This window comes from Myxine glutinosa, chromosome 9 (genome assembly GCF_964187855.1).
Source record: "Myxine glutinosa chromosome 9, kmMyxGlut1.1, whole genome shotgun sequence".
Taxonomy (NCBI): Eukaryota; Metazoa; Chordata; class Myxini; order Myxiniformes; family Myxinidae; genus Myxine; species Myxine glutinosa.
In genome coordinates this window covers 23,544,235-23,688,413 of record NC_136269.1, presented here as the reverse complement: position 1 = coordinate 23,688,413, position 144,179 = coordinate 23,544,235, and the positions used below count along the sequence as shown (strand labels likewise).

The following is a 144,179-nucleotide window of genomic DNA, read 5'->3' as shown; positions in this document are numbered from 1 at the left end:
ATTTTTCACCCCCTCTAACTGATTCTCCTGGGCAGCCATTCTGTTTTCCACCCCCGTTAACCCATTCTTTACCTCTTTTATCCCGTTGTCTAACCCCTCACCAGTACCCCTCGCTTCGTCCCTCATTACCCCCATTTGGCCCTCTTCTCGCTCACCCTGAGCATCCATCCGGTTCCCCATTACCCCCATTTGGCCCTCCAATCGCTCACCCTGAGCATCCATCCGGTTCCCCATTACCCCCATTTGGCCCTCCAATCGCTCACCCATTTGTTCCATAAGGGCCCTCATTTGCAACATAAAAAGGTTCGAATCCACCAGGGGCGCTGCCACGGTCGCGGGCGCGGTCGCCGTGACCAGCGAGGCGCCATTTTGTGCGTCTGCTACCCTCGCTGCTTCGCTCTCCTCACGTCCCTCAATTTGGTCCTGGACCGACCCTGCCTCACTCTCCTCTACCGGAACCCAGCCGACTTGGTCTGCCATAGCGCGACTTTCAAAATTCGGGTTTTTATTTTCGTAAAACAAAATCAAATTTCGCCGTTATAATTTCGAGCGCGGGAAACGCGCTCCGGATCGAATTCTACTTTCCAACACCAATTGTTACCCTAATGGTACAATTGGTGTTCCAAAATTTGGGCCTAACAAATTTAGTCCCAGGTCCGAATTCCACTCCTCGACACCAATTGTTACGGACACGACTTATTAAGATGTTATGCTGGGCCGAGCGGAATGGCCGCCGTGTTCGCACAAGTTACCCGATTATACTCGAACGTTGACTAAGTCGCGCTATGCTAAATCAATGATGGAAAGGACACAACGGCTGGGTTTAAAATCACACGACACCAGGGGTACGGTTCTCAAGACCTCCGGAGGAGGTTATAATATTGCGGAAGGTTAGATTACAAAGACAAGAGAGACAGCATAGAAAGGTGGGCACTTAAACACGGTCTTATCTTAGCCCCGACAGACGACAGATAAACGGGACAAGACTGACTCACACGGGGATTGATGGCAAGGAAGGCGGGTAGTCGATGGCTCAAGGTGCACTCTTGGCTCAGGGACAGAATCGACCCGGTCCGGTCCAGAGATGCGGGAGGTCTCACAGCGCTCGGAGGTGGCGTCTGGTTCTCTTTCGTGGCTGAGGCGCATCTGACGTCACGTCCGGTAGGCTGCGTATATCCGGCGGGGAGTGACACGCCCTCGGCTCGTTAGCTCCGCCCCAGATGGAATCGGTCCGCCCTTCTTATTGGGTGTGGGGGGTTACCGGGCTCCGCCCTTGACGAGGAGCTGACAGTGAGCCCCTTCGTGGTAACCCCGTCGGAGCGCATGGTCAATGGCGGCTAACCAAGCCGGTGTGAGGACGCACACTCCCCGCACGCCGTTGTTGTAGTTGTTGTTTCATGGGGAAGATGGGAGGAGGTATGGGGAGGTCCTAAACTCACTACTGGTGCCATACAATCACATTCTGGTGCAACGAAGAGTCAGAATTAATGGAAACGAGTCCTTAACTGACATAGACTAAGAATAACTAGCAAGATGTCCGAAAGTTGTCTACGTGAGATGCGGTGGACCTGGGCACGACATTTAATGGGGGAAGAAGGGGAAGGTCGGTTCTACAGAGTGTTATTTACAGGCAATGGGACTAGGGAATGGGGGATTGGGGATAGTTGGGGAGTATTGGGGAAATAGGGGAATATTTACAAGCGCATATGGAGGCCAAGTCCCATATCCGCAACAATATATATATATATATATATATATATATATATATATATATATATATATGTATGTATGTATGTATGTATGTATGTATGTATGTATGTATGTATGTGTATATATATATATATATATATATATATATATATAATGGTGAAGAATCACTTTCAAAGAATTTAGTGTCTGGATCCAGATCTTCACCAAAATATAAACAATCCATCCTTGTCACTCACCCAACCTGTCCAAATTTTGGCGAAATCCATCCATAGCTTTTTAAGATATCCTGCTCACAGACAGACAAACAAACAAACAGACAGGGGTGAAAACATAATCTCCTTCCACCTCCAGTGGTGGAGGTAACAACAAAATTTAATTTGTTCAATTTGGAGGTAACAACAAATTTGTTATCAATGGGCAACGCCAGATACCCCTTTGTTTGGTATCTATGTTATAGTACCTAAATAAAGTTTGTCACAGGTACTATCTACACTACTGGTCAAAAGTTTTAGAACACCTCAATTTTTCCAGTTTTTATTGAAATTTACGCAATTTAATGTCTCAATACAACAACAACAACATCATGCATTTTAAGGCCATTTTCCCTGCAAGAGCGGGGGTTAGCCTTGCGGTCCCCATGACAATCTTCTCCATTTTGCCCTATTTTCTGCATCTCCCCTTGTTAACCCCCTTGCCCGCATTTCTTCTTCCACCATCTTTAGCCAAGTCTTTCTCGGTCTTCCCCGTCCTCTACTTCCTTCTACATTCATTTCCATCACTCTTCTCAACCAGTCACTTTCATCCTTCCTCAACACATGACCAAACCATCTCAACCTGTTCCTTTTCACAGCATCAATCACAGGCTCTATTCCCATCATCTTTCGCAATCCATCATTTGTCTTCCTCTCTCTCAACGATACTCCACACATCCACCGAACCATTCGCATTTCCACCCTTTCCAGCCTTCGTTGCTGCTCTACATTTATGACCCATGTCTCGCTCCCATAAATCACAAACACTTCTCACACATGCAGCATACACCTTTCCCTTCAGCTTCAATGACACTCCCCTCCTCATCAGCACGCCACTCAGTTCCCGAAACTTCTTCCATGCACATCTCACTCTAGCAACCGTTGCCGTGTCTGATCCACCTTCTCTATTCAGCATGTCTCCGAGGTAGCAAAATGTTTTCACACCTTCCAGCTTCACGCCGTCTCCAAGATCCAACTCAACATTTCCTCCTGCAGCTCCCTCTGTGCACACCTTACATTTGAATGTAGCTGCCACACTGGTTAATGACCCTCTCAGACCGCTACATTTTTGATGAACCCACTCAGCGCACATTGTACATTGAATGGAGTTCACTCCGATACCCTTCCTGCACACAGCACAGGGCCACTTCCCAGTTCTTTCCACCTCACCACATGCTTTACCACTTGCCATCACCTTCGTCTTTCCTATATTCACCTTCAGACCTTTTGTCTCCATACATTCCTTCCACTTGTTCATCTTTTCCTTCAGTCCATCCATACTTTCCGCAATCAACACCAGATCATCTGCATACAACAACTCCCACGGTAAACCCTCCTTTACGTTCTGAGCCAGCACCTCCATCACAGCTACAAATAGTAGTGGACTTAGTACAGACCCATGATGCACTCCCACCTTCACCTCAAACTCACCACTGTTCCCGTCCTTCGTCCTTACAGCTGTGCGCGCTCTTTTGTACATTGCCATCACTACTCTGATCAACCATTCCTCCACTTCTAACTTCCTCAATGCCCATGTCAATACTTTGCGTGGAACCCTATCGAATGCTTTCTCCAGATCAACAAACCCAAGAAACAACTTCTTCCTCTTCTCCATGTTCTTCTCCTGCAACTGCCTCACAATAAAGAGCACGTCTGTCGTTCCTCTTCCTTGCAAAAATCCAAACTGCATTTCGTCGATCTTCACCTTCTTCCTTATCGTCCTCTCCAACACCCTTTCCAATACCTTCATTCCATGCTCCAATAACTTTATCGCTCGGTACGAGCCACACTCCAGAGGGTCACCTTTCCCCTTGTATAGAGGGATGAGGGTACTCAGTTCCCAATCCACCGGAATGCGGCCTTCTTTCACCACCAGATTACAGATCTCTGTCATTCTCTTCACACCCCAACTTCCTGCTGCCTTCAACATATCTCCTACAACTCCCATCGGCCCTCCCGCTTTTCTACTCTTCATTGCTTTTATCGCTTCCTCAACTTCCTCCTCAGTTATCTTCTCTGCCGGTCCTAAAACTGGGTTACTCTCTATGTTGCCATCCCATTCATTCTCTGTATTCAACAGCATTTCCATATATCTTTTCCATCTTCCTTTAATTCCATCTGGGTCCACAACGATTTGTCCCACTTCATCCTTCAAGCAACTCACCCCCATCACATCACACCTCTCTTTCGCTTTCTGCTTTGCAATCCTGAATACCGCTCTCTGACCCTCTTCCGAATCCAAGCGTTCTCCGAACATTTTTCTACATGCCTCCTGCACCTCCTCTCAATGTACTCTGAAATTAAGCATAGAACAAATAAACAATTGGAGATAACAAAGAAATCATAGAATCATTTTGTTTAACAAAATTTAATTTAAATTTTTGACTCGGCAAAGTAGCCACCTTTTGCAGATATAACCGCCGAACGCACTCGTGGCTTTCTTTCTACAATGGAAATCAAATATTGTTCGGGAAGTTCTTCCCAACACTGTTGCAGAAGTTTCCACAAATGTGTTGCACTTGTAGGTTGCTTTACTTTCACCCTTCTGTCCAGTTCATCCCAAACCAGCTCGATGGGGTTTAAGTCTGGAGACTGTGCTGGCCAATCCATGATTTGAAGCCTACCGTGTTGTTCTTTTCCTCGAAGGTAGTTTTGACATCGCCTGGAGGTGTGTTTAGGGTCATTATCTTGCTGGAGGATGAACCCCTGACCAACTAGGCATATACCAGAGGGTATTTCATGGTGCTGCAAAATGCTGTGGTGGCCCTTTTCCTTCAGGGTGCCAGTCACTCTGTGCAAGTCGCCGACTCTGGATCCAGCAAAAGAGCCCCAGACAATCACGCTTCCTCCTCCATGTTTGACAGTTGGTGTCACACACTGAGGAACCATCCTTTCCCCTACTCGATGGCATACAAAACCCTGCGTGATGAACGAAAGATTTCAAATTTTGATTCATCGGTCCATAAGACCTTCTTCCAGTCTTCAGTAGTCCACTGGCGGTGCTTCACGGCCCAGACAAGCCTCCCAGGCAACTGGAGGCCAATGCCCATATTAGCAATGGCTTTCTTACTGCCACTCGACCTGTCAAACCTGCAGCTCGAAGTCTTCTCTTCACAATTGAAACGGAGACTTGCTTACTACGACCAGTGTTAAGCTGTGCTTAAAGCTGTTGTCCTGTGAGCTGCCGATCACGCAAGTTGTTGACTCTCAGAAATTTGTCTTCTGATTCTGTTGTGGCTTTGGGTCTGCCAGACCTCTTCCTGTCAGAGTTTCCTCCTGTTTCCAATATACTACTTCCTGCAGTGCAATATTGTCCAAATAATGCTTCAGAGGGTGTAATAACAGTCTGTTGCGATACTGCTTTTATACAGACAGGGGGTGTGTAATCAAGTAATCAGCAGAGGTTGGGACACCTGTAGGAATTGTTTGCATCAACTTTCAAGGCTTAATTTACTTACATTGCTGCAGAACAGCTGTAAGTTGTTAACCCATTACTTGTTCCCTGAAGAAGGCCTTTTTTTTTTTACAATATAACTGTGCAATTTACATTATTTTCCCGTTTTTGCTAACCTAAACTTTTTTTAAAACCTCGAGCAGTTTACTGCTTACCTTTGTACCATTTCAGGTTATTCACTGGATATTAAACTGCGTAAATTTCAATAAAAACTGGAAAAATTGAGGTGTTCTAAAACTTCTGACTGGTCGTGTATATCTACAATGTAGGGAGAGAAAACAACTTTTGACATTAACCTGCATATGAGGTTTAGATGAACAATGTGGTTTACTCTCGATGCCCTTTGGACATCTGGGGTAGGCATTGAAATCTGGTGAAATACTGGCCAAAACATCCGTAACAAATTTTGGAAGAAGTAGTTTCTTGTGAGAGTATCCTTCGAGAATGTTCTTTATTGCAATTACAAATGTAATTCCTATCCTTATTGGGATAGTTACACGAAGGAACGTTCAAACATTGCTGCAACCTTTTATGAGTATGTGCCTTTTGTTTACAGGAAGCTGCAGGAGGTGAATCAACGTTACATCTCAGAGCAAAATAAAGAAGCTCATCAGTTTAACATGGAAACTCAGCAGCGGATACGGTAAATTTGTTCATCTTTCTTAATACTAGTAGCAGGAACACATGCTCGCCAACCACTTTTCATGCATGTCATAGCACCACCACTCGAAATGAATGTAAACTTGGTGTGTTTTGCACAATCTGTTCAAACACAATCTGTTTCTGCACAATCTGTTTTCCTGGGAAAACCACATTTCAAATCTGGCCTCCAAAGCCAGTCGCCGACTGGGCATCCTCCGTCGTGCGAAGTCCTTCCTTGGCACACCTGAGCTCCTCACCACATACAAGGCTTTCATCCGCAGCTCTATGGAATACTGCTCTCCCCTCTGGTCTGGTGCTCCTGCCTCACACCTAGCCCGTCTTCACGCTGTTGAAACCAAAGCGTTCAGAATCATTGGAATCTCCCGCGATGAAGCTAACTCCAAGGGCCTTTCACTCACTCACCGCAGGCAGGTTGGTGGTCTTTCCGTCTTCTACCGACTCCTCTCTGGCCTTGCCCCCCCAGCCCTCTCTGGGCTCTGTCCCCCAAATATTCCTACAGGTCGCACAAGATCTGCCTGCAACCCTCTTATGGTTAAACTGCCAAAATCAAGACTTTCTGCTCACCTTCACTCCTTCATTCCTCTTTTCTCCCGCCTCTGGAACAAACTCCCTCACTCTCTTCAATCCCACTGCACCCTCCAGGTCTTTAAAACAGCTGTTCACCACCATCTCTTATCCTCCCCCATCCAAAACCTTGATCTTTTCTACCCCCGCTAATTTCGGTCCCCTTGTGTTTTATACCTCTCCCCCCCGCCCTCCCCCTCCCACGCCTCCTGCCCCCAAGCCCTCTTCCTCCCCCTCCCACACTTCTCCCTGCTCTCAAATGTTGTGGTTGTGTGCTTCCCCTTCTCTCCCCATCTTGTCTTCCGCTCCCTCGTTTTGTTTGTCTGGTTGATTTGTTTGTGAAATAAATGTTAGCTCTTTCACGAGCCTCGATTCAGTATACAAAAAACAAAAAAAAACAAAAAAAACACGAAGGATATACCATCAAAGAATGACCATGGGAGAAGGGAAAGTTCAATTTGGTGGCAATAATACTGCCAATCTAAAGCCAAGTGGAGCAAGTTTCAGAACTTTTTTTTTTATGTTGAAGGCTCCAGTCATGGACTATATAGTCCTCATCGAGGCCAGGCCTTAAATAAAAGAGCTGTATTGATAGAAAAGTGAAGAAAGATAGAATAGTCTAAGAGTTTTTGAGTCAGTGAAAAATCAGCTTTTTGACAAGGGGAAGATCATAAGTGTTTGGAAAGACATGAGAAGGTAAAGAGTTCCAGAGTTTGGCAGTGGAGGGGAAGAAACAAACATCATAACGGCCCACCCTTGAGTTGCCAATGGCCACACAATAATCATGAGATGTAGTGGCATGTCGCGTATTCCGTGGTTTAACTAATAGTGTAGGTACACAAGCAACAAGTTCTTGGGAGCAGAAACCGAAGTAATATCTGTAGAAAAGAGGAAGAGAGCCAACTTTGCGGCATAATTCGAGCAGGTTGAGTTTTGAGGGCAGATTGGGAGAGTTCATGAGTCAGATTACTTTGGATTCAATTCTGTCCAGGAAGTATGTGGAGCTAGAACCTCCCCAGATGTGAGAGCAGTACTCCATACAAGGACAAATCAATCCTTTATATAGTTGAAGCAACTGTTGAGAGGAGAAGAATCTTTGACATCTGAACAGGTCTCCTAGTTTCTTCGAGGCAGACTTAGCTATTTGTGTAATGTGTGGATTCCAGGATACATTTTAAGTTGGGGTAATACCTAGTAGGTTTATTGTTAAATTAGTAGATTTATTGAATCACATGGTTTTTAAGTACATTTTAAGTACATTTAAATACATACATGAAATACATACATTTTAAGTTGGGGTAATACCTAGTAGGTTTATTGTTAAATTAGTAGATTTATTGAATCACATGGTGTAACTGTGGAGCTTTCAAAGGAGATTGCAGAGTTGAGAGGAGTTTTAGAGAGAGAGATGGGAAGAAATTGAGTTTCAGAAGCATTAAACTTAACCTGATTACATTTGCCCCACTGGGAAATCTTGTCCAAATCCGAATTTAAAGAGTTTGCTGTGATCAAACGAGATGTAGATCCAGTGACGGAAGATGGAGCAGATGGGAAAAACATGGACGGATGTAATTTCGAGTCATCAGCATACGAGTGCATTTGGTTATTTGTAGAAGAATGAAGGTCATTGATAAAAAGAAGGAAGAGTGTTGGAGACAGGACAGAACCCTGAGGGGAATTAACCTTGAGGTTCTGGAGGGGAGGGTGCGATTGAACATTCTTCGAAAGGCATTTCCACAAATGGTAGAAAAGAGGAATAAAAAAAAGTTGAGGCGTGCACTCAGTCTGGATTTTGGATATTTAACCAGGAAGGGGTTACTGGAAGAAGGCATACATCCTGGAATTGTTGGGGGAAGGTTGGAGAGCTGAGGGCAGAGAGAGCTAAACTAGATGAGATATGGTCATGTTGATTTGGGACAAAAAAACCGAGTACCACTGTCCTCAAGGTTTGTCCACTCATTTCCCCAGAGCCACCCCTGCTCTTGAAGTATTCCATGTAAATGTGCAGTCACACTATAACGTATAGCAGTAACTTATGCCGACGTATGTGAATTTTCACCAACACGCTGGTGTACGTTGACATAAGTTAGGGGTAGGTTTGGTATAAGTTGTATATGTTAAAACCACACTGGTATAAGCTGGCATACGTTGTTGTACGCAGAGGCCGAAATAAAAAATTTTGGGCGTATGCCGACGTCCTCTTCATAGGTTAGGCATACGTTAGGCATACGCTAGACATACGCTAGACATACGTTAAATACGTTAGAGGTAGGTTACTCATACGTCGAGATACGTTGGCATGAAGGTGTACTGTACAGCTAACTTATTGATATGATAACCTATGAGTAACTTACTTCTAACCTATATCTAACCTATATCTGACGTATCTGCAACGCATATTGACGTATTCAGACGTATTAGACGTATGTCTGACGATGGAGTAACTTATTGAACGTGTTTCTACCGTACAACTAGCGTATTATTGGCGTTTTGCCAGCGTTTTGCGGTCACTGTATATATGGGGGCCTGTGAGTAGCTCACCATCACTTCTCCCCCCGTCATCAGAGAAGATGAAGGATCCTGAGAGGCTTCGACAAGAATACCAACTAGTCGTTCTCCAACATCAGTATGACATCATCGAATTGGCACTTCACCAGATCCGTGCCAATAGGATGAGGAGAAGAGGTCAACGACGGGGGAAGGTCTGGGTCAGACCATGGATCGGGATCGGGGTCTGGATCTTCTACGTTTTCTTGGGTGCCATGTTGATGTTGATAGCTCGCGGTACTGTATAGATCGGCGCCGTATTTATGCAGAACGTCACGTGATCGTCGGCAACACGCCGAGCGCGCTGCGCATAGGTTTCTCATAAGTTACTCATACGTTGGGCATAAGTCGAGAACGCTGGACATACGCTGGACATACGCTGGACATACGCTGGCCATACGCTGTGATACGTTATGCATACGCCCAATTTATTCATGCTGTCGAATTTTCGATGCTTTTTTGGGCGTATGCCGACGTGTTGACATTATTTTATGATTTTTCATACGCTAGATATAAGTTTCTCTAAAACGTCATAGTGTGACTGCACCTTTAGGGAGTGAGTCTGCACTCGTTCTCAGAGCAACTGCAATCTCGATACCCTAGTGAGGCTCCTCATTATTAAATGCTCTTTCCTGTTCGTTCTCACCATTAACTTCATGTAACGTAGCACACAGGGGATTTATTTCAAAATAAATACAAAGAAAGGGTTCCGTTTTAATATGAATACAATAAGTGATCTTCTTCTTCATTCATATGCAGTACCAGGCTGTGGGGTAGCATCATTGGCTGAGAGCATGGCCGTGCCGCTGACGACATAGCTCGCCTACTCTTCGCGAAGGACACCGTGGGATCTTTAACGCCCACCAACGAATGCTGGCAGACGGGACGCCCGTTTAACGTCCATCCGAGGGACGGCACACACAATGATGTAATCGCCCTGCCTGTGAAACTCCGCCATGAGAGTTTATAGTTGGGTCGAGATTTGAACCCAGGCTAGACAGCTTAGAGGTGAGCGTAGGTCATCTCTCGGCCATCCTGCCAGTCCACAATAAGTGGCTTCAAACCTCCAAACAAATGGTTCCCAAATTTTGTGGATTTATCCCCCTTTACATGGTATACAACAACAACAACAGGCATTTTAAGGCCATTTTCCCTGCTAGAGCGGGGGTTAGCCTTGCGGTCCCCATGACAATCTCCTCCATCTTGCCCTATTTTCTGCATCCCCCCTTGCTAACCCCCTTGCCTGCATTTCTTCTTCCACCATCTTTAGCCAAGTCTTCCTCGGTCTTCTCCGTCCTCTACTTCCTTCCACATTCATTTCCATCACTCTTCTCAACCAGTCACTTTCATCCTTCCTCAACACATGACCAAACCATCTCAACCTGTTCCTCTTCACAGCATCCATCACAGGCTCTATTCCCATCATCTTTTGCAATTCATCATTTGTCTTCCTCTCTCTCAACGATACTCCGCACATCCGTCGAACCATTCGCATTTCCACCCTTTCCGGCCTTCGTTGCTGCTCTACGTTCATTACCCATGTCTCGCTCCCATAAATCATAACACTTCTCACACATGCAGCATACACCTTTCCCTTCAGCTTCAACGACACTCCCCTCCTCATCAGCACGCCACTCAGTTCCCGAAACTTCTCCTAAAACATGGAATATGGTATAATAATGATAATTGCAAAAACAACAAGAATATTTGGAGAATATTTGTTGGATGGGTTGGTTTTAATTTTGGAGTACAGTTCAAATAGTTGTTTAGCTAAAACCTAAAAGTTTTCAAATCGTGTTCTACAAGGACCTGCTGTGCCAATTAATGAGCATCCTCTTCATAGTGTAAGAATATCGTTTTAAACTCCATCCCAAAGATTAAAAAGTTGACATAGTGGAAAGAGGTTGGTGCAGATGTTGTTGATGCTCTTCCGTTTTGGCAATCCCTTTTCCCTGCAGAGAACACGGACTGGAAGGCCAGCTTGCAATTCTACGTAAGCGACACAGGGAGTTTGCTGCCAAGCAGAAGGCTTACAGCCAGAACCAGGACCCATGACAAACGGAAAGTTCTCCGGAGTCCAGCGTCGAGCATCGGGTCAATAAAAGGTGGAAACTTTAAGCGACGCACAACACACGTGTTGTCAATCACAGCAACTGTTGTCGGTAGATGGCACGTCCTGTTTAACATCCATCTGAGGGACGGCGCACATATTGATGAATCGACCACCGTACCTGTGAAACACTGAGATGACGGTTCATGGCTGGGTCGGGATTCGAACCCAAGCGAGACACTTTAGAGGCGACTGGATGGGACGTTACTCTACGAGTACTTTTGGCAGCATACGGTTTATATCGTTTGCATCATTTCTTCATTCATGATGATGTTCGACCTTTTATCTGTTTATACTTTGTGGGGGAAAAGTACAGGTTTGTCAGTCGATGTGTACAATGAATCTACAATGGTGCATGAATTTATTTTCTCATTATTTAAAGTCATCGGTCTCATTATTTAAAATCATTAATTTAAATAAACCCTCTTACGGTGAAACTGCCAAAATCAAGACTCTCTGCTCACCTTCACTCCTTCTTTCCTCTTTTCTTCCGCCTCTGGAACAAACTCCCTCACTCTCTTCAATCCCACTCCACCCTCCAGGTCTTTAAAACAGCTGTTCACCACCATCTCTTATCTTCCCCCATCCAAAACCTTGAACTTTTCTACCCCCACTAATTTTACCCCAGATACACTTTTTTGAAATACCAAATTCTTACCTGGAAGTCCTAGGTGTCCTTATGTTTTATACTTCTCCCACCCCCCCCCCCCCCTTCCCACGCCTTCTCCCCCCAAGCCCTCTCCCTCCCACACATCTCCCGATATCCCTGCTCTCAAATGTTGTGTGTGTGCTTCCCCATCTCCCCCATCTTGTCTACAGCTCCCCTTATTATATGTTTTGTGTGTCTGTTTGATTTTTTTTGTGTGATAAATGTTCGCTTTCATGAGCCTCGATCGTGCATACGAAAAAACCCCCCAAAAAAACAATCGAACAATGAACAAAAGCGAAGAAGCAATTCTACCTACTCTGCCATGGCCACCATGAACATCTAATGAAGGGGATGACATTATGTCCTTTTTCCACCTTGTCGTTACAACAGTTCATGACCCCCCCTCCCACCGTTTTGACCCCCGTGACCCCAAGACCACACTTCTTGGGGAATGAATCGTTACATATTTCATTTGTCCCCCAATGTTGATTGCATGTACAAGTTCCGTTTAAAATGTGCCCTTAGTAGTTGCATTTTTCAGCACTTCACCGTTTGACCCGTTCCAGGATGTGGGTCCAAAACTGACACTGCTCTTGCACATTCATGCCAGGTGGTGATCACCAAGATTGTGAATTTCTGCCCAACCGTTTACAAAGGAGATTATGTGACAGATGGACAGACAGACAGACAGACAGACGGAGCCGATTGCAATATCCTCCCGGTTTTATTTTTTTAAAGTGTGGTGATAATGAGCATATTAGGGATGGATATGGACCCATGGAACAGTGGGGCAAATTACTACACCTGGTGAAATATCCTGGTCCTGTACATGTATAGGAACTGCCTTCAGAGGTCATTTTCCCCCGCAGAGCCTTTTTTTTTTTGGACACCGTGGTCCCCTTTTTGAAGCAATGTTTTGTGGCCGGATGCTCTTCCTGCCGCCAACCCTGTTGGTCGCCCCTTGCGACATACAGGGAATTACCAGTGAATTGGTCCTCAATTTGCCGACCTCAGAAGGACTGAGTCACGACGTCGATGAAGGATGACATCACGACGTCGATGAAGAGTGCCGTTCTATATTTTTAATAGTGTATATATATATAATATTAAACAGTTCTATATATATTTTTGTACTTTTTAATGAACAAGTCCACTTTTTGTAAACTATGATGCCGAGTGTCCCCATGTAGTCACTGTTGACTGCTGGAAGCATGCACGACTGGGCTGTATAGCAATCCAATGCACCAGTGTAGGCCTAACATTTTCTATTCTATTGGGCCGTAAATGTAATCATCAGTCGAACGTTGGTCCATTGTCCCACATTGTACCGATGTATCCAGAAGACAAAAAAAAAAAAGGTCTCTTTCCAGGATGATATGAACAGGTCGTTTACTGGGGTACGTTCACCGCCGTGGGAAGCAAAGGGAGGCTGACATTTCGGGTGTTAACCCTTCATCGGCGCAACAACAAAAAAGGCGACACTCGCCTTCACGAGCAAGAATAGTTGTTCATTCTGCACGGTCTCTTTCTGTGTAAAAGACAACGTTGCACGGCAACGTGCATCGGACCAACCGTGACAATTCCAACCAAAGCCCAACATTTGTCCACCTTTGCTGTCTGTGCCAGGTGAGTAGGCATGCAGATGCAGTTTAGGGTATTAAAATACTATGCAGCCATATTATTTTTGACATCACACTTTTTGAGAGCTTTCTTCCTTCTGGGCAACTGGAGGCCAATGCCCATCCTGCCGACCTCGTAGCAGTATCTTCAGATAGTCACCGGAAGGAGGGAAAGTGTACCAGTCCATATTGTACTGAATTTATTATACCAGCGACGGTACCCGCCCTAAGGGCGGGGCTTCAATTGGGAGGCCCAAATGAAAAGGCAAAATATCAGAAATTGAAGGGTTTTTATTTTATTTTAAACGATTTATGTAAACATCCATTAAATCATATCACACGCAAGTCATTAAAATCTAAACAGTATTTGTAGAATTTCAATAAAAGCCACATCACTGTTCATATCGGTAAATATTATTCTGAAAACGGTGTTTGGAAAAACTGAAAAATTGGAAATTTTCCTAATTGGAAAACAATATGGCCTATTTAACTCCAGGGGGTCCCAGGATTACCCACCCAAAATTTCGTTGCGATCGGTTCAACCGTTTTTGTGGTACCTGGGAACAGACGGACAGACATTTGGTGAATTATAGTAAGATGCTTTCCAAATGCTGTTTTAAATTAATTTACACTGAAAGCTGTCACAACCTCCCCTGGAAGATAATTAAAAAATTTACAACTCAAAAATATTTACAACTCAACTCAAAAAAAAATTCAAAAAATCTACAACACTGACACAACAACAAACAACAACATGCATTTTAAGGCCATTTTCCCTGCTAGAGCGGGGGTTAGCCTTGCGGTCCCCATGACAATCTTCTCCATTTTGCCCTATTTTCTGCATCTCTCCTTGTTAACCCCCTTGCCCGCATTTCTTCTTCCACCATCTTTAGCCAAGTCTTTCTCGGTCTTCCCCGTCTTCTACTTCCTTCTACATTCATTTCCATCACTCTTCTCAACCAGTCACTTTCATCCTACCTCAACACATGACCAAACCATCTCAACCTGTTCCTCTTCACAGCAACAATCACAGGCGCTATTCCCATCATCTTTCGCAATTCATCATTTGTCTTTGTCTCTCTCAACGATACTCCACACATCCACCGAACCATTCGCATTTCCACCCTTTCCAGCCTTCGTTGCTGCTCTACGTTCATTACCCATGTCTCGCTCCCATAAATCATAACACTTCTCACACATGCAGCATACACCTTTCCCTTCAGCTTCAACGACACTCCCCTCATCGTCAGCACGCCACTCAGTTCCCGAAACCTCTTCCATGCACATCTCACTCTAGCAACCGTTGCCGAGTCTGATCCACCTTCTCCATTCAGCATGTCTCCGAGGTAACAAAATGTTTTCACACCTTCCAGCTTCACGCCGTCTCCAAGATCCAACTCAACATTTCCTCCATGTGCAGCTCCCTCTGTGCACACCTTACATTTGAATGTAGCTGCCACACTGGTTAATGACCCTCTCAGACCGCTACATTTTTGATGAACCCACTCAGCACACATTGTACATTGAATGGAATTCACTCCGACACCCTTCCTGATAAGAAAGACAATTTGTTTCACTGTCGGTCTTGCTTGCGGCTTGGAACATTTTCATTGCATGACATCTAGTATGACTCACAATATCCTGTCTGTATCATTAAATATTGTAACGGTTTTGAGAAGTGTAACAATTTTGGAGAAAGTGTAACGAATGTGAAAAGTATGGTTTTGTTGTGTGTAACACCCTCGTAATGTAAATAATGGTCGCAGCCGTCCTCCTAGTTAATTCCATGAAGCTTACACACAGGCCACGATATATCTTTTTAAATAGTGTATTTCCTTATTCTATGTAGGCTAAATATGTGTTTCCCACTAGATTGACTGCATTGTATCAAACGAAATAAGCGTAGGCCCCTTTCAATTTCCCCAATCATCTCCGCTCTCCAAAGTTCCTTTCAAAAGCGGTGCGAGTGGTGTTCAATCCCGCAAGCCGCCATTGCCCATGTGCTCATCTCGGAGAAGAGGGGGGTAGGAGCCGCCAACTCACAGGCGTGGCACGTCGTGATGATCAAAGGGGGAATCGGACAGCCCTAACAGCCAACCAGGACCGCGGTGAGCGACCCGGTAGGCGTGCCCTCGCAGCCGGCGGCTTGATTCCTACCCGAGTAATAAAAGCGACTGGAAGGGACTGCTTCGGGAGATGACATGAGAGAGGACATGAGAGATGAGCTGTGAGCTGTGAGCTGTGAGATGAGAGACGCTCCAAACCAAAAAGGAGAGATACTTGGAGAGGAAACCAGCTTTGAAGAGACACGCTGAGAGGAGGGAGACGGCTCCACCAGAAGGAGAGGAGCAGGTGTGACCGAGCCAGCGCGTGACGTCTACAGCATCGGCAGCGTCGACGCGACCGAGGGTTTTCCCGCCAAAAACGCGAAGAATTGAGAGCTGCTACCTCCAGCCCTGCCGGTTGCAGGGACCTGACCCTGCCTCCCTCTCCAGCAACCCACCTCCGCCAATCCTGCCTGCAATTTCCCCCGTGTAAGTGTGAACGTCGTCTGTCTTGAATGTTGTCTTGGGGTTAAGTAAATTGAATAGTATAAGTTAACGATTCACTGTGTGACTGCTTCTTCCATCCATTGCTTGTAAATAATTTTGGTCGCTCCTTCTTTTTGCTTGTGTGTGTATAATAAATCTGTTCTTCCTCCGTACTCTGTCTTCTTCTCTTTTCCTTCTCTTTCGGTCGCTTTAGAGGTTTCCCGATTGAATATCTGTGGTGCGATCTGGTCAACGTTGGGGGAGTCGGGCCAATTGGGGATCCTGTAACGGTCGCGGTTGGACCATCCGCTCGGCCCATCATAACATCTAAACCGCGAACGGTAACAATTGGTGTCTGGGAGTGGGATTCGAGGCCCGAACCAAATTTTTAAAAGGTGTAAAAAAAAAAAAAAATTATGGTCAAAATTACGAGCTGCCGAAATTTTGTTTAATAAAACCCGAATTTTGAGATCGCGCCATGGACAATCAAGGCGATCGGATGTCGTTGGGGGAGATAGACGGGTTAGGGGTAACCCAGGACTTAGGGGAAGAAAGGGAGGAGGAGAGCAATGAGGAGGCGGTTGAGGGGGTATCAGACGCACAAAATGGTGTCCTCGCGCACGAGGTTGCGGGCGCGCAAAATGGCGCCTCGCACATGGCTACGGCGGCCGCACCCGCTGCACAAGTGGGAGGGATGGCCCAAATGCAGGCCCTCATGGAGCAATTTATGGCGCAAATGCAGGCGTCCCTCAAACTGCAGAGTGAGCAATTGGGGGTAATGGGGAACCGGATGGATGTTCAGGGTGAGCGATTGGAGGGCCAAATGGGGGTAATGAGGGACGAAGTGAGGGGTACCGGTGAGGGGTTAGACAAGAAATTTGGGAAGTTAGACAATAATTTTGAGGGGTTAGACAAGAAATTTGGGAAGTTAGACAATAATTTTGAGGAGTTAGACAAGAAATTTGGGAAGTTAGACAATAATTTTGAGGGGTTAGACAACGGGATAAAAGAGGTGAAAAATGGGTTAATGGGGTTAGAAAATAGGATGGAGGACAAATTGCGGGAAATAGGGGAACAATCTGCCAGGGAAATCAAACGAATGGGGAACCAGATAGGGGAGGTGCAAATCGGGTTAGAAAGTAAACTGGATGCTCAGAGGGATGAATTGGGACAGATGAGGGTGGCATCTACAAAAGAGATGGAGGAGATACGACGAGGTGTAAGTGAGGAGGTTTCAGGGCTACGCGAGGAGGTAAAGCGAGGTGAGAAGCGTATGGAGAAAGAGGTGAGGAATAATACGGCTAGGTTACAGGGGGGAATAGAAGATCTGACGGAGGAGGTGGAACAGCTGACAGAGGGACAAACGGAGTTAGTGGAGCAGGTTCAAAGGAACACTGCGGTACTAGAAGGGTTAAAAGCGACACAAAAGGACATTAAAAACGAATTAATAGCAACACAAAAGGAATGTCAGATGGTACGTGAGGGACTGACAATGAGGGTGGACGAGGTGACAGAGATAATGGAGACAAAGGACCGGCAGGTGAGGATGCACATAGAGACGGTCACGGTAGCCTTAGAGGACGAACTTGAGGAGACGCACCGGGAAATAAGGGAGGTAAAGGAAAAATTAGAGGAGGTGGAAGAGGGGGTGAGTGAAATTAAGAAGAGACGGAGGGAAACTAAGAGGGAGATAAAGGAGGAAGTCATGGAATATGTACAAGGCCTGTGTTCAAATCATGATGAGCTGCTCACTAACCAAATAAAAAGTTTGCAGGTGGCAAAGGAGGTGCGACGACGAGGTACGGAGGTGAGTGGCAATGTACATGATGTGAGGAAAGCTTCAGTCGGCTTGGGGATTGGTTTGGATCCGGGTGTTCGTGAGAGGCCGTTGGTGAAGTGTGCGACAGGTCTGGTGTGCGAAAAAAGAGGTGTGCGAGAATGTCCGACCATGGGGTGTGTGAGGAAAAAGTGCGCGCCGATGAGTGAGTGTGCTGTCGAGAGTGAGTCGGTAGTAGTGCGTGTGCGAGGGAGCACATGGAAGCGCGGTGTGGTAAGTGTTACGGAGGAAGTAACGGGAGAGTGTGCGCGAGAAAGGTGTGTAACGGACGGGTGCATGGGGAAAGAGTGCGCTGTCAAGAGTAAGGGGGAATGTACGCCTGTGGTGAGTGTTACAGAGGATGTAACGGGAGAGTGTGCACAAGAGTGTGCGCGAGAAAGGTGTGTAACGGACGGGTGCATGAGGAAAGAGTGTGCTGTCGAGAGTAAGGGTGAGTGCGCGACCGAGAGTGGAGGTGAGAGTAGTGAGAGTGACACGGAGCGTGAGTTGGTTGTGACAGGTGAGCGAGGATGTACACCTGGAATGGAAGGATGCACACCTGGAATGGTAGAGCGTGTGTGGGAATGCACACTTGAGTTGGTCGTGAGGCACGTGGTTGGGTGTGCGAGTGAAAGCACACCTGTGATTGTCACAGAGGAGGTGACCGAGGAAGGGGCGCGAAGAGGTGTGTTGGTGAGGTGTGCGAACAACGAATGTGTGCCAAAGTGTTCGGTGGTCAGGTGTGTGACCAAGTCTGTGAGCGGAATGAGTGGACCGAGGTGTGTAAGGAAAGGTACGAGGAGCATGGGAACAGCTGGAGGTATGAGCAAGAAAGGGGTAGCGTATGCGTGGAAGCATCCAGGTGAGGCATCGACGGTAACCGGGTTAGCGGTTAGAGCGACTTTTAGCCGAATCGGGCCCTCGGTGCGTGCCGGGCTTCGCGTGCCGCGAGAACCAGCGGGGATCCGAGCCACGGCGGGTTCGAAAGGACCGCCGTACGCGATCCACGCTGGGCCTCGCTTGGAACGGCCGCGTCCGTGCTCAACTAGGCGGAGCGGGCAGCTCGATAGGAAGGGTCGTCATGGCGACCACTTTTTGTTGAGACGTGCCGGCAGGTCGAGATCGGGACATTGGATGGCTCCACGCCGAGGTGGTGCGTGGGATCTCGGCCCGGGTAAGCCCCCGTCCCTGCCACGAATGCGGGACGTATCCAGCCGCTGGCACAAAACAACCCGTATTCATTGCTCGGCTGTACGAAGCCGAGCTTTAGAAGGGAATTGGCGCACCGAGAGGATCTAATAAGTAGACGGGTGATGAGGATAGTGTTTTGGACCCAAAATTAGAAAAAAAGGCAAAATTTGATGATTAGTACGGTGATTAGCAGTCAATGGCAAATTTTTGATTTATTGAATTTGGTGTGCCAAATTGATAGTAGGACCTCCCCGATGTGGTGGGAGGGCAACTCTGTCATCCCTCACAGACGGGGGGCAAAGGAGCACTAGCTTATGGGGTATATGGCAGTGAAAACTAGCCCGGGTGGGTTAGGATATTGTGTGTAGGGACCTAGAAGATGACATTAGGTGACGTTAAGGTTAGTTAGTGACAAGGATACCTGTAGTGGGGACGCAGGTAGATTAGCGTGGATGATAATGACGTGGGAGCGCAATAGTTTAAAGGGGCGACTGGGAAGCGCAAGTTTCAGAGGGGAGTAGTTAGCTGAGATGATGCCGTGTGTGTGAGGATTGAACAGGTGTGATTGAACAGGTGTGATTGCACAGGTGTGCAACTGAACAGGTGTGTGGAGCAGTGTATGAGGGAGTAGTGGTGATTGCGTGTTGTGTTGACCAAATGGTCCAGGAAGAGGAGGAGGGTGCAGGTGGCACCAGGTATGATTGCACAGGTGTGCAACGACAGGTGAATGGAGAACAGGTGTATGGAATAAATGGTATGGAGTATTGGGATTGATGGTCGTGGAGTGAGTATGGTGGAAATTGTGGAGTGGAGTGGATGGTGCGAAGGTGTGAATGGGGGAAGAGTGGACCCCCATCACGGATACCCGGGGCGAGTAGTGTAAGTGTTAGGTAGAGGGTATAGGTAAATTGTGGTTGGATATTGGCATCTGTGGTGCGGGTGAAAGAATGGTCTTTGGATGGGTGCATTAGTGTTGTGGAAATGGCTGGGCGTGTAGCCTGTTAGTGTGTGTAGTTGGTTGGGCGCTCCACCACTGTGAGGATGTCGGCCAGGTGAGGCCGCAGGTGGGCTCTGGGAGCCGGTAGTAGTTGTTGTGGATGGGGCCCGAGGATCTGGAGGACGGACCCGGGTAGCCCAGTGCCAGAGGGCACCGAGTGGGGTGACAGAGCCAGGAGGGGCTTTCCCCAGTTAGTTAGGTTAGGGTGAGGAGCTAGGTAAGCTCGGGTGGCAACTGCAGTGGTGGAGGTGTGCAGGTGGGTAGACCTGCTGGGAGAGCTACACGTCGCAGCCCAGAAATTGTGCGAGGGCACCGGGAGATGAATCGGGGGAGTGAGACCCCAAATTGAGAAGCACCACAGTTTGGTCAATGTGAATTGGTTTTTAGAACCCATAGTGTAAGTTGGCCAATGGATTGGCAGGGAGATACCCCGGGTAGTGTAAAGTGTGTTAAGGTCATTTAGAGGATAGTTAGGATTGGAGTCTCCTCGCACCATCTGCATCCACTCACCTGAGGTGACAGGTATTCCACACCATGCCATGTTTTGATTATTTTTTTTTACTGTGCAAATGTTTTGGATGGTGAGACGCATCATGACGTGGGTGTGACATTGTGCGTAATTCCATCTCTCCCTCCTTATGAGGATTGATGATGAATTGGTGATGGCAAATTTTGAAGTAGAGGGGTTGGAGACGAATTTGGTGTAGAAGGGAAAGATGGGGAAGACAAGACGTAGTGACGAATTTGTAAAGGTGTAAATTCTTGTAAATATGGGGTAAGGGCAAGGGTAGTGTAGGTGACAGGGGGGGTGACGTACAGTAGGGACGTGTTTTTCTCACTTCGCTCTCCGTACGCACTTCACCTGCATTGCCTTTATTGACGTGTACCCTTGTGACCTTACCCCTCGCTCATTTGTCTTCCCCCCTTTTGTCTCCCACTTGAGGACCTGTGCGCCATTGGGTGCCGAGGGGAGCGTGCGTGAGATGGCCATTGTGCGCACGAGATTCTCAGAACCAGCATGCATTGCGTTGATGTACCACTTTATGGACCGCTGTTCTGCGGCCAAGTACCACTTGATGGACCCCAGGTTCTGGGGCAGGGCACCTCTGTTGGAGACCGGCCATAGTGGCCAGGGAATCTTGCTTGCGGACCTCGGTAAGGCGGCACCTATGCCAAACAGGTGGACCACCCTTAGTTGGCCCCTGAGGCCCTAAATAAAAATGAACACAAGTTGTGCTTTTTATTATTTCCAAGTAGGCCGCATGAAGCCAGAAGACGTCGGGAAGAACATCGGCCCAGCAGAGAAAGAGAAGACCACCACCAGTTGTTTTGTTGTGTTTATTATGAACCGTGGTGACTGTGCACCGAGTGGTGCTTTTGGTGCTTTGTGGTGCTTTTGGTGCTTTGTGGTGCTTTTGGTGCTTTGGTGGTATTGGTACTGGTGCATCGATGCAATGCGTGCTGTCTCCTCCCTCCCAACAGGAATTTCTTTTTCTTGTTCCCTAAAAAAAACAAAAAAAAAACACAGGTCCTGGGTTGCGTTGTAAATAAGAAATAACGTCACTGTAAATAATGCTCCCCACCGTAAATGTATAGTTTGAGAACAATTCCGTAATTCGGTTAGCTGTGGGCTTGAGTCTGTTAGACAGGGTGCAATGCAATAGGGGGACATACTTATTTGTGTTTTAAGATTGTCACACTCAGGGTCAGGTTAATTGTAGAGGGAATTACACCTACGTGTCACACTAAGTTAAAGTTTAGTAGGCCCGAGCACGGGCCTGAAGAAAGGAGGGTGCAGTGTAACGGTTTTGAGAAGTGTAACGAATTTGAGAAGTGTAACAGTTTTGGAGAAGTGTAACAATTTTGGAGAAAGTGTAACGAATGTGAAAAGTATGGTTTTGTTGTGTGTAACACCCTCGTAATGTAAATAATGGTCGCAGCCGTCCTCCTAGTTAATTCCATGAAGCTTACACACAGGCCACGATATATCTTTTTAAATAGTGTATTTCCTTATTCTATGTAGGCTAAATATGTGTTTCCCACTAGATTGACTGCATTGTATCAAACGAAATAAGCGTAGGCCCCTTTCAATTTCCCCAATCATCTCCGCTCTCCAATGTTCCTTTCAAAAGTGGTGCGAGTGGTGTTCAATCCCGCAAGCCGCCATTGCCCATGTGCTCATCTCGGAGAAGAGGGGGGTAGGAGCCGCCAACTCACAGGCGTGGCACGTCGTGATGATCAAAGGGGGAATCGGACAGCCCTAACAGCCAACCAGGACCGCGGTGAGCGACCCGGTAGGCGTGCCCTCGCAGCCGGCGGCTTGATTCCTACCCGAGTAATAAAAGCGACTGGAAGGGACTGCTTCGGGAGATGACATGAGAGAGGACATGAGAGATGAGCTGTGAGCTGTGAGATGACAGACGCTCCAAACCAAAAAGGAGAGATACTTGGAGAGGAAACCAGCTTTGAAGAGACGCGCTGAGAGGAGGGAGACGGCTCCACCAGAAGGAGAGGAGCAGGTGTGACCGAGCCAGCGCGTGACGTCTACAGCATCGGCAGCGTCGATGCGACCGAGGGTTTTCCCGCCAAAAACGCGAAGAATTGAGAGCTGCTACCTCCAGCCCTGCCGGTTGCAGGGACCTGACCCTGCCTCCCTCTCCAGCAACCCACCTCCACCAATCCTGCCTGCAATTTCCCCCGTGTAAGTGTGAATGTCGTCTGTCTTGAATGTTGTCCTGGGGTTAAGTAAATTGAATAGTATAAGTTAACGATTCACTGTGTGACTGCTTCTTCCATCCATTGCTTGTAAATAATTTTGGTCGCTCCTTCTTTTTGCTTGTGTGTGTATAATAAATCTGTTCTTCCTCCGTACTCTGTCTTCTTCTCTTTTCCTTCTCTTTCGGTCGCTTTAGAGGTTTCCCGATTGAATATCTGTGGTGCGATCTGGTCAACGTTGGGGGAGTCGGGCCAATTGGGGATCCTGTAACGGTCGCGGTTGGACCATCCGCTCGGCCCATCATAACATCTAAACCGCGATCCGTAACAATATCTTATAGACTTGAAACACAATACTTCCTCATGGGGAACCAGACTATGGGGAACTAACTATGCACAGGCTGGAGTAAAAGCATGTTCTTGATTATTCAAGAACAAGATTATTAAAAGCATGTCTCTACGAAAAGACCGACTGGACAACCCTCCCATCCACTTTCTGAATAATCCTCTCCAGGAAGTTCTGTCACTCAAGCTTTTGGGTCTCACTATCTGCCATGATCTTTCCTGGGAAAACCACATTTCAAATCTGGCCTCCAAAGTCAGTCGCCGACTGGGCATCCTCCGTCGTGCGAAGTCCTTCCTTGGCACACCTGAGCTCCTCACCACATACAAGGCTTTCATCCGCAGCTCAATGGAATACTGCTCTCCCCTCTGGGCTGGTGCTCCTGCCTCACACCTAGCTCGTCTTCACGCTGTTGAAACCAAAGCATTCAGAATCATTGGAATCTCCCGTGATGAAGCTAACTCCAAGGGCCTCTCACTCACTCACCGCAGGCAGGTTGGTGGTCTTTCCGTCTTCTACCGACTCCTCTCTGGCCTTGCCCCCCCCAGCTCTCTTTGGGCTCTGTCCCGCAAATATTCATACAGGTCGCACAAGATCTGCCTGCAACCCTCTTATGGTTAAACTGCCAAAATCAAGACTCTCTTCTCACCTTCACTCCTTCATTCATCTTTTCTCCCGCCTCTGGAACAAACTCCCTCACTCTCTTCAATCCCACTCCACCCTCCAGGTCTTTAAAACAGCTGTTCACCACCATCTCTTATCTTCCCCCATCCAAAACCTTGATCTTTTCTACCCCCGCTAATTTCACCCCAATTCCACATTTTTTGAAATACCAACTTCTGTCCTGGAAGTCCTTGGTGTCCTTGTGTTTTATACTTCTCCCTCCCCGCTCCCCTTCCCACGCCTCCTCCCCCCAAGCCCTCTCCCTTCCACACATCTCCCTGCTCTCAAATGTTGTGTTTCTGTGCTTCCCCCTCTCTCCCCATCTTGTCCTCCGCTCCCTCTTTTTATATATTTTGTTTGTCTGGTTGATTTGTTTGTGAAGTAAATGTTAGCTCTTTCACGAGCCTCGATTCAGTATAAAAAAAATAAAAAAAATTCCAACACTTCTGTCGGCGTTCTTACAAACATTGTCTGTGTGGAATTAAAACCTGAATGATGGACAGAGGTCACCCCTCAATCTTTCTCTTCGAGTACTTCATTTGACATTGCAGATGCTCCTTCACCTACCATCTGGTACTCATTCATGCCTAGCATTGCCTCGCCCACTTGGACCTTTTTGTGAATTTGTTATTACCATAACTCAGTATTTTTTCAAGATGCAAAATTGAAACTTACAAGGCTTATTTGTAAGCTTGCTTAGTATGTTTGAGGAAAATTTGGTCAAAGGTCAAGGCCATACAAAACATGTAAAACACCTATTAGAGGCCGCAATTAGAAAATGCATCAACCAAATTTGTTAGGCATAACATTCAATCAAGTAAAACACTTGATACATCAAATTTTCGAAATCACCAAATTGCTGTTTCCATGGCAACTGTTGTTTACGTGGATTTCGGAAGTGTCGTGCTATACACACACCTTTCTTTCTTTGCTTGTCTGTCTGTTTGTCTTTGAGCAGGATATCTCAAAACGTTGTGTCCGGATTCGGACAAAATTTTGTGGACCAGTTGGTTGTGTGACGAGGAAGAAGCGATTCAGTTTTGATGAAGATCCGGATCCGAAATGTTAAAATTACCCAGGCCAGAGTAGAGGGTATTGCATTGGGGTCCGTTTGTCTGTCTGTCCGAACAGAATGAGTATGCTTGTCTCTGCAACCGTTGGTCCGATTGACAAGAAATTTTCACTAAAGGAGCGCCTCCTGTATAATTTTTTAAAATGATAATTATGATATCATATATCACGTGGTACTGGCGCCATCTTGGAAAAACCGAAAAACTTTGCACCTCTATATCTCCGAAACCGCTCCATGGGAAAAATTTTAACGTGGCTCATTGTCAATTACTCCCCATGGGGAATAAGGTATGTTCATGATGTCATCGGTGCCTTCATCATGGCATCATAATTAGACAAGTACCCCTTGCTTGATCCGATCAGTTTGAAATTTCTTGAGCACGATCTGCACAAAGATTGTATAGGAGAATTAAATTGACGAAGTCATCGGTCACATGGTTCGGCAACCATGTTGGATTGAAAATAAATCTCCGTCGTCAAAAAAAACACACAAACACAGCAGTTAATAAACACCATGCATAATACACCACACAAACACCTCCTTACGAGGGTCTGCAATCTCTGATTGCTCTTTTCTATTTTATTTTTATTTTTATTGATTCTTCACCATTGAGTGACAGGGCCAAAGTCGACAGCGCAGGGTAAGTATTGTCGTGTCTCTTGGATTAACACCCCTGGGTGATGGATGGCCAACAGAGCCTTAACTCTGAGGTATTCACCCAAACTATGGCGGCACCTTTTACACGCGCCAGGGTGGAGGGTGACAAGGCTTACCTGCACAGATTTCACTTGGGCGTCCTCGAACCCATGACAGATAACCAAGACAGACACGAATTGGAAAATGTACAAATAACAGGTTTAATGAAAACAAATGCCAGGGAACAGAACTGTACGGTAACTAAAATTCCTAAATTGAGACGTCTCCACACGGACTCATGAAACAGACACGGAGAAATAAACGAAAGTAAAAATGTGTGTGGTGTGTTTGCCTGCTACTCCGTGGTCTCCTCAAGTGATTCCCGAACCCCGCCGGCTGCCGAACGGGTCCCCAAGACCTTGCATGGGAAATGTGCCTTGGCGCGAACTCGCGCCTCCGCCGTCCCACGCTCCACAAAGAGCCGAGGTCTCTCAGGTGCACACGTCACGGAACACAGCCGCCACAAAGCCAGCACCACCGGGATCAGAGAGAAGGATGCGTCCGCCTTCCACCCAAACAGGAACAGAGAGAGAATGCGACCAGTTCAAAATGAAAACCCAGCACAAGAGAGCAAATGAACCGTGACCGCTTGTGATGTCAGCCACGAACCAAGAGAGCGAAAATGGCGGTGCTCTGCATTTTTGTCCCTTGTGCTGGAATGTTCTGTCATGACGTCATGCGGGCGCAAATCAACGAGCGCCATCGCATTGCTCCACGGCCACGACCAATTATCACCCCCATTGCCGTCCCTTGTGATGACTCAGCTGGTGGCATCAGAGGTAGTGTTTGGATCCTGTCGGCGGTTGTGTGGTTTATTTAGTGTTGGTGGGGAATGCATGGCTGGTGTTGCAAGTGTCATAAGGAACGAAGGGAAAACCACAGAGGCAACTACATACAGGGAAAGTTACTGTATACCCTAACTAATTAGCATAGCTCCAACCCTCGCATGGAGACACAGATACGATCTTACCGGACATGCGGCCTAACAGATTCCCTACTTAGTTACATGAAGGTTCTTCTTCTTCGCGACATTTGGGGCATGCTAATCTATACAATCCACCTGGATTAAGGTATTTTATTGCCTACCCCCATAAAATAACAGCATTTCTCTGCAGAAATGCATGTGGATTGCAGGGCTGGTTTGATTGAATTAACAGATTGAGAAATTAAACCAACAATGCAATTACAACCTGTTTATTTGTTCGTTTGTGCTGCGGGGTAGTATCATTGGCTGAAGATGCCGCTGTGACGCTGATGCAGTGCCCTCTGCTGGTTCGGGCAGGAATTCGTAATTTGGCCATGGTGCCGGTGATAACACGCCTTCTCATCGGGAAGGACATGTTTTTGTTGATCCGATATGAATGATTCACTTTCGAGATAAACCAGTTTTCATGTTTAAAATCGGGTCAATAATTATTCGCTCTGTTGTGTTTTTGTTGAACAGTTTGTGAATTCCTTGAGTTACAATGCTTTTCCTGTATCTGGTCTCGAGCTCCTGCAAATTCTGGAATCTTTGAAAATACTTTAATCAAGTATTATTTAGGGTTGGTTCAACTGCGACAAATGTCATATTCCATCTGCCACCATAATATCAACGACTTGTGAAGTTTAAAGAAAAGAACAGTTTTCAAACGACATCAAATGTGCATCCTGTGCATTTTGCAGCCATAAACGACAAAACAATATCAGTGTAAATGAAATGAACTTTTCAAAAGTCTATAAACACCACATCATTTGCTAATGTTATGATAGGTAAATTAATGTATCTTCTAAAACTAAAATATTATCCAAAAAAGGATGAATAGTCCTGCGTGTAGAGCACGGTGAAACCCCAAAAATATGTTTATACACTTTATGAGAGTCATGGCAGTGTAGTTAGTAGCAGTCATAGAAATTGTCAACAATTATATCTGTTCATAGTTTTGTGTATAAAGTGTAATAATGGCTTTATTTAGTACCAGTGTACAGTTTTCATAAATTATACAATCTCAAACTTATATTTAGTAAAAACAAAACCCCCCAAAAAGAAGGAAACTATTTTGTTTCTTTACTTATCGCGTTCACCCTGTGACTTGAATGTCGATCGCAGTGCAGTTAAAGGTGAGAGAAGGTAAATCGTTTTGAAAGGTGTGAGTGTAGTCGACGCAGGCACATTTTTTGGAAGGAATATAGAATTAGAAGAGCAGGAAGCTTGACTAAGGGAGGGACGTGGATCAATTCAGGTGTCGTGTTAAGAATGGGGGTAAAATGACCTGCTCGAGGTGTGACGAGTTGGTAAGAGACAGGTACCCGGAACACGGAGGTATTTCGTTGTCTTTGTTTTCTTCTTCTTGATTTTGCCGTTTGGTAAGTTTTGATCTCCTTTCCCGGCTTACAGAATGTGTCTGTGTGACGTATCGTACAAATTCCGGTTGTTAAAATCATCATGAAACTGTCAGTGTCACAGCTTTCGAATTTGGTGGTGGATTTGGGATTCGTGGTGGATTTGGGACGAAGCAGCATTATTCGTATAACAAATGAACATGTTGCCTCGATCTGCCTGTTTAACTCGGTGACGGAGTTAGTGTGTGTCTTTGTAACTCGGTGGATATCTGTGACGTACCCACACTCGGTGACGTCACGAGTCTGGGGGGTCGTCGGTTCGAACCCCGACTGAACCGTACTAAATACTTTAATTTAACAATGGTGAGTACACCATCCTGGATGTGGGGGATCTCTGGGTCATTCCTGCGAGATCGATCTGCTGTCTCCGTGCCATGGGCTTGTTCGAGAGAACTGTCTGGGGCCCAACAACAACAACAACAACAACAACAACCATTGGGAGATGGGGCCAAAACTATACATAGCAGGATATCTCAAAAAGTTATCGACGGATTTGGAAGAAACTTGGTGGACATGTGTGTGTGTGACGGGGACGATTCGATTCGATTTTGGTGAAGAACTGAGTATCTATTCGTATATGAGAATTATTTAATTTTTTAAAGTGAGTATTCACCATTGGGAGATGGGGCTAAAACCAACATATAGCAGGATTTCCCAAAAAGTTGTGGACCGATTTGGAAGAAACTTGGTGGACATGTTGTGTGTGTGTGACGGGGACGATTCGATTTTGGTGAAGATCTGAGTATGTATTCGTATATGAGAATTATTTAATTTTTTAAGTGAGTATTCACCATTGAGTGATGGGGCTAAAACCAACATATAGCAGGATATCCCAAAAAGTTGTGCACCGATTTGGATGAAACTTTGTGGCCCGGTTGGGTGTCTGACGAGGACGAATCGATTCAATTTTGGTGAAGATTTGAATATGGATTGTGATATGAGATTTATTTAATTTTTTAAGTTATTTAAGTTATTTATTTTCATCTTACCCTACTCCTCCCCTCCCCTGTCCTGTACCCGATGCTCCCCCTCTCTCTTCATTAACGGTATGGACCTCAAACATCCGGGGCCTTCGCTCAAACCTGACTGATCTCTCCATACAGGTTGCTTCTGACAATCCAGACTTGATCTGCTTAACAGAGACTTTCCTCCTTCAAGATGTCTCTGATTCCTTAATATCTCTTCCTGGTTACTCCCTCCTCCGGTATGATAGACCTGAGCCTCGGCCTGGTGGTGGGGTGGCTATCTTTATCAAAAACTCTCTTCCTCACTCTCCTTGCACTGCCCTCTCTCCTCCTCACCCCCAAGAGTACCTCTGGCTACGGCTTCCTCTCCGCTCCCACCTTTTGTTCATATGTGTTCTGTACCGTCCCCCAAACAGTGATGACTCCATCTACATTTCACTGTCTGACAACATGGACCAACTTCTATCCACTCATCCCAACTCTCTCTTCCTCATATGTGGTGACTTCAATTGTCATCATGCCACCTGGTTGGGTGTGGGTTCCTCTCTCACCAGTCATGGCACCTCAGCAAAGGACTTCTGTGACTCACTGGGATTGACACAATCTGTCAATTTCCCGACCCGGATCTCAGCCAATGGAGTATCTTCTCTTCTAGACTTGGTTATGACCAACTTCCCTGCTAATGTCTGCTGCTCTTCTTCTGCTCCAATCGGTTCTTCTGATCATGTGCTTGTCAAAGTGGACATCTCTCTGGCCATTCTCAGAGAGCCTCCTCAGCGTCGACGAGTCTGGCATTTCACTCAGGCCGACTGGGACGGTCTTCAAGCAGCCATCAATCGTCTGGATTGGTCTCCCATCTCCACTGCCTCTGACATCAATTCTTCCTGGGAATTCTTCCAAAGCAAACTGATCTCTCTCATGCACAGATTTATCCCATCTCGCCTTCAGTTGTCTTACCCTTCCTCCCGTCCATGGTACACTGAATCTTGTGGTGAGGCAGTTGCCCTGAAACAACTTGCCTTTGCCTCTTGGAAGGCTAATCCAACTGAAGGAAATCTCAGTTCCTTCCACCAAGCTCGGAACAAGTGTGTGTCTACCCTCAGGAGTGCCAGGAAGCACTATCTCTCCTCACTCAAGAATGAACTCTCAAACCTGTCTCCTTCCTCCAAATCCTGGTGGCGTCTGGTCAAATCCGTTTCTGGTGTTTGTTCCCCCTCCATCCCCTCCCTTACCTCAAATGGCCACACAGTTGACATCGCACATGACAAAGCCGAATGCCTCAACTCTGTGTTTGCCTCAAAATCCTTAGTCCCAAACCCATCTCTCTCTGTTCCCACCTTTCCCAGTCGAACCAAACTGCTCCTGGACTCTGTGACCTTCTCTCCTGACAAGGTGGAGGAGTTTTTGTCAAACCTCGACTCTGATTCTGCAACTGGACCAGATGGCATCAGCCCACGGGTCCTAAAATCCTGCTCTGCCGCTCTATCTCACCCTCTCTCTGTTCTTTTCACCCTATCTTTTGCTCAAGGTCATCTGCCAGCATCCTGGAAATCAGCAAACATTACCGCTTTACACAAAAAAGGTGCAAAAACAGATCCTTGCAACTACAGACCAATCAGCCTGCTCCCAATTATCAGCAAAGTCATGGAATCCATCATTGCTTCGGATATGAAATCTTTCCTCTTCTCCAATGGCTTGATCTCTGATCATCAATTTGGTTTCAGACCAGGTCACTCTACTCTGGACATGCTGCTTCTGCTGTCTCAACAATGGATGGAGGTCCTCAATGCCAAACAGGAAATCAGAGCTGTCTCCCTTGACATATCACGTGCCTTCGATACGGTCTGGCACCCAGCTCTGCTCACCAAACTCTCCTCCTATGGTATCCATGGAAATCTCCATGCATGGCTTGCGGACTTCCTCTCTGGTCGTAGTCAACGTGTGGCCCTGAATGGATTTCTCTCATCTCCCCTTCCCGTTCAGGCTGGAGTTCCCCAAGGCAGTGTGCTGGGCCCTGTGCTTTTTCTGGTCTTTATCAATGATCTCTCCGACTCTCTGGAAAATCCTCTGTATCTCTTTGCTGATGAGTCCACTCTCTGCCGCTCCATTCCTCTTCCCTCAGATCGGCAGTCTGCAGCCTCCTCACTCTCTGAAGACCTGGACAAAATCACAGACTGGTCAAACATGTGGAACATGTCTTTCAATCCTGACAAATCTCACACTCTTACTATGTCTCTCCGAAAAGATCGACTGGACAACCCTCCCATCTACTTTCTCAACAATCCTCTCCAAGAAGTTCTATCGCTCAAGCTTTTGGGTCTCACCATCTGCCATGATCTTTCTTGGGAAAACCACATTTCCAAGCTGGCCTCCAAAGCCAGTCGCCGACTGGGCATCCTCCGTCGTGCGAAGTCCTTCCTAGGCACACCTGAGCTCCTCACCACATACAAGGCTTTCATCCGCAGCTCAATGGAATACTGTTCTCCCCTATGGGCTGGTGCTCCTGCCTCACACCTGGCTCGGCTTCACGCTGTTGAATCCAAAGCTTTCAGAATCATTGGAATCTCCCGCGATGAAGCTATATCTGAGGTCCTTTCACTCACTCACCGCAGGCAGGTAGGTGGTCTTTCTGTCTTCTACCGACTCCTCTCCGGCCTTGCTCCCCCAGCTCTCTCTGTGCTCTGTCCCCCAAATATTCCTACAGGTCGCACAAGATCTGCCAGCCACCCTCTGATGGTTAAACTGCCGAAATCTCGGCTCTCTGCTCACCTTCACTCTTTCATTCCTCTTTTCTCCCGCCTCTGGAACAAACTCCCACACTCACTTCAATCACACTCCTCCCTCCAGGTCTTCAAAACAGCTGTTCACCACCATCTCTTATCTTCCCCCATCCAAAACCTTGATCTTTTCTACCCCCACTAATTCACCCCAGATCCACCTTGTTTGAAATTCCAACTTCTTTCCTGGAAGTCTTGGCAGTGTCCATATGTTTTATACCTCTCCCACCCCCCCCCCCTTCCCATGCCTTCCCCCCAAAGCCCTCTCCCTCCCACAGTTCTCTCGATGTCTCCATGTCTCTCGGTCCCTGCTCTCAAATGTTGTGTTTGTGTCCTTCCCCCTCTCTCCCCATCTTGTCTACCGCTCCCGATGTTATTTGTTTTGTGTGTCTGTTTGTCTTTTCTGTGTGATTAATGTTCGCTCTTTCACGAGCCTCGATCTTGTATACAAAAAAAAAAAAAAAAAAAAGAAGAAGTGATTCTTCACCATTGGGAGATGGGGCCAAAAACGATACATAGCAGGATATCTCAAAAAGTCGTAGATGGATTTGGACGAAACTTGTTGAACAGGTTGTGTGTGTGACCAGGATGATTCCATTCAGTTTTGGTGAAGATCTGGATCTGGATTCAGTTAGTATAACTTTTTAAGTGATTCTTCACCATTGAGTGGTATGACCAACCAGGTAGAGGTATGATCTATACTGAGTGCCGTTCTAGTTTGTTTACGTGTCTGTCAGTGAGCACGATATCTCGAAAAGTTACGGAATTGGATGGATTCGGATGAAACTAAGTGCAAAGATTGTGTGTGTGTGTGACAAGGGAGAATTGATTCGATTTGGGTGAAGATCCGGATCCGGATACTAGAATTTAAATGATTCTTCACCATTAAGAGATGCGGCCAAAAACGATATGTAGCACGTTATCTCAAAAAGTTGTGGACAAGTTGTGACAAAACTTGGTGGATGAGTTGGTTCGGACTCGGTTGTTCTTAACCTTTTTCTCAACAGATACCGGCAAAGGTCAGCGATAAATGACTGCGGACCGCCAATTGGGAACCACGTAATTAATGGTGTTTACTGTCTGTACTCCAGCACATCATAAATCTCTAATAGTAATAACTTTAGTTTTACATTCAAATTAATTTTTTTATAACTGCCTGGTTTAGCTGCTTCTGCCACTTGCCTGTGAGTACACATGGTGCCTGATGGAATAACTTGAAAACTCATCGTTGCACTCGGTAAAAACAAAAAAGATCCTGCCCTGCTGCTTGCACTACCACACAATGTGCCGTCATGGTGGCTAAGAACAGATCAAACCTTCGGCTTTGGTGGAGGCTCGGAGCGGGTTCTTTGGCTTGTGTGTGTGTGTGTGTGTGCGCGCGCACGCATACATATACATACATATATACATACATACATACATAAATACATGGAAATGTAGCTAGAACCGCTTGCCGTATATTCATGAGCATGGAGACTATGAATGGGAGACAGTATGAACTGATTGCTACATAAGTTATACTCCTCATGAATATTCATGAGCAATCCATCCTCAGAGTTCCTGAACAATTTCAGACACTACGATTTAATTACAACAATAAACATGTTTTTTTTTTCGGAGTAAATGGCAAAAGGATTGTTGAGTAAGTGGTGTCGCTTTAAGTTGGCAAAGCTACAGGTTCCATCTCAATCGCGTCAACAATAAAGAAAAGACAAAATATATTTTGTAATCGAAACAAAAGTTCCCCTGTTTGGTTTCCCTGAAAGCAGATCTGTTCTGCTTTCACGACTTTATTCTCTTGTCTTTAATGCAATGTCTAAACGTGTTGTTTGGTAATCCGGCAGGATGGTGCAGTCTGTGGACTGTTGAGGTAGCACACCTGCCTCCATTTGATTCCCGACCTGACTATAACCCATCGGATTGGCGCTTCACAGGCAAGGCATTGCATCACATCGTGCTCCGTACCCCTCCCTCCCCCCACACCTCAGTGCATGTTAAGCTGGGTATCCCATCTGCTCGCATTAGTTGATGGATGGTAATAATATTATGGGGTCTCATGTCAGGCATGGCCAGCAGCTTTGGCTTCTGCTGGTTTGATTTGTCGTCTTCAATTTTAATTTACATTAAGTTTATTTCTTTCTTTGAACTCTTCACACTTGCTCTTGTGCCATCGACCAGTTTTCTGCTACCATAAACATCCTCACACCCCGATGACCCCACTTCCCTAGCCCCAAGAAGTTTCCTTCCCCGTCATGTCCTGTTAATCCTGTCGCTTTCCATGTTCATCCCATCTGGCATTGTGTCTTCCCTTCTCCCCGTTCCCCTTAACTTCGTCAGCGTTTGCAGTTAACACTCTTGATTTTGAGGAAATGTCGATTAACTTGCAACCTTCACACCCTGTCAAAGTTTTTTTTTTTCTATTTTAAAATGCTTTCTAAAAATCAAAAGTTTGGGTCGGGGATCGTCTCATTTTTAATGGTGTTTACTAAAACAAAAACTGGGGTTGTTGGCTCTTCTTCTCACTTTCTTATCCAAGGCCATATCTTCTATCCCTCTACAGTTGTGTAAGGGAGCAACTGTTCGTACAGGCCAACTGGTAGGGATTGCAATCGGCTCTCTCAACGAGAGTTCATACAGTGCATTCAGAAAGTATTCAGACCCCTTCACTTTTTCACATTGTTATGTTGCAGCCTTATACTGAAATCGTTTAAATTCTTTTTTTCCCCCTCATCAATCCACACTCAATACCCCATAATGACAAAGAGAAAACAGGATTTTAGAAAGTTTTGCAAATTTATCAAAAAGAAAAAACTGAAATATCACATTGACATAAGTATTCAGACCCTTTGCTATGACACTTGAAATTTAGCTCAGGTGCCTCCCATTTCTCTTGATCATCTTTGAGATGTTTCTACACCTTGATTGGAGTCCACCTGTGGTAGATTCAATTGATTGGACATGATTTGGAAAGGCACACACCTGTCTATATAAGGTCTCACAGCTGACAATGCATATCAGAGCAAAAACCAAGGTCGAAGGAACTGCCTGCAGAGCTCAGAGACAGGATTTTGTCGAGGCACAGATTTGGGGAAGCCTACAAAAACATTTCTGCTGCATTGAAGGTTCCCAAGAGCACTGTGGCCTCCATAATTCTTAAATGGAAGAAGTTTGGAACAACCAGGACTCTTCCTAGAGCTGGCCGCCCGGCCAAACTGAGCTATCGGGGGAGAAGGGCCTTGTTAAGAGAGGTGACAAATAACCCGATGGTTACTTTGGATGAGCTCCAGAGATACTGTGTGCAGATGGGAGAAACTTCCAGAAGGACAACCATCACTGCAACACTCCACCGATCTGGGCTTTATAGCAGAGTGGGCGCAATGGGCGCAATACGCCCACTCTAGGCAGGACACAACTAGATCATGATATCAACCTCCCACCCAAGTTTCATCAAGATCGGATGATATCATTGGGTAGTTATGCTGCGGACAGACAGACGCACAGACACACAGACACACACACGCAGACACATGAGGAATATAGTGGTCACTTAATTCCTTGTGAACCAATAACATTTCAAAACCATAATTGTGTACAATAATGGTATTTTTACAAATGTGCAAACCTTAAAACACTATATACGTATATATATACAGTCACGTGAAAAAGTAAGTACACCCCATGTAAAGTTTTGACTTTTTCAACATATTTCAACATACAGCTATTTGATCTTTATTTCAACAATATTGATAGATAAATGTGATATAATATAACAAATATCATGGAACATTTATGTCGTGAAAATCAAGTGCAGACACGACTTTACCTCTGGGTAGGCTTTAATATCATTTAGATCGGTGATACATCCTGTAACAATACATGCAGCAATAGGCATTAAATCAGAGCATTTCATATAACATTAAACATCCATATAACAATGGTTAGCGCAGCGCATCGTCAGCGCAGCATTTGGGGGCGTACATACCGTTCAACTACTGGATAATGTCACAGTGAGTCCCGCCGAAGTGTCCGCACGCCCCGGTTGTCCCCGGGTCTTATAGACGGCCCCTTCCGTGGCGAGCTCCCCTGGGTTCACCTTGGTATAATTTCACTACATTCTCCCCGTCGTTAAAACTATACTACCGCTCGGCAGTTTGCAAGCAAGCATCAGCAATAAACCAAAGGGTTACGTCAATCCACGTCAGTCGGTCCACCCGTAGCGGTCGGGGCGGCGAACCTCCCGGCCTGTTCGTGTTCGGAAACTACCGGGCACGGCGTCCCCTAGCCCGGAGTCCCCCGCGTCGGAATAGCCGCCGGAGGTCGGAGTCGGAGGGGGCGCCCCCGCGCCTTCGGGCACGGGGGCGGGGGACGACGGGAGTGACAGCGGTAGTTCCATAGGGGAAGCTTCGATAGAGTCCATAGACTCGTAGACGGGTTCGTCGATATCCCTGTCGTCGTCCCCACAAGGGGCGAGATGGCGTACGGAGACAGTAGACTCGCGGCCATCCGCCGTTAACACGCGGGCATGCTCGGGATTAGCCTGGAGGACCTGCACCTTGTCAACAAGGGGGTCGTACTTGCTAGTGCGAACCGCTCGTTTGAGATAGGCGGGCCCCGGTTCAGCGAGCCAGCTGGGTAAAGACTGGATACTGCCGGAGCTTCTAGGATGGTGGAACAGTCGTTCGTGAGGAGTCTGGTTGGTGGCAGTACATAGGAGAGCCCGGATCGAGTTCAGTGCGGCAGGCAGCGACCACGCCCATTTATCGAGGCCTCGGCCGAGGGTCCGAAGGCTTAGCATGACGGCCCGCCATATAATCCCATTAAAGCGTTCGATCTGTCCATTAGCTTGGGGCCGGTACGGGGTGGTGTAGCTCGAAGCGACATTGTGTTGGAGCAAGTAGCCCCTCACTTCCTGGGACAGGAACACCGCACCCCGATCGGTATGCACGTAGGCCGGACACCCGAACATAGAAAACAAATTCCGCAGGCACCGAATTACCGTGGTAGCCGACATATCCCCGCACGTGTAAGCAAAGGGGAATCGGGAATACTCGTCGACGATAGTGAGCAGATAGCGAGAGTTGCTCGACAATGGCAGCGGCCCTTTGAAGTCCATCGCCAAGCGCTCCCACGGTCTAGTAGCCCTAACGAGAGTCCCCAGAGGGGGGCTATAAAAACGCGGTTTGAGTTCCGCACAGATCGCGCAATCACGGCAGATGCGGCGGATGTCCTCCATTGAGTACGGCAGATTGCCCGCGCGCACGAAATGCGCGAAGCGCGTTACCCCGGGATGACACATAGTGCAGTGCAAAGTGCGCAGCCCCTCCAAAGATACGACCCCCGCGCAAGTGGCCGGCCTCGATAAGGCGTCAGCGACCAGGTTATCCTTCCCCGGGCGGTATTTGATGGTGCAGCAGAAGACGGCGAGTTCGATACGCCAACGGGTGATTTTCTCATTCTTAATGCGCTGGGCATGTAAGGTGTCGTACATAAACGCAACACTCTGTTGGTCCGTGATGATTTGGAAACTCCGCCCAAGCAGATACGAACGCCATCGCCGAATTGATTCGACGATCGCGTACGCTTCCTTTTCGACAGACGAATGCCTCCGCTCGGCGGAGGTGAGAGTCCGCGAGAAGAAAGCCACAGGGCGGCCTCCTTGGGAGAGAGTCGCCGCTATCGCATGATCCGAGGCATCACTCTCCAAAACGAAAGAGGCACTCTCGTCAATCGTTGCGACAGCGGCGCCAGCAATGTCGACTTTAAGGCCCTCGAAGGCCGCCAGGGCGGCCGGGCCCATGGGGAAAGTGTCGCAGGCCACGAGGGGGCGGAGCTTAGCGGAGAACTTTGCACCCACTTTGAGTAGTGGGCGAACAGCCCTTGAGCGCGTTTCAGCGAAGCCCGATCGCTAGGCGGAGCCATCTCGAGCAAAGGGCGCAGACGCTCCTTATCCGGAGAGACGGAGCCATGGGTCACGGTGTACCCCAAAAGGTCTACCGTGCGTAGAGAGTATTGACACTTCGCCTCATTCATGGTTAAGCGATATTTCCGCGCGACCTCGAGGAAGCGTTTTAGATTAGCGTCGTGATGCGCCTGGTCATACCCACAAACCGTAAGATTGTCCAGATAGACAAAGACATCCGTCAAATGCTCCTTCGCAACGAGGTCATCCATAGCTCTCTGAAAACAAGCGACGCCATTCGTTACCCCAAAGGGAAGTCTCGTGAACTGGTACAACCGCTGACCCGATTCAAAGGCTGTAAAGACGCGATCAGCCCTAGAGATGGGGACTTGATGATACGCACTACGTAGATCGAGAGTGCTATAAACGGAATACAGGGCCACCTGGCGTACCAGGGCGTCCATCCCCGGTAATGGGTAGGCATCCAGCTGTGTAAAACGATTAATCGTTTGCGAATAGTCGATTACCATTCGCGGGCGGTGGGCCTCACTCCGCACCACTAAGACTTGGGCCCTCCACGGTGACCTACTGTGTTCTATGATACCGTCCTTCAAGAGAAGGGCCGTTTCATCCGCAATGAATTGCGCGTCCGCGCGAGAGTAGCGCCGCGATTTGATGGCTACAGGGGTACAATCAGTGGTCAGGTTGGGGAACAGTGAGAGTGGCTCCATGTCCATTTGAGCGAGGGCACACACAGCGAGCGTGTCCGGCCCTCCGAAGTCTTTTTCCAAACGACCATGCCGCTTAAGGAAATCAAGTCCTAACAGAACGTCAGCGCATAAGGCCGGTAATACCATGAGATACACGTCCGGGAACGTGCGTCCATTTATCACAAGTTTCAATCGACACGCCCCTTTTGTGCTCAACCGAAGTCCCTGAGACGCCATGAAGATCCGGCGGGTTGTCCCGAGAACCGGCCACCCATGTTGATGCACGAGTCGCTGATCAATAAAACTATCCGTGGATCCCGTATCAATCAAAGCTTGCGCAAAAACGCCCGCGACTGTGAGCGGAATGAAGGCCTGCGCTAGGCCGGCAGACCCGGCAGGATCCCACGCCGGCTGCAATCCTTCGGGCCTCAGCAGGAGCATTGAAGTCAGTTGGCTCTTCGGTAGTTTCATTTGCCAGAGTGGGTGTGGGGTGGTCGTGAGAGCAGCCGCCAGATGGCGCTCGAGCCACGGGAGAAAGATCTCGGCCATCGGCAGAGTCATATGCCAAAGCATGTAATTCGCAAAAGCTACCGTCAGATGGCGCTCGAGCCACGTGAGAAAGATTTCTGCCATCTGCAGATTGACATGCCAGAGGGGGAGCATGTAATTCGCAAAAGCCGTCATCAGATGGCGCTCGAGTCACGTGCTGCGTTTGCCGCACTTCGAGAGGCATTTCCAAAGTAGGTGCATGTCGCTTGTTTGAAGTAGGCGTTTGAAAGCCAGTCAAGGTTGGATGCTCTGTGACCGGTCGCGTTCGCGCCATTTGTTTCGGCGGCCCGACGTATCTCACCAAGGTCGGGCAAGAAGCCAGAGGCCCGCGAGGAGGAGAGCGGCTCATCAAAGCTGTGCAAGGCGCCCCGTCCGGTGCTCGATCCGTTGGCTCAGCGATGAGCCCATTCAAGGTCGCTCGGGAATGCGTGCCCCGAGCGGCCTTTCTGCAGACTTTTGCAAAATGGCCTTTAGTGGAGCAGAGGTGACATGTCGCCTCTCGGGCCGGGCATTCAGAGCGGAGATGCTGCCGATTGCCACAAAAATAACATTTTGCATACCGGGCAGTCCGTGGCCTGGCAGCGGCGGCCGCAGTGAGGCAGGATGCGGAGTCCGCTTCCGGAGCACCCAGGGACTCGGCCGTCGTGGGGGTCTGGTCCTCCTCCGTATCCTCGGCGGTGGCCCTCTCGGGTCGCGCGAGTTGCGAGGTCCCCGCCACAACTCGTGGGTGATCATATGCGGTCAATTGTTCTCGAGCATCTGTGTATACGCGTGCCAGCCGTAGTGCTTCTGTAAATGTCAGCTCCGCGACCTCCAGGAGACGGAGCCGCAGGACTCCAGAACTAATTCCGGATATGAATGCATCTCGGAGCAAATCGTCCTGCACTTGCTCGTGAGTCCGGACGTCCTGCACGCAATCTGCCAATAAGTAGCGCAGCTCCTGCGCGAAGCGATCGATCGATTCAGACGGTTGTTGCCGTCGCTGAGAGAGTTGATGCCGGCCGTGCACAGCGCTCCGTTTCTTTACGTAGAGGTGCGTCAGCTCGGCTAGGGCCGTATCATACGTCTCAAATCGAGAAATGGTCTTATAAACAGTGTGATGGACCTTAGACTGTAACACGGACAGCTGCATCGCAGCGGTTGGCTCTGTCTCGTGAGCAGCGAAGTAATTCTGCAGCGTGTTGAGCCAGTGAGCAAACTCCGATGCAGATCCTTCAGCTTGAGGGTCGGCTCCGAGAATCGGAACCACGATCATCTTGTGGTCAGCCATTCGGCGAACTAAATGATATTAAATGTCGTGAAAATCAAGTGCAGACACGACTTTACCTCTGGGTAGGCTTTAATATCATTTAGATCGGTGATACATCCTGTAACAATACATGCAGCAATAGGCATTAAATCAGAGCATTTCATATAACATTAAACATCCATATAACAATGGTTAGCGCAGCGCATCGTCAGCGCAGCATTTGGGGGCGTACATACCGTTCAACTACTGGATAATGTCACAGTGAGTCCCGCCGAAGTGTCCGCACGCCCCGGTTGTCCCCGGGTCTTATAGACGGCCCCTTCCGTGGCGAGCTCCCCTGGGTTCACCTTGGTATAATTTCACTACAATTTACATTTTGTAGTCCATTGTATCTATCTATAATTCCAGTAATCTCTGTGTGTATGTTTGTTTGTTTGTTTGTTTGTTTGTTTGTCTGTGACCGCTGTTTCTCGACAACTACCGGTCCGATATACTTGAAACTTGCCAGGTATATTGCTGGGGACCCGAGGATGTGCCTTTTCAAGGTTTCATATTAATCGGACAATTACTTACCGAGCTATGTCCAAAAAACGATTCGACCAATCAGAGAGCAGCGAGCTATCGCGTGTGCCGAACGTGGCGAACACACTCTGCCTCGGATGGCACATTTGAGAGCGTATTCATTTATTTCACGTTGGCAAACTATGTTGCCGTTAAACTATGTTTTAAAACTAATTAAAACTACTTTGCGATTCATCGTAACTGCGATTCGTAACTGCCGTTCGCTTTGGCTTTGCGAATGGACCAAACCATTTCATGTAAATAGAGGGGGGGGATTGTCACCGTACTCGCAAGCCGTTCGCTTTGGACCAAACCATTTCATGTAAATAGAGGGGGGGGATATAATTTTAGATATAGATATAGTACGGGCATGCCCTAGTATGTATAATTTAAATAAACATCAATGCAAATTTCACATGTGGAAAAAGTAAGTACACCCTTGGCTCTAATAGGTGGTCCTAAAATCCTGTTCTTCTGCCCTTTCACTCCCTCTCTCTGTTCTCTTCACCCTCTCTTTTGCTCAAGGTCATCTGCCATGTGCTTGGAAATCAGCCAACATCACCACTTTGCACACAAAAAAGGTGCAAAAACAGATCCTAGCAACTACAGACCAATCAGCCTTCTCCCAATTATCAGCAAAGTCATGGAATCCATCATTGCTTCGGATATTAAATCTTTCCTCTTCTCGAATGGCTTGATCTCTGATCATCAATTTGGTTTCAGACCTGGTCACTCTACTCTGGACATGCTGCTTCTGCTTTCTCAACAATGGATGGAGGTCCTCAATGCCAAACAGGAAATTAGAGCTGTCTCCCTTGGCATATCACGTGCCTTCGATACGGTCTGGCATCCCGCTCTGCTCACCAAACTCTCCTCCTTTGGCATCCATGGAAATCTCCACGCATGGCTGGCGGACTTCCTCTCTAGTCGTAGTCAACGTGTGGCCCTGAATGGGTTTCTCTCATCTCATCTTCCTGTTCAGGCTGGAGTTCCCCAAGGCAGTGTTCTGGGCCCTGTGCTTTTTCTGGTCTTCATCAATGATCTCTCTGACTCTCTTGAAAATCCTCTCTATCTCTTTGCTGACGACTCTACTCTCTGTCGCTCCATTCCTCATCCCTCAGATCGGCAGTCTGCAGCCTCCTCACTCTCTGCAGACCTGGACAAAATCACAGACTGGGCAAACAAGTGGAACATGTCTTTCAATCCTGACAAATCTCACACTCTTACGATGTCTCTCCGAAAAGACCAACTGGACAACCCTCCCATCCACTTTCTGAATAGTCCTCTCCAAGAAGTTCTGTCACTCAAGCTTTTGGGTCTCACTATACAAACAGACAGACTTTTGGGACAATACAAACAGACTCACACGGAATGGTAGCTGGTAGGGGAGGAAGGTCCAGGTAGATGGTTCCAGGCGAGGGGATGGTCCAGGCTCCGTGTCCGCGGGTGAAGGACGGCTGGCAGCTTGACGTCGTTGGCGCGCGACCGGACCTTACAAACGCGAGGGGCTGGAATGCGCGTACGTGTAACGTGCCGAACGCTCTCAAAACCACGGCAGTTTGTATTGACAACGATCGTCCCAAACGATCCTCTGCGCAATGTTCTTATGTTCGCCGCCTCTGCGCTGTTCTCTCGCATCTGCCAATCTCCCCCGCATCTGCTCTCTGCTTCATCTCCCGAATCCTCTCCGTAAAAAGGCTTTGCGCTCACGCTTTTATTAGAAGCCTCGCGTATCAAGCCGCGTCCGCTTTTCTCCGCCTACCGGTGAACACGCCTCGGCCCGGATTGGCCGCGAGGGTTCATCAGTACCTCCCCTCGTGACGCGTTGATGGGGCCACGCCTGTGTTCCTGGCCGCTCCTCCCTTCTTCTCCAACTTGACCGCGTGCGTAATGGCGTCTTGAGAAGGGCGCTGCAGCTGGCAGAGAAGCCATATAATTTGGAGGGCGGCTACGCCGCAATATGGATGCGATGAGAATTTGAGAAGGGGCCTAGGTTACTTGATTAATACAACGCAGAGTCAAACTATTGTAAACAGATCCTTAACTGAAACATAGACTAATGAAATAACTAAAGAAGAAGCCTATGGTTTGCTACGTGTTGTACATGGCCTAACTAGGGTGCAACCTTTACAAAGGGGGATATTTACAAGAATTATTATTTTACAAAGTGAAGATTCTAAAAACCGTAACTATATATATATATATATATATATATATATATATATATATATATATATATATATATATATATATATATATATATATATATATATATATATATATGTATACGTAGTGTGTTCAAAAAGTATCCGACCTTTATTTTTCGTGCGTAAAAAAAAAAAAAGCTAGGGAGGCGTTGATTGGTGCACGTATGTGGGCGATCCTAATGCATACGCATGAATTTTTTCCCACCTGCAGAAGCTGTCATTCGACGGCAGACCGCCGATGAGTGAGGACATGTAAGTGAGCGCCGTCGGATTTTCGTTTTTGACAAAATGACGGAAAAACTTGAACAACGCTACTGCATCAAATTTTGTGTTTTTTGGCCTCGGGGATGTTGGATGCTTCCATTGTGATGACTGCAACTTGGTTTCTGGGTCGTACCCATAAACCCAGGACTCATCGCCAGTGATCACTGTGTTGAGGAAGCTGGGATCGCTGTTCACAGTCTCCAGTATGTCCTGTGCGATCTCCAAACGGAGTTGCTTCTGCTCAATCGTTACCAGCTTTGGTACGAACTTCGCTGAGATTCTCCTGAAGCCCAAATCCTCCTTCATAATGGAATGAATGGTGTTGAATCTTGCGGATCGTTTCCACTTGGGAATCGCCAAGCTTTACACAAAATTTGATGCAGTAGCGTTGTTCAAGTTTTTCCATCATTTTGTCAAAAACGAAAATCCGACGGCGCTCACTTACATGTCCTCACTCATCGGCGGTCTGCCATCGAATGACAGCTTCTGCAGGTGGGAAAAAATTCACGCGTGTGCATTAGGATCGCCTACATACGTGCACCAATCAACGCCTCCCTAGCTTCTTTTTTTTTACGCACAAAAAATAAAGGTCGGATACTTTTTGAACACTAGTATATACATATATATATATATATATATATATATATATATATATATATATATATATATATTCTGTTACGTGGTCCCCTCGGTGAATACCTGGTCTCGGTGACCCCCGGACCGTGAGAGGAACTCCGCCAGCAAGCTGTACTATATATGCGCTTTCGCCACGCAATCCATATGAATTTCACCCAGGAGACAACTGATGTTCAAGGATATATTTCCAATGGTAATGATACCATACAATTTCAATGACACAACCACGGAGATTTTCCCCGAGCAATCAACAATACACAATCATCACCAATTCCCAATTCACAATCAATTCCCTAGGATTAAGATGGCCATCTTATACATGTGTGTCCCGGTGAGTACTCACGACACCCTTTTGGTCTCGGTCCCGCACAATGTCTCTGGGCCCCTCCTGACCAAGATGATGGTCGCCGTCGCCGCACTCGGGCGGTTGAACGAACCCCGGGTGGACGTGTTTCCACCGGGCAGGTATCGTACCAGGCACCGTGGCTGCAGCCCCTCGTGGCCACGCGAAGCGGATACGGTAGAGCAAGCCAAACCCCACGCCGCTTGCAAGGCGCGTTAGGCCCCAACGTGCGACCCGCACGCGTCTGTTTAGACGGTGCCGCGAACGATACCAGACGCGGGGTCGATGCACGGCCCCACGTCAACTTGACGTCTCCACCGGGCCGGTACACGTCCCGGTGATTCCTCTCGCCAGACAGGCTTCGGAACGCCGCTTTTCCACGCAGCGCAAGGTCGATCCCACCTTTTGGTCGGAGCGGGGCGAGGAAGAATAATACTCGTCCTTTTTTCCTCGTGTCTTTTCCTCTTCCGTTTCCGGTCACTTCCGTTTCCGGCCACTCCCTCAGAAGGGCTCCTGACCCTCCAACCACAACAACTACACAACAACTTAATATACTACACACGGATAAGCAAAGACCTGAATGGTAATTCACATACATTCACATAAATATATAACACTCCCCCCCCCTTCAAGAAAGAAAGTTTGAACCCAGCGAAAACTTTCTTTGCCGGCCAATTTGGAGAAACAAACCAGATAACTCAACCCCCCCCACATTATCCGTTCCCCCCGGGCACAGTTATCACTTAAAAATAAAGCAACCAAAATTTCACCACAACCCCTCCAGATTACTCCCTCTGGACTAAGTACCAACAACGACATTGTCCCTGCCAAATCAAACTCCATCTCATGACCCTCTGACTTTGACCGTCAGTTTCTTGGGAATGAAGGTTAAGGGGTTGATCAAAGATCCAAAGTTAAGCAACTCGATAGCACTTTTTCCGGGAGGCCAAGCCGAGTATTCACTACATGGATGCCTTTAGGAACGCGGAGTTCACGGTTAGTCCATGCAGGAAAGTTCTCTACATGGGCGCCTTGAGGAACGTGGAGTTCACGGTTAGTCCGTGCATGAAAGTTCACTACATGGACGCCTTTAGGAACGGCGTTCACGGTTAATTCGTGTAGGAATCTTGGCTCGGCGGCTCCGCCGCCTTCAGTGCTTCAACTTCTCAGAACTTCCCTAATAATTAGGGTGGGACCACTGGTCCCTGTAGTCCCATGAATAGCGGTCTCCTTCTCGGCCACTACCAAAACTACCGCCCAGTTGTCCTCTCCTGTAGACCTCTCGACGCCTACGAAATGCCTTCCCTACTGTTATGGTCCGACCCTCCAAATCCTTGCCATTCCAATTCTTCTCTGCCTCTCTGGCGTCTTTTGTGCTGGCAAACGTGACAAAGCCGAACCCTCTTGACTGTTGCGTTTCCCAGTCTCTTACCAACCGCACTTCCACCAGCGGCCCATATCTGTTGAAGACAGAGGTCAGAACTTCTTCCTCTGTTTTGAAGTTCAGTCCCCCTACAAATAACTTGGCACTTTGGTCGCCATCCCAAGCTGGTGTGATGTTATTTTCCCTGCTGGGCTCTTTACCAACCCTCAGGTTACCATAAACTTGACCCCCGGCCAAATCATTCCCGATAACCACAGATACACCCTCTACAGGAAGCGTGGCTTGTAAACCGACGGTGACCGGTCCTGACACCAAATCGGACTCCAACTGGATGACCTGAAGGGGAGCACTAACACCGCCCCCGATCCCCTGTAAACGAACACTATCCCCCGTTGCCGTCTCCTCGGACCATGGCAAAATGCCTTCAAGCATTAAAGATTGATGGGCCCCTGTGTCCCTCAATATCCTAACCGGTCTCCGGTTAGTCGAGGCTCCATCCAGTGACACAAACCCCTCTGAAATAAATGGTTGGTAACCCTTTTGATGGCGATTTCTTACGCTAGCCATCGCATTCGGAGTTGTAATAGTCGGACTCCGCTCTGGGTTGTCCCTTTTCATGAGGTAACAACTGGACATCAAGTGTCCAGGTTTCTTGCAAAACGCGCAAGTAGGCCCGGAGGAATAACTCGGGGTCTGCCTCGGGCCCCCCGAACTATAAGTTTGTCTTGGGCCCGCATCCCTCTGATTTCGAACCGGTGGGGTATCATAGTTGTCCCCATAATCATCTCGAGGCCGCCGCCATGTATGGTCGTTCTCTGCACCTGCTGTTCCCCACCTCCCCTGCGGAGATCTAGGCGAGGAGTTAGGTTCGTGGACCCCTATTCGGTGGGTTAAGGCATAATCATCTGCCATGGTGGCTGCGTCCCACAACTTTGGTACCTTCTTTTCCTGCAGGTACACTTTGATGTCCTCGTGGACACACTGCTGGAATTCCTCCACCAGGATCAAGTCCCGCAATGTCTCGAAGTCTTTCCCGACTCCTTTTGACTCACACCACCGATCAAACATGTTTTCTTTCACTCTGGCAAACTCCACATGGGTCTCACTCTCCCTCTTCCTGGCATTCCTGAATTTTTTGCCTGTAAGCTTCCGGAACCAACTCATAGGCCTTGAGGATGTGCTTCTTCAGTACCTCATAATCTGCACATTGGTCCATTGGTAGCGCCGAATAAATTTCCTGAGCTTTCCCCACCAGCACACTTTGCACGAGTATGGTCCAGGCCTCCTCCGGCCAGTTTAATTGTCGAGCCACTTTCTCAAAGTGTGGGAAAAATTTCGCGACTTCTTTTTCACTGAACGGTGGAACCAGCCTCACATGTCTGCCCACATCCCAGGTTTTCTGGTTAGGTGTCGACCCCGTCAGCAAGGGTGGTGCCTCTCCCCGTTCTCTCATTAACTCCAGCTCCTTGAATTTGATTTCTTGCTGAAGCTCCATGTCACGTTCCTTTAATTCCCTTTCCGCTTTTCTCTCCTCTGCTTCGAGGTCCCTTGCAGCTCTCCTCTCCTCTGCTTTTCTCCCTTCTAACCTTTCCTGGAGTTCTCGTTCCACTCTCCTTTCCTCTGCTTGTTTCTCTTCTCTCCTCGCTTCTGCTTTCCTTTCTTCTTCTGCTCTTTCCTTTTCTGCTTTCCTTTCTTCTTCTGCTAACCTTTCCTGGAGTTCTCGTTCCACTCTCCTTTCCTCTGCTTGTTTCTCTTCTCTCCTCGCTTCTGCTTTCCTTTCTTCTTCTGCTCTTTCCTTTTCTGCTTTCCTTTCTTCTTCTGCTCTTTCCTTTTCTGCTTTCCTTTCTTCTTCTGCTCTTTCCTTTTCTGCTTTCCTTTCTTCTTCTTTAATCCGTTCCTGGCTCCGTAATTGCAACTCCAGTTTCCGGAGCTCAACGTCTTCTGGTTCTTCGGGTAGCCACTCCCAGGCTAACTCGTCCCATGTTCCTAATCCCACCATAGATTGTATCACCGTGGCCTGCAACTCTGCCTTCCTCAAATTAGTTCGGACCTCCAAGTTAAAATGTTTGGCCAATTTCAAGAGGTCCGACTTTAGCAACGCTCGGAACTGTGCCTCACTCGGGGTTACCCCAAAGTTCTGTGCCACAAACGCCATGGTGCCTATCGTTAACACCTGTTAACCTTCACCCAAGACTTTACCCCAATTTCTCCAAAAAAAAATTACCAATTAATAATTAATTAATAAATTTTAATTAATAAAAAATATTATTATTTTATTATTTTATACAATTTTAAATCCCGGACGTAGACCCAATTGCGAAACCGCAAATCGTAATTTGGACGAGCCCCCAATTCTGTTACGTGGTCCCCTCGGTGAATACCTGGTCTCGGTGACCCCCGGACCGTGAGAGGAACTCCGCCAGCAAGCTGTACTATATATGCGCTTTCGCCACGCAATCCATATGAATTTCACCCAGGAGACAACTGATGTTCAAGGATATATTTCCAATGGTAATGATACCATACAATTTCAATGACACAACCACGGAGATTTTCCCCGAGCAATCAACAATACACAATCATCACCAATTCCCAATTCACAATCAATTCCCTAGGATTAAGATGGCCATCTTATACATGTGTGTCCCGGTGAGTACTCACGACACCCTTTTGGTTTCGGTCCCGCACAATGTCTCTGGGCCCCTCCTGACCAAGATGATGGTCGCCGTCGCCGCACTCGGGCGGTTGAACGAACCCCGGGTGGACGTGTTTCCACCGGGCAGGTATCGTACCAGGCACCGTGGCTGCAGCCCCTCGTGGCCACGCGAAGCGGATACGGTAGAGCAAGCCAAACCCCACGCCGCTTGCAAGGCGCGTTAGGCCCCAACGTGCGACCCGCACGCGTCTGTTTAGACGGTGCCGCGAACGATACCAGACGCGGGGTCGATGCACGGCCCCACGTCAACTTGACGTCTCCACCGGGCCGGTACACGTCCCGGTGATTCCTCTCGCCAGACAGGCTTCGGAACGCCGCTTTTCCACGCAGCGCAAGGTCGATCCCACCTTTTGGTCGGAGCGGGGCGAGGAAGAATAATACTCGTCCTTTTTTCCTCGTGTCTTTTCCTCTTCCGTTTCCGGTCACTTCCGTTTCCGGCCACTCCCTCAGAAGGGCTCCTGACCCTCCAACCACAACAACTACACAACAACTTAATATACTACACACGGATAAGCAAAGACCTGAATGGTAATTCACATACATTCACATAAATATGTAACAATATATATATATATATATATATATATATATATATATATATATATATATATATATATATCTGCAATGCAGGGGGAATAAACTACGTAAGAGTTCCGGCACATGTCCATTGAAGACTTATTGAGTAATTTTCCTCCTGTTGGTGAGCTTTTGCTTGCGACAATGCGACATGATCCCACATTCCAAGATACACTTTATAGAGTTGTTTACTGGCCTCAAAATGGCCTTCATTGCCAATGTGTGGTACCTAAAACCTTACCCAGAATCTGAAGTACATATACCCAATGTTTTGGGCCTCTATGTGCTATGGTACGGCCTGGGTACGTATGACAGACACACAAACGCACAAACGCTTGGGATTATAACATTTTATGTTCTCATCCTTAAAATAGTGTTACGTTTGTGGTGGTAGGGAAGAAATTACATCGTGGAGTTGAGATCGTATAGGTTTTAGCTTGGACCGTGGACGTGAAGAAGAAGAAGAACTCTCAATGTAATAAGTAGGGAACCTGTCAGGTTAAGAGTGTTTGCATGTCACCACATGGAGGGTGGTTTTTTTTTTGTCAGTTAAATAGGGCTTAAGGATAATCCCCAGTATATAATTGCCTCCTGTGATTTTCCCTTCTGTTTTTTACAAGTAAAAAGGCCGGCCATAAAATCTTTCGCCAACAACAACAATACTCACAACGGCCATGAAACCGACATTGATGACAGAAAGCCGAACATTCCCGATCGACTGCTAGACTCCGCCTCCAAGGGATCGTGCCCGATAGGCCCGAAGTGACCCATAGTGACCCGAAGTTCGTCGTTGGTTGAGAGCATATGGAATTATTTAATGGGGCATGGGGATTGGTTGAGGAGTGACGTCAGCGAGGGAAAAAGGAGGATGCGTCCCTTCCTCTCTCTCGCTCTGGTTCTGGCGATCGGATCTGGTATTCGCTCTTGTCCTTTGTTCCTGGCTTGGCTGTTCCTGACTGTGCGCTTTTTGGGAGAACTTTCAATGCTTGAGTGGACTTTTGCGATTGTGAGGAGGAGGTGCTAATGGCGGTTTGTGGGTCCGCATTGTGCTTCTCTGGACAGCTAAGGGACCCGAAGGAGGACTGCCCTCAGAAGGGACCTCACGTTTATGGCGCCGAGGAGTGGCCATCTTGTGTGCTTCCCGCCTGTGGGGCTTTGAGCTTTGATGACCAGCAAGCTTCGAAAAGTCTCGTTGAGCAAGCTGTGCCGGCCGATATAACAAGAACATTGTTTCATTTTTCTTTAATCATTCCCCTGTCTGTTTTCGTGTGAGTGGAGCCGTCTCAAATTATGAGTAGTTTTTACCTCGCCTTTCAATCTTCCCTCTTGCATTTAATTTCACTAGTGCACCCGCTCACTACGGGAGCGGAAAAAAGGGTCATTCCTCTTTGGGGTATGTAGATTACAGTCGATCTATGGTCGGATCTCAAGAACATTGGGTGTGTGTTTATTTACCAAGTTTCTTGTGGAGAGATTGCCAAGTGGTTTAAGCATTTGAGCAAGCACTCCATTCAAAACTGTTAAGGAACGGATGGTTTGGCAACTGCTAGCTAGCTGCTTGGTAAAGGAGCACAACCCGAGCTTCTCGCTTTCAATTTCGTATCAAACAGCAGGAGCGAGTTTCAAAAGTTTACTACGAAAAATGACACGGTAGCGGCAGAAAGGGCCATGTTATTAACCCAACATTTGTCGATTATATAGAGTGCAGTAGATCTTCGCTCAGTTCTGTAAGTAAACCTTACTTCACGGATGTCGGGATTCCTCCAAATTTCTTCATTTAGTGTTATAAAGAGCATTAGCGACTGTTAAAAAAGCTAAGCAAAAGTGTGTGTGGTTTTCATATTTTTGCTTCCTGGAGAAGCCGTTGCTGACACGTAAACGCCATTATAACTATAAGCTATTCATACACGTTATCACTGCAGGAAAAACGCCTTGAGGAAGTGGGACATTATTGGTATTAATAATGTTTTGGAATAACATTAACAATATGCGATTATCATTAATTTTATTCTTAAAAGCGTCTTTGGAAAAACGCCACGATAAAGCTAATTTAACATTGATATACACCTGAACACGCAACGCCATTGACTACAATAGCGGGGAAAACCCGCTCAGGGGAGAAAACCCCCTTGGGGAGGGGGGGAAATTAATGCGCTACAACCTTCATTGTGTGACCTTTAGTCCTGTCAAGTTTGGTTAAGATTGGATAAGTAATGACAGAATGTATTGGCACCAAAAATTCATCAGACAGACACCTAATGGCATATTTTCGTATGATGAAATCCTTTATTGTTGCATTTCATTTCCTGTATTGTGACTTTTCCTTGTCTCGTATCTGTTGGTTCGAGGAATAACCCCTTGTTCTTGACATCTATCCAACTCATCCCCCAGGTTGAGTCATAAGACGACCACAACTTTTTAAAATATCATGTTGTATATCGCTTTTGGTCCGATCTCTCAATGGTGAAGAATCACTTGTAAATTAAATAATTCTCGTATCTGAATCCATATTCGGATCTTCACCAAAATCTAACAATTTCATCATTGGCACACATGCTACCTCTCTAACAAATTTCGTCCGAATCCGTCCACAACTTTCTGAGATATCTTGTTGACAGACAAACAGACAGACAGGGGTGAAAACATAACCTCCATCCACCTTCAGTGGCAGTGGTAAGAACTGTAGATGTACTTTTCGAATGGATTGTAGATGTACTTTTCGAATGGACTGTCGATGCACTTTTCCAAAGCACTGTAGATGATGGACTTTTTCCAAAGGACTGTGGATGATGGACTTTTTCCAAAGGACTGTAGATGATGTACTTTTCGAATGGACTGTCGATGTACTTTTTCCAAAGGACTGTAGATGATGTACTTTTTCCAAAGGACTGTGGATGATGGACTTTTTCCAAAGGACTGTAGATGATGTAATTTTCGAATGGACTGTCGATGTACTTTTTCCAAAGGACTGTAGATGATGGACTTTTTCTAAAGGACTGTAGATTATGTACTTTTTCTAAAGGACTGTAGATTATGTACTTTTTCTAAAGAACTGTAGATTATGTACTTTTTCTAAAGAACTGTAGATTACGTACTTTTTCTAAAGGACTGTAGATTATGTACTTTTTCTAAAGAACTGTAGATTATGTACTTTTTCTAAAGAACTGTAGATTATGTACTTTTTCTAAAGGACTGTAGATTATGTACTTTTTCTAAAGAACTGTAGATTACGTACTTTTTCTAAAGGACTGTAGATTATGTACTTTTTCTAAAGGACTGTAGATTATGTACTTTTTTTAAAGAACTGTAGATTAAGTACTTTTTCCAAAGGACTGTAGATTATGTACTTTTCCAAAGGACTGTAGATGATGTACTTTTCAAAAGAACTGTAGATGTACTTTTCAAAAGAACTGTAGATGATGTACTTTTCAAAAGAACTGTAGATGATGGACTTTTCTAAAGGACTGTAGATTATGTACTTTTTCTAAAGGACTGTAGATGATGTACTTTTTCTAAAGGACTGTAGATGTACTTTTTCTAAAGGACTGTAGATGATGTACTTTTTCTAAAGGACTGTTGATTATGTACTTTTTCTAAAGAACTGTAGATGATGTACTTTTTCTAAAGGACTGTTGATTATGTACTTTTTCTAAAGAACTGTAGATGATGTACTTTTTCTAAAGGACTGTAGATGATGTACTTTTTCTAAAGGACTGTACATTATGTACTTTTTCTAAAGGACTGTAGATTATGTACTTTTTCTAAAGGACTGTACATTATGTACTTTTTCCAAAGGACTGTAGATGATGTACTTTTTCTAAAGAACTGTAGATTATGTACTTTTTCTAAAGGACTGTAGATTATGTACTTTTTCTGAAGAAATGTAGATGATGTACTTTTTCTAAAGGACTGTAGATTATGTACTTTTTCTAAAGGACTGTAGATGATGTACTTTTCTAAAGGACTGTACATTATGTACTTTTTCCAAAGAACTGTAGATGATGTACTTTTCTAAAGGACTGTACATTATGTACTTTTTCCAAAGGACTGTAGATTATGTACTTTTTCTAAAGGACTGTAGATTATGTATTTTTTCTAAAGGACTGTAGATTATGTATTTTTTCTAAAGGACTGTAGATGATGTACTTTTTCAAAAGAACTGTAGATGATGTTGTGGCGGACACGATGGCTCGCTGGCGCGATGACATCATTCCGCGCACCAAGAGGGTGTCGGCCACGCCCGAGGGGTAGGCGTGGCCTCGGGATATACACGGGGCTCACAGCCCCGAGCACGGCAGTGCTATAGTTTGATCCTTCGAATAAAGTCGCTTTTGGTTACGTACGTTACGTACATAATCGTACATAATCTACAACGATTATATTGTACATAATCTACAACGAATCGTTGTACATAATCTACAACAGTTACGTACATAATCTACAACGTACTGTGTCGCAACAACGCGACACAGTACGTTGTTGCTTCCTTTATTGGCAAGACAAGTCGTGCGCATAGCACCGCACTACATTGGTGACCTCCGACTAGTTCAGCCGACGCTGACCTACAGAACGCGCCATGACAAGCAGCAACGCGGTCGCGGTGAAACTCCCTGAGTTTTGGGAGGCTCAGGCTGCGATATGGTTCATGCAGGCCGAAGCCCAGTTCCAGCTTCGAGGCATAACGGCGGACGAGACGCGCTATTTCCACGTCATCGCCGCCCTCGGGCCCGGCACAGCCGCCCGAGTCGTGTCCGTCCTGCGGAACCCACCGGCTGACCACAGGTACGAGTCGCTCAAGCGTCACCTCATCGCCGCGTTCGGCCTCACAGAGGACGAACGGGCCGACCGTCTCCTGGAGCTTCCCGACCTCGGCGACACGTGACCATCGGTCCGAATGGACCACATGCTGTCGCTACTGGGCGACAAAGCACCGGATTTTTTATTCCGGGCGCTCTTTTTACGCCAGCTGCCGGCACAGGTACGCCTTGCGTTGGCCGGTTCCAAACTAAAGGAACCCCGCGCGCTGGCCATCGAGGCCGACAAGTTTTTTGCGGCGTATGACACGCGGTGAGTTTCGGTGCGGCCGTCGCCGACCCTGGGGCTGATGCTGATGCACCACACCTCGTGGATCCCGAGGCTGATGCACACCTCGTGGCCGCCGCCATGCCCCGCCCACCACCACTGCGAAAGCCGCGGCCTCCGCCACACCCGCCACAAGCCTGGTGCCATTTCCACGCCAGGTTCGGCCACAAGGCAAAGAAGTGTTGCCCGCCGTGCTCGTTCGGCAAGTCGGGAAACGCCCGGGCCGACGCTCGATAGCGGCTTTGAGCGGCGGCCTTTCCGGCAGCCTTCTTTTTATAACGGACACCTTGTCCGGGCGCCGCTTCCTATGCGACACAGGTGCACAGGTGAGCGTTATCCCTGCCTCTACGAAGGACAAGCGAACCGCAGGCCGGGGCCCTGCGTTGCTTGCAGCCAACGGAACACCCATACGCACGTTCGGGAAGCGCTGCCTCTCCCTGCGGTTCGGAGGGCAACGCTTCAAGTGGTCGTTCGTAACCGCCGGAGTGCCCATGGCATTGCTCGGTGCGGACTTCCTCTGTGCAAACGGGTTGTTGGTAGACGTGAAGAACAGACGCCTCGTCCAGGCCGAAACGTTCAGCTCGCTTGCTTGCGCGCTGAGCAGCTCGTTGAGCGGCTCACTGAGTGGCTCACCGAGCGGCTTGCTGAGCGGTTCGGTCCTGGCGAGGTTGGTTTGTACGCTTCCGGCAGCGGATGAGTTCACCCGCCTCCTCGCCAGTTTCCCGGCCCTCACGCGGCCCACCTTCTCGGTGGTGGCCGTGAAGCACGGTGTGGAACATCACATAGCCACCGTCGGGCCACCGGTCTACGCCCGGGCCCGCCGCCTCGAACCGACGAAGCTCGCGGTGGCGAGAGCGGAGTTAGCTACGCTGGAGCGGCTGGGCATCGTGCGGCACTCCAAGAGTGCTTGGGCGTCGCCGCTACACATCGTGCCGAAGCCTGGCGGGGGATGGCGGCCGTGCGGGGACTACCGCCGCCTCAACGATGCCACCACCCCCGACCGTTACCCGGTCCCCCACATCCAAGACTTTTCCGCCCAGTTGGCGAAAATGTCCTGCTTCTCTAAGGTGGACCTCATACGCGGCTACCACAAGGTCCCCGTCAGGCCGGAGGACATCCCGAAGACGGCCGTCATTACGCCATTCGGCCTCTTTGATTTCCTTTGGATGCCCTCCGGTTTGAAGAATGCGGCTCAGGCGTTCCAACGTCTGATGGACAGCGTCTTGCGCGACCTGGATTTCGTCTATGTCTACCTGGACGACATCCTCGTCACAAGCGTGTCCCGTGAAGAGCACCTCCGCCATCTCCGTGCGCTCTTCGAACGCCTGGGCCAGCATGGCCTGATCGTGAACCCCGCCAAGTGCCGGTTCGGCGTCGCCGAGATCGACTTTTTGGGGCACCGCGTCACCAGGCACGGGGCCATCCCCTTACCAGCAAAGGTGGAGGCGGTCAAGGGGTTTCCGCGCCCCCGCACAGTCAGGGGGCTCCAGGAGTTCCTGGGCATGGTGAACTTTTACCATCGGTTCCTGCCCCGCGTCGCCCAGCTCCTGCGCCCCCTGCACGAGGCCCTCCGGGGGAAGCCGGGCAAAGGTGACGTCGTTTGGACCGAGCAGATGGATGCAGCGTTCGCGGGCGCAAAGCTCGCCTTGGTTAACGCCACCATGCTCGCGCACCCGGCGCCTGATGCACCGTTCGCCCTCACCACCGACGCGTCGGACTACACGGTGGGCGCGGTGCACGAGCAATGGGTGCGTGGAGCTTGGCAACCGCTGGCGTTTTTCAGCCGGCAGCTTCGCCCACACGAACGCCGGTACAGTACCTTCGACCGCGAGTTGCTCGGGCTTCACCTGGCGGTCAGGCACTTTCGCCATCTGCTCGAGGGCCGTTCGTTCACGGCCTTCGTCGACCACAAGCCCCTGGTCTTCGCGATGGCCAAGGTCGCCGAGCCGTGGTCGGCCCGGCAGCAGCGTCACCTCTTGGCCGTGTCCGAGTACACAACGGACACCCGGCACGTCGCGGGGAAGGACAACCCGGTGGCGGATTGCCTTCCCCAGTCCGTCGCCCATGCGGTCCACCTCGGCATCGACTATGCCCGGATGGCGGCGGACCAGACCACCGACCCCGACATCCCGGCCTTGCGGACCACCGTCACGGGCCTCCGCGTCACCGAGGTGCCGTTCGACGGCGCGGGCACGGCCCTCTTGTGTGACGTCTCCCTCCGGCGGCCTCGCCCCATCGTGCCTGCGGGCTGGCAGCGCCGGGTTTTTGACGCCATCCACGGCCTGTCCCACCCGGGCACGACGGCCTCCCAGAGGCTGGTCGCCGACAAGTTCGTCTGGCATGGCCTCCGGAAGGTCGTCCGCGATTGGACCAGGACGTGCCTCGCGTGCCAGCGTGCGAAGGTGCACCGCCACACCCAGGCCCCGTTGGCCCCGTTTACGGTGCCCGAACTTCGGTTCGACCATGTTCACATGCACTTGGTGGGACCTCTGCCCCCCTAGCGGGGTTTCACCCACGTCCTCACCATGGTGGACCGCACCACCCGGTGGCCGGAGGCCGTGCCTTTGGCGGCGACGACGGTGGCGGACGTCGCGCAGGCGTTCATCGCCACCTGGGTTGCCCGGTTCGGCGCCCCCTCGGACATCTCGTCCGACCGCGGCCCCCAGTTCACCTCAGAGCTCTGGGGGGCGGTCGCGCGGGGGCTCGGTGTCCAGCTGCACCGTACCACGGCCTATCACCCCCAGGCCAATGGCCTGTGCGAGCGTTTCCACCGCTCCTTAAAGGCCGCGCTCCGGGCCACCCTCCGCGACGGCGGCTGGGTCAACAGGCTCCCCTGGGTCCTGCTGGGCCTCCGGACGGCACGCAAGGACGACCTGCGCGCATCCGCGGCGGAGTTTGTCTTCGGACAACCGCTGCGGGTGCCGGGCGAGTTCCTTCCCGACTCCACGGCACCATGGTCCACGGCGCAGCAGCGCTCCGCGCTGCAAGAGACCGCCCAGAGGTTCGCCCCGGTGCCGACGGCGCACCACGGGCGCCCGCCAACGCACGTCGCCCCGGAGCTTCGCATTGCGGAGTACGTGTTCGTCCGACATGACGCCCACCGGACACCGCTGCGGCCCCCGTACGACGGGCCCTTCCGCGTGCTGGAGACCGGGGCGAAGCACTTCACCCTGGACATCGGCGGTACTCCTGACCGCGTTTATGTGGACCGCCTCAAACTGGCCCACCTCGACGTGGACCACCCCCCGCCAGTGGCTCAGCCCCCGCGTCGGGGCCGCCCCCCGGCGGGCGGACCCCCGGCACCGCCCAACCCCGCCGGCACACCGCCCCCTGGCCCCGCACCCATCCCAGGGGCAGCCGGTGGCATCCCGGCATCCCAGACGCCGCCAGCCGCCAGAGGGCGCTTCGGCCGGGTCATCCGTTTGCCCCGCAAACTGACCCTTCAGGTGCGCGGGAATTCTGGGGGGGGCGCGTGTGGCGGACACAATGGCTCGCTGGCACGATGACATCATTCCGCGCACCAAGAGGGTGTCGGCCACGCCCGAGGGGTAGGCGTGGCCTCGGGATATACACGGGGCTCACAGCCCCGAGCACGGCAGTGCTATAGTTTGATCCTTCGAATAAAGACGCTTTGGTTACGTACGTTGTTGCTTCCTTTATTGGCAAGACAAGTCGTGCGCATAGCACCGCACTACAATGTACTTTTTCAAAAGCACTGTACATTATGTACTTTTTCCAAAGGACTGCAGATTATGTACTTTTTCCAAAGGACTGTAGATGATGTACTTTTTCTAAAGGACTGTAGATGATGTACTTTTTCTAAAGGACTGTAGATGATGTACTTTTTCCAAAGGACTGTACATTATGTACTTTTTCGAAAGGACTGTACATTATGTACTTTTTCCAAAGGACTGTACATTATGTACTTTTTCCAAAGGACTGTAGATGATGTACTTTTTCTAAAGGACTGTAGATGATGTACTTTTTCTAAAGAACTGTAGATGATGTACTTTTTCCAAAGGACTGTAGATGTACTTTTTCCAAAGGACTGTAGATGATGTACTTTTTCTAAAGGACTGTAGATGATGTACTTTTTCTAAAGGACTGTAGATGATGTACTTTTTCCAAAGGACTGTAGATGATGTACTTTTTCCAAAGGACTGTAGATGATGTACTTTTTCCAAAGGACTGTACATTATGTACTTTTTCCAAAGGACTGTAGATGATGTACTTTTTCTAAAGGACTGTAAATGATGTACTTTTTCTAAAGGACTGTAGATGATGTACTTTTTCTAAAGGACTGTAGATGATGTACTTTTTCTAAAGGACTGTTGATTATGTACTTTTTCTAAAGGACTGTAGATGATGTACTTTTTCTAAAGGACTGTAGATGATGTACTTTTTCTAAAGGACTGTAGATGTACTTTTTCTAAAGGACTGTAGATGATGTACTTTTTCCAAAGGACTGTAGATGATGTACTTTTTCTAAAGGACTGTAGATGATGTACTTTTTCCAAAGGACTGTAGATGATGTACTTTTTCTAAAGGACTGTAGATGTACTTTTTCTAAAGGACTGTAGATGATGTACTTTTTCCAAAGGACTGTAGATGTACTTTTTCTAAAGGACTGTAGATGTACTTTTTCTAAAGGACTGTAGATGATGTACTTTTTCCAAAGGACTGTAGATGTACTTTTTCTAAAGGACTGTAGATGATGTACTTTTTCTAAAGGACTGTAGATGATGTACTTTTTCTAAAGGACTGTAGATGATGTACTTTTTCTAAAGGACTGTACATTATGTACTTTTTCCAAAGGACTGTAGATGATGTACTTTTTTCTAAAGGACTGTAGATGATGTACTTTTTTCCAAAGGACTGTACATTATGTACTTTTTCCAAAGGACTGTAGATGATGTACTTTTTTCTAAAGGACTGTAAATGATGTACTTTTTCTAAAGGACTGTAGATGATGTACTTTTTCCAAAGGACTGAGATGTACTTTTTCTAAAGGACTGTAGATGATGTACTTTTTCTAAAGGACTGTAGATGATGTACTTTTTCTAAAGAGGACTGTAGATGATGTACTTTTTCTAAAGGACTGTACATTATGTACTTTTTCTAAAGGACTGTAGATGATGTACTTTTTTCCAAAGGACTGTAGATGATGTACTTTTTCTAAAGGACTGTAGATGATGTACTTTTTCTAAAGGACTGTAGATGTACTTTTTCTAAAGGACTGTAGATGATGTACTTTTTCCAAAGGACTGTAGATGTACTTTTTCTAAAGGACTGTAGATGTACTTTTTCTAAAGGACTGTAGATGATGTACTTTTTCCAAAGGACTGTAGATGTACTTTTTCTAAAGGACTGTAGATGATGTACTTTTTTCTAAAGGACTGTAGATGATGTACTTTTTCTAAAGGACTGTAGATGATGTACTTTTTCTAAAGGACTGTAGATGATGTTACTTTTTCTAAAGGACTGTAGATGATGTACTTTTTCTAAAGGACTGTTGATTATGTACTTTTTCCAAAGGACTGTAGATGATGTACTTTTTCTAAAGGACTGTAGATGATGTACTTTTTCTAAAGGACTGTAGATGATGTACTTTTTCTAAAGGACTGTAGATGATGTACTTTTTTCTAAAGGACTGTAGATGATGTACTTTTTCTAAAGGACTGTAGATGATGTACTTTTTCTAAAGGACTGTAGATGATGTACTTTTTCTAAAGGACTGTAGATGATGTACTTTTTCTAAAGGACTGTAGATGATGTACTTTTTCTAAAGGACTGTAGATGATGTACTTTTTTCTAAAGGACTGTAGATTATGTACTTTTTCTAAAGGACTGTAGATGATGTACTTTTTCTAAAGGACTGTAGATGATGTACTTTTTCTAAAGGACTGTAGATGATGTACTTTTTCCAAAGGACTGTAGATGTACTTTTTCCAAAGGACTGTAGATGATGTACTTTTTCTAAAGGACTGTAGATGATGTACTTTTTCCAAAGGACTGTAGATGATGTACTTTTTCTAAAGGACTGTAGATGATGTACTTTTTCTAAAGGACTGTAGATGATGTACTTTTTCTAAAGGACTGTAGATGATGTACTTTTTCTAAAGGACTGTAGATGATGTACTTTTTCCAAAGGACTGTAGATGTACTTTTTCCAAAGGACTGTAGATGATGTACTTTTTCTAAAGGACTGTAGATGATGTACTTTTTCTAAAGGACTGTAGATGATGTACTTTTTCTAAAGGACTGTACATTATGTACTTTTTCCAAAGGACTGTAGATGATGTACTTTTTCTAAAGGACTGTAGATGATGTACTTTTTCCAAAGGACTGTACATTATGTACTTTTTCCAAAGGACTGTAGATGATGTACTTTTTCTAAAGGACTGTAAATGATGTACTTTTTCTAAAGGACTGTAGATGATGTACTTTTTCCAAAGGACTGTAGATGTACTTTTTCTAAAGGACTGTAGATGATGTACTTTTTCTAAAGGACTGTAGATGATGTACTTTTTCTAAAGGACTGTAGATGATGTACTTTTTCTAAAGGACTGTACATTATGTACTTTTTCTAAAGGACTGTAGATGATGTACTTTTTCCAAAGGACTGTAGATGATGTACTTTTTCTAAAGGACTGTAGATGATGTACTTTTTCTAAAGGACTGTAGATGTACTTTTTCTAAAGGACTGTAGATGATGTACTTTTTCCAAAGGACTGTAGATGTACTTTTTCTAAAGGACTGTAGATGTACTTTTTCTAAAGGACTGTAGATGATGTACTTTTTCCAAAGGACTGTAGATGTACTTTTTCTAAAGGACTGTAGATGATGTACTTTTTCTAAAGGACTGTAGATGATGTACTTTTTCTAAAGGACTGTAGATGATGTACTTTTTCTAAAGGACTGTAGATGATGTACTTTTTCTAAAGGACTGTAGATGATGTACTTTTTCTAAAGGACTGTTGATTATGTACTTTTTCCAAAGGACTGTAGATGATGTACTTTTTCTAAAGGACTGTAGATGATGTACTTTTTCTAAAGGACTGTAGATGATGTACTTTTTCTAAAGGACTGTAGATGATGTACTTTTTCTAAAGGACTGTAGATGATGTACTTTTTCTAAAGGACTGTAGATGATGTACTTTTTCTAAAGGACTGTAGATGATGTACTTTTTCTAAAGGACTGTAGATGATGTACTTTTTCTAAAGGACTGTAGATGATGTACTTTTTCTAAAGGACTGTAGATTATGTACTTTTTCTAAAGGACTGTAGATGATGTACTTTTTCTAAAGGACTGTAGATGATGTACTTTTTCTAAAGGACTGTAGATGATGTACTTTTTCCAAAGGACTGTAGATGTACTTTTTCCAAAGGACTGTAGATGATGTACTTTTTCTAAAGGACTGTAGATGATGTACTTTTTCCAAAGGACTGTAGATGATGTACTTTTTCTAAAGGACTGTAGATGATGTACTTTTTCTAAAGGACTGTAGATGATGTACTTTTTCTAAAGGACTGTAGATGATGTACTTTTTCTAAAGGACTGTAGATGATGTACTTTTTCCAAAGGACTGTAGATGTACTTTTTCCAAAGGACTGTAGATGATGTACTTTTTCTAAAGGACTGTAGATGATGTACTTTTTCCAAAGGACTGTAGATGATGTACTTTTTCTAAAGGACTGTAGATGATGTACTTTTTCCAAAGGACTGTAGATGTACTTTTTCCAAAGGACTGTAGATGTACTTTTTCTAAAGGACTGTAGATGATGTACTTTTTCTAAAGGACTGTAGATGATGTACTTTTTCTAAAGGACTGTAGATGATGTACTTTTTCTAAAGGACTGTAGATTATGTACTTTTTCTAAAGGACTGTAGATGATGTACTTTTTCTAAAGGACTGTAGATGATGTACTTTTTCTAAAGGACTGTAGATGATGTACTTTTTCCAAAGGACTGTAGATGTACTTTTTCCAAAGGACTGTAGATGATGTACTTTTTCTAAAGGACTGTAGATGATGTACTTTTTCCAAAGGACTGTAGATGATGTACTTTTTCTAAAGGACTGTAGATGATGTACTTTTTCTAAAGGACTGTAGATGATGTACTTTTTCTAAAGGACTGTAGATGATGTACTTTTTCTAAAGGACTGTAGATGATGTACTTTTTCCAAAGGACTGTAGATGTACTTTTTCCAAAGGACTGTAGATGATGTACTTTTTCTAAAGGACTGTAGATGATGTACTTTTTCCAAAGGACTGTAGATGATGTACTTTTTCTAAAGGACTGTAGATGATGTACTTTTTCTAAAGGACTGTAGATGATGTACTTTTTCTAAAGGACTGCAGATGTACTTTTTCCAAAGGACTGTACATTATGTACTTTTTCCAAAGGACTGTAGATGATGTACTTTTTCTAAAGGACTGTAAATGATGTACTTTTTCTAAAGGACTGTAGATGATGTACTTTTTCTAAAGGACTGTAGATGATGTACTTTTTCTAAAGGACTGTAGATGATGTACTTTTTCTAAAGGACTGTAGATTATGTACTTTTTCTAAAGGACTGTAGATGATGTACTTTTTCTAAAGGACTGTACATTATGTACTTTTTCTAAAGGACTGTAGATGATGTACTTTTTCTAAAGGACTGTAGATGATGTACTTTTTCCAAAGGACTGTAGATGATGTACTTTTTCTAAAGGACTGTTAGTCTAGTAGGAAGACTAGGTCCCCCTGCACCCCCCGGAGATATACTTCTAATCAGTGTTTCTAGATTGGAAAAAATGTGTAGAAAATGACTAGCTATGGCCCCAAGCTGAAAAAATGTCCCACATACCATTTTTATGCAAATTACTGCTGCAAATTTTATGCAAAATTATGCAAATTTTATGCAAATTTTTGATGAGGAGTAGAGTTGAGGGGTCTTTGAGGGCTTCATCGAGGTGCTCTCGGTTGCAAGACTGGGTCATTCTGAGAAGCACAGCAGGGTCAGAGATCATGATGTTCTCCTCCTCAGTGAATCTCTCCATCAACAGCCTCTCCATTGCCTCACACACTGTTTTGAGGCAAAAGAGGGACTTTGCGTAGGCCTTTCCACTGAGAACACCTTTGAGAGATCCACTTGTTACTAGTTGTGCCTCAAAGAGAATCTCTGCATATCCAGAACCACGCATCTTGTGTCCAGTGAGCATCCCGATGTAGTTCATGGATGTGTGGAAGGGTCCAATCGTTACTACATGACTAGCAAATTCATTTGGCCAGCGCCAGATGATGGGAAGGGCTTTCATGCAGACACCCAGATCAAATGTATTCAGGACCCATCTCTGACCCACCTCAGCAGTTGCTGCCTCGGAACGCTTCAGTAGCTCACGAACAACTGCGTTGTCTGTGATCGGTTGGTGGATAGGCGTGCAGTAGTCGACTGTTGATTTGCTGGGTGGGGGAGAACCAGTTGCAGAGGTGAAACCCCCTAGCCCAGGCACAGGCTGCAGGCCATTGCCATGCCATGCAGGCACCAGGCACAGACCGATCACAGACAACGCAGTTGTTCGTGAGCTACTGAAGCGTTCCGAGGCAGCAACTGCTGAGGTGGGTCAGAGATGGGTCCTGAATACATTTGATCTGGGTGTCTGCATGAAAGCCCTTCCCATCATCTGGCGCTGGCCAAATGAATTTGCTAGTCATGTAGTAACGATTGGACCCTTCCACACATCCATGAACTACATCGGGATGCTCACTGGACACAAGATGCGTGGTTCTGGATATGCAGAGATTCTCTTTGAGGCACAACTAGTAACAAGTGGATCTCTCAAAGGTGTTCTCAGTGGAAAGGCCTACGCAAAGTCCCTCTTTTGCCTCAAAACAGTGTGTGAGGCAATGGAGAGGCTGTTGATGGAGAGATTCACTGAGGAGGAGAACATCATGATCTCTGACCCTGCTGTGCTTCTCAGAATGACCCAGTCTTGCAACCGAGAGCACCTCGATGAAGCCCTCAAAGACCCCTCAACTCTACTCCTCATCAAAAATTTGCATAAAATTTGCATAATTTTGCATAAAATTTGCAGCAGTAATTTGCATAAAAATGGTATGTGGGACATTTTTTCAGCTTGGGGCCATAGCTAGTCATTTTCTACACATTTTTTCCAATCTAGAAACACTGATTAGAAGTATATCTCCGGGGGGTGCAGGGGGACCTAGTCTTCCTACTAGACTATGTAGATGATGTACTTTTTCTAAAGGACTGTAGATGATGTACTTTTTCTAAAGGACTGTACATTATGTACTTTTTCTAAAGGACTGTAGATGATGTACTTTTTCTAAAGGACTGTAGATGATGTACTTTTTCTAAAGGACTGTAGATTATGTACTTTTTCCAAAGGACTGTCCCTTTATGTACTTTTCAAAAGAACTGTACATTATGTTGTTGAGCACTTGCTGCATTGAGCACAGAATCCATTATCGTTGCTGATTTTCGAATGCTGGCATCTGTGTGGTGCAGAACAGCTGAAACTTTTGTTGACATGATGTGCTTGTGCCTCGGGCTTTTTTGTCGTGAAGGTGTGTGACGCCACAATCTTCATCAGAATATTTTTTACCGCAGCTGGTCGCGCATCACGTGACGTCACTTGACATGTCACTTGGCTTTCAGCAGTTTCCATTGACTGTTTTGCTCTATCATTATGTGCCATGCCATTCGTTTTATAAATCGTTCTTCACGTTCATGTCATTCACAGACCGCTTCTCCTTGAGCCCTTTTTTCATCAACACTTGCAATTGATCCAGTCTTAGACTTCTGCTGTAGTAACAGAAACTGTGTCTTCTTCATTCTTTATAATTTCTAAAATAATTAGCATGACTGATATGGAACAGTTTATCAAGCATTTCAGTATCTTTTGCTTGGTTTAACCTGCTTTTCTGTTTACTTATTTTATATTGTTTCATTAGATTAGGTGGACACGTTTGTCATGGAGATCTTTAATCTTCTTGACAATGTGGCGCTTTTGTCGCGTTGACGGTCTAGATGTGATTCGACATGGCGCAAGGTGATCATGAACATGATTTGCATTTTCAGGAAGTTTTTATTTTTGGTCGATGATGAACACAAAATTTCTCATCGCATCTCGACCACATGACGGTCGAGCACCTGATGTAGTTTCACTTGGATGACCAATTAAAATATGTCGTCAGTATCTCGTGTCGCAGGTGGCTTGGCCTTTGTCATTGTTATTTGTTATCCTGAAAAGAAATAAAAACATTGGCTTTCATCATCTTGCATTTTTGTTTGGTTAAACATTAGTCAAGAAGAAAAGAACTACAAAATAGGTGTGAAGATAGTCTATGATTCTTAAGTCCGCTAACCTAGTAAAAGTAGAACATGTAGTTTTAGTAGTAAGTAGAACATGGAGCCTACTATAACAATTAGAAAGAGTAAAAGATGCTGCATCAACGGCGGTAAACAGCCTAAATTGTTTTTTTTCTACAACCAATCAACTTTGCCGCTTGTCGACCCCGCCCATGTCCTTTTTTTCTCAAGAATGTGCATGGTAAGGTGTTCTTTGAACTCTCTAGTTTTACTTTTTTTGTTTTTTTTCTCATGTTCCATTAATTAATTCTTGCAGCGTGGGTGTCATTTCACCACCACAGCTCTCAGGTCCGCAAATTGTGTATTTTTAAGCTCTTAGAAGTTATAATTTGAATGTTGTGTAACTGCTTGTGAACCATCATAGCAATTTGTTTGGTTTTCTTAGGTTTCCATATTTAACGGTTATTTGGCAACCCTCGTGAGCTTCCATGTAAACGTCTTTCCAGCTTCGGTGTTTGCACTTTGTTTGAGCACAATTTGTATTGTCTTCTATTCAATATTAAGTTTTATGAATTGATTGTATCTTGACTCTGTGTTCTGCTGTGAAGACATTGCTCTCGGGAGGTTGTTTGAGCAGTTTGGTTGTTTGCCATTGTGATTGTCCGCTGAAGTTCACTTTCTGGATTGAATGACACCTGCTTGTATTCTGGTTTATTTTTGTACCAATTGGCATGTTTCCTTTTTGAATTTCTTTTGAATTTCTGTTTTTTGCCAATCTAGTGTTGTAATTAGAGAGGGCAAAAAAGGTTTAATTTTTCCCTTCTTTTTTCTGACATTAAAACAACCAGGGGCCTAGTTTGTGCAGAAGTGGTTTGGATGAGTGGTCAATTTTGCAATTAGGAAAGCTTGAAATTATTAATTTTTTAAACTGCATAAAATTATTAAACAAACTAGCAGAGTACCTGCCCTACGGGCGACCCTATGGGCGATCTTGTTCCAAGCGTACAACACATTTTCGTAGCATCAGGTAGAACGTAGCATAGCACGTTCCAAGCGTACAACAACACACTAGGTTTTTTTTCTTCTGCCAACAACACATTTTCTGCCATCATATTGAGGATATTTTCTGCTGATGCAACTGATTTGACTTGGATTTCTTAATTTCCTTTGATAATATTGCTGGCTCTCTGTCCAACTTAGGTGGCCTTGGTTTTTGAGGCATCTCAATTTTCCAGAAAAAAACAAATTTCAACCGTCACCCTAGCTAACAATACCCACGACCAAACCACACTCACCTTTTTCCCCCTCTCCCCCTACCCCTCCACCATCTCAAAATCCCTCTTCAACCATCACCCGAGCTAACAATACCCACGACAACCCCACACCTCTCCTCCCCCCCCCCCCCCACCCCACACCCTCCCCTCCACCATCTCCTCAAAATCCCCCTTCAACCGTCACCATAGCTAACAATACCACAACAACCCCACACCACCCTCTTTCCTCCCCTCCACCATCTCTTCACAAACTCCCATCAACCATCACCCGAGCTAACAATACCCACGACAACCCCACACCTCCCCACCAGAAGTTACTGTGGTCCTTGATTGGTTGTGTGACTATGATGACGTGGTCATGACTGTGTGCCGGGGCTCCCTGGAATGCTTATTTTTGGGGTGAACCAGTTTCTCTTCGATGTGCCTAAAAAAGACAAAATTTTAGGGCTGAAACAAGATTGTACTTGATTTAATGACCCTTCATATTTTTCTTTCGCAACCAAAATAGAATGGATACGTCATGTCGATGTTGGAATTTGTGAAAATATGTTCCTCGGTGAACTAGTTACATATACACTGCAAAATCATGATGATGTATAACAGCAAAACTATTTAAAGTATTTGTGGCCGAGGGTTTCTTAAATGGATGACAGACAGGTTGCTTACTCTCGGCTAGGCCAATGAATGACCACCTTGTGCAGCTCATGCACGTTAATGACCAGGTACCATGATTTTGATTGATGGGGGAATAACCTTTAGATATATATATATATATATTTTTTTTGTACATGTTGTCAAGGCTCTTAGAACAGCTAACACATAGAACATATAACAAAGGTAGCAGGAGACGAGGTGTTGGGATTCCGATTAGACACTGGAAATAATCGGAACATGACAGTTTAACTTTAATTTTACATTTTACGAGCATCATTTGTAACCTTCTGTGTCCTCATGCATCTCACATGATTGTACAAACACTATTTGATGCTTAATTCATTTGTTTGATCACATTTTTCATTCCCCTGAAATATTACTGAGGATTTTATTGTGACAATTAGATAGTATCAAGGTATAATTAGGAAATTTTATTTTTTCGGAATATTCTGAAAGCTGAGCTTTGGAATATTTCTGACAACCCAGATTCTTCAACAAATTCTTATGAAGGCATGACAGTATACTATTTTAGTAACCATCTCACGAGGAGTTGAGAAGGGGGTTCACTTTTAAATGTGTGACTCGTACACTCATGGATTTGCAGCAGAAGTGTCCATGTTTTTGCGTTGACATTCACACCCCAAGCCTATAAACATTAACCCTTTTTTTCTTTCTAAGAATTAGCAAACTATACACAAAGCCCAGTTGATGGCCCAATTATATACTTCAATAAACCAAACTCCAACTATCCGGCAAATATGGAATTTGATCAACGATTGAAGGACTACTTGGGGGGGTCTCTTAACTATGGACCCTCTTGCCCAATTATGTCTGATACCTTAGCAATGGAAGTTTAAATTCGTCACGAGCAAATTGGTATGGCAAAAGGTTTGTATGCCACGAGAGGTACATTTGAGTATGCTACGATTCTTGCTTTATAAATGTAGAAATAATGAATAAATATGCACAATCTATGAAAAATGCTGATGAAACTACATACAGTGCATTCAGAAAGTATTCAGACCCCTTCACTTTTTTCACATTTTGTTATGTTGCAGCCTTATGCTGTAATCATTTAAATTCATTTTTTCCCTCATCAATCGACATTCAATACCCCATAATGACAAAGAGAAAACAGGATTTTAGAAAGTTTTGCAAATTTATTAAAAATAGAAAACTGAAATATCACATTGACAAGTATTCATACCCTTTGCTATGACACTTGAAATTTAGTTCAGGTGCCTCCCATTTCTCTTGATCATCTTTGAGATGTTTCTACACCTTGATTGGAGTCCACCTGTGGTAAATTCAATTGATTGGACATGATTTGAAAGCCACACCTGTCTATATAAGGTCTCACAGCTGACAATGCATATCAGAGCAAAAACCAAGCCATGAGGTCAAAGGAACTGCCTGCAGAGCTCAGACAGGATTGTGTCGAGGCCCAGATCTGGGGAAGCCGACAAAAAAAATTCTGCTGCATTGAAGGTTCCCAAGAGCACAGTGGCCTCCACAATTCTTAAATGGAAGAAGTTTGGAACAACCAGGACTCTTCCTAGAGCTGGCTGCCCGGCCAAACTGAGCAATCGGGGGAGAAGGGCCTTGGTAAGGGAGGTGACCAAGAACCCGATGGTCGCTCTGACTGAGCTCCGGAGATCCTGTGTGGAGATGGGAGAAACTTCCAGAAGGACAACCATCACTGCACTGCAACACTCCACCAATCTGGGCTTTATAGCAGAGTGGCCAGACGGAAGCCAAACGGTTCAATCTTGCTTCTCACAGTCCGAGAGTCCTTTAGGTGCTTTTTTGCAAACTCCAAGCCGGCTTTCATGTGTCTTTCACTGAGGAGAGGCTTCAGTCTGGCGACTCCGCCATAAAACCCAGATCGGTGGAGTGTTGCAGTGATGGTTGTCCTTCTGGAAGTTACCAATCGGTGGCACTCTTACATAGACATGCTTGTATTCATGCTCTTTCACTTCCTTCTTTCTCTTGCTGTGATTTACCTTGATGAGTACAGCATGAAAAGCTATGGTTATTCTTATTATGTCGTGTTTGTTTTCTTGTATTTGAAATCGGTTTTTGAAATTCCCTCCTTGTTGTACTTTAAAGTGTGATTCGTGTTATGTGTGTTTTGTTCTAAATTGATATTGTTATCCTGTATATCCATTTTAACAATAACATTGATAGAACCAGTCTTATTTGACAGTCTTTTTACCCCCCTTTTCTGATTCTGTGTTTGTACTAACATCATTGTTATCTTGTCTTTTATTCCCAATCTCCCTTCCTCCAAATTGCTCTCAATTGCGCAGTTGACCCTTCTCATCAAAAATAGAGCCAAGTCTATTGAACAATGGTTGACAATTTGGCAAACGGAATTGCATGACCTCACTTTACTCATTGAGCACTGGGAGAGGAAGTGAACAGAAAAGGTGCTACAGTAAAAGCCAGCTGGATTTGCAAGTGTCTTCGGACACTTCCCACTTACCCGAGTTGCTCGTAAGCATCTGAATTGACAGAAACTGCAGGTAAGTGTTTGAGTATGATGAGGAAGTGTGGAAGAGATTTAAGGGAGGTTGCTTGCTCATGTGGTCTGACTGAGAAACTTGTGCAAGGTTCTTCATTATTTTAAGGAAACACAAACTGTGGGATATATATATATATATATATGGGTGAGATGGATGATACTTGAAACCTGGGAAGGTTCCGTTCCACCTTCTGAAACCCGCATTAGGAATTTGGAGATGACACACACACACACACACACACACACACACACACACACACACACACACACACACACGAAGGTGAATACTTCTAGACTTGGGAGGGCTCAATTTCACGTTCTGAAACCCGCATATGGAGATAACAACCAAGGGTGATAGTATCTATACCTCACAGAAATAATCGGCACATTGGGGGTGCACTTATGTTTTAATTTTATGAAAAATATTTGGTTGTTTGAGGTAATAATTGGTCTTCTTCTTCTTCTTCTTTTTTCTTCTGCTTCTTCGGGATGCAACTATGAAGATTGCTTGATTGTATATTAGATTACAATGGTTGGTAGTCTACTTTTTAAACGTTTTATTTTCTCTTGAGCCAGCCTGCCACGAATGAACAGAGCATAGTTTGTTGGTGTTTGCATCATATAGAGAGAGAGCTCCTCTCTTTCAAAAATGTCAAGTGCACAATTGTAGTTCAAGGCAGGCACAGAATATTGTGAGGTGGAGCGATACAAAGTTTTGGTACCACCCCTTCTCCAAAAACATTCCCAGGAATGGTGACTAATGATACAAATCAATGCTACGCACGTGGAAAGAACTCCGTTCTGCAGGGATACCCGTTTGGAGGTGTCGTCGTCGTTTTAGCTCTCGACTTCATTCTTTGGCTGGTATGTGATCCACTGCAGCATGATAATGTTGACACACAATTCCTTCTGATGTGGTCTGCCATATATGTAGCACAAACACCTCACCACACCTCTTTATTTTATTTTTGCTTTGAAAAGTCTGCCTTTTGATGTTTCTGTGGAAGAGTGCCTTTAGAATTTAGATTAAAGTAACATGTTTGTCAATTAAGTATTTTTTTTTTGTGTGTGTCTGTATATGTGGGTATATGTATATATGTATCTGTCTGGGAGGAAATTACTCTGCACTGATGACTGGTAGGGATCTAAAAACGGACCCGTGGATTGATTCCTTTTGCTATGGAGTTGGCTTGTGATCTAGCCAAAATAAGCTTATATAGCCACGGAGGCTGACTGATACTCTGGTCAACAGCGTAGCATCTGACACTGCTTTAGGCAGTGGGTGGTTCTGTGTTTTTTCACAGGATGAAATACGAGACTTTCAAAATGATGTAATTCGTCCAAAATGCTCGGCGTCATGCACAGAAACACGAGTAATATCGATCTTCGGGGCATGTGAACTTCTATCGTGCATGCAGGATAAGGATTGTGACCTAAATTGGCTCAGTCTTTTTAAAATAAGCCAAAAATACTTGGAAACGTACCCGAGAGAAAACTCGGGCGCACCTTTGGTGCCTCTGTAGGGTGGGCCTCTCCGGTTGGTTTATATTGCACCATAGTGATTAAGTAGTTTTTACAAAAGAAGACCTTCAAGGTTATTGGAATCTCCCTCGATGAAGTCGAGTCTATGGGCCTATCACTTCTCCATCGCAGACAAGTGCTCTGTCTTCTACTGCCTCCTTTCTTGTTTAGCACCCTCTGCTCTTTCCATGCTTTGCCTTCCTCAGGTTTCTGCAGGGCACACACAGTCCACCATCAAACCCTTTTGGTGAAACCACCTAAATCCACAATCGCTGCTCACCTCCACTCATTTGTTACTCTTTTTTTCCAGCCTGTGGAAACGACTTCAACATTTCTCTTCAATCTCATTCTTCCCTCCAAGTCTTCAAGACAGCTGTTCACCACCATCTCAGGTCATCCTTCATCCAAAACCATGATATTTTCTACTGTCGTTAGCCCCCACCCCGATCCCTACTCCTTCCAAATTTCTAGTTTTCCCTCTTGAGAATTTCTTTCTGTATCCATCTTGTCCACCCCATGCATCCTCTCCTGCCCCTCATTCTTCCCCACACTTATTGTTTGTCTGCGTCTCCCTCTATCTTGGCCTTCAACTCTGTTGAACTGGTGTTTCCCCACACCCCGTGCCTCTTCTGCTCCTTTTATCCTGTTGTGCCCTGGTTCTTTCAGTGTATTCGGACTCGCTCGTCCATGAGCCTCGACTAGTCGACTATGTATACCAAAAAAAAAATGAAGTATTAATGTCTAAACGTTTAACACGTATCTGAAATTGTGACCGGAAATCGAATTCAGTGACTGGCACAGACGCTTTATGAAGAGATGGCATATCAAAGACACACACACACACACACACACACACACACACACACACACACACACACACACACACACACCACTCAAAGAGCAACACATGGCAAAATAGAACAAAGTAGAATGGCACTCAGAGCATCCTTCTGACATCAAAAATAATTGGTAGTTGATTGAAAATCCTATTCAAATTTCAAGTCAATCAGATAAAAATTTAGGATTTTAGAAATATGAAAATGTTGTTGACCTATGGCCATGTTGATCTGTTGGCCGAGGATGACCTCAAAAATAATGGGTGGTTGAATTCAGTTAATGGATATGAATGAATGAATGAATGAATGATCGTTTTGAGGCCATTTTCCCCGCTAGAGCGGGGGTTGGCCTTGCGGGCCCCATGAGCTCATGGTTCCCTGTTTGAGGCAATGTTTTTTTATGGCCGGATGCCCTTCCTGACGCCAACCCTTGGTCGCCTCTTATGATGCGCAGGGATACGGTGTACCTATTCTAAACCGGGGTACACACCGTGATCATTCATCCCAGCAAGCTGGTACTCAATTTGCCGACCTCGGAAGGATGACAGGCTGAGTCAACCCCCCTGGCGTTAATTCAGCAATCGACCGGGATTCGAACTCAGGATCCTAGGATCCCAAGCCGGCACCCAAACCGCTAAGCCAACACCAGGCTTATGCCAATAAGCCTGGTGCTTATGCTTATGCTTATGCTAATAAAATGCTTATGCTTATGCCAACACCATATGCCAATCCTATTTTAATTACAAATCAATTGGGTGAAAATTGAGGATTTTAAGAATTTGAAAACGGTTGACCTTTTGGCCTATGCTGATCTCAAAAATAGCTTGTGGCTGAATTCAGTCGGCTGATACGTAAATCCTATTCAAATTTCAAGTCAATCGGATGTAAATTGAGGATTTTAGAAATCCGGAGAAAGTGGTTGAACTTTGACCTGTGTTGACCTCTTGACCTCAAAAATAAATAGGATTCTGTCCGACCACCAACCTACCATTTGGTGGTTTCGTGAAGATCGATTTAAAATTGGGACCTGTAGGCAAGTATAAGTGAGCGGACAGACAAACACACACACAAACCGGAGTGATCAAAAAAATGTTTTTGCCAAGTAACAATAAAAATCTCTCGTGCGTATTTGAGAGCTGGATGAGAAGAACTACCAACGTTAATGAATCGTTCACGTTCAGATATCTTGCAGGAGGTTAAGCCAATAAAGTAATTTCACCCAACCAAATATATCTGGTTATGGGACCATTATATTGAGAGATCATCTGTTCTTTTATAAAACCAATGAAATTATTTGCATAATTCCGTTGCCACACGATTGATCCGTTTATATAAATCACTGGGGAATGCGAACCAATTCAGCAGATGAAGTGAAGTTTTAATGCTCGGGTCTTTGAGGATGAACTGATTAAAATAATCTTTTGTTGTCTGAAGTCGTTCATTATTTGCGATGACGGTATAAAGTGATGAAATGTCCATCAAGTTTGTTTTGAGTAGGAAACTAAAACTGATCAAGAATCTATAAAGCATGTTTGGTGAAGATTGGTCATGAAAGAAGGGAAAGAATATACGATTGGAGCCATTTTGTTTTTATCCAAATTATTATTACTAGGGCATGCCCGTACTATATATATATCTAAAATTATATCCCCCCCCCCTCTATTTACATGAAATGGTTTGGTCCAAAGCGAACGGCTTGCGAGTACGGTGACAATCCCCCCCCCCCCCCTCTATTTACATGAAATGGTTTGGTCCATTCGCAAAGCCAAAGCGAACGGCAGTTACGAATCGCAGTTACGATGAATCGCAAAGTAGTTTTAATTAGTTTTAAAACATAGTTTAACGCCAACATAGTTTGCCAACGTGAAATAAATGAATACGCTCTCAAATGTGCCGTCCGAGGCAGAGTGTGTTCGCCACGTTCGGCACACGCGATAGCTCGCTGCTCTCTGATTGGTTGAATCGTTTTTTGGACATAGCTCGGTAAGTAATTGTCCGATTAATATGAAACCTTGAAAAGGCACATCCTCGGGTCCCCAGCAATATACCTGGCAAGTTTAAAGTATATCGGACCCGTGGTTGTCGAGAAACAGCGGTCACAGACAAACAAACAAACAAACAAACAAACACACATACAGAGATTACTGGAATTATAGATAGATGTGGTGCTGCGCACACACGACTCGATTGCCAGAGAGGTAGGCCACAACGCGTTGGTAATACAAAGAGTCTTTATTCAAAGCTCGCACTTCAGCACTCAGCACTGAGCGGGCTCGAGCTTAGAGCCCGCATATATATCCCGAGGCCACGCCTAGTCCCCGGGCGTGGCCGATCGGTCGATAGGCGGGGCATGCATTCCAGTTCCCCGCCTGGACGTTCGCGCCACCTGCTGGTGCGCTGAATTCGTGTCCCTTGTGTCCGCCACACGCGCCCCCCCCCCCCAGAATTCCCGCGCACCTGAAGGGTGAGTTTGCGGGGAAGCCGGATGATCCGGCCGAAACGCCCCCTGGCGATGGGTGCCGGTCTGGGGGGTGGCGGGACGGCGGGGCTGGGGGGTGCCGGGGGTCCGACCGCCGGGGGGCGGCCTCGACGCGGAGGCAGAGCTGCTTGCGGGGGGGGTGGTCCAGATCGAGGTGGGCCAGCTTGAGGCGGTCCACGGAGATGCGATCCGGGGCACCGCCGATGTCGATGGTGAAAAATTTGTCCCCGGTCTCCAGCACGCGGAAGGGCCCGTCGTACGGGGGCCGTAGCGGTGCCCGGTGGGCGTCGTGCCGGACGAAGACGTACTTCGCCATGCAAAGCTCCGGGGCGACGTGGGAAGGCGGGCAACCGTGGTGTGCCGTCGGCACCGGGGCGAACCTCCAGGCGGTCTCCTGAAGGGCGGAGCGCTGTTGCGCCGTGGACCAAGGAGCCGTGGAGTCAGGGATAAATTCACCTGGTACCCGCAGTGGTTGCCCGAAGACGAGCTCCGCCGAGGATGCGCGCAGGTCGTCCTTGGGCGCCGTCCTGAGGCCCAGCAGGACCCAGGGGAGTCTGTCGACCCAGCCGCCGTCGCGGAGGCTGGCCCGGAGCGCGGCCTTCATTGAGCGATGAAAGCGCTCGCACAGGCCATTGGCCTGGGGGTGGTAGGCCGTGGTGCGGTGTAGTGTCACCCCGAGCCCTTGCGCCACCGCGGCCCAGAGCTCCGAGGTGAACTGGGGGCCGCGGTCGGGCGAGATGTCCGAGGGGGCACCGAACCGGGCAACCCAAGTGGCGATGAAGGCCTCCACCATGGTGAGGAGGTGGGTGAACCCCCGTGAGGGGGGAAGAGGTCCCACCAAGTCGACGTGCACATGGTCGAACCGACGCTCGGGCACCGCAAACGGGGCCAACGGGGCCTGGGTGTGGCGGTGGACCTTTGCGCGCTGGCACGCGAGGCACGTCCTGGCCCAGTCGCGAACGGCCTTCCTGAGGCCATGCCAGACGAACTTCGCTGCGATGAGCTTCTGGGAGGCCTTCGTGCCCGGGTGGGACAGGCCGTGGATGGCGTCAAAAACCGGGCGCTGCCAGCCAGCGGGCACGATGGGGCGAGGCTGGCCGAGGGAGACGTCGCACAAGAGGGCAGTGCCCGCGACGTCGAATGGCACCTCGGTGACGCGGAGGCCTGTGACGGCGGTCCGCAAGGCCTGGACGCCGGGTCGGCGGTCTAGTCCTCCGCCATCCGGGCATAGTCGACCCCGAGGTGGACCGCGAGCACGACGGACCGGGAAAGGCAATCCGCCACCGGGTTGACTGTACCCGCCACGTGACGGATGTCCGTCGTGTACTCGGACACGGCAGAGAGGTGATGCTGCTGCCGTGCCGACCATGGCTCGGCGACCTTGGCCATCGCGAACACAAGGGGCTTGTGGTCGACGAAAGCCGTGAACGGGCGGCCCTCCAGCAGATGGCGGAAGTGTCGGACCGCCAGGTGGAGCCCGAGCAGCTCACGGTCGAAGGTGCTATAGCGGCGTTCGTGCGGGCGAAGCTGCCGGCTAAAAAACGCCAGCGGTTGCCAAGCACCACGCACCCACTGCTCGTGCACCGTGCCCACCGCGTAGTCCGACGCGTCGGTGGTGAGGGCGATCGGTGCATCGGGCGCCGGGTGCGCCAGCATGGTGGCGTCGGCCAGGGCCAGCTTTGCGCCCACAAACGCCACGGTCATCGGCGCCGACCAGGCGATGTCACCTTTGCCCCGCTTGCCCTGGAGGGCCTCGTGCAAGGGGCGGAGGAGCTGGGCGACGTGGGGCACGAAGCGGTGGTAAAAATTTACCATGCCCAGGAACTCCTGGAGCCCCTTGATCGTGCGGGGCCGCGGGAAATCCCTGACCGCCTCCACCTTGGCCGGTAAAGGGACGGCCCCGTGCCTGGTGATGCGGTGCCCCAAGAAGTCGATGGTGGCGACGCCGAAACGGCACTTGGCGGGGTTGATGATTAGGCCATGCTGACTCAGGCGTTCGAAGAGCGTGCGGAGGTGGAGCAGGTGCTCCTCCCGGGACGCGCTCGCGACCAGGATGTCGTCCAGGTAGACAAACAGGAAAGGTAAGTCACGCAAGATGCTGTCCATAAACCGTTGGAACGTCTGGGCCGCATTCTTCAACCCGAAAGGCATCCTCAGGAACTCGAAGAGGCCGAAAGGGGTAATGACGGCCGTCTTGGGGACGTCGTCCGGTTGGACGGGGACCTGGTGGTAGCCCCAGATGAGGTCCATCTTGGAAAACACGGTCGTGTTTTCCAACCGGGCGGAAAAGTCCTGGATGTGCGGGACCGGGTAGCGGTCGGGGGTGGTGGCATCATTGAGCCGGCGGTAGTCCCCACACGGCCGCCATCCTCCGCCGGGCTTCGGCACAATGTGCAGAGGAGAAGCCCAAGCGCTGTTGGAGCGCCGTACGATCCCCAGCCGCTCCAGCGTGGCTAACTCCGCTTTCGTCACTGCGAGCTTCGTGGGCTCGAGTCGGCGTGCCCGGGCATAGACCGGCGGCCCGACCGTGGGGATATGGTGCTCCACCCCGTGTTTAACGGCCACCGCTGAGAAGGTGGGCCGTGTGAGGGCCGGGAAACTGGCGAGGAGGCGGGTGAAGTCGTCCGCTGCCGGAAGCGTGCAAACTAAACTCGCCGGGACGGAACCCTCCAGCAAGCTGCTTGGCAAGCCGCTCGGTGAGCCGCTCAGCGAACAAGCGAGCGAGCTGAAGGTTTCGGCCTGGACGAGCCGTCTGCGCTTCACGTCGACCAACAGCCCATTCGCACATAGGAAGTCCTCACCTAGCAGTGCCATTGGCACGCTGGCGGTCACGAACGACCATTGAAAGCGCTGCCCTCCGAACCGCAGGGAGAGGCAACGCTTCCCGAATGTGCGGATTGGTGTACCGTTGGCGGAAAGCAAAGCGGGGCCCCGGCCCGCGGTTTGCTTGTCGGACATGGAGGCGGGGAGGACGCTTACCTGCGCTCCTGTGTCGCAAAGAAAACGGCGCCCGGACAAGGTGTCCGTGATGAAAAGGAGGCTGCCGGAATGGCCGACGCTCATGGCCGCAAGTGAGCGCCGGTCGTTTCCCGACCCGACAAAAGAGCACGGCGGGCGACACGTTTTAGCCTGGCGGCCGAACCTGGCATGGTAGTAGCACCAGGTTTGCGGCGGTAACGGCCACGGTGGCCATGCTGGCGGCGGTGGTGGTGGTGGCGGCGGCGGTAGTGGACGGGGTGTAGCAGCGGCCACGAGGGAAGTCAGGAGCGCTGGAGCCTCCGCGCCGGGATCCACTACGGCAGCACCGTACACCGACCGCGTGTCGCAGGCCGCAAAATACTTGTCGGCCTCTCTAGCCTGGGCGCGGGGTTCCTTTATTTTGGAACCAGCCAGTGCGAGGTGTACCTGTGCGGGTAGCTGGCGTAGGAAAAGCGCCCGGAATAAGAAATCCGGGGGCTGGTCTCCAAGCAGGGACAGCATGGAATCCATCCGGACGGATGGTCGTGTGTCGCTGAGGGCGGGAAGGTCCAGGAGGTGGTCGGCTCGTTCGATCTCCGTGAGCCCGAACGTGGCGATGAGGAGACGTTTGACCGCCTCGTACCTGTTGTCGCTCGGCGGGCGCCGAAGGATGGACACGACTCGGACGGCAGTGCCGGGCCCGAGGGCGGCGACCACGTGGTAGTACCGGGTCTCGTCCGCCGTTATGCCTCGGAGTTGGAATTGAGCTTCGGCCTGCAAAAACCAAACGTCGGCATGCGCTTCCCAAAACTCGGGGAGTTTGACTGCGACGGCGTTGGTAGCCATGGCGCGTTCGGTGGTCAGCAACGGCTGAACCAATCGGGGTCACCAGTGTGGTGCTGCGCACACACGACTCGATTGCCAGAGAGGTAGGCCACAACGCGTTGGTAATACAAAGACTCTTTATTCAAAGCTCGCACTTCAGCACTCAGCACTGAGCGGGCTCGAGCTTAGAGCCCGCATATATATCCCGAGGCCACGCCTAGTCCCCGGGCGTGGCCGATTGGTCGATAGGCGGGGCATGCATTCCAGTTCCCCGCCTGGGCGTTCGCGCCACCTGCTGGTGCGCTGAATTTGTGTCCCTTGTGTCCGCCACAATTAATTATTTCCGTCAGACATGCACATACAGACACAATCGGACGACCAGTGTTGCTGTGTTTATTAATCTTTGGCAATACGTTTGTTGTTGTTCTTTGTTTGTTTGATCAGTTTTTCATTGTACATAGTGAGATCTCCATCTACTTTGCCATAAAAACTGGTGTTTGATGAAATATGATTTGTATCCAGGTGCGAAGCAACCACCTTACCACCTTTATCTACCGGTTTAATAACAATGTCTGTACGATTATTAAGAATTTTAAGTGTAGTCCATTGAATTTGTTGTCGGAAAAGAAACAACGGAGTATTTAAAAAAAACAGTTTACATGATCGAGGCTCATAGAAGAGCTAGAGCGGAATGGAATGGAAGGGAACAAAATGGAAAGGGGGGAAACACCAACAGCAGAGTGGAGGTGAGATGAAGGGGATGGGGGGAAAGGACACGTGTGGGTGAATGAGCTGCACATAAGCTGAATGGAACACAGCAAGAAGAGGAAGGGGGAAAGCAGGGTAAAACGGAAAAGGAACTAATCAACCGACAACTAAAACGAAAAGAGGTGATGGAAAAGGAGGGCAAAAATCACAAAAAAACTGGAAAAAGGAAGTGCTTGGGAATGGGGTTGTTTTGGGGGGAATAGATCACGAGTATAGATGCGGGATGACGTGATGTAGTTGTGTTGAAGCCCTGGAGGGAATAATTGTGCTGAAAGACTGTATTCCTGTTTAAATGTAGTTTTTGAACTTCCCAATGACATTTTGTGATTAATAGATCAACTAAAGCAAATTCACCCTCAGGAGGGATCCAGTTGGAGTGACGGATGACGATGTGTATTGATGGCAATTTGTCTTTTTCAGGTTGGTTAGAGTCGTCTGTCATGGAAATGCTTTAATCTGCATGCATGGAAGACATCCTTAGATGACATCTTTGACAGTGAACTCATCCGGTTTTTTCCCCTTTGTTTGTTTTTGAAACGAATGGAATTCAAACCTTTTTGTTGAAGGCTTTTTTTGCACGATGGATAACTAAATTCAAATCTTTTTCATGGCCTGCAGGTGAAACCTTTATTCTTCTTTATTTTATACTCTTGTGCTGTCAACACAGGTTCTTTGCAATTAGCAAATATCATTATGAAGTTTTGTGAGATGAAGATTTACTCGAGGACATTGGTTTAACATTACATTGACTACAACAGAATGGATCATGTTGAGGGACAAAACAGGCTGGTTAGGCCAAGTTGTGTGGACGTAAAGTGCTGACACTACAAGATTCAACTGTACACCTCAGCAACCGTTTTTTTTTTTTTTTTTTTTTTTTTTGTTTTGTATACTGAATCGAGGCTCGTGAAAGAGCTAACATTTATTTCACAAACAAATCAACCAGACAAACAAAATATATAAAAAGAGGGAGCGGAAGACAAGATGGGGAGAGAAGGGGAAGCACACAAACACAACATTTGAGAGCAGGGAGAAGTGTGGGAGGGAGAGGGCTTGGGGGGAGGAGGCGTGGGAAGGGGGTGGGGGGGGGGGGGGTAGAGGTATAAAACACAAGGGGACCGAAATTAGCGGGGGTAGAAAAGATCAAGGTTTTGGATGGGGGAGGATAAGAGATGGTGGTGAACAGCTGTTTTAAAGACCTGGAGGGTGGAGTGGGATTGAAGAGAGTGAGGGAGTTTGTTCCAGAGGCGGGAGAAAAGAGGAATGAAGGAGTGAAGGTGAGCAGAAAGTCTTGATTTTGGCAGTTTAACCATAAGAGGGTTGCAGGCAGATCTTGTGCGACCTGTAGGAATATTTGGGGGACAGAGCCCAGAGAGAGCTGGAGGAGCAAGGCCAGAGAGGAGTCGGTAGAAGACGGAAAAACCACCAACCTGCCTGCGGTGAGTGAGTGAAAGGCCCTTGGAGTTAGCTTCATCGCGGGAGATTCCAATGATTCTGAACACTTTGGTTTCAACAGCGTGAAGACGAGCTAGGTGTGAGGCAGGAGCACCAGACCAGAGGGGAGAGCAGTATTCCATAGAGCTGCGGATGAAAGCCTTGTAAGTGGTGAGGAGCTCAGGTGTACCAAGGAAGGACTTCGCACAACGGAGGATGCCCAGTCGGCGACTGGCTTTGGAGGCCAGATTTGAAATGTGGTTTTCCCAGGAAAGATCATGGCAGATAGTGAGACCCAAAAGATTGAGTGACAGAACTTCTTGGAGAGGATTATTCAGAAAGTGGATGGGAGGGTTGTCCAGTCGGTCTTTTCGGAGAGACATCGTAAGAGTGTGAGATTTGTCAGGATTGAAAGACATGTTCCATTTGTTTGCCCAGTCTGTGATTTTGTCCAGGTCTGCAGTGAGTGAGGAGGCTGCAGACTGCCGATCTGAGGGATGAGGAATGGAGCGCCAGAGAGTAGAGTCGTCAGCAAAGAGATAGAGAGGATTTTCAAGAGAGTCAGAGAGATCATTGATGAAGACCAATTGTTACAGACGTGGCTTGGATGTTATTTACCGAGCGGTTTTATGGTATGACCACGTCTGCACAAGTTACCCGATTGTGCCCGAACGTTGACTAGTCGCGCGATGCTGGCTCAATAAGAAAAAGAAGACACCCGGCTGGATTACAATAACACAATACGACACCAATGTTTCAATTCTCAAGACCTCCGGAGGAGATTATATTCGTACGGAAAGGTCAGATTACAGGGGCTAGAGGTATATTACAGGAAGACAGGCACTTAGACACACTCTTACATTAACCCCGGACAGACGACAGGTAAACGGGACAAGGCTGACTCACACGGGGGTTGATGGCAAGGAAAGGCAGATAGCGATGGCTCAAGGTGCACTCTTGGCTCAAAGCAGGGTACAGTACGGTCCGGTCCGGTCCAAAGATGCGGGGAGGTATCGTCGCGCTGGGGGTGGCGGTGGCTTCTCTCTCCAAGCTGAGGCGCATCTGACGTCACATCCGGCGCGGGGCCGCGTATATCCGGCGGGGAGTGACACGCCCTCGGCTCGTTAGCTCCGCCTCGTGGAATCGGCACGTTGCAGGTTCGGTTGCGAGAGGACGCTGGCGTTGCATATTCGCCGCTTCTCCGACTGGATGGATGTACAGGGTCTGCTTCTACTTTTCTGACCTGACATCTCACACCTGTCCTGCCTTTTCACACCCGCACGTGCCGCGTGTTCTCCGGCTGGATAACGGAATCTGCTTTTGATGGTACGGAATACGGAATCGAAAGGCCCGCTCCCGTTGTTTGTGGCCGTGGCCTTGTTTGCCGGTGGCCTTGTGGTCTTGGTGGCCTTGTGGCCTTGTTTGCCGCTGTGGTCTTGATTAGCGGCTGCAGTCGTTTGCCGCTGCGTTTGCCGCTGCGTTTGCCGCTTTGCCTCCTCGACCTTGGCCTCGTACTCGTCCCTTCGCTCCTGCCTGGCATGGCTCTGAAGTACTCCGCCGCAAGGCTTCTTCTGCTCAATACCCGCTCCACCCCATCATGCATCTCTGCCATCAAATCAAATGGACTCCTCCGACGACCCAGGTACATTCACCGTGGCTCCGGTCGCAAGTTTGTTTATTTGCAATCAGGTCACTCCATCCCCGTCCTCTGGTCGGCTCAGCGCACTCTCACTCTTCGTCCCAGCGCACCTGGTCACAGCAACCCACACGATCGCACCTCTTGCCTACGAACCCTGGCTAAATCACCTGAATTCATCCCTGCTGTTCAAAACAACATCAAGCTCACCCTGTTCAACACCCGGTCCCTCAACAATAAATGCCTCATCCTGAACGAATACATCCTGGATAACAAACTGGACTTTCTCTGTCTCACCGAAACCTGGCAACAACCTCTGGACTACTACACACTCAACCTCACCACACCCAATGGATATTCCTACGTCAATAAACCACGCTCGGAGGGCCGAGGTGGTGGAATTGCCGTTATCCACCGTCAAGACATCAAGACCAACCTCATCTCCATCTCATCTGCTCCATCATTTGAACACCTGGCTTTAAAACTCTCTGGTCACACGCAGTCAGTCATGGCTGTCGTCTACCGCCCTCCCAAACCACACCCATCATTCCTGTCTGACTTCTCCTACTTTCTGACCCAGCTATGTTCCCTCTCCCCCTCAATCCTCCTCCTTGGTGATTTCAATATCCACATGGACTCCACTGACTCCACAATAACCACTGACTTCACTGATTTACTCACCTGCTTTAACCTCACTCAACATGTCGACTTTCCTACCCATATCCGTGGTCACATTTTGGACCTTGTCTGCTCCACTGGATTAAATTTGCACCATCTCTATGGCTCCGACCTCACCCTCTCTGACCACTTAGCCATCACTCTGACCATCAACATCCCCGCCCCAACACCAAGGCATTATCGCACAATCAACTTCCGTAAGCTAAACGCTCTTTCACCTACCTCATTCTCATCCACCCTCTCTGAAAAAATGTCCTTCTCCCTTCATTGACCTCCACACCCCTTCCGACCTCACTGACTACTACAACCACACTCTCTCCTCCTGCCTTGACCAGCTTGCGCCTGTAAAAACCAAAACAGTTTCTTTCACCCATTCTGCTCCCTGGTTTACCCCTGAACTCCACCTGATGAAAACTCGTGCTCGCCAACTTGAAAGACTCCGCAATAAAACGGGTCTCACAGTTCACTCCCAAGCCTACAAGGACCACATACAACACTACAAAGATGCCCTCTCCCGCGCCCGCTCTGCCTACTACTCTCAAATTATCCACTCTGGCTCCGGAAACCCAAAAGCACTCTTCTCGACAATAAACAAACTCCTCCGCCCCCTGAACACCACCACCCAGTCATTCACAGTAGACAACTGCATCTCCTTCCTCTCTTTCTTCCAACGCAAAATTGACAACATCTACAACAGCTTGACCACCGCCGCACCCGCTCCCCCTCCAACCACCTGCCCCCCCTTGTCCTGCCATCCCCTGTCTCGGTTCTCCCCAATCTCTCCTACTGACCTCTCTGAACTCCTCATAGGAATGAAAACTGCCACCTGCACTCTTGACCCCATCCCCTCCAGCTTTGTCAAAGCCTCCCTCCCTGCTCTCTCTCCACTTATCATTGCAACAATAAACTCCTCCCTGTCTACAGGCATCGTCCCACCTTCCCTCAAAATTGCTGCTGTTACCCCCATTCTAAAAAAACCTGGTCTAAACCCTGACACCCTAAACAACTTCAGACCCATCTCCAACCTACCCTTTCTGTCAAAAGTTTTGGAACGCGCTGTAGCCACTCAACTCAAACATCATCTCTCTGCCAATAACTTGTATGAAACATTCCAATCCGGATTCCGCTCCAACCACAGTACTGAAACTGCTCTCCTCAAAATCACCAACGACCTTCTCCTCTCCTCTGACGCTGGCAACCTCAACATTCTCGTCCTCCTCGATCTCAGCGCTGCCTTTGACACCATCGATCACACTATCCTCCTCACCCGACTTGAATCCACCTTTAACGTCACCGGCACTGCCCTCTCTTGGATTAAATCATACCTCTCTGACAGATGCCAGTTCATCTCCATCAATAACTGCAAATCCCCCACTGCTCCCCTCCCCCAAGGTGTCCCCCAAGGTTCAGTTCTTGGCCCCCTCCTCTTCATCCTTTACCTGTCCCCGCTCGGTCACTTAATCCGCCGTCATGGTCTCCAATTCCACTGCTTCGCCGATGACATCCAGCTTTTCATCTCCACCAAGTCCGTCTCCACCGACACCCACTCTATCCTGACAAACTGCATCACTGAAATAAAATCCTGGCTTCAAATCAACTTCCTCAAGCTTAACTGTGATAAATCTGAAATAATCATCATTGGCCCAAAAACGCTCACAAAATCCACCCATAACTTTGCCCTCAACATCGACGGTATCCCAGTATCCACCTCCCCTCACATCCGGAATCTTGGCGTCATCTTTGACCAAACCCTTTCCTTCGACAAATACACTAAACAGATCACAAAGTCAGCCTTCTTTCACCTGAAAAACATTGCCCGTCTCCGCTCATCCCTCTCCTCCACGGCTGCAGAAACCCTCATCCACGCCTTCATCACCTCCCGTCTGGACTACTGCAATAGCCTCCTCTATGGTTCACCCTCAAAAATCACCAATAAACTCCAATACATTCAGAACTCCGCTGCCCGTCTACTCACTCATTCCCGGACCCGTGACCACATCACCCCCGTCCTTTACAAGCTTCACTGGCTCCCCATCCCCCAGAGAATCCAGTACAAAATCCTCCTCCTGACATACAAAGCCCTCCATAACCTGGCCCCATCCTACCTGGCTGACCTCCTCTCCAGACACACTCCCACCCGCAACCTCCGCTCTGCTGGTACCAACCTCCTGACCCCCTCCATCCGGACCAAATTCAGATCCTGGGGGGACAGGGCCTTCTCCATCGCTGCTCCCACCCTCTGGAACTCACTACCTCACACCATCAGAGACTCCTCCTCACTCACCACATTCAAAACATCACTAAAGACCCACCTGTTCAACGCTGCATTCAACATTCAACCCACAGCATTTAACCCCTGACTATCTCTTCTCCTTCTCCCTCCTTTTGCTTTAAATATTTCCCTATTGATTCTTGTCTTGTCTTTTTGATTCTTGTCTTATATATATGCCGTATATCGCTGCTGTTTGTTTTCTTGATTCTTGTCTTTTTGCAATTGTTGTTTTCATGTATTGTTATGCATTATGTTTTCCACTCTGTCAAAGCGCCTTTGGGCTTCTGGAAAAGCGCTATACAAAATAAATGAATTATTATTATTATTATTATTATTATAAGACCAGAAAAAGCACAGGGCCAAGAACACTGCCTTGGGGAACTCCAGCCTGAACAGGAAGAGGAGATGAGAGAAACCCATTCAGGGCCACACGTTGACTACGACCAGAGAGGAAGTCCGCCAGCCATGCGTGGAGATATCCATGGATACCAAAGGAGGAGAGTTTGGCGAGCAGAGCGGGGTGCCAGACCGTATCGAAGGCACGTGATATGTCAAGGGAGACAGCTCTAATTTCCTGTTTGGCGTTGAGGACCTCCATCCATTGTTGAGAAAGCAGAAGCAGCATGTCCAGAGTAGAGTGACTTGGTCTGAAACCAAATTGATGGTCAGAGATCAAGCCATTGGAGAAGAGGAAAGATTTTATATCTGAAGCAATGATGGATTACATGCCTTTGCTGATAATTGGGAGAAGGCTGATTGGTCTGTAGTTGCTAGGATCTGTTTTTGCACCTTTTTGTGCAAAGCGGTGATGTTGGCTGATTTCCAAGCAGATGGCAGATGACCTTGAGCAAAGGAGAGGGTGAAGAGAACAGAAAGAGGGAGTGAAAGAGCGGAAGAACATGATTTTAGGACCCGTGGGCTGATGCCGTCAGGACCAGTTGCAGAATCAGAGTCGAGGGTTGACAGAAACTTTTCCACCTTGTCAGGAGGAAAGGACACAGTCCAGGAGCAGCTGGGTACGACTGGTTACGGTGGGTACAGAGATGGATGGGTTTGGGACACAAGATTTAGAGGCAAACACAGAGTTGAGGCATTCAGCTTCATGGCAAAACGGTTCAACAAATGGTACTCTTCAAATGTCGAGGGCAATGCTTCTAATGACACGACCACCATAAAGTATACAAGGCAGGGAGGGATGCCAGAACAGGAGCGGTGAGGGAGTGTAACCAATGTCAGGTGGCAGCTGTGGATATAAACCCCACCCAACATCTAATTTCCAATGCTATGCATTAAACCTAAAACACGAAAACAAGAAAAATGTAAATATTTTGGCCACCTGCTTTGCCAAACTCCTTTCATGGAATATGTTTATCCGTGTTTGTGCTAATTACCTGCACCACCGAAGGTGGATGGAGATTGTTTTCACTCCTGTCTGTCTGTTTGTCTGTGAACAAGATACCTCCAAAAAGTTGTGGATGGATTTGGACGAAACTTTGTGGAGAGGTAGTGTATGTGACAAGGACGAATTGATTCGATTTTGGTGAAGATCTGAATATGGATTCGGATACGAGAATTATTTAATTTTTTTAAGTGGTTCTTCACCATTGAGAGATCCGGTGAAAGTGATATATAACGTGATATTTTAAAAGGTTGTGGACGAGTTATGACTGAACCTGGTGGACGAGGTGGTTAGGTGACCAGAACAAGCCGATTAGATTATGGTTCAGGTCCGAATCCAGATCCGGCCTATCAGTTGGATACAAAATATATTCTGTTCATCCTGGCGGAGGTTTGCGCTCCATCGAGTGCAATTCTAGTTCACGATTGTGTTTTGGAGTTGAATAAAATAGATAATTTTGTTATATTCTGTAACCCTTTAAAATAAATTTAAAATTAACTTTTGAAACATCCCTCCAATTGCATATTTGCATCATTTGTAATAATATCTACATACCAACTTCTTTCGCTGAGGTCTCACCATTGCCAGCATGAAAAATGGTGCTTATGATGGTCGGTGTGATTCATGTGCTGATTTGTGACGGAGTCTGCTAAAAATGCGTGATGTATAAACATGCGTTATCATTTGCGACTCGCTTGGCATCTTCAAGAGAATACTTTGTAAAGATGAATGCTGATGATGGTGAACTTGCTCTTCGGCATTATTCCATCACGTGCATCGTGGTCTCATCCTCGTGGTGTAGCCACAGTAAAATGATCCTATTTGAAGGTAAGCCTCACTGCAGAAAAAGAGAAATTGTATACAAATTTTGTACTTTATTTTAACTAGTAACACTCACTAACTCCGGAGTGAAATTTCGATTCTATAACGATCAGACATACACATATATAGAGAATTGCCCTATTTTAATATAGCTAGAAACACCCGCTCCTTCCGGTGGTGGCCTTGGGAGGATGGTGGGGGAGGTTGGGTAGGTGGGGCAAATACGTATATTTTGAGCCGAGGCTAGTAATCCCCCTTCTCTCCAGCAGGGATCAGGAAACCACTTGCACTGTGCCACGTGTAGACGTGAAAATCGTAAGTCGTCTCCCCACCTTCATATCATGTTGGTAGCTTTAATTTCACCAGCGCGTATCAACTGTTGTACGAAGAAGTGTCACGTGCAGGCACAGAGACAGGGTCTTGTAACTGCTTCCTTTAATACAACTGTGATTGCAACAACAAAACAAACAAGTAAAGCTGCATTCAAAGGACACCACCCTCATGCCAAATAAATAAATAACATCCTCCAGCGCGCAGCATTGCCAGGGAGCCTTTGGTGCCCCGGTGATGCTGCCTTTCAGCACATGGAGACGGAATTGGGAGGCAGCTGAGTACAATAATGGATTGATTAATTGCGTAATTAAAATAAATAAATAATAATTTATTTCTTCATAGATTTTTGAGCCTAAACAACCAATAGTATGCCTAAACCACCACTGTTTCACCTGTATCTGTAGCTTTTTGAAATTTAAGTAATTAATGGAAGAATTAAATAATTAATCGATTGTTTAATCAATATATCAAAAATACCCTTTACAACCAAATAATTTGGTCACTAATTTCCAAATATCAGCTCCCTCGCTAAAAAAAAAGGTGCCTGAGATATTGCCTAAATGAGAAATAAAATAAAAAAGAATTAATAAATCTTTAAGAATTAATTAATTAATACAAAATAAAAAATTCTGTTTTTGCCAAAACACGTGCTCACTATTGTGGCCAAATTTCAGTTTCCTAGGTCAAAGAATGGCTGAGATATCGTCCGGACAAACAAGAAAGAAAACGGAATGAAAAGCGAGCACTCCATTTCTGGGCACCTCATCGCCGCCCTCCCCATCCCCTCTTCGGCGCCCAGCGATGATGTCATGCAGTGCCTGGAGATGGAATAGGTAGGGGAGGGAACGGTGTACAACAAACACCTGGATGTTTGCCAAGTCGCCATCACAATGCAGAACAGAGAAAAGAACAATTCTTTCACTTTCACTTAATCACCGCAGGCAGGTTGGTGGTCTTTCCGTCTTCTACCGACTCCTCTCCGGCCTTGCTCCCCCAGCTCTCTCTGGGCTCTGTCCCCCAAATATTCCTGCAGGTCGCACAAGATCTGCCTGCAACCCTCTTATGGTTAAACTGCCAAAATCAAGACTCTCTGCTTACCTTCACTCCTTCATTCCTCTTTTCTCCCGCCTCTGGAACAAACTCCCTCACTCTCTTCAATCCCACTCCTCCCTCCAGGTCTTTAAAACGGCTGTTCACCACCATCTCTTATCTTCCCCAATCCAAAACCTTGATCTTTTCTACCCCCGCTAATTTCACCCCAAATCCACTTTTTTGAGGTGACTTTTGACTTCTTTCCTGGAAGTCCTTGGTGTCCTTGCGTTTTATACCTATCCTGCCTCCCCCCAGGCCCTCTCCCTCCAAAAACATCTCCCGATGTCCCTGCTCTCAAATGTTGTGTTTGTGTGCTTCCTCCCCTTCTCTCCCCATCTTGTCGACCGCTCCCCTTTTTATATACTTGGTTTGCTTGTTTGTTTGATTTGTTCGTTTGATAAATGTTAGCTCTTTCACGAGCCTCGACTCTGTATACAAAAAAAACAAACAAAAAAAAAAAACAACAAAAAAAAAACAACAACAACAATTCACATTGCAGAAGAATGGTGAACGTTACATCATGAGAACCGTTATGCTCAAAATGAAAGATCGCCCATTCACCAGAATATGATCAACCAGAGACCATGTGTTATTAGTTATTACTTACTTGACTAAGGTCCTGTGGAGGGTGAAAACAAGAAAGCATTAACAGATATAGAACTGCAAAGATAATCGCCATGCCACAGGACCCAGGTAGCTTGTACAACCCCTCTCCTCATAAAATGTGCAGCCAACCGGATCTCGCAGCATGCGGCACAGACGAAACTCCGCCTTACTGGGTGATTTTTCAACCTCTGCTCACCCCATCTTGGCACTTTCATTACCAAAGGCGTGTGGTGCAAAACGGCAGTCTCCAAGGGAGGTTTAGTTGAGAAAAAGGAGATGGAGTGGGTATGGGAGACTGTTAAGGAGAAGCAAAGCATTTTGGTGAGGTGAACCGATATTGAGACCACCTTGCGCATTAGCGTGCTGTTCTGGAAGAAACATTAACACATGTGCTTTCTTCTAGGCCATTCAGAAGATCTCTACTGGATAGTCATCAATCAGAGAACATACCCTGAGATATTTAACTTCACTTTTGGAGAGTTTGGCCAATTGACCACGTCTATTGTTAATGATAGGAGTTTTGCCTTCCTCTCCAGTCTTGCGTCCAGCTGTTCCTCGAGTCTTGGCCTAAGCTGCTTGCAACACTGTTGTTGCCAGTTTCTGCACGTCCAACTTCTTTGGCAGTCTCATGCCTATTGGTCTCTTTTTATATTTTTTATTTTTGGAGAGATTATGAACTTCATATTGGAGTTGTTAGGGTTAGGGTTGGAGTTAGCCTTCTGTGATCTGTAGAACAACTCAGCACCTCTCAAGGCCCTAGTGATAATACCCTTTTTGATGTCGCGCTTGCGGGTGATAAGTCAATCTGGTGTCAGTGTTTAGATCTTGGGTGCACCCACGTGTGCTTGTACTTGATCTTTCATCAAAAGATGGTGTTACTAATGGTCATATTCCAATGGGTGCAGAGGCTCAGGAGAAGCATACAATTGCTGTTGTATTTCCCAACACCTTGCTTCGCTAGTGCACCATCCCAGGCCTCCCTCTCACTATTGTATTAAAGTCACCCATCAGAGTGAGCTTGGTGTCCCTTGTAGTGGTTGCAATAGTTCCATCAAAACTTCATATAATTTGTCCTGGATTTCCCCGGGTTTGTTATTGCTGCGGCATAGGCACTAATGATTGTCGCAGACTTGCTATTCCCAAGCGGTGAACGTCGGGTCGTGAGATGATCGTTGATTCCCTTGGGGAGATTCCCCTGCAAAGTCTGACTTCATAGCTAAGCCGATGCCTGACTCTGTTTTCATTTCTTGGTTTACCTATCCAGAATAATATATAACCAGCGGAGAGCTCAGTTAGCCAACCATCATCTGCCAGATGAGTTTTATTAAGAACAGCAATGTTGACATTGTTTCGTAACAGCTCCCTGCCAATCAGAGCAGTTCTCTGCTGAGGAAACCTGTCTCATTATGGTATCAACGCAGCTCACGTTTCCTCTTAGTGGGTGAGCAATCTCAATCGGCTAAAATAAAATGCCGGTTTAAGAATCCAGCGATGTGACAGTGGGCTGATCAAGATGGTGGACCGCCATTTTGGTAAGACTTTTTTTTATTTTTTTATTATTGTTATGAGCACCTTGTTAATCATCTTCAAAAAGGGTGTTTAAGCACACCTAAACACCGTTTTCATTCCTGCACTATCTTGGAGGTCAAGAAGTATGCATGCAAAGTTTGGGGCCTCAAGGTTTCATGGTTTTGGAGTTGTGAAGGAGATGCTTATTGTCCCCCGTCGCACCGCGGAGCGAAAGGGGGACTATGGTTTTCCCCTCCGTCCGTCCGTCCGTGTGTGCACGTGTGCGTGCGTGCATGCGTAAGCGAAGGACCGAATTCTAATTTGGTGTGTGGGTGCAACCCACGTCACAATCCAAGATGGCCACCGCCATGTATGTCTGAACCTTGTGAGCAGAATATCTTGAAAAATAAACGAACTACTAACTTCTAATCTGGTGTGTGGGTGTATCTACGCATAAGGGAGAACGCTATTGAAAATTGGGTCACCACGTCAAAATCCAAGATGGCCATTTTGCGTCTTCCACTTTTGTCAACTCGCATCACTTCACCGACGGGGGACCTAGGCGTAACGCTTGTTGTTATTATTATTATTATTATTATTATTGATATACATATATCTGCCTTGCTTACTGTGTAATGGATGCCTTAACAGGGTGGATATATAGCAGTTACCTGGTGTTGGTCAAGACCTTTACACCAATTCCTTGTGTTGCACATGGGTTCATGGTCGAGTGCACTTAAAAACAATTCTGTGTTGTATCTGTTGAATGTGCATGTAAATGTTCTTGTGCACTTTGCAATGTAGTTTTTTTTATTTTTAGCTCTTCCTTTATGCAAGATTAAAAACAAATTATGTTTACAAATAGGCCAGCAAAGGACTAAGGGTGACTAAAAGTTTGCTCATGTCTGAGACAGTCGACAAATGCACGTGCAATTAATTCCTGTGCCTCCTGGCTCTGGCAAATGTGTAGAACAATCAAACGATGTTGCTTTTATTTTCATTTATATATTTTTGTAACGTAAAGTAGTAAACTCCACTTGTGGAAGGTAAGAAAACAGTAAAGGATTTTATGGGAGTGATGTTGGCTGTCTTCCAAGTTGACAATGCTCGTCACCTGTTTGAGTTTTGGCTTGCATTGGCAAAAGTGGTTAAATGTGTTGTTGTTGGTTTTTTTTGTCCTTAGTCGCTAAAATCTGATTTTTATGACTTCATATTTTGTTATTGAAAGGGTACATTATTTTGGAACGCATTGCACTGAAATATATATCTGGCAGCAAATTCTTCAAAATTGCTTGGATGTTATCCCCCTCATGACTTCTGCCCATCCTTCCCCCTCCCCCCCCCCCCCCCTTCCTTTTCATTATTAAACACAAAAATTTATACTCGCTGCAAGACAAACCTTGGTGTGCAATCTCATTTTATGATATGATGTGTATGTTGTATTTTCAGGTGCTTCTGCTTGTTTTCTCGATTTTGAGGAAGAAGGCCTGGGACTATGGGAGACTTGCTTTGCTTAATGACAATGACAGGTTTCATTTCCCCCCCCCCCCCCTCCACATTTTTTCGAATGTACATAAAGTCTCGGGCCGAATTTATGAAACGCGTTTAGCGAGCGTCTTGCAAACACACGCCTAACCCTTAAAAACTGACAAAAACATCGTTGTGCACGCACAGCTAATCACCCATCTAAATAGCAATTTACGAAGTGAAATAAACAGCAGATTATCCTGTGAAACACCGCACATATCTCCAACTTCCAATTGAATGATGCACTTGCGCCACGGACAAATGTTGGACGGGATTCAGCGCATTGCTCCTCATCGTAGGTTGATTCATGTCATCTTACCCTAAATTCAGCAGCCGACGAAATTATTCCTTCGAGAGTCTAACACCAGACAAATTTGGTATCGTTATACTTCTCCAGTGGAGTATACTCTACCGTACTTTGTTATTTAAACGCTTGTGATTAGGTTTTGATCCGCATTAGATAATTATCACTCTTTGGTGATTGGCGATTAACTTTGACCGGGTGATCATCATTTGATGCTCTTAAAGGCCTTCTGTAAATTCGGCCCTTAATTTACTGCATTCAGAATGGTTGATGACACCAAGTTCTAGCAACAACGATGCTGTAATACATTCCCTGTTGATGCTTCCTTACTATGCCATATTTTGCATCATTGTTTTTGTTTTGTACATTTCACTTCTTTTTGAGAGTTTAACCATTTCTCAATTTTCTTGTCTTTATAGACCTGTGGTACGAGGAAAATGGAGAAATGAAATCTAGTATGTTTTTATAAATTTATTTTTGGTGATACTTTATAATAAATTTCAATATCATGTTTTAATGATTTCCTTATTTTACATATGCTTTTACATAACTTTTACATAAGCCCGGTGTTGGCTTATCGGTTGGGGCGCAGGCTTGGGATCCTAGGATCCTGAGTTCGAATCCCGGTCGATTGCTGAATTAACGCCAGGGGGGTTTACTCAGCCTGTCATCCTTCTGAGGTCGGCAAATTGAGTACCAGCTTGCTGGGATGAATGATCCCGGTGTGTGCCCCGATTTATGAATAGGTCCACCGTATCCCTGCACATCGTAAGAGGCGACTAAGGGTTGGCATCAGGAAGGGCATCCGGCCATAAAAACATTGCCTCAAACAGGGAACCATGATTGTCATGGGTCCCGCAAGGCTAACCCCCGCTCTAGCGGGGTTAATGGCCTTAAAACGATCATTCATTCATTTCAATTTCACATATGCTGTTCCAGAAAGTTCCAGAAAGAGGATAATAAGCTTGCTACATACACGTCAGGTGGGTCGACGACAACCGTTGACTACCTGCTGGTGCGTAGGCGAGATAGGGGGCACCTCTGGGACACGAAGGTGATCCTGGGGGAGGAGGCTGTTTTACAGCACCACTTTGTTGTCTGCGACATAAGGGTGAAAGGTGGGAGGAGAGCTCAGCGGGTGAAGTACCAACCGAGAATGAAGGTGTGGAGGTTGAAAGAGGTGACAGTGAGGGAGGCATTAAAAGAGAGGCTGAGTATGGTTGAGGATGATGTGGTTGAGCTTGAAAGTGGTTGGATGTCAATGAAAGATAGTCTGTTGGGAGCCGTTGGTGAGGTATGTGGATGGACAAAAGGACTACCGAGGCACTCGGAAACATGGTGGTGGGATGATGAAGTTGGAAAGAAGATTGACGAAAAGAGGAAGAAGTTCAAGGAGTGGCAGAAGGCGAAGGGTATGCGGGCAGAAAAGGCAGAGCATGAAATTTATAAGGCAGCCAAGACGGCTGCAAAGAAAGAGGTAGCAAAAGCGCAGGAGGCATGTAGGAAAATGTTCGGAGAACTCTTGGATTTGGAAGAGGGTCAGAGAGCGGTATTCAGGATTGCAAAGCAGATAGCGAAAGAGAGGTGTGATGTGATGGGGGTGAGTTGCTTTAAGGATGAAGTGGGACAAATCGTTGTGGACCCAGATGGAATTAAAGGAAGATGGAAGAGATATATGGAAATACTGGTGAATGCAGAGAATGAATGGGATGGCAACATAGAGAGTAACCCAGTTTTAGGACCGGCAGAGAAGATAACCAAGAAGGAAGTTGAGGAAGCGATAAAAGCAATGAAGATTAGAAAAGCGGGAGGGCCGACGGGAGTTGTGGGAGATATGTTGAAGGCAGCGGGAAATTGGGGTGTGAAGAGAATGACAGAGATCTGCAATCTGGTGGTGAAAGAAGGCCGCATTGCAGTGGATTGGGAACTGAGTACCCTCGTCCCTCTATACAAGGGGAAAGGTGACCCTCTGGACTGTGGCTCGTATCGAGCGATAAAGTTATTGTAGCATGGAATGAAGGTATTGGAAAGGGTGTTGGAGAGGAGGATAAGGACGAAAGTGAAGATTGACGAAATGCAGTTTGGATTTATGCCAGGAAGAGGAATGACAGACACGCTTTTTATTGTGAGGCAGTTGCAGGAGAAGTAGATGGAGAAGAGGAAGAAGTTGTTTTTTGGGTTTGTTGATCTGGAGAAAGCATTCGATAGGGTTCCACGTGAAGTAGTGACATGGGCATTGAGGAAGTTAGGAGTGGAGGAATGGTTGATCAGAGTAGTCATGGCAATGTACAAAAGAGTGCGCACAGCTGTAAGGATGAAGGACGGGAACAGTGGTGAGTTTTGAGGTGAAGGTGGGAGTGCATCAGGGGTCGGTACTAAGTCCACTACTATTTGTAGCTGTGATGGAGGTGCTGGCTCGGAACGTAAAGGAGGGTTTACTGTGGGAGTTGTTGTATGCAGATGATCTGTTGTTGATTGCAGAAAGTATGGATGGACTGAAGGAGAAGATGAACAAGTGGAAGGAATGTATGGAGACAAAAGGTCTGAAGGTGAATATTGGAAAAACGAAGGTGATGGCAAGTGGTAAAGCATGTGGTGAGGTGGAAAGAACTGGGAAGTGGCCGTGTGCTGTGTGCAGGAAGGGTGTCGGAGTGAATTCCATTCAAAGTACAATGTGGCTGAGTGGGTTCATCAAAAATGTAGTGGTCTGAGAGGGTCATTAACCAGTGTGGCAGCTACATTCAAATGTAAGGTGTGCACAGAGGGAGCTGCAGATGGAGGAAATGTTGAGTTGGATCTTAGAGATGGCGTGAAGGTGGAAGGTGTGAAAACATTTTGTTGCCTAGGAGACATGCTGAATGGAGAAGGTGGATCAGACTCGGCAACGGTTGCTACAGTGAGATGTGCATGGAAGAAGCTTCGGGAACTGAGTGGCGTGCTGATGAGAAGGGGAGTGTCGTTGAAGCTGAAGGGAAAGGTGTATGATGCATGTGTGAGAAGTGTTATGATTTATGGGAGCGAGACATGGGTCATGAATGTAGAGCACCAACGAAGGCTGGAAAGGGTGGAAATGCGAATGGTTCGGTGGATGTGTGGAGTATCGTTGAGAGAGAGGAAGACAAATGATGAATTGCAAAAGATGATGGGAATAGAGCCTGTGATGGATGCTGTGAAGAGAAATAGTTTGAGATGGTTTGGTCATGTGTTGAGGAAGGATGAAAGTGACTGGTTGAGAAGAGTGATGGAAATGAATGTAGAAGGAAGTAGAGGACGGGGAAGACCGAGAAAGACTTGGCTAAAAATGGTCGAAGAAGAAATGCGGGCAAGGGGGTTAACAAGGTGAGATGCAGAAAATAGGGCAAAATGGAGAAGATTGTCATGGGGACCGCAAGGCTAACCCCCGCTCTTACAGGGAAAATGGCCTTAAAATGCCTGTTGTTTGTTTGTTGTATATGCTGTCCAACCAATATTCCTGGGATGAATGATTTTATTGACTATATTGCAAAACTTTATATGTAAATGTTTAGCACGTTGTGTACAGAAATTTAATATTTTGTTAGAGTTTCACCTGCCCTAATCGCAGCCTGTGCCTTTACCAAAAAATACGTCTGCTCCAAGTTCCTCCCATATGCATGTATCCTCTACTTTTTTCTGAGCATTGTCGGGCCTTTAATATTGGCCCACGTTGCCCTGACCACACCATCTCACATGAACAATGTTGAACTGGTCTCTTTTCCCTGTTGTAATATTTTAGTTTTGCTTTATTGTTGTCGAGCAGTTAACCAGCGTTGTTCAGGGTTTGCATTTTCTGTTGTCTTACCGTTCATGATGACATTCTTCATAGTTTATTATGGGATTGTTGAGATGGTTAAGCACTGTTGCACAGTTTCCATGGGTATCACTATTAAGTATGCAGATGTTATAAAGGTGTTTCATTAGTAATATGAGGACATTGTTAACAAATAGACATGTGAAATTAAATTAATAAGCCAGGCTTTGACTCATCCTCCTCTGAAGGTGCTAGTTTATTTATAAGAAACCTGTTGAAGGCTGTTTCTCGCATGCTGAATGGAGAAGGTGGATCAGACTCGGCAACGGTTGCTAGAGTGAGATGTGCATGGAAGACGTTTTGGGAACTGAGTGGCATGCTGATGAGGAGGGGAGTGCCGTTGAAGCTGAAGGGAAAGGTGTATGCTGCATGTGTGAGACGTGTTATGATTTATGGGAGCGAGACATGGGTCATGAATGTAGAGCAGCAACGAAGGCTGGAAAGGGTGGAAATGCGAATGGTTCGGTGGATGTGCGAAGTATCGTTGAGAGAGAGGAAGACAAATGATGAATTGCGAAAGATGATGGGAATAGAGCCTGTAATTGATGCTGTGAAGAGGAACAGGTTGAGATGGTTTGGTCATGTGTTGAGGAAGGATGAAAGTGACTGGTTGTGAAGAGTGATGGAAATGAATGTAGAAGGAAGGAGAGGATGGGGAAGACCGAGAAAGACTTGGCTAAAGATGGTGGAAGAAGAAATGCGGGCAAGGGGGTTAACAAGGAGAGATGCAGAAAATAGGGCAAAATGGAGAAGATTGTCATGGGGACCGCAAGGCTAACCCCCGCTCTTGCAGGGAAAATGGCCTTAAAATGCATGTTGTTGTTGTTGTTGTTGTTGAATTCTGTTTGTTTGCTCCTTCACTTCCTCTCAACAAGCATCTGTTCGTACACTACGAAATGTGGCAAAACGCCTCTTTTCACTGCTCTGATCTGCTTCATATCTGGATCACTTTCCGAGATGCTCTCAATGATCTCGCACAACTTCCTATAACAATCTTTTAATGTTTTGGTGCTTAACAATTTCTCGGGTTCACCATCTTCATCTTCGCTGTCTTGCTTGGCACTGTGCTCTTCTAGCTCCTTCAGCACATCAGTCGTCAAGCTTGCTCCATGTGAGGCTAGTACCTCCTCAACGTCGTCGGTATGAACTTCCTCGAGACCAGCTTGGTTAGCTAGGTGGACAATCTCCTGAGTGACAGCCTCCTTCACCTCAAACCCATAACTTTAGAAGTGATGTTTGTATAACATTGTAAAAATCAATCTGACAATATTACAACCTGCCCTTTTTGTGTGGTGGTGCATGGTTCATCGTAGGCCCCTGTGGAGATCTATTGCACTCTCTCTCAATCGCATTGTCTGCCTATCTCTTGTGTATGTGAAGTAGAGCAAGTTACAAATTCGATATGCTTGCCTTTGTGCCCTCATAACTACAAGAGCTGATGAAAAAAATTTTTTATTTTAAAAGTGGTCTTTTAAGTTTTGTACATAACTTGTGTAATTTCTGAGATATTGATTGTTCAATATTGTCTTGATTTAATCGAAAAGGAGACTCGTTGGGATCAGATTGTTAGATGATAATTGAAACTTTTCACAAACTGTCTGCTTTTGCTTCTCCCCGTTGTCGTTCTTCACTTTAAATTTTTTTTGCTTTCCAGTTTTCCGGGGTTGTACACACAGGTGGAAGGAAATCGAGCGAGGTTGCAGACGCAGATGAGCATCCCAGATTACGAGAGCAAGGACAAGGTTTTTAATCTTCTTCTTCTTTGTTTAATATGATTCCAGGTTTTTATGTTGAGGTCGTATGAGCACGCTTGGAGATGTATGTGAACAAAGAACGTAATCGGTTGATATTTGTTGACATTGTGGTGAACCATCACCTACTGGCCAAAGCTGTTGCATCCAAAGCAGAATGGACAGCTAGTGTTAATCGTAAAGGCACATACAGGTCCGCATTAGTGGACAGGTAGAACTACATGTACTTGTACTGCTCGCTCGTTCTTCATTTAATTTATGTTTTTCTACTTCTACAATATTTTTTTATTTTGGACTAAAGATTTTGGCAATGTCAATAATAATGAAAGTAAATTAATTCAATAAGTTTATATTGAAAGTGTTTTTATGCCCAATAGGCCATCAGATGCTCCAGAGGTGGCTAGAAAATTTTCCTTTCCACCATCTGGGGGACTACTATTATTTGACTGTTTTTGATTGCTCACAATGCACCCGACCTTGTAATAAAAGTTTGACTTCAAAATACTGCCAGTTTTTGTGACAGATGGGGAAAGTTGGTGTGTGGGGTAAAAAGTGCTCAATTTAGAGCTAAGTATCAGGTTCAGGTCTTCATAACATCATCCTTGGAAATTTTCCAGGGATGATATTTGCTAAGCTTCTAGACATCTAAAGGGACTCCTTACACAAAATGTAGCAAGTCTAGGGTTGCCACATGATGTGTGAGCAGAGCGTGAATTTCATTAAATTCACCTATTTGTTGGATCAAATTCACGGCCTCATAACATCATGTTGGGAACACCATCAGGATTGTGAGTTTCTCTACTCTCAAATATGTATGAGGACTCTGTGTAAGCAGAAGTTTGCAAGTCTAGGATTCATATGTGCTGCGTGGGCGCCTTGTCTATTCTGCTAGATTCACCGAAATAAATCATGGTTCCAGTACAACTTCATGCCCTCATAAAATCGTCCTCGGTGAGCTGCTGGCTGTGAAACCTGGTTGGCTCTGAGACATCGAAGGAAACTTTGAATGCGTGAAATTAAGTGATACTGTGGTTGCCACATGATGAGTGAGCAGAATGTGAATTTCACGAGATTGATAAAATTATTGGTGCTCAGGACCAACTTGGCACACCCATAACATCGTCATGGAAGCACGAGTCCACAATCAATTACATCTCATGTGCACAAACGTGAAGGTAGTATGATAATATGATTGAGAGAGAGGCACTGCTTACTAGAAGAGATACTTTCATGAGGGACTTGTGTGGATAATGCTGAAGCAAGATATTTTGAGAAAAGAGTGTCACATTGAACAAATTAGGATCATATCGGTCAAATCGGTCAAAAGTTTTAAAACACCTCAATTTTCTAATTTTTATTGAAATTTAAGCAATTCAAGTCCGGTGAATAACCTGAAATGGTACAAAGGTAAGCAGTAAACTGCTGGAGGTTGAGAAAAAAGTTTAGGTTAGCAAAGAAGGGAACATATAATGTAAGTTGCACAGTTATATTGTAAAAAAAAAAGGCCGATCCTGTATACCGCTGATTGCGGTATACAGGATCGAGGCTCATGAAAGAGCTAACATTTATCACACAAAAAAAATCAAACAGGCACACGAAACATATAATAAGGGGAGCGGTAGACAAGATTGGAACAAGTAATGGGATAACAACTTACAGCTGTTCTGCAGCAATGTAAGTAAATTAAACCTTGAAAGTTGATGCAAACAATTCCTACAGGTGTCCCAACCTCTGCTGATTACTTGATTACAAACCCCCTGTCTGTATAAAAGCAGTATTGGAACAGACTGTTATTACACCCTCTGAAGCATTATTTGGACAATATTGCACTGCAGGAAGTAGTATATCGCGATCATAATGGCGAGAAAAAGGCAATTAAAAAAGGAAGACAGACAGACCATTATAACCCTTAAAACTGTATGTCTTTCCTTTAGAGAAATTGCAAAGAAAGCCAAGGTGTCAGTGAGTACAGTTTCCTACACCATCAAAAGGCACTTTGAAACTGGAGGAAACTCTGACAGGAAGAGGTCTGGCAGACCCAAAGCCACAACAGAATCAGAAGACTAGTTTCTGAGAGTCAACAGCTTGCGTGATAGGCGGCTCATAGGACAACAGCTTTCAGCTTAACACTGGTCGAAGTAAGCAAGTCTCAATTTCAACTGTGAAGAGAAGACTTCGAGCTGCAGGTTTGACAGGTCGAGTGGCAGTAAGAAAGCTATTGCGAAGATGGCAAAATAAGAAAAAGAGGCCTGCCTGGGCAATGAAGCACCGCCAGTGGACTACTGAAGACTGGAAGAAGGTCTTTTGGACCGATGAATCAAAATTTGAAATCTTTGGTTCACCAGGCAGTGTTTTTGTATGCCGTCGAGTAGGCGAAAGGATGGTTCCTCAGTGTGTGACACCAACTGTCAAACAGAGGAGGAAGCGTGATTGTCTGGGGCTCTTTTGCTGGATCCAGAGTCGGTGACTTGCACAGAGTAACTGGAACCCTGAACCAAAGGGCTACCACAGCATTTTGCAGCACCATAACATACCCTCTGGTATACGCCTAGTTGGTCAGGGGGTTCATCCTCCAGCAAGATAATGACCCTAAACACACCTCCAGGCTATGTCAAAACTACAAACAACAACAGGCATTTTAAGGCCATTTTCCCTGCTAGAGCGAGGGTTAGCCTTGCGGTCCCCATGACGATCTTCTCCATTTTGCCCTATTTTCTGCATCTCCCCTTGTTAACCCCCTTGCCTGCATTTCTTCTTCCACCATCTTCAGCCAAGTCTTTCTCGGTCTTCCCCCTCCTCTACTTCCTTCTCCATTCATTTCCATCACTCTTCTCAACCAGTCACTTTCATCCTTCCTCAACACATGACCAAACCATCTCAACCTGTTTCTCTTCACAGCATCCATCACAGGCTCTATTTCAATCATCTTTCGCAATTCATCATTTGTCTTCCTCTCACTCAACGATACTCCACACATCCACCGAACCATTCGCATTTCCACCCTTTCCAGCCTTCGTTGCTGCTCTACGTTCATTACCCATGTCTCGCTCCCATAAATCATAATACTTCTCAAATGCAGCATACACCTTTCCCTTCAGCTTCAACGACACGCCCCTCCTCGTCAGCACGCCACTCAGTTCCCGAAACTTCTTCCATGCACATCTCACTCGAGCAACCGTTGCCGAGTCTGATCCACCTTCTCCATTCAGCATGTCTCCTAGGTAGCAAAATGTTTTCACACCTTCCAGCTTCACGCCGTCTCTAAGATCCAACTCAACATTTCCTCCATCTGCAGCTCCCTCTGTGCACACCTTACACTTGAATGTAGCTGCCACACTGGTTAATGACCCTCTCAAACCACTACATTTTTGATGAACCCACTCAGCGCACATTGTACATTGAATGGAGTTCACTCCGACACCCTTTCTGCACACAGCACATGGCCACTTCCCAGTTCTTTCCACCTCACCACATGCTTGACCACTTGCCATATCCTTTGTCTTTCCGATATTCACCTTCAGACCTTTTGTCGCCATACATTCCTTCCTCTTGTTCATCTTCTCCTTCCGTCCATCCATACTTTCTGCAATCAACACCAGATCATCTGCATACAACAACTCCCACGGCAAACCCTCCTTTACGTTCCGAGCTAGCACCTCCATCACAGCTACAAATAGTCATGGACTTTGTACCGACCCCTGATGCATTCCACTCTTATGTCAAATCTACCTTCGAGGAAAAGAACAAGACGGTAGGCTTCAAATCATGGAATGGCCAGCACAGTCTCCAGACTTAAACCCCATCGAGCTGGTTTGGGATGAACTGGACAGAAGGGTGAAAGCAAAGCAACCTACAAGTGCAACACATTTGTGGGAACTTTTGCAACAGTGTTGGGAAGAACTTCCCGAACAATATTTGATTTCCGTTGTAGAAAGAATGCCACGAGTGTGTTCGGCAGTTGTATCTGCAAAAGGTGGCTACTTTGCCGAGTCAAAAATTTAAATTAAATTTTGTTAAACAAAATGATTCTATGATTTCTTTTTTATCTCCAATTGTTTATTTGTTCTATGCTTAATTTCAGAGTACATTGGCGTCAGGAAGGGCATCCGGCCATAAAAACATTGCCTCAAACATGGAACCATGATTGTCATGGGGCCCGCAAGGCTAACCCCTGCTCTAGTGGGGGAAAAATGGCCTTAAAAGGCCAAAAAAAAAAAAAAAAAAAAAAAAAAAAATTTCCTTCTCTGTTCTCATTCGTTTATTCATTCTTATTCGTTCGTTCGTTCTTCGACCACGTGTTTCTCCCCCATTTCCCCAGATAGTTTTCACTCATTAACCTTCAATGTTTACACTTTCCCCTCAAGTTATGTATTCCGTCATATTTTATAACACCTTTTTCTTCTTCTTCTTTAAAAGGCTGCTTTCGACTTGCTCACCAAATCAATTCATCCCAAAAAAAATATCCATCTCCTATAGTGCCTTTGTTCTACATTCCCTAAACTCTCCTGCACTCCATCCTCCATCCAGCGTCCTTAAACGTATTTTTAACTCGAAGGTCACAAGAAACTCATTTTGCAATAAATGTTCATTTCCCATAAATCGTACACTTTCAAAAATCCAATCTCACCCCTCCCCTCCAAATCTTCCCCATAACCCCTCCCCTCCAAATCTTCCCCATCACCCCTCCCCTCCAAATCTTCCCCATCACCCATCCCTTTCAAATCTCCCCCCTTGCCCCCTCCCTCCTAAACTACTCCCTCACCCCTCCCCGCCAAGACGCCCCTCGCCCCTCCCCTCCTAGACTCCTGCCTCACCCCTCCCCTCCAAATCTCCCCCATATCCCATCCCTTTCAAATCCCTCCCCTTGTCCCTTCCCTCCCAAACTCCCCCCTCACCCCTCCCCTTCAAATCTCCCCACCCTCATTGCTTCTCAATTTCCCCCCGCTCACTCCCCCTCCTCAAAGCGTCCTCCCCGCTTCTTCCCCCTTCAAACTCTCACCTCCATCTCCCCCAACCTTCTGCCTCGCTCTTCCCCCTCCTCAAATAACACCTCATTGTGGCTCACCCAATCACCATCAAACCTTTTGTCCGCCCCATCCTTCCCTTTCTCCGAGCTATTCTGAAATCTCTGACACACCTTCAACAGCTCTCCCTACCTCTTCCACCTCTTCCACATCTTACCCTACCCCTCCTCCCCCCTGTTCTGTATCTGATGCTCCCCCTTCCTCTTCATTAACGGTATGGACCTCAAACATCCGGGGCCTTCGTTCAAACTTAACTGATCTCTCCATACAGGTTGCTTCTGTCAAACCAGACGTGATCTGCTTAACAGAAACTTTCCTCCTTTATGATGTCTCTGATTCCATAGTATCTCTCCCGGGCTACTCCCTCCTCCGGTATGATAGACCTGAGCCTCGTCCTGGAGGCGGGGTTGCTATCTTTATCAAAAACTCTCTTCCTCACTCGCCCTGCACTGCACTCTCTCCACCTCACCCCCAGGAATACCTCTGGCTACGGCTTCCCCTTCGCTCCCACCTCTTGTTCATATGTGTGTTGTACCGTCCACCAAACAGTGATGACTCCATCTACATCTCGCTGTCTGATGATATGGACCAACTTCTATCTACTCATCCCAACTCTCTCTTCCTCATATGTGGTGATTTCAACTGTCATCATGCCAGTTGGCTGGGTGTGGGTACCTCTCTCACCAGCCATGGCTCCTCAGCAAAGGACTTCTGCGACTCACTGGGACTGACACAATCTGTCAATTTCCCGACCCGGATCTCAGTCAACGGAACATCTTCTCTTCTGGACTTGGTTATGACTAACTTCCCTGAAAATGTCTGCTGCTCTTCTTCTGCTCCGATCGGATCATCTGATCATGTCCTTGTTAAAGTGGACATCTCTCTGACCATCCTCAGGGAGCCTGCTCAGCGTCGACGAGTCTGGCATTTCACTCAGGCCAACTGGCACGGTCTTCAAGCAGCCATCAATCATCTGGACTGGTCTCCCATCTCTACCACCTCTGACATCAACTCATCCTGGGAATTCTTCCAAAGTAAATTGCTCTCTCTCATGCACAGATTTATCCCATCTCGTCTTCAGTTGTCATACCCTTCCTCCCGTCCATGGTACACGGAATCTTGTGGTGAGGCTGTTGCCCAGAAACAACTTGCCTTCGTCTCCTGGAAAGCAAATCCAACGGAAGGAAATCTCATTTCCTTTCACAAAGCCCGAAACAAGTGTGTGTCCACCCTCAGGAGAGCCAGGAAACAATATCTCTCCGTTCTCAAGACCGAACTCTCTTATCTGTCTCCCTCTTCCAAATCCTGGTGGCGTCTGGTCAAATCCGTTTCTGGTGTTTGTTCCCCCTCCATCCCCTCCCTTACCTCAAACGGCTACACAGCTGACTCCGCACGTGAAAAAGCTGAATGCCTCAACTCTGTGTTTGCCTCTAAATCTTGTGTCCCAAACCCATCCCTCTCTGTACCCACCATACCCAGTCGTACCCTGCTGCTCCTGGACTCCGTGTCCTTTCCTCCTGACAAGGTGGAAAAGTTTCTGTCAACCCTCGACTCTGATTCTGCAACTGGACCCGACGGCATCAACCCACGGGTCCTAAAATCCTGCTCTGCTGCTCTATCTCACCCTCTCTCTGTTCTCTTCACCCTCTCTTTTGCTCAAGGTCAACTGCCATCTGCTTGGAAATCAGCCAACATCACCGCTTTGCACAAAAAAGGGGCAAAAACAGATCCTAGCAACTACAGACCAATCAGCCTTCTCCCAATTATCAGCAAAGTCATGGAATCCATCATTGCTTCTGATATGAAATCTTTCCTCTTCTCCAATGGCTTGATCTCTGATCATCAATTTGGTTTCAGACCAGGTCACTCTACTCTGGACATGCTGCTTCTGCTGTCTCAACAATGGATGGAGGTCCTCAATGCCAAACAGGAAATTAGAGCTGTCTCCCTCGACATATCACGTGCCTTCGACACGGTCTGGCACCCCGCTCTGCTCACCAAACTCTCCTCCTTTGGTATCCATGGAAATCTCCACGCATGGCTGGCGGACTTCCTCTCTAGTCGTCGTCAACGTGTGGCCCTGAATGGGTTTCTCTCATCTCCTCTTCCTGTTCAGGCTGGAGTTCCCCAAGGCAGTGTTCTGGGCCCCGTGCTTTTTCTGGTCTTCATCAATGATCTCTCTGACTCTCTCGAAAATCCTCTCTATCTCTTTGCTGATGACTCCACTCTCTGCCGCTCCATTCCTCTTCCCTCAGATCGGCAGTCTGCTGCCTCCTCACTCTCTGAAGACCTGGACAAAATCACAGACTGGTCAAACAAGTGGAACATGTCTTTCAATCCTGACAAATCTCACACTCTTACTATGTCTCTCCGAAAAGATCGACTGGACAACCCTCCCATCTACTTTCTCAACAATCCTCTCCAAGAAGTTCTGTCGCTCAAGCTTTTGGGTCTCACTATCTGCCATGATCTTTCTTGGGAAAACCACATTTCCAAGCTGGCCTCCAAAGCCAGTCGCCGACTGGGCATCCTCCGTCGTGCGAAGTCCTTCCTCGGCACACCTGAGCTCCTCAGCACATACAAGGCGTTCATCCGCAGCTCAATGGAATACTGTTCTCCCCTATGGGCCGGTGCTCCTGCCTCACACCTAGCTCGGCTTCACGCTGTTGAAACCAAAGCTTTCAGAATTATTGGAATCTCCCGCGATGAAGCTATCTCTGAGGGCCTTTCACTCACTCACCGCAGGCAGGTAGGTGGTCTTTCTGTCTTCTACCGACTCCTCTCCGGCCTTGCACCCCCAGCTCTCTCTGTGCTCTGTCCCTCAAATATTCCTACAGGTCGCACAAGATCTGCCAGCAACCCTCTGATGGTTAAACTGCCGAAATCTCGGCTCTCCGCTCACCTTCACTCTTTCATTCCTCTTTTCTCCCGCCTCTGGAACAAACTCCCTCACTCCCTTCAATCCCACTCCTCCCTCCAGGTCTTTAAAACAGCTGTTCACCACCATCTCTTATCTTCCCCCATCCAAAACCTTGATCTTTTCTACCCCCGCTAATTCACCCCAGATCCACCTTGTTTGAAATTCCAACTTCTTTCCTGGAAGTCCTGGCAGTGTCCATATGTTTTATACCTCTCCCACTGCCCCCTTCCCACGCCCCCCCCCCCAAAGCCCTCGCCCTCTCTCAGATTTATCTTTGTGATAAATGTTCGCTCTTTCACGAGCCTCGATATTGTATACAAAAAAAAAAAAAAACGATCATTCATTCTTTGAAACATTAAACTGCATAAATTTCAATAAAAACTGGAAAAATTGAGGTGTTCTAAAACTTTTGACCGGTAGTGTATTCTGATATAAAAGAGCATGGTAGCAAATCCTCACAACATCAAAATACAACACAACAGCCCCATTATACAATAGTACTTAAATAGTACTTGTTTTAGAAAATTGGGCCTTTAAATGGTGAAGTCAAATATGGCGAATAACATGCTGATGAATATATAATACATCAGGTGAGCAATATGTACAAATTTCAGAGAATCAGGAGCAAAATGGAAATGCAAATGAGTTGTACTTTAAGATTTTAAAAGGAAAAAAATCTCCAACTGTATGGGATGGGTTTTGTATTCATGTGATTGGAGTTTCCTCTTCAAAATGCCCTGCTGACTGTAGACTAGAACGGCACTCGGTCGAGCGCATACCTCCACCAGGCTGAACCGTTTACATTTTGTATCCCACTGATAGGCCGGATCTGGACGTTAAAAATTAAATTGTTGTATTGAGGTCTTCACCAAAATTGAATCAATTTGTCCTTGTCACACACCCCACGCTGTCCACCAAATTTCTTCCAAATCCTTCCATAAATCTTTGAGATATTGTGCTATATGTTGTGTTTGGCCCTATCTCTCAATGGTGAAGAATCACTTTTAAAAATGTAAAAATTATCATATCGAGATCTTTACCGAAATGTAATCAATTCCATTAGATTTTGGAACATGCCGATTAGATTTTGGTTAAGGTTTGGATGCAGATCCGGCCTATCATTGGAATCCAAAACGTAAACTATTAAGCTTGGCGGAGGTATCCCATGGCTAGTCTATCATATGTATGAAGTTTTGCATCAATCTGTTAAGCAGTTGCGGAGAAAAGTTATTATTATTATATTTTTCTTTTTTTTTTTCAATACAATATGGCCAACAGACTACTTGACCAATGTCGTCGTAAATTTAATTCTTCACTTGCATTGGTTCATAGATCATATATATTAAGTTTCAGATTTTTCGGACAAGGATTTCAATTCAACCAATTATGACTGGAATACCACTTCACCAATGACATTATCACCCGATAATACCCATGTGGAGTAGATGGGCAAGTTTCAATTTTTCTTCCTTGAGCAGTTTTGGAAAAAAGATATCCAAATTTTTTCTTTTAATCAAATATGGTTGCCATAACCATGTGACCTATGACATCAGAGTTATCACTAAAATATTCTCCATGGTGAGTGATTCTTATGTTTAAAGTTTTGCATCGATAGGACTAGCGGTTGCAGAGAACCATTTTTAAAGCAAAAATATATAGACGCGGACACACCTAGACAGACAGGCGTTGGTTGCAATAATCTCACATTCCCTTTAGTTATTGTTGGAAAGTAATTGGCAGATAATCATAATTATTGCTTGTTAATATTCCTTAATAGCCACTGTGGGTTCATTGTTTTTACAGTTTGTGGTCTAGTACTGCTTGATGTTCTTCATCTCTGTTGACTGTGTAGGATAATGTATACGCACCATTGTAATCATTCATTGGCTACCATATTGTATGTTCTGTATTTGCTGATTGTGATAACCGTCTCTCTCCCTCACCAGGGTTTTTGCTCATGGCTTGCTGCGATATTTCGGATCAAGTGAGTCCCTTGTTTTTTTAGATTTGTTCCATTGCTTTATTATCCCCACGCTTTAAAAAAAACAAAAACGTGGGATATTGTAGTCTGTCCTGTCTGTACTGTCTCTTTGTCTCTGTCCATCTGTCACGTTGTCTCCTCCTAAACAGTTGTGCATAAATTAACCAAACTTTGTAGTTATGATCACCACATGACATGGTGTGAGAGAAGTATCATTGTTGCCCCTGCTCGCACTGGAGCTCTGGTGTGGGGTCAGAAGGTCAATTTCCACAAAAAGCAATTACGGGCACATTGTAAAAAAAATTCTCATTAAACTTTGAATATGAGGTCAACATTGGGGGATGCGTGAATATGTAACAATTTTTTTTCAGATTTGACCCCCGGTTCATTCCCCGGGGGTTAGGACTTGGGATCACAGGGGTCAAAACAGACGATTTTCTGAACTCAAAATTTGATATTGGGTCATTCCTGGTGGATCTTTTTGCCACCTTTCAACTTTGCTTTAGGTGGGAAGTGTAGGCATTTGTGATAGCCAGCCACCGACTTCGCTCTAGCTTTGTTTTATGTTCTCCCTTTTCACTTTCCTGTAGTGCAATGGGTATAGTTTCCCTCCCCACACCACCCCTTGCCCTGTTTTGACTTTTTTCTTCCCATTTTGTTGAGTATTTAATATCGTGTCCTTGACCTCTTTTTACTTCTGTTCCTTATTTTTCTTTCAGGGATGAAGAGATAATACTCAAGTGTGGCATGGATGCCGTGCATTACCTGTCCTTCCAGCGTCATATCCTTGTTCTGCTCATCTTTGTCTCTACCCTCTCACTCGCTGTCATCCTTCCTGTCAACTTCTCTGGAACTCTGCTTGGTTTGTATTTCTCATTATTCATCTTGTGACACTATCATTCATGTTGTCCACCATGTTTTATTTATTTATTTTCAAACTATCACATTGTGGACCCTCGTATATCGTGTTGCACCATAAATTATAAATTGCTTGCATGCAAAAGTCCAGTGGTGCTGGAATGTTTAGGAGTATTGGGAAGGTGAGGACAAAGGGTTTTAAAGAATGTAGTAATGAAGAGGAAGTGGTGTCGGAGTACACATTTTGCACAGTAAGTGTTTGGGTCGGTGGGGTCTCAGTTAAGGGCATTCCAATAACAGTACTATTGTAACTATATAGTACTACTGTTTAAACATTGCAGTATTACTGCGGTGCATTTTGTAGTTTTACTGCAGCAACTGTAAAGGAAAGTACTATACAGGTATCCCCCACTTGATGGAAGTTGTACGTATCTTTATTATACCGGCGAGATTATTCAAGGATGAATGATGTGAAAATATCGAATCTTTCTATTAGTCTATATAGACCTAGGTGAGCAGTGGGGGTTAGGGATTGTTGGAGAAGCAGGCCACAGCGCAAATCCTTCCTGGGGGAGTGAACACTCTTGATGTGAAGTTTGAGCACCGTGTCAAAAGTTGTGACTGGTAAATCAGAACAAACAGTCGGGAATTGAGGTGCGGGTTGGGCAGGAGGTGGGGCAAAGTGCAAAGCTATCCTGGGGGAGTGGAGACTCTTCTAGCCAAGTGTCAGTGAGCTCCATGGGTGAAAAGGTGTACCTGGTATATGGAAGCAAACACACATGGTGGAGGGATAGGGGTGGTGTGGGAAGGGGGGTGGGGTGGGGGTTGATGATAGCTTTCAAGTGCAAAACCATTCTGGGGGAGTCGACTGTCTTCATGGCAAGTTTGAGCCCCATGGGTTAATATGTATGGCCAGCAAATCAGAACGCAAACACACGCACACACACGCAAACACACACACACACGCAAACACACACACACACGCAAACACACACACACACGCAAACACACACACACACGCAAACACACACACACACGCAAACACACACACACACGCAAACACACACACACACGCAAACACACACACACACGCAAACACACACACACACGCAAACACACACACACACATGCAAACACACACACACGCAAACACACACACACACGCAAACACACACACACACGCAAACACACACACACACACGCAAACACACACACACACGCAAACACACACACACACGCAAACACACACACACACGCAAACACACACACACATGCAAACACACACACACACGCAAACACACACGCAAACACACACGCAAACACACACGCAAACACACACGCAAACACACACGCAAACACACACGCAAACACACACGCAAACACACACGCAAACACACACGCAAACACACACGCAAACACACACGCACACACACACGCAAACACACACACACGTAAACACACACGCAAACACGCACACACACACACGCAAACACACACACACGTAAACACACACACACGTAAACACACACACGTAAACACACACACATGTAAACACACACACACACACACACGCAAACACACACACACACTAGGGTGCATCAAACGCCCCATGATTTTCAAAAAGTTGTTGTATTTTAATGTCTATTCCCTCAAATGTTACACTTGTTGGTAGAAGTATGTATGCAAAAAATAGATGAAATCAGAGGTGGTCCTGGGTGGCCACCGGCCACTTTTATATATTTAGGGCCATTTAGGGCCACAGCTAAACTACTTTACAAGATAATGTAAAATTAACTACAAGATAATGTAAAATTAACCATTATACCTATATACAAAAGTAAAGTCCTACTTTTACTAAATGCCTAATATCAAACAGTTAAAACAACCTTACATGTCAATGTAAAATTAACCAAAATCGTTCTTCATATTACAAAGTTGTAGTACAGTGTTGTAGTATTGTACTTTCATTGATTAAAAGTTTGAAAATGTATTAAGCACAACGCCAATGTCACTACTCCAACTTTGCTCGTTTCCGCAAATTTGGCCTCGCTTTGCGGTCACATTCAACCACTTGAAGAAGATTTTGGAAGTGGTCTTCTCTTCTTGCAGTTGAGACAAAATCAGTTGCGAGCTTTACTGCTCTCTCCGCAGGGTCATTCACAACATTAAGCCCATCCACAATGGACTTGGCTGCCTTGAAGTGCTCATTGTTCTGCCAAGTGTCAACATCCTCTGTTAGGAAGGTCATATCTAGGTGAAGAAGGTTTACTGTAAACCACGAGTCCTCGTTCACAAGATCAGCCAGGGTTGTCGCTTCTGTAATTTTTGGAAATGACGGTTTGCCATATCCAGAACCGTAGCGGTGTTTTGGAGTGCTTGGCATTTCATCTGGTTGTATGGCCAGTAACACATCTGCAAGGGCACGACGATCCTTTTGAGGAATTGCATTGCTGAACAGTGCCAAAACAACCAGTTCTGGGGTTAAATACCACAAATGTCTATCAAAGGCTTTCACAGCGCTGACTGAAATGGTTGAGTTGACAGCTTTATAGTTGAGCAGAGTCTTGTAAAAGCACAAATCAAACCATGGGGCATTTGAAGCAGACTGACATATGAGCCACCAATCACAATAAATATAAACAACAAAAACAACAAACTCCTTCAGTTTTTCCTGTTGATGTTGTGTTGTTACAGTTCCTCGAGGTAGTAGAGAAATTTGCTCTTCAAGTAGGCATATTTTGATGGAATAAAGAATCTTTGACATCCACCTTGCTTTATGCATGGCCCCTGGTCTGTGGAGTGTTCCTTGTTTTGTGACATCATCATCGAGGACTACCTGGCAGAGTTGTGCCATTTCCTTGTAGTCTTCCCTACAGTATGAAGCGCTTGTGCGGATTGTGCTTAAAACCTTGTTTTTGCAGGATAAAAGCAGCTGTTGTGCATAGTCATTGTACATGGAAATGTCAATTTTGGTTAAACTTTCATTCTTTGCATGCGATATGCGTTCCCAATTCTTCTGGAATTTTTGGAACAAAGATACTTCTGGAGACTTTGATGCCTCAATTTTGAGAACGTCAAACACATGATCCAGGATTACCTCTCCAACATGATGGCGACATGCACACCACAGAAGAGCACGGTCCAGTTTTGATTGAATGGTAACACAGGCAGCTGTAACGTGTCCAGTGTTTGATGCTGTTGTGTCAAAACATAAGTTGACAACTGATTGTTTGCACTTCCATGAATGTAGATACGTGTAAGTGTGCTCGGCAATGATGTCACCTGATGACCTATCACTTCCAGGAGGATATCTAGCCACCCCCAGTAGCTTTACATCAGTGGCATTCCCAACCAACACTGGCAATCTTTCTTCCTTGACATTCTTGTTTGTGAGCGTTGGTATCTGCTTGCCATCCCAGTGAAGTGTTGCAGCTGTTGGGGCGATCCAATTTTCTTGAATATCTTTGGCGATAGCACTTGTTATTGATCGTCGAGCCTTATCAGCAGTTGAGTACGACTTGGCCACACGACGTGGATCACCTCCTGCCTCTTGAATTACAGCTTTGGTGAGCGCAACCTGTTGAACAGGAGTTATGTTTAGTCGAGTAGCAACAGACACAACTGAATGTCTTTTCAGAATATCATGAGGAATAAAGGCAGATGTACCTGCATATGTTGATCTGTGGTGACTACGCTTCCTTTGAAACTCTGGAATCGCCTCTTCTTCAGTTTCTTCCAAGCTATCTGCAGAGTCACTATCATCAGAGCATACAGAACTAATTGTCATCTCTTGTACACTGGATGATTCATGACGTTCTCGTCTTGAAGCTTCCGCTAAGAGGCGTTTTTCTTTTCTATGATCTTTATCAACTTTCTTCTTGTCAACACCACAAAATGAGGCTACTCTGTCAGATTTCATTGACTCTAAAAATACTCTATCTTCCTCATTCTTAATGTTTGTCATTGCATCTTTTGTCCATACACCAAAGGTCTTATCAAGACGTTCATTCATGGTTTGCAACTTAGCCAAAGTGCTTCGAGATTCTCGGCGAGAAACAGGTATTTGACGCAATTTGTTATTGTCATTAAGAAGGTCAAGTATTAGTTTGCAGCATTGATGGTCTGAAAGCATAGGAATATTTGCTTTAGTGTAGAATTTTTTCAGCTGGATAAGGACGATGCTGGCAGATTTCCATTTCAGTGGCTGAGTTTGTTTGCCTTCACATATTTCTTTCTGGATGTACCACATCACGCATCGAAGAACCTGCCGGCAAGTTGGGAGGCGGACTCCTGTCAATGTACCATCTGCTTCTGTAAAAGCATTGCCAAGACCAAAAATGGCACTTGCTAATCTGGTCTTCTTATCTGCCATCTGAAAGAAAATAAAGGATATTATTAGACGACTAGTATGGGACCCACGATTAGACCTCCGATTTCATTCATGTAAAAATACAAACTAATTATCAAACCATCGTTTTTTGCATAAAATTGTTATATTTGTATTCCTCTCATCAAGACCTTCAATTTGATACCAAACATGACTAGGTTTGGGTGTAAAATAACAAAATCAAACATTTTTACATAGTGCGGCCCCGAAAATGGCCCTAAATATATAAAAGTGGCCGGTGGCCACCCAGGACCACCTCTGATTTCATTTATTTTTTGCATACATACTTCTACCAACAAGTGTAACATTTGAGAGAATAGACATTAAAATCCAAGAACCTAAGGGCGTTTGATGCACCCTAACACACACACACACACGCAAACACACAAACAAAAAAAACAAACACACCTCAAATATGTACATATACGTAGTGTGTTCAAAAAGTATCCGACCTTTGTTCATAAAAGATACTCGTATCCAGATAAAAAATTTTTTTATAATAATCTCGTTCAAAGTAGTCCCCTTGGGCTGCCACACACTTCTCCCAACGGTTCTGCCACTGTCGGAAGCAGCGCTGGAACGCCTCTTTTGGGATGGCGCGCAGCTGGTCCGTCGCATTCCGCATGATGTCTTTTCTGGAGTCGAAGAAGACGGTCAGCATGACTTTGACATTGCTGCGGACCTGCCTTGCTTTTTTTGGCCTCGGGGATGTTGGATGCTTCCATTGTGATGACTGCAACTTGGTTTCTGGGTCGTACCCATAAACCCAGGACTCATCGCCACTGTGTTGAGGAAGCTGGGATCGCTGTTCACAGTCTCCAGCATGTCCTGTGCGATCTCCAAACGGAGTTGCTTCTGCTCAATCGTTAGCAACTTTGGTACGAACTTCACTGAGATTCTCCTGAAGCCCAAATCCTCCTTCATAATGGAATGAACGGTGTTGAATCTTGCGGATCGTTTCCACTTGGGAATCGCCAAGCTTTACACAAAATTTGATGCAGTAGCGTTGTTCAAGTTTTTCCGTCATTTTGTCAAAAACGAAAATCCGACGGTGCTCACTTACATTTCCTCACTCATCGGTGGTCTGCCGTCGAATGACAGCTTCTGCAGGTGGGAAAAAATTCACGCGTGCGCATTAGGATCGCCTACATACGTGCACCAATCAACGCCTCCCTAGCTTCTTTTTTTTTTACGCACGAAAAATAAAGGTCGGATACTTTTTGAACACAGGGGTATTGTAGTATGATACTATAGTTCATGTATTCTTACCGCAGTCAACTTTCTACTACAGTAACTACAAATATTGTAGTACAATAGTTAATTTAACGCTATTACAGTAATATGTAGTTGATGTTGATTTACTACGATATTAATATTGTGTATCTCTTGTGTGTTTTGAAGGTTTTGGTAGAATGAGTCTGATTCTTAACCATATTATAGTGTAATGTTTTTCACTTTCTTAAAATTTTTTTTGTTTTGCAGAGAACAGTCCCATTAATTTTGGACGTACTACTATTGCGAACCTGAATCCCAAGTAAGTCTCTGTCATTGTGTTATTTTTTTTCTTCCAAGTCTACAGAAACATTGATATTTTACTGATTCATCCTGTTGTAACCCGAGATCCCTTTTTGTTTTTCTTATGTCAAGCTAGATGTTTAACTTGTTGAATACTGGAGAGTTTGTAGAACATGATACATCGCACATTGTTACTTAAATTTTAATTCATTTTAATTAAATAATGATATCAACAATCGTTTGAAAAAAAAAAAAATCCGAAAGTTGAGTGCTATCGCAGTAGTCCAGAAGCAGTCCCGATCCCCACACTTGTACACCACCCCATTTAACCTTTATTTAAATTGAAGTACGTTATGTATTGCAAAACTGCAGATTCTTGGAAATGTTATCACAGATTATTTGTTTTCTACAGTGTTCAAGAATATAATTCAATTTAAATAAAATAAAAATTGCAAAAGTCGTATGAATAAATTAATTCCTTGTTTTACCGCCATCGTCACAGTGTCTCTTACATCACCTTATCTAACACGTCACATTAGTTATTCGTGCCTGTCTATGCGTCCATTATAACATCCTTAGAAACAGTAATTTTCCTGTTTGGAATGATTTCCAATTTTGTTTCACTGCCAATAGACAGTAAACACAATAAAAAGGCAGACACAATAAAAAATATCTCACTCCTCTCTGCGCACGTTTGTCGGGACCAATTCAAAGATAAAGTACAGTAAATCAGCAGACTTGTCTTCCTATTCATGTTCCGAAATATATTCAAAATATAACATTCACTTTAAGTAAGCTGTTCCTCAATCATCAACTGATATTAACCAATTAATAGGCCAGCAAAGACGGACGGACATTAACCAATTGCTTAACCCCGCTTTTGGCTTCGCAGGCGCAGAGTAATAATACATTAAGGTATGCACTGACAACAGAACCCTTTCCAAGGCAACATAAACCGATTATTACTGAACTGCTGTAATTTCTGCCATTTGTATTTGGTAAATATGATGACGATGATGAAATACAGTGGAATACAAGACTTTGTCAAGGCTTATGTCGATATGTGTTGTCTGGCAGTTGAACGGAAGAGCTGCCTTGCTCTTGGAAAGGGCTAGCGTCCAAAATGTCAGTTTTACTTCGCTTTACAAAGCTGGTTAGGATACCTTTATAACCTCGCAGTTGATAAAACATATTGTACTGTGTTAGATTTAGATTATCCTTCCAGCTGTTTTGCTCTCTGTTAACTTATGCAGCATCTCACTATAATCTCCTCCACTACGGTAACTTGTGCAGCATTCTTTTTAGTTTCTGCACCCACCTTATCCATGCAAGTTGCAGGCCTAAACAGTGTAAGATCACCCTGACTAGCCCATTGGAGCAGCAGCATCATGGTTAACAATAAGCAATCAACATACGGGGAATCATGAAATATGTAACGATTTTTTGACCCCCAGTTCATGCTCCAGGGGTGGGGACTTGGGATCACAGGGGTCAAAACGGGAAAATAATTTTTAACTCTAAATTTAATATTGGGTCATTCCTGGTGGAATTTTTTTTGCCATCATTCAACTTTACTTTAGGTGGGAAGCGTGGGGATTTGCGATGGTGCGCCGTCGACTTCGCTCTAGTTGGAAATTTTCAAACCTCTCTATAATAGTTGATGGAAGAAAAATGGTTAATATATTGGTGTTCCAAAGTCTTTACCTCTCACGTTAGCTTACGAATGACATCAGTCACCTGAATGGCCAGACATCTTTGTACTTGTCTTTAACAAACTGCTGCAGAGCTGATATCAGTTGTGCTCGATGACACAAGATAGGAAGAATAGAACAAACAGAATGTATTGCAGTGGAATTCTAGGTTCTGACAGTTTAAAGTCAGTTTTCTATGGTATCCTAACTTTGCTGTGTCTGTAGGGATCAACTCTTGTGGCTTCACACCGTGTTCGCCGTATTGTACCTCCTGGGCACGGTGTTTTGCATGAGAAGACACACGACCCAACTAGAATATGCTTATGAAGAAGAGGAGGTGACGCTTATTTTCCCAATACAGTACTTAAAAAAAATATGGCGGGATATTGGAATTTGCTCTGTCTATGTCCATCACGCTATCTCCTCGTAAATGGTTGTGCAGAAATTTACCAAACTTGGTAATTATGATCAATGCATGGAAAGAATGCGCAAGTATCATTTTTGGCCCTGCCCTCTGAGGCCGTGGGGTTGGGTCAAAAAGTAAAAATACAAAAAAAATGCAATTGCAAGAACATTTTAAAACATTTTATAATGAAACTTTGTATTTGCAATCAACATTAGGAGACGCATGAAATATGCAACGATTGTTTGGATTTTTGGAAAAAAAATTTAACTAAAAACTTGAAATAGGTTCATTCTTGTTGGAACTTTCTGCCACCTTTAAGCTTTGCCTTAGGTGGGAAGCGTGGGGATTTGTGATGGCACAACATCGACTTCGCTCCAGTGTTGTAATTATCGAGGAACATTAATTTCATTTCATGAACCAATTCACTATTTTACCAAGAGGGCTGCGATCGAAGATCGCTGATTATTCTCAGTATGGCCAACTCGTCAAATTAGCCAATTTGTTTGCACTTGATAGTCTGTCTCATAATGAAAACAAACGTTTTTTGTTTTTTCTTCCAAAAAGCGGGACATCACGGACACCAAGTCTAAATGCCTAATTCCTCCCTCCAGGAACATTAATAATAGTGTCGTGTTCTCACAATAAAGTTGCTGAGTTTGCCATGTGTGCTGCTGTGCAGACTACCCGAACAGTGCTGATCTTGGGAATCCCTAAGAATATCACAGATGAAAACTTGCTGAAGTCGCACCTCACGTGAGTTGGATTCTTTATTTCCTTCTTGATTGAGTATGGTCGAGGTATGACAAGGGGTGAGGGGGGGGGGGGGCGATGGGGGGAAGTATGCTCTCTCACAAGTATTGGGCAATGCAAACTTGCTGTGAAATGCAGTCAATCATTCTTATCATATCTCCTTTTGGAAGGGAGGGAGGAAGGGACTAATTGAGGCAAAAATGGTACATTGTGCTTGTTTGCTCGATTACCTTTTGTCAGCCAGTTCATGAGGATACCCACTTCATATTGTGGCAAATTGACAAAACTTTTGCCATGAAAAAGGAAACATTGGCTTTTTTCTTGTTTTGAGTCTCATCTATTGTAATCCTGTGTTGATCACCTTGAAGGAGAGTGTACAATTTTTGTGAACCTGGTTTGCATGGTGTCTGATGAAACTCACTCTGGGGCTGTAACGTTGGCCTTACAACTTCAGGTTTTTCTTTTTCACTGATATTTGAATTGATTCTTAGTTTTCACATTATGATTTGCATTTTTTATTTTTATAAATGTGGATTCACCCTACTGCAAGTTGTTCTCAAAATTTTATTTCTTCCAGGGAGGCATACATTGGTTGTGAGGTCACACAGATCAACTTCTGTTACAACTTAAGCAAACTTATTGCATTGGACAATGAGGTGTAAGTATCTATTCACTAACATGCAGCAATATTTTTCTTTCTTTCATGTTTCATGTTTCACCCATGTTTGTTTCTTTCACATAAACGTATCCTGAATAAAATTGATCTAATTTTTGTTAGCCCGTCCTCCTCACAGCGGGAGATGGGGTTTTGCAATCACTTCCGTCTGTGTCTGTACGGGTCGTAACTTTTTATCATTTGAGCTTTTGGCATCAAATGTTCAACAAAACTTTATTATGAGACTATGCAGAAGATAAATTAATAATTTGGTCGAAAGGTCATAAGGTTAACGTCACATGATATCACCAATTTTCATCCAATTGACCTGAAATTTTAATAATTTTCATATTGGAACACTGAATTGGTTCCCAGATCAAAAGCTAGAAGCAAGTAGCTTTTACGTCAAAAGGTGAAGGTCATAATCGTCAATTTTCATCTGGGTCAAATATGAGCAGGGTTTGCATATGAGGTCACTCAAACCTCTTGCTTTTGAGGTCACATGGTCAAGGTCACCTAAAATCGAAAAAAACATTTCTTTTAGCTGTTTTCATTCTGTTTAACATCCAGAAGAATGTTTAACATCCAGAAAAAGTCTGAATACAAAGTGGATGCGGACGGGCTTTGCATTTTCAAATGCTTTCTAGTTTTGGTGTGTTTTGATGAATGTGAGGCATTTTAACTTTCTCAGTTTCATTGTGCAGACAGACAGTCATGGTTCTTTAAACTTTATTATCAAGGGCAGTTAAAGTATTTCTATTTTTTTAAAGGTTCAGAATCAGAAACATCCAGTATTGGTACTTATTTTTGGCTGCCAGACCACGTGAGCGATTACATCATAAATTTACATTCTTCAATATAATTGTTGCATAGATCACGCTCAAGAGATTTCAAACTGATCAGACCAAGTCCCTGTCCCTGTCGATTTATGACGTCACAATTGAGGCATCAATGACATCATCATTAACAACACTTATTCCCCATATGGAGTTATTTACTGTGAGCCACGTTTCAATTTTTTCCATGGAGTGGTTTCAGAGATAGTGGTGTGCAACGTTTTTCGTTTTTTTCCAAAATGGCGCCAATACCATGTGACCTATGACGTCATAATTATCACTAAACGTCTATAGGCGGAGGTGCTCCGATGGTGAAAATTTCGTGTCAATTGGACTAACAATTGCAGAGAAAAACAAATTCATACTGATCGGTCAAGCGTTATACTTGTCGAATTATGACGTCATAATGAAGGCACTGATGACGTAATCATTAACATATCTTATTCCCCATGGGGAGTAGTTGACAATGAGCCAGGTCTCAATTCTTTCCATCAAGTGGTTTCGGGGATAGAGGTGTAACGTTTTTCCAAGATCGTGCCTGCACTACGTGACCGATGACATCATAATTATGAATAAAAATTCTACAGGCGGAGGCGCTCCTTTGGTAAAATTTCGTGTCAATCGGACCAACGGCTGCCGAGAAAATGAATTTTTAAAATGCAGACGCACGCCACATGTACGCACCTGATCGCCTAACACTGCTTTTTGCTTCGTGAGCGCAGGGTAATCAGTAGGATAATCCCCTACTGCAGGAGGGAGAGGGAGGGGGCGGGGGGGGGGGGGGGGAAATGTGTGACGGTGATCAGAAACGACATGGAAAGGGACCTATGGCCTGTTGGGGTTCCCTGTTCCTTGTTAATTGGGTTGGCTTGTTGGTGTCCCAACTGAACCCCTGGCTCACATTTTGGGGAATGCATGTTCAAATTACATATACAACATGTGTTTCTCCATAGTCTACAAATATTCTTGTAATTTCTGTAAAAGTACATTGATGTGTACTGTCTTTGTTTTGGTTGTGGTTTATGCACTACCTCCTCCATGAACGTTGGATAACTAAAACATCTCTGTTGAGTGTCTCTGGTGCTGGACCATTCTTTCCTGGTTGGGGAAAAAGTAAGCTTTATTAACTTACCCTCACATACCATGCTACTGTTTGCAGAAAGAAGGCAGACAAGGCTCGGGCATACTATGAAAAGCACCCAGATGATCTGATTCAACCGCGGCCCTGCAGCCAGTTTTGCTGTTGTAACAGCTGTGGCTATGATAAGGTAAAATTTGCCCTTTGCATGTACCTTACCATTGTATGTCGAGACTAAAAGCTTATGTTTCTGTGACGTCATTTGTTCGTCTGCCGATATTCGCAGGTGGTGGGATTATTATATTACCAGAGGCGGTGGAAGGATCTGAAGACCAACTGGGATGAGGAACGTCAGAAAGTCTTTGACCAACCTCTGGGAATGGCCTTTGTGACATTTAAGGAAGAGGGAATGGCTTTCCGGTAACCGTTTTTTGGTCAAGGACCCATGTTGCTGTTTTTCCTGTTTTTGTGCAGTTTTGCCTTAAGCAGGTTGATGTTGTTATTGTTGTAACAACTCCACTCTTCGGTTATTTTCCAAGATTCCTGGCTGACTACAAGACTTCGCCGTGTTGCAGGGAGCCAGGCCAGACGCGCTATTCTACCGAACTACGGTCACGGAAATGGCGTGCTCGCTACGCCCCTCATCCAAACTCGATCATTTGGTTAATTTTTGTTCCCATTTCACTTTGTTATCCAATGCGTCGCCATTCTCTTTCTAGAGGAATATAATTCGCTGAAATCATTGCTTTTTTCATGCAAATATAAACCATTTATGAATTGAATTGAGTGGATATCATTTGCGTTTTTTGGGGTTTTTTTCCTCTTGATAGGGAGAACCTTTCAGTACAAGGCGTGGTTTGGTGGGCCCGTCTGTTAGTTCTCAACCTGCTTCTCTTTATACTCCTGTTCTTTCTTACAACACCAGCCATCATTGTCAACACGATGGACAAGTTCAATGTCACTCGGCCGATTGAAAGCTTACAGGTACGCTTGCAGATTGAGCACAATACGAGAATGTTAATGCTAATAAGGTGTGTGATCAAGTTTGCGATGAATATCTTTGCATCGACCACTTTCTCTTCTTCATCCACAGAGCCCCATAATTACTCAGTTCTTTCCCACATTGTTGCTTTGGACGTTCTCGGCACTGCTGCCAACTCTGGTGTACTACTCGGTCTTCCTGGAAGGACACTGGACCCGGTCAGCATCTGGGAGGGTGGGATGTTGGTTTGGTGATAAAGGTATTTCGGAGTAAGACTAATAAATTAATGTCTCCTAATAATTCAAGCTAATAATTGGAATTGTGATGTCGACTCGATCCAGCTTGCATTTTGAAACAAAAGCAAATCTTTTCAGATAAAGTCCACCAACATCACTGCATTACATAAAAAGGTGCAAAAACTGATTCCCTGAACGACAGGTCTATCATCTTGCTTCCAATCATCAGCAAGGTCATGCAATCCATCATCGCAGTTGTTATGAAATCCTTCCTTTTCTCCAACAACCTCATTTCAGATCACCAATTTGGTTTCAGACCAGATCACTCTACACTGGACATGCTGCTTCTACTGGATGGGTGGACACGCCACAATGGATGGAGGCCCTCATTGTCAGACATGAGGTCAGGGCCGTCTCTCTGGACATATTTCGTGCTTTTGATTCAGTCTGGCATCCTGCCTTACTCTCCAAACTCTTTGGCTCTGGCATCCGAGGCCAACTCCACACATAGCTTCCTGACTTCCTCTACTTTCGTAGCCAATGTGTGGCTCTAAACGGAATCCTTTCATCTCCTCTTCCTCTCATGGCTGAGGTGCCCCAAGGAAGTGTTCTGGGCGCAGTCCTATTTCTGATCTTCATCGATGATCTCTCTGACTCTCTGGAAAATCCTCTATCTATTTGCTCATGACTCCATCCTCTGCTGTGACATTCCTCATCTTTCAGACAGGCAGGCTGCAGCCTCTTCTCCCTCTTCAAACCTTGAAAATAATCACAAGCTGGTCAAACACTGTGCTGATGATGCAGTGCCCCTTACTGGTTTGGGCAGGAATTTGCAATTGTTCACGGTGCCAGCGATTACTCGCCTGTCCTTTACAATGTACACTGTGGGATCTTTAATGTCCACTAACTTATGCCGGCAGACGGGACGCCCGTTGAACGTCCATCCAAGGGATGGCACACATTGATGGATCCCCCCGCTTTTGAAATATCAGGATGACAGTTTATAGCTGGGCAGGGATTGAGACTCAGGCTACACAGCTTAGCAGCGAGTGTACGTACCTCTCGGCCATCCTGCCAGCCCATGTAAACATGGATAATTATTTTTTTTGACGTTTCTTTTGCACAAAGGATTGGCACAACACAAGACGCATAATTATCTAAAGGCCACTTGGCACTTGGAATCTTGTTCTCAGCTAAAGGCTTGCATTTTTGGAAGCATCTTGGCTTTTTGTTTTTATGAACACATCTTCATCCTTTGGAGGCTGAAGTACAGCACCTTCAGAAAGTATTCACACCCCTTGGCTTTTTCACATTTTGTTGTGTTACAGCCTGAATTTAATATGGATAAAAATGAGAGTTTTGACACTACAACAACACACAACATGCATTTTAAAGGCCAGAGTTTTGACACTGATCTTCACATAATAAATACACCATGATATCAAAGTGGAATATTTTTTTTTTTAGGAATTTTTACAAAATAATTTAAAATTTAAAGCTGAAATGTCTCGAATCAATAATTATTCAACCCCTTTGCTATTACACTCCAAATTGAGCACAGGTGCATCCAATTTCCTTTGATCATCCTTGAGATGTCTAAACAACTTGATTGGAGTCTACCTGTGGCCAATTCAATTGATTGGACATGATTTAGAAGGAAACACACCTTTCTATATAAGGTCCCATGGTTGACAGTGCATGTCAGAGCAGAAACTCTAATATGAAGTCCAAGGAACTGTCTGTAGAACTCTGAGATAGAATTGTGAGGAGGAGTAGATCTGCGGAAGGGTATAAAACAGTTTCTATCGTGTTGAAAGTTCCGAAGAGCACAGTGAGCTCCATTATTAGGAAATGGAAAGAATATGGAACTACCCAGACTCTTCCTAGAGCTGGGAAGAAACCTGAGCTGAGCAACCGGGCAAGAAGGACCTTAGTCAAGGAGGTGACAATAACCCAATGACCACTCTGACAGAACTACAGAATTCCTTGGCTGAGCTGGGAGATCCTGTCGGAAGGACAACAGCTTGCCTGAAGTTTGCAAAAAGGCATGTGAAAGACTGAGAGCATGAGGCAAAATATTCCGTTGTCTGACGAGGTGAAAATTGAACTCTTTGGCCTGAATGTAAAGCTCTGGTAGAAACCAAGCATAGCTCAGCACCCATCTAACACCATCCCTTACATGAAGCATTGTGGTGGCAGCATCATGATATGGGGGTGCTTTTCAATGGCAGGGACTGGAGACTTGTAAGGATAGAGGGAACAATTAATGGAGCCAAATACAGGCAAATCCTTGAGGAAAACCTGATTCAAAGTATAAAAGACTTTAAACTGTGGCGAAGATTTATGTTCGAACAGGGCAATGTCCCCAAGCATACAGCCAAAGCAACACTGGAATGGCTTCAGTACAAGAACGTGAAAGGCCTTGAGTGGCACAGCCAAAGCCCAGACTTAAATCCCATTGAGAATCTGTGGAAAGACTTGAAGATTGCTGTTCCCCGACACCCCCATCCAACATGACAGAGCATGAGCAAATCTGCAAGGAAGAATGGGAGAAACTCCCCAAATCCAGATGTGCAAAGCTGATACAGACGTATCCAAGAAGTCTCGAAGCTGTAATCGCTGCCAAATGCACTTCTGCAAAGTATCGACTCAGGAAGTTGAATAATTGTGTAAATTAGATATTTCTATATTTCCATTTTAATTATTTCGTAAAGATTTCTAAAAAAAAAAAAAAATTCCACTTTGACATTAAGGGGTATTTTGTATAGATCAATGACAAAAAATCTCGATTTAATCCACTTTGAATTCAAGCTCTAACAAGAAAATGTTTTAAAAAAGTCAAGGGGTGTGAATACTTTCTGAAGGCACGGTATGACGTGGACGTAGAGTATATGGCATGCAAATGCTAGAGAGCCAAGCTCTTCTCTGGTTTTATCATGCACACTCATTTTGTACAATGTGGACTCTTTTCTTTCAACAATAACGTTTTAAAGCCATAATTGTAACTACTACCCTTAGATACCACCACCACCACCACACTACATGACGTCTCTTTTCAAGCTTTGTTTCTTTATTTTCCCCAATGTCCCATATGTACAAAATGATTTTCTGCACTTTGCATATTTATGTATTTTGGTGGATTATTTTTAATGGTCAAACTTGTGATGGATCTGTTGCGTTTTCAAAGTTTGCAATAAAAGCCAACATTTAGTGGACCTGTAACCATGTACAACTTCTGAAAGCTTGCATTGCAGATTAATGATGCCTTGCCATTTGTGAAATGATTACCATTTTATTTCCTGTAACAGGTCTGCAGAGAACCAGAGTATTATGCACAAATGTTATTTCTACCTCATCATAATGATTCTCATCCTGCCATCCTTGGGTCTATCCAGGTGAGAAAAAACTCTCAAATCCTTTGTCACATTCTAAATGCAATTATTTTGGTTACTGGAAGTCTGGAAGTCATTTGTCTATGGGCTGTGTAACTCTTATTATTTGAATTAATAATAACTTTGTTATTAGGTTATTTCTCCGAAATAACCTTGTGGAGTGGGTCCCGGTGTCCGTATATATGTCCGTTAACATTTGACTAAAACATCTTCTCACAAACTACCCAACCGATATGGACCAAATTTGGTATGATGCATCAGGACAGCAAGGTCTCATGGGGTTGTACTCCACATCCAGATGTGCCCCCTATTAGGGGGTTGAAGGGGGGTGTTTTGCCCCAAATATTGGTATTCCATTCAAAAATATTCTTCTCAGAAACCAACAACTGGATGCAGACCAAACTGGCTATGCGGCATCGTGACACTGCCATAACCTCAACTTGTGCTCCACATGGCCGTATGTCCCCTGGATAGGGGACCACAGGCTCCCTCCCCTAATCCCTCATATTCACTAAAACACATTTTCCTCACAAACTACATGACTGACCGCTGAGTGCGGAGAGAAAAGCAGCGCCGTTGTTGTGACATCGCTGGTACCAGAGTATTCCTGAAGTGACGGCACTTCCCCCAAACTCAGTGGCTGTTTGTCTCATCAGTACAGTATGTCCATGTGTGTATGACACGTGTAAGTGGCAGCTCCATTACAAGCCTTAGACCTTGTATAAAAAAAATTGAATTATATATTTGAACATTGTGGAACACAAATCGCCTTTTTGTCACTTTCAAAACCCTTTCCTTTAGCAGTACTTGGACAAAATATTACGGCATTTTACGCCGTCACGACGAATCAAATTTGCCGCTCGCAGACCCTTGTCCTTGTTTCTCAAAAGAGCGTGGGGTACGGTGTCCTATAAACTTTCTGATTGCTTATCTTGTTTCTCGATCAAGGGGATCAAGTTTGATAGATATTGTATTCTCGGTCACGGGGTTGCATGAAATTGTGTCAAGACGGCAATCGATGGAATTTCACTGAAATCCTACAAGTAAAATTCATCTGTATATAACCACCAACGCCCTTGTCGGCTTGAATGCACCTGGCCGTATCATATTGTGGAAGTATAGCAGAGTCGAGCCTGATTAGTACTTGTATGGGAGACCTCCTTGAATGATGGCAGGATGACTTGTTTGGTTGGTACCTTGCTCATCTCTTAGCTGTCTGCTCTTAAATCTGTTCCCCTGTGAAGTCCAACATGGCTAAAACTGCTGTGATGATGCATTGCCAGCACAGAGTGCCAGTTCGAAAGGTGGCATAAAGCTGGCTGTCCTGCTTTTAGATTGTGGTTGTTAACGATTCCAGGATATATTCGTATTTCAAAACAATGACCCCATCTGTGCCAGTACTCTGGCCAAGTTGCCTACCGGTAGATTCAATGATGTCAGAAAGTTAGTTCGGCCTGGTGGCAGCGAGAGAGAATGCGATTCAATTTGTTAAAATAACAATCAACATGAATTTGTGTATCTCGTGAATGTTTTGCCCTATTTGCATATCAAAGATAGATGACCCCTTTTTATTTTCAGAGCAGGAATCATTTCCGTTTTTAAGGAAATATAATGCACCTTTATTTTAATTGAGTGGATTTTGCCGTTCATGTTTGCGTAGTGGTTGCACAACTTGAATCATGTTTGCTAACAAATGCATCTTCACGTCTCTCTTCCCTGGTTTCTTACCCACACTCACAGCCTTAGTTTCTTCTTCCGCTGGCTTTTTGATAAGAATTTCGTGGAGACGGCCAATGTCCGCTTTGAGTGAGTTTGGTACATAATTGGGTTTCAGCTTTCCTTTTTGTGCTTTTGGGTTGTAAGAAAATTGTAAATTGTTAGTGATTGCTGTACTTGTCAGATTTGTCTCTTGTGTAACCTTTTGCAGTAGAAATGTGAGTTCACGATTATAGGAATGAAGGCTAGTGCCATTAATTTTAGAATGTGCCTTTATTTTCTCTTGTTTACAGAGTCGAGGCTCATGGAAGAGCTAGAACACTGATTGGATCAGGACACAACCGCACAAAAGGAACAGTAGAGAGGGAAGGAAGGAAAAATTTGAATTTTTTTAAGAGGGAGGGTTTGGGAGTGTCACATGGTGGGGAGGGTGGTTGACCAGGAAGAACATATGATTTTAAATTGGAGACTATCTGAGATGGTGGTGAGCAGCTGTCTTGAAGACCTGGAGGGAAGAATGAGATTGAAGAGAATGTGGAGATTGGTTCCACAGGTGGTGAAAGGGTGGAACGAATGAGTAGAGATGAGCAGTGATCCTGGATTTAGGTAGTTCAACCAGAAAGTCGTTGATAGTGGACCGTGTAGGTCTTGGGTGGAAAGAGCATGGAAAGACTAGAAAGGGGGCGGGAGAAGACAGAGAACAAGGACCTGATGGTAAAGTGATAGACCCAAAGACTCAGTTTCATCGTGGGAGATTCCAATTATCTTGAAGGCCTTGCATTCCACCGGTTCAAGCAGAACAACATGTGAGGTAGGAGAGCCAACCCATAGGGGAGAACAGGACTCCATCAAGCTGCGGATGAAGGCCTCATACAGTCACATGAAAAAGTAAGTACACCCCATGTAAAATCCTGACTTTTTCAACATATTTCAACATGCAGCAATTTGATCTTCATTTCAACAATATTGATAGATGAAGGTGATATAATATAACAAATATCTTGAAACATTTACATTTTGTAGTCCATTGTATAATTTAAATAAACATAAATGCAAATTTCGCATGTGGAAAAAGTAAGTACACGCTTGGCTCTAATAGGTGGTATTGCCCCCTTTGGCAGAAACAACCTCAAGTAAGCGTTTCTTATAACTGTCTACCAGTCTTTGACATTGACGAGGAGAACTTTTTGCCCACTCCTCCATGCAGAATTCTTTCAGCTGTGCGATGTTTGAGGGGTTTCTTGCATGCAAAGCACGTTTCAAATCCCCCCACAACATCTCGATGGGATTTAGATCCGGGCTTTGACTTGGCCATTCCAGAACCCTCCATTTCTTTCTTTTCAGCCATTCCTTGGTGGATTTACTGGTATGTTTAGGGTCATTGTCATGTTGCAAGGTCCACCTTCGGTTGAGCTTCAACTTTCTGATAGATGGCCTCACATTATCCTCAAGCACCCTCTGGTACAATGAAGAATTCATAGTGGATTCTATGATGGTGATCTGCCCAGGCCCTGATGCCGCAAAGCTGCCCCAAACCATAATATTTCCACCACCATGCTTTACAGTTGGTATCAGGTTCTTGTGGTCAAATGCTGTCTTTGGTTTTCCCCAAACATGTCTTCTGGTACTGTGGCCAAATAGCTCTACCTTTGACTCATCTGTCCAGAGCACATTGTTCCAGAAGTGCTGGTCTTTACAAAGGTGTTCATTGGCAAACTTTAGTCTTGCCCTGATGTTCTTTCTGGACAGCAAAGGTTTCCTCCTGGCACACCTCCCATGTAGATCAAATTTGTGCAGCCTCTTTCTAATGGTAGACTCGTGCACTTTCACATCAACAGTGGCAAAAGCTACCTGTAGGTCCCGTGATGACATTCTGGGGTTCTTCGAGATTTCTGTTAGCATCTTGCGGTCTGCTCTCGGGCTGGACTTGCTGGGGCGGCCTGGCCTGAACAAGTTGGCAGTTGTTTGGAATCTTCACCACTTGTAGATGATCTTCCAGACAGTCGAATGATTGATTTCAAATTGTTTGGAGATCTTTTTAAATCCCTTCCGAGACTCGTAGGCATCTATAACCTTCTTTCTGAAGGCCTCAGAGAGCTCTTTTGATCTAGGCATGGTGACGATGCACACTTCAACAACAAAGAGCAAACTAAACTAAATGTCTGAGGTTTAAATAAGACAGGTTCCTCCAAGATCCTCTCTAACGATGTTCTAATCATTTGCACCTGAACTGGTGCACCTGATTCTAATTTTATGTATTTGAAGTAGTGATAAATGTAGGGGTGTGGCGGACACAATGCCAGCGGGTAATAATTCCGCGCACCAGTGGGTGGCGCGAGCGACCGGGCGTGGAAGCGCGGCTCGGGCCACGCCCGGAGCAAAGCGTCACGAGGCGCAGGGTGGAACTGAAATACATGCCCCGCCTTTCGGCCGACCGGCCACGCCAGAGGGCAAGGCGTGGCCTCGGGACATATATGCGGGCTCGAAAGTCGAGCCCGCCGAGTGCTTACGTGCGAGCCTAGAATAAAGTGTTTTGGTTTGTACGAGTGGTGGCCTACCTTCTTGGCAAACGAGTTGTGTGTGCACAGCACCACAGGGGTGTACTTACTTTTTCCACATGCGAAATTTGCATTTATGTTTATCTAAATTATACAATGGAATACAAAATGTAAATGTTTCATGATATTTGTTATGTTATATCACCTTTATATATCAATATTGTTGAAATGAAGATCAAATAGCTGTATGTTGAAATATGTTGAAAAAGTCAAAACTTTACATGGGGTGTACTTACTTTTTCACGTGACTGTAACTGGATAGGAGTTTCGGTGTGCCAAAGAAGGACTTTGTATGACGGAGGATGCCCCGTTGGTGGCTGGCTTTGAAGGCCAACTTTGAAATGTGGTTTGCTAAAGAAAGATCATGGCTGATTGTGAGACCCAGGAGTTTGAATCACTGAACTTCTTCAAGAGGATTGTTAAGAAATTAGATGTTGAGGTTTGCCAGACGGTTCTTTCATAGAGAAATGGTGAGTTTCAGATTTGTCAGGATTGAAAGGCATATTCCGAGTGTTTGACCAGCTTTTGATTTTTTTTTTTTCAAGGTCTAAGGAGAGGGTAGAGGCTGCAGCCTACCTGTCTGAAGGATGAGGCATGTCACAGCAGAAGGTGCAAATGGATAAGCAGATTTTCCAGGCAGTCAGAGATCATTAATGAAGATCAGGAATAGGATCGGGCCCAGCACACTGCCTTGGGGCACTCCAGCCTTGACAGGCGGAGGAGATGAAAGGATTCTTTTCAAACCCACAAATTGGCTATGAGAGAGAGGAGGATGTCAGTAAGCCCTCTGGAATTTCGCCTTGGATGCCATAGGCAGAGAGTTTGGAGAGTAAGGCGGTATGCCAGACTGTATCAAAAGCACGAGATATGTCCAGAGAGACGTCCCTGCTCTCATGTCTGGCAATGAGGGCCTCCATCCATTGTGGGGTGACTCGAAGCAGCATGTCCAGGGTAAAGTGACCTGGTCTGAAACAAAATTGATGATCTGAGATAAGGTTGTTGGAGAAAAGGAAGGATTTAATATCAACTGTGATGATAGATTCCATGGCCTTTCTGATGATTGGAAGTAAGCTGATAGGTCTGTCGTAAAGGAGATTAGATTTTGCACCTTTTTACGTAATGCAGTGATGTTTGCTGATTTCCAAGCAGATGGATGATGACCTAGGGCAAATGATAAGGTTAAAAGGTCAGAGAGAGGATGTGCCAGAGCAGCAGAGTAGTTTATTCGGACAAGTGAGGTGATGCCATCCGATCCAGTAGCAGAGTCTAGGGTTGAACCAACCTTCTCAGGTGCAAAATACAGAGTCCAGGGGCAGTTGGGTACAACAGGGAAGGATGTGTACTGAGAGTGAGGGGTTGGGGACGCAAGATTTGGAAGCAAACACAGAATTGAAGCATTTAGCCTTCTCACGAGCGGAGTCGGCGGTGGTGCCATTTTACGGTCGGATGGAAGGGGCGTAAACTTCAGACAGACTTAACAAGCCACCACCAGGTTTTAGAGGAGGGAGACAAGTTTTAAAGTTCATTCTTGAGGTTGGACAAATGTTGTTTTCTGGCTCTCCTGAGAGTGGACACATACTTGTTGCGGACTTTTTGGAATGCACTACGATGGCCTTCAGTTGGATTTGCCTTCCAAGAAGAGAAGGGAAGTTGTTCCATAGCAACTGCTCACCACAGGACTCATTATAGCATTTGTGGGGCGAAAAAGGGTGTGTGTGTGTGTGTGTGTGTGTGTGTGTGTGTGTGTGTGTGTGTGTGTGTGTGTGTGTGTGTGTGTGTGTGTGTGTGTGTGTGTGTGTGTGTGTGTGTGTGTGTGTGTGTGTGTGTGTGTGTGTGTGTGTGTGTGTGTGTGTGTGTGTGTGTGTGTGTGTGTGTGTGTGTGTGTGTGTGTGTGTAAAAGAAAAAAAGAAGGTTTGTGGAAGAATTTCCAGGCTGAGTTAACAGTTGATATGGAAGACCATTCCTGAAGTGAGATGGCTGCTTGCAGTCCCTGCCAGTCTGCTTTAAGAGTGAAATGCCAGACTCGCTGATGTTGAGGCAGCTCTCCGAGAACAGCCAGAGAGGTGTTGGCTTTCATAAGCATTGGAGCAGAGGAAGAGCAGGAGACATTTGCAGGAAAGTTAGTCGTCACCAAGTCCAGAATTGAGGATTTGCCATTGAGATGAAATCCACGTTGTGAAGTTCACAGATTGAGTCAGTCCCATGGAGTCACATAAGGCCTTTGCTTTCTCAGGATATTTGCTTGGAACTGGTTCCAAGTTAAATGACCATAAGTTTTCGTTTTGGGGACATGTGGCACAACACGCATTGGGTGCTCCATATTATTATTCAATTTTTTTTTTAAATAAATCAAAATGGATGAAACAAGAATAAAATAAAATCCCTGTGTTTCTTTAGAATTTCCTTGGCTACCTGGTTCTTTAATATTTTATTTCCCACTTCACCCCAGGTGTGTCTTCCTGCCTGACAATGGTGCATTCTTTGTTAACTACGTCATCACAGCAGGCTTCATTGGAACTGGCATGGAGCTTCTGCGTGTACCAGGCCTTCTCTTGTACACGCTACGCCTTTGCTGGGCACATTCTGACGGGGAGCGTACAAATGTGAAGAGGGTATGCTAATGTGCACCTCGTGCTCCATACACCACTTCATCCAACCATCACTTAGCAATCGCCGACACACACTGCTGGATTTCTGTCACATGACTCTCTCAAGTAATGTAATGGTGATGGTGTTGGTGCTGCTGGTTTTGTGAATTGCAAACGTGACAGTCCCTCTTGTGGTTGTGTGCTGTCTGACTGTGGGATTGCAGCCAGAATTCCTCTACATTTGACTTTGCGTGCATCCTTTTTGGCATAAAGCAATCCAGCTTTTTGTGTGTGGGAGCAGCAACAGGCTTACGAGTTCCAGTTTGGCCAGGCCTATGCTTGGATGATGAATATATTCTCCGTGGTTATGGCTTACAGCATCACATGTCCTCTCATCACAATCTTTGGTACATGTCTTTTTCTCGAACGTTGTTAATTTCTACCCACTGTTCCTTGCATTGCATTCATGTGTGTGTGGAGCACTTATCAAATGCTGAATCTTTTGGATGTTTTGGAAAGGGGAGTGGTCAAATAGACATGTATCAAATGCCAAAGGAACTGTTATTAATTACTTGTTATCCATTACCAACTACACAAAGACAGACGTGTGGAAACATTGGAGCATTGAGGAGTGTAGGCAAAGTTGTAGTGACAATTATGGAGGGAGCCGACTTATCTTAATCAAGCGTGTTCCACACTAATCAAAGTACTTTAAAATGAAATCATCTGTACCCTGGCTTCAGGTAAAAAGGGGAAAAGAGTGTCCATGCAAACTAGACTACTAAATACTCGCATTGCCTATTTATACTTCCTTAACTTTCAGCTGAATGAGATAAATGTACTAGAGACTACTAGTACTACTGCGACTGCTCCATATGCCTAGCTAAGAGGGGTGTGGCGACCCCCTTGAGGGTTGAGCCATTTGCACTTCATCCGCTTCATGTCAATCCGAGGGATGGCAGATACATTGATGAATCACCCTACCTGTGAAATACCAGGATGACAGCTTATAACTGAGTCGGGATTCAAACCCAGGCTAGACAGCTTGTAGGCGAGTGTGCGTACTTCTAGGCCATTCTGGCTAGAATAGCCTCTTGCAAATGCGAGCACAGAGCTGTTTTTCTCCATTGCCCAAGATTTGCATTTTCTTGGTTATGAATTGGTGAAATTTTTTTCACCCCCTTTTCCTTCTGTGTCGTATTTGCAGGAGTGATTTATCTTCTGCTGAAGCACATGGTTGACCGCTATAATATCTACTACGCGTACCTACCTTGCAAGCTGAGCCGCAAGATTCATTCCGCAGCTGTGAACCAAGTGGTGGCAGCACCCATTCTCTGCATGTTTTGGCTGCTGTTCTACTCTGTACTACGCTTGGGTTAGTTTGTTTCTGCCACCTCTTTCTGACCATTGACATCAGCACAACAGATGTTCTACACGTACGAGAGAAGCACCAAACATGGCTTTGCCTAAAATGATAATGTTCATGTTAGACGCTTTGAACAATGTAAACCATGTTTGGTGGACCAATTTTCAGCCCAATGATTTGTTTTCACTCTATTTGCTTTCTTGTTGTACGCCGCTCCTTTCCAATCCCATCTCCAGGCGCTGTATGACGTCATCGCCGGGCACCGAAGGGGGCCCGGTGAGGACGCGCGCTGAAAGGGAGTACTCGGTTTTCACTCCGGTTTCTTGTTTGTTTTCTTGTTGTACGCTGCTCCTTTCCTATTCCATCTCCAGGCACTGCATGGTCATCATCAGGCACCAAAGGCCGTCGGAGCCTGATGATGACGCGTGCCGAAAGGGCGTACTTGGTTTTCACTCAGTTTTTCTTGCTTTCTTGTTTTCTTCCTTGTTTTTCCAGCAATATCTCAGACATGCTTTGAGCTATGAAGCTGAAATTTGGGCACAATAGTGAATAAGTGCTTTGGCAAAAACGGTATATATATATATTTTTTTATTAGTCAATTAATTGATTAATTAATTAATTATCGATTTATTAATTACTTATTTATTTTCTTTCTCATCTGGGCAATATCTCAGGCACCTTTTGAGCTAGGAAGCTAATATTTGGACCTGACAGTTAATCACTTAATCAATTTTTTTATTTTTCGATTATTATTTTAATTAATTTTCAAAAGGTTACAGATTTTGATGAAATGGTGGTGGTTCAGGTATGCTATTAGTCAATTGATTAAGAAATCAATTATCTTTGCGATTATTTATTTATTTTAATTACACAATCAACTAAGGAATGAAATATTGTACACTCACTCCCTCACATTGTTTGTCGTTAAAGGCGGCAAAAAGGGTTGGCGTCAGGAAGGGCATCCGGCCGTAAAACATTGCTTCAAAAAGGGGACCGAAAAACAACAACAACCACGGTTCCCGAAAAAGGCCAACCCCCGCTTTGCGGGGAAAAATGGCCTCTAAAGGTGGTTTTTTTTTTTTTTTACTCCCTCACATTTAAGTCTCCATGTGCTGCACGGCAGAATCGCAGGGCGCTGAAGGTGCCCTGGCAATGTCACGCGCTGGAGGATGTTATTTATTTATTTGACATGGGAGCGGTATATTGGTTCACGAGTTATCAATTGACCACTATATTCGTCGTGTGTGTGTGTGTGTGTGTGTGTGTGTGTGTGTGTGTGTGTGTGTGTGTGTGTGTGTGTGTGTGTGTGTGTGTGTCTGTGTCTGTCCGCAGCATAACTACCCGATGATATCATCCGATCTTGATGAAACTTGGGTGGGAGGTTGATATCATGATCTAGTTGTCCTGCCTTGAGTGGGCGTATTGCGCCCATTGTGGGCGGAGCCACGCCCGAAAAAGATGTATTTTTAGGGGGGAATCAAGTTCAAGCTACATCTTCTCTGAGGGAGTTGGTGGAATCTGACAGGGGTTTTGGTATTTGGTTAGGCCAATGTCATGTGTCTAGACCCACGGAGCTCGATGTTTCATTTTTTTTCCTTTTTTCTTTTTTAAAATTTATTTATTTATTTATTTATTTATTCCCCATTTCATTTTTCACCGAATTTTTGGTATTGTGCAGCTAACTAACCTCATTACTGATTATACATTATTATCTATCTCATTTCAAGGTCAGTAACCTTCGTTTTGACATTTCCAGGCCTGGCCTGTCCGGGCCTGTTTCAGTTATAGTCAGTCCTTTGTCATTGAATACCGCTCGCTCGTGAACCATCGTTGCCTCCTGGCTTGTTTTGAATTTATCATTACTTGTTTACAATTCTTTTCTTGTTTTCAATTAAGTTTACTTGTTTACAATTAAGAGTTAAATTTTCATTCTGTTTTTTATTTTTATTTTTTATTTTTGGTAGTTTCTGCACCACAACACAGAAGCAAATCATTGTAATTAGTATTGGTCTTAACACTGCCCTTTTCAGTTTTTGCTTACTGATGTGGAACTAATTAATTTAGCCTTGAATGATAGACTCATTGACTCATTGACTCAATAGAATGAATGACTCAAAAATTTATGTCCAAACTTGTTTCAGAAGACAATCGGCTGATTTTAGTAGAACGTGGGAGATCTCAATTCACTTTTGCAAAGGGATGGATTACAAAACACTTCAATTTCCATACACAAATTCTCAGTAAGAGATCTCGTCAAAGTAACACATACAAGAACAGAATAAAATCTCCAAGCAGGCTCAGTACTCAACATTCAATACAGGCAAAACTAGATTGATATAATCAACGACTTTTCTGTTGCACGGCTATTTATGGTAGTAGATGAAAGCGTGAGGGGTCAGGAGAAGGTCAAAAGGGAGGAGGGAAAAAATAAATTTGGGGCCAAAGGAAAGGTAACATTTCAGCATAACAGTCATTCGTGATCTCGCCATCTGTTGGAGTCATTCATCGCGCTGCAGCCTCCTCCAGGTCGCTGTCTCTGATTTTACACTCCTGGCCAAAAAGATACAAACAGAGATTCTAGCTGTCTTGCAATATAAACAAAGCTTGCTGCTTCTTTAAGATAACGATATGCTGGTGTGACTGAGGACATCTGTTTTTGGCCCAATCTCCCGCCTGGAGAAAAGAGGAGTACAAGAGTTCAGATTCAGAGGGTTGCAAGTTATTGTTACAAGATTCAGTTCTATAGTTTAAATCTTCAATATATAAGTTTCCGTTTTAAATCCTTTTCCAAGGTAACATGAAATCCTATGAATATTTAATTAAAGAACTTCAAAACTGGTCGATGTGCCGATCCTCAGTTGCACAGATTTCAAACTTGTCCAAAAGCTCTTCAAACAAATAGTTTAGACTGTTGAATAAAATAGAATACACTTAACGCTGATTAATATAATTATGCATTAATTGAGCAAGCAATTAAACAATGAAGACTTAAGTGTTTGCAACGATGGGTCGAGGCTCCAGGAAATCCACTCGATTTACACAAATTACGTACGCAATTAATTTTTCTCCCACACTACCAAGAGTATAATCGGAACAAAAGTATGTGCACATTTGTCGACATATACAAAACTAAAATGATAGAGCGCATACCTCCGACATGCTGAACAGTTTGTTTTGAATCTTACTGATCATCCGGATCTGGATCCGGAATTGAACCAATATTGAATCGTCTTGTTTTTGTCGCCTAACCCACTCGTCCACCAAGTTTTGTCGTAACTCGTCCATAAATTTTTGAGATATCATGCTATATATCATTTTTGGTCACATCTCTCCATGATGAAGAATCATTTATAAATTCTCGTATTTGGATCCGGATTTAAGTCTTCACCAAAATCTAATCAATTCGTCCTTGTCAGGCACTCAACCTGTGCACCAAATTTCGGCCAAATCCGTCCACAATTTTTGAGATATCCTGCTCACAGACAAACAAACATAAGGGGTAGGAGTTGATTATAAGGTCGGTGAGGGGTTACCGATGACCTCACTGTTGATGTGCTCCAGGTGAGTAATTCCTATTGTACAGAGATGTGAGCATAATGATGTTTACACCATTACCAATACGGTACATCACTCATAAGTGACATTGGTTGAAGGAAGGAAATGTATTCAAAAGACCAAGAAGAAAGGGGTGAAGAATAAATGCAGTCAGATACACCTTGCCGTGTGTTCACGTTCTGTGATTTCGCATATCTGGGCTTACCTTTTAGATTCCCGTTCTCTCCCTCCACACCAATATTCCTGCGTACCCTCTGAAAATTGAACCCCTCCCACCTTAAACTCGTTTTCATAAGTTTTTAAAGGCTTTCAATTTTTGGATAACTGTATTTTGCTTAATTCAACATTATGTGTTAAATTATAGTACTGTACTGTATAGCCGAAAAATATAACAATTTGAAAATTTAAATTGAGCATCTTCCAGTTTGTCCGCATTGCCGCACCACAGAATAATTGAATTCCGGCCACCTTGCACTCGTTCGGTTTTCATACGTTTTTAAACACTTTCCGTTTTTAAACTTTTAATGAGAATGCAACTGAACAAAAGGAACAGTGGGAAAAAAAAAAAAACCAAAAAAAAAAACCACCTTTAGAGGCCATTTTTCCCCGCAAGCGGGGGTTGGCCTTTTTCGGGAACTGTGGTTGTTGTTGTTTTTCGGTCCCCTTTTTGAAGCAATGTTTTACGGCCGGATGCCCTTCCTGACGCCAACCCTTTTTGCCGCCTTTTAACGACAAGCAGGGAATTACCAGTGAACTGGTACTCAATTAGCCGACCTCGGAAGGATGACAGGCTGAGTCAACCCCCCTGGCGTTAATTCAGCGATTGACCGGGATTCGAACCCAGGATCCTAGGATCCTAAGCCGGCACCCTAGCTGCTAGCCCAACACCAGGGAAACAGTGGAAAGGAACAAAATAATCTTTCTGAAGAGAAAGACGGGTGATAGATCGTAGTGAAGAAGAAGAAGAAGAACCCCATGTTAATTTTGTTCTGGTGCATCGGGGATTCCTATTGTGGAACACCGACATGTGCAACCTCTGCTAGGCAGCTCCACACACAACAAAACACATTATGGAAGACTGTGCGGTCCTGTCTTCAAGGGAAGAGCACATCATATAATAGACGTGAGGCAACTGTGGGTCGCTGCTGCAGGATCGATCACTGTACTGTGCAGGTACTCTAAGCAGGAAAGGCTTCTTATTGATGGTAAATGTTACTTATCTCATCTTGTTTTACTCGATTGTTCTTATTTTCCTATTTAAATGTCTTATTGATTTATTAATAATTTTTGGACTTGAATTTTGTGAGACTGGAACATATCATTGACTTGCGTGCTGGAAACTGTTCGCCGTTTGCGATTTTGCCATCCGTGAAGATTTACGGGAACATAACTCCACTGACGGCAGCAAGGTTTTACTGTATGTTCATCGGGGTGCTCTTGAGTGACTTTTGAGGTTTAAGACAAAATGTGATAATTTGGGATGTGGCACATGCATGAAGAGACTGGCAATTGCGTTTGCCCATCCCCCACCCCCTCTCTTTCCAACGGCTTGTCACTACTTTCCGTTTAAATGCTGTTGTGTTAATATATTTATCAAAATTAATTTAATTAGCGATTGCCCTCTATCAAGGTATGTTTTCTTGCATTTTTTTTGTGAAGGAACCAAAATGACTGTGAGTGTAACGTGCTGTGCGGTTTACGTGCCAGGTCCCACGAAGCCAATCACATTGTTCACATTGGTGGTGCTGGTTATCACCGTGGCCATATGCATCGGGCATTCCTTCTTCGGGGTGTTCAAATATATGGATGTACACAAGTACAAGGTATGGTGGGTGGAATTTTAGAAGGGAGTTTGATAAAACAGTGTTGTCGTGGTGGTACGATTGTACGGGTGGTCATTTGGAGAAGGGGTGGTTTAGTGAAAGGGGCTGGTTTAATAAGTCAATCATTCTATTGCACAGTAGTTTATGTTGAGCCTTTTTCTTTTTCACACCTGTACCACGTCTGTTTCCTTGCAGGTTTGCACACCTGAATTGCCAACTGAATACGATACTGGTCCAATAAGCCCTGATTCGCTTATTTCCACCGACATGCCTGTAAGCACTTGTTTCACGTGTGCCTTTCCTTCCTTATGGCCTTTTCCCAGTGCTGCAGCAATTCCCTTTAATTATCATATTTCGTTCCATTAGGCAAATTCACATTAGGGCAAAATGGAGAAGATTGTCATGGGGACCGCAAGGCTAACCCCCGCTCTAGCAGGGAAAATGGCCTTAGAATGCATGTTGTTGTTGTTGTTGTATCACATTTCGTTCCAACATTAACAAGTTCCAACTCTTTTTTTAGCTCTTTCACGAGCCTCGATCTTGTATACGAAAAAGAAAAAAAAAAAAAAAAATCACTGATGTTCACTTTTCCTTTCCATCTAACTTTCTCATCGCCTTGTCACCTGCATTTAGAGTTACAGCGCTGCTGTAATGTTGATTCGAGATGAACACGATGCTGCAACGAGTCCTCCTTCATCGTCGCCACAACCTGACTACGGTGCCACGCACCTGTCAGAGGAAGCCTCACTTCCTGCCTCACCTCGTGAGACCACACCCCAGGAACAAAAAACGACCTTTGAAGAGAATTGGACGGGCAGCGAGGATGTTCTAGGAAATTAACGGTTTACTGGAAAGCCAAGCAAAGCTGAGGAACTAAAGTGCGAGTTATAAAGATACGGAAGTCGTTTGTTGATAACCATTTGATGTAAATGTCGTAATATGGTCGTCAAACTCTGACAAAGGGTCTCTGATGCTTCGGGGTGTCGGATGAGAAGGATAATTCGGAGATTAAAGTGCAGCTTGAAGGAGATTTTAGGGACGCATGCCGATGGAGTTAAGAAGGAAAGTTGAAATCTCGGCTCGTTGAGAAGAGGGTAACGAGCTACGTGCGCATCACAGTGCGATTTTGAATCCAATGTCTTCTTCCACTTTTTCCCATATTTCCTCTTTCCTTTGCATATGGCATGCGCATCAAAGCAGTGACTGTTGCATTGAGGGACTGGGGAATTTTGTGGCTGGGGGGGGGTTCGTGTTTTAGATGTGGGGTTTTTCAGTTTTTATTTGCGATTCATCTTCCAATGATGGAGGTTGCGCAACCACAATTGGTCATCACGGCAGTGCTTTATAATGATTTTAAAGTTTACCTCCATATAAAGTGCTACAAAGTTGCATCACTATTTCTTGCAAGGATAATGCATCTGTGCGGGAGGAATCGAGTCTCCAACAGATGGCTTAAGGAAATGTAAAAAGTCTCATTTAGGAAATATTTTGCTTATTGCATTCACTGATTTTGGGAAACAAGAGTCTGAGATTGTTGGGTGTTGGGAAAGGAATGTTGTTCGAGTTGTACGTTTTATGACGCAGACAAGGTTGGTGGTGACTGGTGATTCGCCTCGTGCACGGTTGTGCTGTCGGGGACGTTTCTGGTGAAAACTCAAACGGTATGAATGCAGGTTACCTTCAAAGCAACCACTGTTGTAGAATGGAAAAAAATTAAAGTCAAACTCTGGTCAAATTTTTATTGTGTAAAAATAAATAAATAAATAGTATTGAGTGCAATATATTTACACCTGTTGATCACAGACACTCCATCTCTGCATGCAAGCTTGAATGGGAGAGTAGAAATGCATGTGCCTTAGCCTAATGACCTAATGGGCAAATCAAGTACAGTACAGTATTACTTAGAACATCTCCTCGTTCTTACTCCATCGACACGAGCAACCTCCCCATTCTTCCCCCCCCACCCCCCCCCCCTCACTATTGTGTGCTAAAAGATTTTATGCCTTTGCTTCCCACTTCGATGAAAATATACTTGTCCCCCTAATCTAAGGTTTCTCTCTATTTGTATGATTGGTGCCTTGAAATGCTGACTTTGTGTGTATGTGTGGGTGTTTTGTACCCAATGGTAATTTCTCTACTCTGTGCCAGGAAAAGCCGACTGTGAGACTGCCTGGCTGGGTAGATTCAATAAAGGTCTTTAAACTCTGATCTGATCTGGTCTTATCATGTGCACTTTTAATACATATGGTGGCCAGGTTATGTATTCACCCCCTATTTGAATGTTTGTTACTTGTGAAATAGAAGATTCATAAGTAAATGGGTTGGTATGGTCTGTCTGTCTGTTTGTCTGTCTGTATGTCAATTGCCTGCAGGTCACATTTTTGCTCTGGTCTTCACAAAACGTCACAAACGTAGGTGTAGTGACATGCTGGAAGTCTGTTGTTTTTGAGCTCAATGGGTCAAAAGATCAAGATCACAAATGGCCCATTTTAATCCAATTGACTTGTTTATATACTAGGACCCGACCCGCTCCATGTGGGAGCGACCAAGGGGCTCGTGTTATTATATCCTTATTACCTCTGCCACCGAAGGTGAATGGAGGTTATGTTTTCACCCCTGTCTGTTTGTTTGTCTGTCTGTCTGTGAACAAGATATCTCAAAGTTGTGGACGGATTCGGATGAAACTTGGTGGACCGGTTGGGTGTGTGTCAAGGACTAATCTATTCGATTTTGGTGAAGATTTGAATATGGATTCGGATAGGATAATTATTTCATTTTTAAGTGATTCTTCACCATTGAAAGATCATGTGAAAAGTGATATATAACATTAACATATTTTAAAAAGTTATGGACGAGTTATGACTAAACTTGGTGGATGAGTTGGTTTGGTGACAAGAACAAGCCAATTAGATTTTGGTTCAGGTCCGAATCCAGATCCGGCCTATCAGTGGGATACAATACCAAAACTGTTCAGCCTGGCAGAGGTATGCGCTCTACCGAATGCCGTTCTAGTTCAAATGTGTGATTCAAAATACCTCTTGCTGCGTAAATCAAAACGCTTCACTGCACTGGAAAACGTGGTAACAGGAATACTGTACTGTGAAAGGTGGGAACTTGTAACACCCTCTCTACCTGGAGTGGTGATACACGATGCAAATTTACGTGAAGAACTTGCATCGTCCCCGTTCATCGTCGTAAAACACTGAGATATAACTGTGAAGAGCCAAAGATCTCAGGGAGGATATAAACCAATTTCTAGAGTGTTGAAAGTTCCCAAGAGCACAGTGAGCTCCATCATTAGGAAATGGAAAGAATATGGAACTACGCAGACTCTTCCTAGAGCTGGCCGTCCGACCAAACTGAGCAACTGGACAAGAATGACCTTGGTCAGGGAGGTGACCAAGAACCCAATGACCACAAAGAGCTAAAGAGTCGCTTGGTTGAGATGGAAGAACCTGCTGGAAGGATAACAGTCTCTGCAGCACTTCACAAATTTCGGCTTTATGTGAGGGTGTGGTCAGACAGAAGCCACTCATGAGAAAAAGCCCATGACAGCACGCCTCAAGTTTGCAAAAAGGCACGTGAAAGACTCAGAGCATGAGGCAAAAGATCCTGTTGTCTGATGAGATGAACATTGCACTATTTGGCCTGGATGCAAAGCATTCCATCTGATGGAAACCGAGCACAGCTCATCACCCATCTAACACCATCCCTACCATGAAGCATGGTAGTGGCAGCATCATGCTATGGGGATGCTTTTCAGTGGCAGGGACTGGGAGACTTGTAAGGATAGAGGGGACAATGAATAGAGCCAAATCGGCAAATCCTTGAGGAGAACCTGCTTCACAGTGCAAAAGACCTGAGGCTGTGGCAAAGATTTACGCTCCAACAGGACAATGACCCCAAGCCAAAGAAACACTGGAATAGCTTCAGAACAAGAATGTGAAAGTCCTTAAGTGGCCCAGTGCCAATCTCGGACTTCAATCCTCTTGAGAATCTGAGGAAATACTTGAAGATTGATGTTCACGGACACTCCCTATCCAACATGACAGAGCTTGAGCAAATCTGCAAGGAAGAATGGGGGAAACTCACCAAATCCAGATGTGCAAAGCTGATACCGACATATCCAAGAAGACTTGAAGCTGTAATCGCTGCTAAAGATGCTTCTACGAAGTATTGACTCAGGGTTGAATACTTGTGTAATTTAGATATTTCTGTTTTTCACTTTCAATAAATTTGTAAAAAAAAAAAAAAAAAATGTTTTTTCCCCCACTTTGGCATTAATGGGGTATTATGTATAGATCAGTGACAAAAACCTCACTTTAATCCATTTTAAATTCAGGCTGTAACATAACAAAAATGTGAAACAAGACCGATAGTCTAACAACTGCGTAACCGGGCGAGGATCTGCTGCCCCTGTCATGTGACCAGATCCTCAGCTCTGATTGGTGGACATTTGTGAGGGACATACATACTGTACATACACCGGACGGACAGACAAACGCTGTTCCAGACGGCACTGCCCTACGGGCTATACCGTAAAAAGTCTCGTATCTGGATCCGGATCTTCACCAAAATCGAATCAATTCTTCCTTGTCACACACCCAACCTCCACCAAATTTCATTCGAACCCATCCACAACTTAATTGAGATATCCTGTTCAGAAATAGACAAACAGACAGGGGTGAAAACATAACATCCATCCACCTTCGGTGATCCAGGTGGCCAGGTAATAATAATCATCCCAAGTAAAGAGTAAATTTAGCATGATCTTACTTCTTACACCAAAGGAGGAAAGTATTGTAGAATTTTTGAGGGTATCTATGGACAATAGCACAAGGTGATTGAAATGTCTCCACTTATTTTTTATCAATTTATTGGTGGAATACCATGGTACATAAAATATTTCATCAAACTATGTTTGTCATGCCATTTACCTTAAAATGATCCTGCATGCTGAGCTCAGTCAGAGCCTTATAATTTAATGTTCTGGAGCATCTTACTATAATTCACCAAATGTCTGTTCGTCTGTCCGTTCCCAGGTACCGCAAAAACGGCTGTACCGATCGCAACGAAATTTTGGGTGGGTAATCCTGGGACCCCCTGGAGTAAAATAGGCTATATTGTTTTTCCATTTTTTTTTTTCCAATTTTTCCAAACACGATGGAATAATATTTACCGATATGAACAGTGATGTGGCTTTTATTGAAATTCCACAAATACTGTTTAGCTTTTGATGATTTGCGTGTGATATGATTTAACGGATGTTTATATAAATCGTTAAAAATAAAAAAGCCTTCAACTTCTGATATTTTGCCTTTTCATTTGGGCCTCCCAATTGAAGCCCCGCCCATAGGGTGGGTACCGTTGCTAGTCTAACTATAATTCACCAAATGTCTGTCCGTCTGTCTGTCTGTCTGTTCCCAGGTACCGCAAAAACGGCTGAACCGATCGCAACAAAATTTTGGGTGGGTAATCCTGGGACCCCCTGGAGTAAAATAGGCTATATTGTTTTTCCCATTTTGCCCCAATTTTCCAATTTTTCCAATTTCCAGTTTTGCCAAACACGCTGGAATAATATTTACCGATATGAACAGTGATGTGGCTTTTATTGAAATTCCACA

At 45.4% G+C, this 144,179-nt stretch overlaps 2 protein-coding genes across 11 annotated transcripts in view; both read left to right on the top strand.

Annotated features, from left to right (window-relative positions):
- The window catches only part of LOC137435799 (dnaJ homolog subfamily C member 4), a 32,920-nt gene extending 21,179 nt beyond the window's left edge, over nt 1-11,741 (top strand). Inside the window, exons 7-8 of the mRNA XM_078785084.1 lie at nt 5,972-6,058; nt 11,148-11,741. Of these exons, the coding sequence (XP_078641210.1) occupies nt 5,972-6,058; nt 11,148-11,244 (184 nt within the window). The 3' untranslated portion in view covers nt 11,245-11,741. The remainder of the gene's footprint in view (nt 1-5,971; nt 6,059-11,147) is intronic.
- A 15,871-nt stretch (nt 11,742-27,612) lies between these two features.
- Nucleotides 27,613-140,763, top strand: TMEM63B (transmembrane protein 63B). Of its 10 annotated transcripts, none has more exons than XM_068129457.2 (26): nt 27,613-27,691; nt 33,560-33,649; nt 69,445-69,660; nt 70,408-70,523; nt 92,277-92,356; nt 93,078-93,113; nt 98,142-98,229; nt 108,129-108,166; nt 108,883-109,025; nt 114,891-114,942; nt 116,840-116,951; nt 117,700-117,773; nt 118,348-118,428; nt 120,421-120,529; nt 120,626-120,759; nt 120,879-121,001; nt 121,170-121,323; nt 121,433-121,539; nt 124,866-124,952; nt 126,690-126,755; nt 131,673-131,835; nt 132,113-132,218; nt 133,019-133,186; nt 138,440-138,555; nt 138,751-138,828; nt 139,189-140,763. In XM_068129457.2, the coding sequence occupies exons 4-26, from the start codon at nt 70,410-70,412 to the stop codon at nt 139,393-139,395; spliced, it is 2,436 nt and encodes an 811-aa protein (XP_067985558.1). In that variant the 5' UTR covers nt 27,613-27,691; nt 33,560-33,649; nt 69,445-69,660; nt 70,408-70,409; the 3' UTR covers nt 139,396-140,763. The 10 variants fall into 10 exon arrangements, with proteins under 10 accessions (XP_067985558.1, XP_067985557.1, XP_067985561.1 ...); XM_078784192.1 differs by lacking the exon at nt 27,613-27,691 and adding an exon at nt 27,714-27,937; XM_078784191.1 differs by lacking the exon at nt 27,613-27,691 and adding an exon at nt 27,755-27,865.
- The last annotated feature ends 3,416 nt before the right edge of the window (nt 140,764-144,179 follow it).

Excerpts from the sequence above, each read along its gene's own strand:
- TMEM63B (XM_068129456.2), top strand. The coding sequence starts at position 70,410 with ATGGTGACTAATGATACAAATCAATGCTACGCACGTGGAAAGAACTCC. Across the intron at positions 116,952-117,699 it reads ATGCTTATGAAGAAGAGGAG|ACTACCCGAACAGTGCTGAT; the intron begins GTGACGCTTATT and ends GCTGCTGTGCAG. Across the intron at positions 120,760-120,878 it reads GAAGAGGGAATGGCTTTCCG|ATTCCTGGCTGACTACAAGA; the intron begins GTAACCGTTTTT and ends TTATTTTCCAAG.